The sequence below is a fragment of the Moesziomyces antarcticus genome, assembly GCF_000747765.1.
Source record: "Moesziomyces antarcticus DNA, scaffold: scaffold_v10005, strain JCM 10317, whole genome shotgun sequence".
In the NCBI taxonomy this organism is placed as follows: domain Eukaryota; kingdom Fungi; phylum Basidiomycota; class Ustilaginomycetes; order Ustilaginales; family Ustilaginaceae; genus Moesziomyces; species Moesziomyces antarcticus.
In genome coordinates, this window is record NW_014639005.1 from 345305 (window position 1) to 474360 (window position 129056).

General features: G+C 61.8%; 45 protein-coding genes across 45 annotated transcripts in view, besides 4 other annotated features; 23 read left to right on the plus strand and 22 right to left on the minus strand.

The window, feature by feature from the left end:
- Positions 1–1257: 1257 nt before the first annotated feature.
- PAN0_005c2598 (uncharacterized protein) lies at positions 1258–2469 on the plus strand (the record flags this gene model as incomplete). Its single annotated transcript, XM_014801839.1, has 3 exons — positions 1258–1564; positions 2059–2302; positions 2397–2469. 3 exons carry the CDS (start codon positions 1258–1260, stop codon positions 2467–2469), a joined length of 624 nt encoding a protein of 207 aa, XP_014657325.1.
- A 2456-nt stretch (positions 2470–4925) lies between these two features.
- PAN0_005c2599 (fructose-1,6-bisphosphatase) lies at positions 4926–7197 on the plus strand (the record flags this gene model as incomplete). The annotated part of the gene is made up of 7 exons (XM_014801840.1): positions 4926–5029; positions 5236–5549; positions 5609–5792; positions 5917–5961; positions 6064–6793; positions 6911–7020; positions 7125–7197. The coding sequence occupies 7 exons, from the start codon at positions 4926–4928 to the stop codon at positions 7195–7197; spliced, it is 1560 nt and encodes a 519-aa protein (XP_014657326.1).
- Positions 7198–8429: 1232 nt separating this feature from the next.
- Positions 8430–9758, plus strand: PAN0_005c2600 (uncharacterized protein; the record flags this gene model as incomplete). The annotated part of the gene is made up of 1 exon (XM_014801841.1): positions 8430–9758. The coding sequence occupies one exon, from the start codon at positions 8430–8432 to the stop codon at positions 9756–9758; it is 1329 nt and encodes a 442-aa protein (XP_014657327.1).
- A 382-nt stretch (positions 9759–10140) lies between these two features.
- PAN0_005c2601 (cell cycle control protein) lies at positions 10141–12672 on the plus strand (the record flags this gene model as incomplete). The annotated part of the gene is made up of 1 exon (XM_014801842.1): positions 10141–12672. One exon carries the CDS (start codon positions 10141–10143, stop codon positions 12670–12672), a length of 2532 nt encoding a protein of 843 aa, XP_014657328.1.
- Positions 12673–12763: 91 nt separating this feature from the next.
- On the minus strand, positions 12764–15883 carry PAN0_005d2602 (aconitate hydratase; the record flags this gene model as incomplete). Its single annotated transcript, XM_014801843.1, has 1 exon — positions 12764–15883. One exon carries the CDS (start codon positions 15881–15883, stop codon positions 12764–12766), a length of 3120 nt encoding a protein of 1039 aa, XP_014657329.1.
- A 624-nt stretch (positions 15884–16507) lies between these two features.
- Positions 16508–20518, minus strand: PAN0_005d2603 (RNA-dependent RNA polymerase; the record flags this gene model as incomplete). Its single annotated transcript, XM_014801844.1, has 1 exon — positions 16508–20518. One exon carries the CDS (start codon positions 20516–20518, stop codon positions 16508–16510), a length of 4011 nt encoding a protein of 1336 aa, XP_014657330.1.
- Positions 20519–21711: 1193 nt separating this feature from the next.
- On the plus strand, positions 21712–24180 carry PAN0_005c2604 (uncharacterized protein; the record flags this gene model as incomplete). The annotated part of the gene is made up of 1 exon (XM_014801845.1): positions 21712–24180. The coding sequence occupies one exon, from the start codon at positions 21712–21714 to the stop codon at positions 24178–24180; it is 2469 nt and encodes an 822-aa protein (XP_014657331.1).
- A 321-nt stretch (positions 24181–24501) lies between these two features.
- On the minus strand, positions 24502–26004 carry PAN0_005d2605 (chitin deacetylase-like manno protein MP98; the record flags this gene model as incomplete). The annotated part of the gene is made up of 1 exon (XM_014801846.1): positions 24502–26004. One exon carries the CDS (start codon positions 26002–26004, stop codon positions 24502–24504), a length of 1503 nt encoding a protein of 500 aa, XP_014657332.1.
- Positions 26005–26369: 365 nt separating this feature from the next.
- PAN0_005d2606 (uncharacterized protein) lies at positions 26370–26897 on the minus strand (the record flags this gene model as incomplete). Its single annotated transcript, XM_014801847.1, has 1 exon — positions 26370–26897. One exon carries the CDS (start codon positions 26895–26897, stop codon positions 26370–26372), a length of 528 nt encoding a protein of 175 aa, XP_014657333.1.
- Positions 26898–27249: 352 nt separating this feature from the next.
- On the plus strand, positions 27250–27924 carry PAN0_005c2607 (uncharacterized protein; the record flags this gene model as incomplete). Its single annotated transcript, XM_014801848.1, has 3 exons — positions 27250–27309; positions 27410–27606; positions 27666–27924. 3 exons carry the CDS (start codon positions 27250–27252, stop codon positions 27922–27924), a joined length of 516 nt encoding a protein of 171 aa, XP_014657334.1.
- A 1520-nt stretch (positions 27925–29444) lies between these two features.
- PAN0_005d2608 (uncharacterized protein) lies at positions 29445–37915 on the minus strand (the record flags this gene model as incomplete). Its single annotated transcript, XM_014801849.1, has 6 exons — positions 29445–33291; positions 33462–33862; positions 33923–33989; positions 34670–36546; positions 36871–37130; positions 37195–37915. 6 exons carry the CDS (start codon positions 37913–37915, stop codon positions 29445–29447), a joined length of 7173 nt encoding a protein of 2390 aa, XP_014657335.1.
- Positions 37916–39605: 1690 nt separating this feature from the next.
- On the minus strand, positions 39606–41648 carry PAN0_005d2609 (CAMP-independent regulatory protein pac2 protein; the record flags this gene model as incomplete). The annotated part of the gene is made up of 1 exon (XM_014801850.1): positions 39606–41648. The coding sequence occupies one exon, from the start codon at positions 41646–41648 to the stop codon at positions 39606–39608; it is 2043 nt and encodes a 680-aa protein (XP_014657336.1).
- A 141-nt stretch (positions 41649–41789) lies between these two features.
- Positions 41790–43236, minus strand: PAN0_005d2610 (uncharacterized protein; the record flags this gene model as incomplete). The annotated part of the gene is made up of 4 exons (XM_014801851.1): positions 41790–42015; positions 42170–42292; positions 42805–43047; positions 43151–43236. 4 exons carry the CDS (start codon positions 43234–43236, stop codon positions 41790–41792), a joined length of 678 nt encoding a protein of 225 aa, XP_014657337.1.
- Positions 43237–45467: 2231 nt separating this feature from the next.
- PAN0_005d2611 (uncharacterized protein) lies at positions 45468–46442 on the minus strand (the record flags this gene model as incomplete). The annotated part of the gene is made up of 2 exons (XM_014801852.1): positions 45468–45741; positions 46237–46442. 2 exons carry the CDS (start codon positions 46440–46442, stop codon positions 45468–45470), a joined length of 480 nt encoding a protein of 159 aa, XP_014657338.1.
- Positions 46443–47205: 763 nt separating this feature from the next.
- On the minus strand, positions 47206–50514 carry PAN0_005d2612 (uncharacterized protein; the record flags this gene model as incomplete). Its single annotated transcript, XM_014801853.1, has 1 exon — positions 47206–50514. The coding sequence occupies one exon, from the start codon at positions 50512–50514 to the stop codon at positions 47206–47208; it is 3309 nt and encodes a 1102-aa protein (XP_014657339.1).
- A 413-nt stretch (positions 50515–50927) lies between these two features.
- Positions 50928–53447, plus strand: PAN0_005c2613 (pre-mRNA-splicing factor CLF1; the record flags this gene model as incomplete). Its single annotated transcript, XM_014801854.1, has 1 exon — positions 50928–53447. The coding sequence occupies one exon, from the start codon at positions 50928–50930 to the stop codon at positions 53445–53447; it is 2520 nt and encodes an 839-aa protein (XP_014657340.1).
- Positions 53448–53527: 80 nt separating this feature from the next.
- Positions 53528–57739, minus strand: PAN0_005d2614 (SET domain-containing protein; the record flags this gene model as incomplete). Its single annotated transcript, XM_014801855.1, has 1 exon — positions 53528–57739. The coding sequence occupies one exon, from the start codon at positions 57737–57739 to the stop codon at positions 53528–53530; it is 4212 nt and encodes a 1403-aa protein (XP_014657341.1).
- An 859-nt stretch (positions 57740–58598) lies between these two features.
- Positions 58599–59580, plus strand: PAN0_005c2615 (retrograde transporter; the record flags this gene model as incomplete). The annotated part of the gene is made up of 2 exons (XM_014801856.1): positions 58599–59310; positions 59396–59580. 2 exons carry the CDS (start codon positions 58599–58601, stop codon positions 59578–59580), a joined length of 897 nt encoding a protein of 298 aa, XP_014657342.1.
- Positions 59581–59799: 219 nt separating this feature from the next.
- On the minus strand, positions 59800–60217 carry PAN0_005d2616 (sm-like ribonucleoprotein; the record flags this gene model as incomplete). The annotated part of the gene is made up of 3 exons (XM_014801857.1): positions 59800–59823; positions 59905–60015; positions 60092–60217. The coding sequence occupies 3 exons, from the start codon at positions 60215–60217 to the stop codon at positions 59800–59802; spliced, it is 261 nt and encodes an 86-aa protein (XP_014657343.1).
- Positions 60218–61180: 963 nt separating this feature from the next.
- On the plus strand, positions 61181–62701 carry PAN0_005c2617 (ADP-ribosylation factor 3; the record flags this gene model as incomplete). The annotated part of the gene is made up of 5 exons (XM_014801858.1): positions 61181–61413; positions 61500–61790; positions 62199–62416; positions 62493–62555; positions 62637–62701. 5 exons carry the CDS (start codon positions 61181–61183, stop codon positions 62699–62701), a joined length of 870 nt encoding a protein of 289 aa, XP_014657344.1.
- Positions 62702–62992: 291 nt separating this feature from the next.
- Positions 62993–66691, plus strand: PAN0_005c2618 (ABC transporter; the record flags this gene model as incomplete). Its single annotated transcript, XM_014801859.1, has 1 exon — positions 62993–66691. The coding sequence occupies one exon, from the start codon at positions 62993–62995 to the stop codon at positions 66689–66691; it is 3699 nt and encodes a 1232-aa protein (XP_014657345.1).
- An 866-nt stretch (positions 66692–67557) lies between these two features.
- On the plus strand, positions 67558–69885 carry PAN0_005c2619 (uncharacterized protein; the record flags this gene model as incomplete). The annotated part of the gene is made up of 1 exon (XM_014801860.1): positions 67558–69885. The coding sequence occupies one exon, from the start codon at positions 67558–67560 to the stop codon at positions 69883–69885; it is 2328 nt and encodes a 775-aa protein (XP_014657346.1).
- Positions 69886–71102: 1217 nt separating this feature from the next.
- PAN0_005c2620 (putative transcription factor) lies at positions 71103–72626 on the plus strand (the record flags this gene model as incomplete). Its single annotated transcript, XM_014801861.1, has 1 exon — positions 71103–72626. The coding sequence occupies one exon, from the start codon at positions 71103–71105 to the stop codon at positions 72624–72626; it is 1524 nt and encodes a 507-aa protein (XP_014657347.1).
- Positions 72627–73651: 1025 nt separating this feature from the next.
- Positions 73652–74911, minus strand: PAN0_005d2621 (uncharacterized protein; the record flags this gene model as incomplete). Its single annotated transcript, XM_014801862.1, has 1 exon — positions 73652–74911. The coding sequence occupies one exon, from the start codon at positions 74909–74911 to the stop codon at positions 73652–73654; it is 1260 nt and encodes a 419-aa protein (XP_014657348.1).
- A 294-nt stretch (positions 74912–75205) lies between these two features.
- On the plus strand, positions 75206–76312 carry PAN0_005c2622 (ribokinase-like protein; the record flags this gene model as incomplete). Its single annotated transcript, XM_014801863.1, has 1 exon — positions 75206–76312. One exon carries the CDS (start codon positions 75206–75208, stop codon positions 76310–76312), a length of 1107 nt encoding a protein of 368 aa, XP_014657349.1.
- A 171-nt stretch (positions 76313–76483) lies between these two features.
- Positions 76484–77087, minus strand: PAN0_005d2623 (DUF1690 domain-containing protein; the record flags this gene model as incomplete). Its single annotated transcript, XM_014801864.1, has 2 exons — positions 76484–76939; positions 77007–77087. 2 exons carry the CDS (start codon positions 77085–77087, stop codon positions 76484–76486), a joined length of 537 nt encoding a protein of 178 aa, XP_014657350.1.
- A 404-nt stretch (positions 77088–77491) lies between these two features.
- PAN0_005c2624 (uncharacterized protein) lies at positions 77492–79207 on the plus strand (the record flags this gene model as incomplete). The annotated part of the gene is made up of 1 exon (XM_014801865.1): positions 77492–79207. The coding sequence occupies one exon, from the start codon at positions 77492–77494 to the stop codon at positions 79205–79207; it is 1716 nt and encodes a 571-aa protein (XP_014657351.1).
- Positions 79208–79553: 346 nt separating this feature from the next.
- On the plus strand, positions 79554–81029 carry PAN0_005c2625 (arginine biosynthesis bifunctional protein ARG7; the record flags this gene model as incomplete). Its single annotated transcript, XM_014801866.1, has 1 exon — positions 79554–81029. One exon carries the CDS (start codon positions 79554–79556, stop codon positions 81027–81029), a length of 1476 nt encoding a protein of 491 aa, XP_014657352.1.
- A 122-nt stretch (positions 81030–81151) lies between these two features.
- Positions 81152–82233: a sequence feature (In-frame stop codon was detected at splice-junction site;~conserved hypothetical protein).
- A 121-nt stretch (positions 82234–82354) lies between these two features.
- Positions 82355–82608: a sequence feature (In-frame stop codon was detected at splice-junction site;~conserved hypothetical protein).
- Positions 82609–82749: 141 nt separating this feature from the next.
- Positions 82750–82786: a sequence feature (In-frame stop codon was detected at splice-junction site;~conserved hypothetical protein).
- A 94-nt stretch (positions 82787–82880) lies between these two features.
- Positions 82881–82899: a sequence feature (In-frame stop codon was detected at splice-junction site;~conserved hypothetical protein).
- Positions 82900–83057: 158 nt separating this feature from the next.
- On the plus strand, positions 83058–84599 carry PAN0_005c2627 (aminotransferase; the record flags this gene model as incomplete). Its single annotated transcript, XM_014801867.1, has 1 exon — positions 83058–84599. One exon carries the CDS (start codon positions 83058–83060, stop codon positions 84597–84599), a length of 1542 nt encoding a protein of 513 aa, XP_014657353.1.
- Positions 84600–84714: 115 nt separating this feature from the next.
- PAN0_005d2628 (26S proteasome regulatory subunit N6) lies at positions 84715–86163 on the minus strand (the record flags this gene model as incomplete). The annotated part of the gene is made up of 3 exons (XM_014801868.1): positions 84715–84801; positions 84902–84992; positions 85076–86163. The coding sequence occupies 3 exons, from the start codon at positions 86161–86163 to the stop codon at positions 84715–84717; spliced, it is 1266 nt and encodes a 421-aa protein (XP_014657354.1).
- Positions 86164–86778: 615 nt separating this feature from the next.
- PAN0_005d2629 (aldo/keto reductase) lies at positions 86779–88188 on the minus strand (the record flags this gene model as incomplete). Its single annotated transcript, XM_014801869.1, has 1 exon — positions 86779–88188. One exon carries the CDS (start codon positions 88186–88188, stop codon positions 86779–86781), a length of 1410 nt encoding a protein of 469 aa, XP_014657355.1.
- Positions 88189–88612: 424 nt separating this feature from the next.
- On the minus strand, positions 88613–91549 carry PAN0_005d2630 (DUF21-domain-containing protein; the record flags this gene model as incomplete). Its single annotated transcript, XM_014801870.1, has 1 exon — positions 88613–91549. The coding sequence occupies one exon, from the start codon at positions 91547–91549 to the stop codon at positions 88613–88615; it is 2937 nt and encodes a 978-aa protein (XP_014657356.1).
- Positions 91550–92820: 1271 nt separating this feature from the next.
- PAN0_005d2631 (HIT-like protein) lies at positions 92821–93729 on the minus strand (the record flags this gene model as incomplete). Its single annotated transcript, XM_014801871.1, has 1 exon — positions 92821–93729. The coding sequence occupies one exon, from the start codon at positions 93727–93729 to the stop codon at positions 92821–92823; it is 909 nt and encodes a 302-aa protein (XP_014657357.1).
- Positions 93730–94640: 911 nt separating this feature from the next.
- PAN0_005c2632 (transmembrane transporter) lies at positions 94641–96929 on the plus strand (the record flags this gene model as incomplete). The annotated part of the gene is made up of 1 exon (XM_014801872.1): positions 94641–96929. The coding sequence occupies one exon, from the start codon at positions 94641–94643 to the stop codon at positions 96927–96929; it is 2289 nt and encodes a 762-aa protein (XP_014657358.1).
- A 768-nt stretch (positions 96930–97697) lies between these two features.
- Positions 97698–99278, plus strand: PAN0_005c2633 (3-oxoacid CoA-transferase; the record flags this gene model as incomplete). Its single annotated transcript, XM_014801873.1, has 1 exon — positions 97698–99278. The coding sequence occupies one exon, from the start codon at positions 97698–97700 to the stop codon at positions 99276–99278; it is 1581 nt and encodes a 526-aa protein (XP_014657359.1).
- Positions 99279–99465: 187 nt separating this feature from the next.
- PAN0_005d2634 (eukaryotic translation initiation factor 1) lies at positions 99466–105917 on the minus strand (the record flags this gene model as incomplete). The annotated part of the gene is made up of 11 exons (XM_014801874.1): positions 99466–99926; positions 100037–100213; positions 100342–100493; positions 100554–100811; positions 100890–100976; positions 101279–101365; positions 101739–104509; positions 104706–104848; positions 104938–105284; positions 105477–105576; positions 105749–105917. 11 exons carry the CDS (start codon positions 105915–105917, stop codon positions 99466–99468), a joined length of 4752 nt encoding a protein of 1583 aa, XP_014657360.1.
- A 1928-nt stretch (positions 105918–107845) lies between these two features.
- On the minus strand, positions 107846–109594 carry PAN0_005d2635 (uncharacterized protein; the record flags this gene model as incomplete). The annotated part of the gene is made up of 1 exon (XM_014801875.1): positions 107846–109594. One exon carries the CDS (start codon positions 109592–109594, stop codon positions 107846–107848), a length of 1749 nt encoding a protein of 582 aa, XP_014657361.1.
- Positions 109595–110147: 553 nt separating this feature from the next.
- PAN0_005c2636 (WD40 repeat-like protein) lies at positions 110148–113139 on the plus strand (the record flags this gene model as incomplete). Its single annotated transcript, XM_014801876.1, has 2 exons — positions 110148–110623; positions 110916–113139. The coding sequence occupies 2 exons, from the start codon at positions 110148–110150 to the stop codon at positions 113137–113139; spliced, it is 2700 nt and encodes an 899-aa protein (XP_014657362.1).
- A 728-nt stretch (positions 113140–113867) lies between these two features.
- On the plus strand, positions 113868–114182 carry PAN0_005c2637 (uncharacterized protein; the record flags this gene model as incomplete). Its single annotated transcript, XM_014801877.1, has 1 exon — positions 113868–114182. One exon carries the CDS (start codon positions 113868–113870, stop codon positions 114180–114182), a length of 315 nt encoding a protein of 104 aa, XP_014657363.1.
- A 385-nt stretch (positions 114183–114567) lies between these two features.
- Positions 114568–115365, plus strand: PAN0_005c2638 (yjeF N-terminal domain-like protein; the record flags this gene model as incomplete). The annotated part of the gene is made up of 1 exon (XM_014801878.1): positions 114568–115365. The coding sequence occupies one exon, from the start codon at positions 114568–114570 to the stop codon at positions 115363–115365; it is 798 nt and encodes a 265-aa protein (XP_014657364.1).
- A 163-nt stretch (positions 115366–115528) lies between these two features.
- PAN0_005d2639 (rabGAP/TBC) lies at positions 115529–118102 on the minus strand (the record flags this gene model as incomplete). Its single annotated transcript, XM_014801879.1, has 1 exon — positions 115529–118102. One exon carries the CDS (start codon positions 118100–118102, stop codon positions 115529–115531), a length of 2574 nt encoding a protein of 857 aa, XP_014657365.1.
- A 552-nt stretch (positions 118103–118654) lies between these two features.
- PAN0_005c2640 (uncharacterized protein) lies at positions 118655–121708 on the plus strand (the record flags this gene model as incomplete). The annotated part of the gene is made up of 1 exon (XM_014801880.1): positions 118655–121708. One exon carries the CDS (start codon positions 118655–118657, stop codon positions 121706–121708), a length of 3054 nt encoding a protein of 1017 aa, XP_014657366.1.
- Positions 121709–121805: 97 nt separating this feature from the next.
- Positions 121806–123446, minus strand: PAN0_005d2641 (uncharacterized protein; the record flags this gene model as incomplete). The annotated part of the gene is made up of 1 exon (XM_014801881.1): positions 121806–123446. One exon carries the CDS (start codon positions 123444–123446, stop codon positions 121806–121808), a length of 1641 nt encoding a protein of 546 aa, XP_014657367.1.
- A 408-nt stretch (positions 123447–123854) lies between these two features.
- PAN0_005c2642 (N-myristoyl transferase) lies at positions 123855–125945 on the plus strand (the record flags this gene model as incomplete). The annotated part of the gene is made up of 1 exon (XM_014801882.1): positions 123855–125945. One exon carries the CDS (start codon positions 123855–123857, stop codon positions 125943–125945), a length of 2091 nt encoding a protein of 696 aa, XP_014657368.1.
- A 99-nt stretch (positions 125946–126044) lies between these two features.
- PAN0_005d2643 (RAM signaling pathway protein) overlaps positions 126045–129056 on the minus strand; it is a gene marked incomplete at both ends in the record, with an annotated part of 4327 nt that continues 1315 nt past the window's right edge. Inside the window, one exon of the mRNA XM_014801883.1 lies at positions 126045–129056. This exon is cut by the window's right edge and continues 1122 nt beyond it. Coding sequence (XP_014657369.1) covers positions 126045–129056 — 3012 coding nt within the window.

Genomic DNA, 129056 nt, shown 5'->3' on the forward strand with positions numbered 1-129056 from the left:
AGGGCGTCTGTCATTCCTGCTGCTGGTCGCGACAGGCACGCCTTGCAGCGTTGCGAGGATCGACGTCTGTCCCGTTCCATCACGCCCTGGCGACCCCTTGCCTGGGATCGCTTCAGCCCAGCATCACTACGGCGCTGCATGAACGGGCACAGCCAAATAAGCAGCGCGGGTCCATGCGAGCTCGGGCAAACGAAGCGGCAGCACAAGCGTCCTCGGCGAGCGATTCGAACCAAGGCGTGCCATCGAGACGGGCATGCGAGTGCATGGCTCCGGTGCGGCACGAGGCAAGCAAGGCAGACGAGGCCGGTGCAACAGAGTCCAATCTCTATCGCCGAGTCGGAGGAGCAAATCCAGAGAAGAGATAGCAAGTCCGACTGCGTCGTAAAAGGTGGAGAAGGCTCTCTTGCTACCTGGTTCAGGCACGACGTCGCCCGGACAGCGGCCAGAAGGGAAGTGCTGAAGCCGCACAGGCGCGAAAGGCTCGATCGAGTGCGGTTGACGAAACGCAGCGGCTCGGGAATGCGAAACCTTAGCCTGTGAGCGGTGCAGGAGATGCAGACGCCGATGAGGACACGGCTGCTAAGGAGGTGGAATGCCTGGGAAACGCGCCGTCTGGTCCAAGCCTTGCCAAAACGGGTCAAGCCAGCCCGACCACGCCCTTTCCAAAAAATTCGAATTCCTCCCTCCTCGGGCTTTCTCCAACTTCCCCACCTTGGAAGAGAAGTCGCGAGCGAGAGGAGCCAGAAGAGGAAAGAAAATGAAATCGAAATCCGACTCTTTGTCGTGGCTTGGCTCGGTGGCCCGCGAAAAATCGACGATTTCATTTCTCGATTTCTCGAGCTTTGGCATGCCCGCTGCGGGTGGCTAGACTCCGCAACCGTCAAAGCGCTGGCTCGATGGTCGGGCCAGCCACAGTGTGCAGCTCGGATTTTCCCAAGCCAAGTGTGATCCGCTTGGCTCCATTCCGACCTCGCTGCGAACTTTCGATGCAACGCATCGCTCGTCGAGCGGACGGCCAATTTCGACGAGGAGCAAAGCAAAGCACACCGCACGAGCAGAGGGCGACCGACCCCGATCTAAGCGCCAGGCGGCCAGAGCTCGGGATTCCTGAAGGTGTCGCCCCAAGCCGACGCTATCCAGCTGCACAACGCCGCCCTGTCGCCGAAGCTCGGCACTTCCCGATCCGCCAGGCCGCTGCGAAGCGATCGCAAATTCGGAGCGGAGGGCTACTCCGATGGTCGACATTCCATCCGACAAATGTCGGTGGCCATTCATCCAACGGTGCGGCAAGCAAATGGAACGGCGGCAGCCGGCATCAACGAGAGCACACCAGAAAGAGCGCAAACCGCGACGCGTTGCGACGCGCAGCAAGTGGCGTCTTCAGGTGTTGGTCTCAGCTCGACCGAGCTCGGAAATTCGGACGAGTCTGTTGGCGGCCATAAATCGCAGCGCCCGCTCCGTGCTACACCAAGCGCCAGCCGCTCCTACAACGGTTGCCAGGACGCGATTTGCCACCGCTGGTGTAGCATGGCGCAGGCCTCGACCGCCAGTCGAATCAGCCACCGTAAGGCGAACCTTCGCTTGGAAGCCTCGCGCCACCGGTGTTTGCAATCTCGACTCTGCGTCGCGGCGCTTCTGTACGAGGCGAGGCGCCTTGATGCGCCGCCGCTGGTACAGTTTTGCCGCCTCGGCAGAAGCGTCTACCGAGACGGCTCAACGATACCGGGCAGACGCACTCGCAGTCTCCATGCGAATCGTGGCTGAGAGAGACCAGATCCCGGTGGGTCAATTTGACCCAAGCGAGGCGGCCAAGTGCTGGAAGCGGGCTTGCATCTGACGGACGGCCGGCCAAACCTAAAATGGCGGGCCTACGCCGTTCCTGCCGGGATCTGTGCTCTACCGAGGCTTGTGCTCGAGTCCAGGGCAAAGGCCTGTGGGAGACGAGAGTAGCCTCGTGGGCCAGAGTGCGAAGCCGCGATCCAAACGCCTTTCGAAATTCAAGGCAGAGTCGAATCATGGCGCGCCTCTGATTCGCAGCCCGACGACGCCTAGGCGCAGATGCAGATGCGCCGGACCGCCGACCCGCCAACCCGCCTATCCGCCTCCCACCTCGGCGTCGTCGTTCGCAGCTGGCCGAGCGCCGTGCGTTTGCGCAGATGGCCACGCAGCAGTGGCGCCCATCGCCTCGCGCTGCTCCGCTCCGCTCTGCAGAAGTCATGCGGCTCCTAGGTGCGGCGTGCCTGGTACCTTCGCATGTGTCGCGCCAGCCGAGCAGGAACCCTGCGCTCTTCTCACAAACATGGTCCATCCGACGGAAACGATGCACGACGAGAATCTAGACTCACCTTGGCTGCGTGTCGATCGAGTGTCTGGCAATGCCCGATCGGATACGATAGGAGTGCTTCCTTGGTCGTGCTCCGTTGGACGGTCGAGGAGTTGTTCGAGGAAGAGCCGGGGATCAGGGACTGATGGCGAAAGGGTGGCGGGTCGAGTGTGTGTCGAGTTCCTGTCTTTCTTTGGGATCTATTCTTTCTTCGGCGTCGGCAGCGCTCTCTCTGTCGCTGTCTCTCTAGTCTGTCGGTTGGTCGGTCTGTATCTGAGTCGTAGGGGTCGGGTCGGGTCACGTCGGATCGGGTCACTACAGTCTGGCGAAGGGCGAAAGGGATGTGGGAGCACGAGGATCGGAGGGCGGCGGGTGGAGTGGCGTGTCTCTCGCCCGACAACAGATCACTGTCTATCGACACGTGAAGGCGCTCGCGAGTCAGATGCGGGGCAAGCGAGGCGGAGTGTCAAGTTGACAGGACGAGCTTAGAGCTTGACTCCTCTGCAAGGGGTTGCAGAACAAACAAAGCGGTCTCGACACGTTCTTAAACTCTGACGGTTCTCCAATCTCGAGCTTGTCGCCGCTTCCGAAGGTTACAGCGGAAGAGATGGTCGAGTTGGTAGGGCAAATCGGTGTCGGCAAGGGTTGGGCAGAAACACAAGCTTGGCTCGAACCAGTCGAGTGGCTTGGGATGCAGGGCTGGGCGGTTACGAGGCAAAAAAAAGGCAAAAGAGCGCAGCGAAAGAGAGAGTGCTGGGAACGACCTCGAAAGAGGCAGAATCGATGGCGAAAGAAGTGGAAAAAAGGGCTTGCAAGTGGCAAAGGGCAAAGGCAAAGAGGTGCGAACGACGTGGAGATGGTGGGAGTACAGAAGCAAGCAGGCAACTTGTCCACTCTAGAAGAAGCGACGACGAGGGTGCCAAGCATCCGCTCCGACAACGAACGTCACCGCTCGTGCGTATCGATGTACGATCAGCGCTGGGCAGCGAGATTGGCTCTGTCGAGGCTGCGGACCGCGATATCGAACGAGAAAGCGTGCGCAGGTCGTGCGGTTCCGTGGTTCGTGGCCTGGCCTGCAGCAGCACGAGTGGACTCCTCGTCCAACCTGCATGCCCCCACTTGTCTCTTCGAGGCGAGGCGCCTGCGATTCGAGCTACTAGTCTACAGACCTGTCGAGGCTGGGCTGGCTGCATAATTGATATCGTTTCGAGACACTGGGCGCAGCGGGGTGTCAGAGCCATGGAGGAAGAATCTCGTTCAACTGGTTCAGGCACGGCGGGAGCAGCGTCAGTGGATGGGATGACGTGGGTGTGACGGGCGGACGCAGGCCACGGTGTGCAGCTTGCAGCCTCGCCGCCATGGCTACATGGATCATTGGATGGGTCCACCGCGAGCAGGCGCCTTGGATTGGCCTATGGCTGCCCCTGCCCGACTCGTCGATCCAGCTCTGTCGGTCAATTCGTTCTCGACTTCATGGCGGACAGGGTCTCTTCAGTGCGGGATGAAGCCGGCTATCGCTCGACATCCCATCGAGCGCTCGTCCTGCGACGATATGGAGCAAGAGCAGGTGTCCCCTACGGGACGAAAGGTGCTTTCATGCCTCTGGAGTGGCAAAGCATAAGTCTGCGTGAGAGCAGGTGGTGGGAATGCAACACTCGAGCGCGCTGCAGCTGAGTTGCGGAACGCGTCTGGACCCTGGTTCGGAAGTGCTGGTGCGGAAGTGCTGGTGCGGAAGTGCTGGTGCGGAAGTGCTGGGGCAGAAGTGCGCGTCAAAATTCGGACATTGCAGTCAAACGCATCGGCGGTTCGCTGCTGGATGCGATATATCAGATCGGCTCCTGAGCAACTTGGAAAGACGCCCGAGCAGCCGCTCTCGTCGCAGTCTGTGCTGTACCGGCCGAGAGCCTTCTTAAAGGCATCTGCGGGGAGACGTCGACATTGCGGGACGGCAGTAGGCAAGGTGGTGCTGCAAGGAGGCTGGGCAAAATGGAAGATGGTCGTTTCTTTTCTCCTCGCGAGGTGCCTTTCTACATTGCGGTGGTCTCGGGACTTCTGGGCTGATTGAAGCCCGTTGATCACGCTTACGCGAGACGTCTTCCCACGATACAGCATGATTCCGTCTTTGACCTCCTACTGTATTGCTCTTCTGCAGGCCATGAGCTGTGTCATCGGAGCCCTGCAATGGCGGGCTTGATGGCTATGTCGTGTCTGTCGGTGTAACAGTTCACGGAGCCCGCTTTTTAGTGTCGTTTCTCGGCCGCTTTTTTTCGGCGAATATATCTAATTTCCTGATAGCCCCCGTTGAAATCGAGCAGCTGTCTGTTCGCCGTGACCACCGCAGGCAATGTCACTTACCAAGGCCGGGGATGCTGGCGGACCGCGAAGAGCCCCATCCATACTAGCACGGCATACCGTCTGGGGTTAAAACAGGGCAGCGAAAGCTGGCGACGGGTTCGATGGAGCGCCACCCGATACCCCGATATACAGGGAATCCCACCCCCCGAAACCATCACCGGCTGCAGGGAGCGCTCGGACAGGAAATCACCGACGCCTAGCTGCAACGAGGACCAGACTCGGTGCTTTGCAGCCTCGCACGCACGCCATGAGCGGTCGTCTGCGCCGATCGCACCGAGCTCGCTACTGTGCTGGACTACCGCATGACCGCGAAACCCTTGGCCGCAGGATCCGGCTCCAGATGCATCCGCGGTAGGTTCACATGGGGATGATCCGACATTTTGGGGGTGCGGCAAGCGGTCCTGTCTGAAGTCCAGGAAGGCTGCAGGCGCGGGTCAGCATCGGCGATTGCTTCCGTGCGTCTGGGCGTTCTGATCGGATCGGGCAGTATGCGGGGGATAAGGGTTTTTGCACGCGACAAGGCCGCTTGGGCCGGCAAGTTCCGGCATTGCCCACAGAGCCGCTTTCAAACCCGTCCCGGAAAACTCCACAAAGCGGCCCAAGCCCAAGCCCAAGTCCAAGCCCAAGCCCAACCTGACCGGGGCGGAAGGGCTCCGCGCTCGGACCCCTGGCCATCGAGATTCCAAGGCAGCAGGCTGGCTGTACGCTGCGCGACCCCGTGACTGTCAGCCGCCCGGCAACTCAAACAGCACGCAACGAGACTGCCTCGGCGCAAGCACCTCCCGATCGACACCCGCTGCCCCCCGCCAAGACGGCAGCACGAGACCCTGTCGGACCGCTCCGGAAGCGTGCAACTCGGTCAAAGATCAAGGTCAACCAGCCTCATCCATTCAGCGTCTCACCACCATCAACGCCTTCCCTCCCACACAGACGAACGAGCGCCGAAACCGCCTGATTACAAGCAACACAAGATGGGTGCCGAAGACTACTCGCCTCCTTCCACGGACATCATCACGCTCACGCGCCACGTGCTCACCGAAGGCTTCAAGCGCCGCGAAGAGAGTGCTGCCAGCGGTGACCTTACTATCTTGTTGAGCTCGCTGCAGACCACCTGGTAAGTTGGCGCTACGCTAAAGTGCCGCGGGCACCACTGATATGCTCCCAGCTGCCTGTGCCAGGAGACGTTGCTGACCTCGTTCAACCACCTTTAATTTGGCCCGCATCGTTCGGCTCAACAGCAAGTTCATCGAGAGCAATGTGCGCAAGGCCAGCCTCATCAACCTGTAAGTACACCGTCTCTCGGACGTGCTGCATACTCTCTCGACGCGGACAGGACTGACGATCTTGGACTGCTTGACCTCACTGCTCCGCACAACGCCGTTCAGGATCGGAGCCGCTGGTAACACCAATGTGCAGGGCGAGGACCAGAAGAAGCTCGACGTCCTGTCGAACGAGATCATGATCAATGCGTTGCGCGCCTCGGGCAAGACGGCTGTTCTGGTCTCCGAGGAGGACGACGAGGCCATCTTTGTGGGCGAGAAGGAAGAGGGCGGAACGTTCGAGTCGACCAAGGGCAAATACTGCGTGGTCTTTGACCCTCTGGACGGCTCGAGCAACATCGATGCCGGTGTCAACATTGGCACCATCTTCGGCATTTACCTGGTCAAGGATGGCTCCAAGGGCACGCTCGAAGACGTGCTGCGCCCCGGTCGCGAGATGGTGGCGGCGGGTTACTGCATGTACGGCTCGTCGGCCAACCTTGTGCTGACGACGGGCAACGGCGTCAACGGCTACACGCTCGACAACCAGATCGGCGAGTTCATCCTGACGCACCCCAACATCCGGCTGCCGAACCGCGGCAAGATCTACTCGATCAACGAAGGCAACAGCATGTACTACCACGAGCCCGTGCTCAAGTACCTGGACAGCATCAAGTTCCCCAAGGGCGAGGGCGCCAAGCCGTACTCGGCACGATACATTGGCTCCATGGTGGCCGACGTGCACCGTACGCTGCTGTACGGCGGCATCTTTGGCTACCCGGACGACAAGAAGTCGAAATCGGGCAAGCTGCGAATGCTGTACGAAGCCTTCCCGATGGCGTTGCTCACAGAGCAGGTGAGTGTCTCTTGCAGCGTTCGGCGCGGACCGATTCGGAGAGGTGTTGAAGTGTAAGCCGACGACTGACGGTACCTGTTGCTTCCTTTGAACCGCTTCGCTATGATTGCACTGCAGGCTGGCGGACTGGCTACGACGGGCACAGAGCGCATCCTCGACATCCAGCCCACCTCGATTCACCAACGCTGCCCCGTATTCCTCGGCTCGAAAGAAGATGTGCAGGACCTGTAAGTTGAAGAACAAAGGCTTGTTTCGACTTGCTGCGAGCTGTGACTGACGCCATCACTGTCTCATCTTTTCCGTCCGATCAATTAGGATGAAGTGCTACCAGTGAGGTGACGCTTGACGTACGCCCAGCACGCAACACCACTGGCTCGAGCAACAGGAGACCGACCGGAATCTAATCTTATTTCATACTCGCAATCAAAATCATCGCAAGCACGCCTGCAGTTATGCCGTCCGCTCGTTGGCTCGCGGGTGGCTGCCGAAACTGTCCTGCAGATGAGGATGCAGTCGGCCAGCGGGTGTTGTCTGATCTGGCGTCGTTCGGCAAATATTGGCTAAGCTGGCGCAGATCGTGGTCCAGACCTTTCACCTGCAGGCGGACGAGGAACCGCTTCCGATGAACACACGCACGAGTACTTGCAGGGTGGCAGCGAGAACAAAGGGGAAGCGTGAACAAGTGTGAATGATGTTACCGGGTTGAGCGTAGTATTACCGCGGCTATCCCGATTTTCGGGAGGCTGCCCACGTGGATTCGAGCGGTAAAAATTCCACGCTCAAATTCCCAGGCTACCTGCGTTTCGCACAAAGGGACATGGCTATGGATCGCCTTTTCCCACGCACACAATGCAGCCACCAAGCCATCCGAGGCAGTAGTGCGGCTGGCCTTCCGCAGCCAATGCATGCATCCGGGAGACAGGATGACTTTCTCGTCAGGAAACACCGACCCAGTGCAAGCCCATGGCCAAGATGAGCTCCCCTGTGTCGGGTGTGTGTGCCATTGTCGCGCTCCCGTGACAGGACTCGCCCAACAATCTCGTCCGGCCCGCACGCCCCGTCGTCGGCCAACGCATGAAAACGAGCTGCCTCCCGGTGGCTGCCCAGTCTAGCGACGAATGAGTCAGGGCCGGAAATAAGATGATATCCTTCGGACATTGCGAGACGGCGGATCCGACCGCCTCTGACCGCTGCAGCTCCATTCCTTTGTCTTGTTTGCGTGCATGGCGGTGGCTCCCACCTGAGCGGTACACTGAACCCTGAGACTCGGGAAGCACTCGTGCACCGATCCACTGCTTCCGCCCGCCCTTGCTGGACAATGCGTATGACTCCTATGGAAGTCGGTGCATCCCTGCCCAAGCAGGAACGCCTCTCCCTTGCTGCGTGAAAAGGAGTTGCGATTGCATCTGCGTTTCTCCGCACAGGCGAACCGTGTGTCATGCGGAAACAGTCACCTTGGAAGAGTCTCGCTTCGGCTTGCGTTCCTCAGCCGGCTAAAACCTCGCTTGTCAGATGCGATTGCGTGCAGCTATATACAAGCCTCCCTTTGCGGGCTGATCACCACCGCCTCGTCTCCCCTTCCCGCTGCCACACCGCGATCCGCACCGCTGAGGCTTCAGTGCAGCTCAAAGCAACAATGTCCGCACCTTCTCAACATCGCCAGCCCAGAGATCATCAGCCATCCGACTGCATCGTTCGTGTTGCTCGTCTGTCTAGCTGCGAGCATCAGCGACAGCGCCAACACCATCATCACTGCCACATCAGACCATGTCGCTGTACTACGCCTCGACACGAGGCACACAACGTCGACTCCGAGAGAGGTCCGATAGACAAGCGGCTCACCGCAGCCTCTGCGCGACAGATCGACATCGCTCCGACACACACACACTCCGCGCCACCTTCGGCGTCCGCATCGACGAGCCATTTCCGTTCTCAGGACCACGCAATTATCAGCCCAGAACATGCCGAAAGCAAGCACGCAAGAGCTTCGGCGCCGTATCGAAGCAAGAGGGGCCGAGGGGATCTTGACGCGATCGCCGATACGCGGCGCGAAAGTGCGCCGTCCAGCCTGGGTGGTGGTGCATCCAGTGCTTCCGCCGACACGCACGCGCAGTGTAGGGGATGCTGTGCTTCGGATGCGACCAGCAGACAAGAGGAGTGGTCAAAGGTGTACTACGTCTGCAAAGATGTGGTGGCCTCGCAGTCGGATCTGTTCAGTGAGCTGGTGCAAGCACAGCAGGTGGGCTCAGGCGAGATAGGAAGCAGAGCTGCTCGCATGATCGAGGTCACTCTGACCTTGCCAGACGCAACCAGCTTCGGGGTGCTGCTCGACTACTTTGAGAGCGGTGACTTTGGCAGAATCTCTAGCGCCATGGAGTCTGGAGAGGCTCGATGGGAGAGCGTCATGCTGAATGCGCGCCATTTGCGCGTCTCGGAGATGCTCAAGATGCAGCTTGGCGCGTGGTGGCGACACCAACAAAGCCGCATGCACCGCGGCTCCCTACCTGCTCAAGCTGTGGCTCCACCACATGCGGCTCAAGCGCATCTCTCGGAGCCATCATCGTCTAGGCCTAGCCAGGCCGGTGCTCGTCCGAGAGCCTATACTACTGGCAACGGAGGCAGGCCCAGCTTGCACGACAGGCTGAGCGAGTCCAAAAAGATTCTGACGCCCAGCCGCGCGTTGTCCGTCGCAAGCCCGTCCAACGCATCGCCCGAGCCCACACACGCAGCCAAACGGACAAGAGAAGGCAGGATACGATCAACGCCTCGGCGCGACAGCCGGCCAGAAGGCTTGTACAGTGTCACGCGCGCCGAACCGCGCGCACGCTCGCCTCCTCCCATGCGCAAGACTCGCCCAGCCGCTCTCCAGGCGACACTGAGCAAGAGACCGCGAGCGCTATCGAGCCTTGCGTACTACTGCTCCGTGGCGCCGGAAAGCAAAATACCACCCACCTTGACTCGTTGAAGGGATTGGATTACATGTAACCGAAGGGATCAGAAATGGAAGCAAGCAGCAACCTTCGTGTCCGTCTCCTTGGATCGTCGCCTTGTTGAGCTTGACTGTACAGCCCAAGAGGATCGGGCGATAGAGCGGCCAGTGCTGAGCTGCTGTCGGGTGCTCCGCTACGCCAAAGCGACTGATAGAAGGGAAGGTCGAGTGGCCAAGGCCAGGCCGCAGTGAAGACCGGCCTCTTCCACCTCCACACGCTGAGCTGCTGCGGTGAATTATTGATTCCGACTTCCGATCTGAAATTTGGAGCGGGTTGGGATCCTCTTCCAGGTCCACCTGCTTACCACCAATCTTGTCTTCACTCCACTAGCTTGGAGCGGTCCAGTCGCGCACGAACATGGGCGAATCTGACGACAGGCGCGAGCATCGGCACAGCAGCCGAAGCGGACGGCGGCACGACGACGATCGGCACCGCAGCTCGGATCGCGATCGCCATCGACACCACCGCAGCCACAGCCACTCTTCCCGCTCGCACGACGACCACTCGGACCGCAAGCGACGGCGCCATGACGACGGACGAGATCATCACCGCGACGAGCGCCACCGACACCGCCACCGGAGCGACAGAGATGACCACCATCGATCGCGCAGGGGTGATGCAGGGGGTCACAGGGACTCGAGGCACGAAGACAAGCAGCCCGCAGTGGACTTCATTCCGACCGCAGAATCACTTCAGATCGTCTCACAAGACGATCGCTCTGAAGACAAAGCACCGAGTTCCGATCTCAAACGCGATGATTGGATGATGGGCTCGGGCGGAGATGATGCGGATGAGGCGACCTACTTCTCGTCGTTGGGCAAGGCGCGCGTCAAGGCACCGCCGCCTGAGAGGCCGGACCCAGAGAAGCTGAAAGTGAGCTCGCGCGAGCTCAACACGCAGCTGCGCGAGGGCAAGACGGTCGACGAATACGCCACACCCTCCGGCAGCAACACGCGGGCCGCGCTCGGCGCGCCGGGCTATCAGTGGCGCATGATGAAGCTCAAGCGCACGCTCGAAGCAGCCGAGCAGTCGGCTCGGGACCTCAACGAGGTCGCGCTCGAGCGCTATGCGAGCCTCGAAGAGTTCGAGCACGCTCAGGCAGAACGTCGCTTCCTCGACAACCGTCCACAGGCCAAAGACGATGATCGCAGCGTACGCAGCACGCCCACGCTGCAGAGCGTCGCAAGGCGCAGTTATCTACTCGCAAGCGGCGGTACGGGCGAGCCGGAGCGGGATACTTCTCGCAGTGGCACCGACTCGCCTGCAGGAGGGTCGAGGCCTGCAAGCCGTCAGGGCTTCCGGCGGCCAGGCGAGTCGTCAAACCAGTCCACGCCGACGCCCTCAACCCGTCCGCCACGCACAGTCGGATTCGAGACGCCGACGTCCAAACCAACAACGCCATCCATCATCCCGAGCGTCTTCACACCTGTCATCGAGCGCCCACCCGAGACGCAACCTGGGGTGGTCATCCAGAACGCATCCGACTCGGATCGGCCCGTGCTTAGTGCTGACGAGCTCAACAAACTGCAAGCCAAGATCGTACGTGCCGAGCTCATGGGCGATGGCGACCTTGACGCACTGCGCGCCGAGTACGAGCGCGAGGCCTCACGTGCCCGCACAGCACCGTCTCCCGCTCTTCCCGTCAAGGCTGGCGTGGTCACGCAGGACGGCGAGCGCGAGCTGCAAGTACTTCCCACCCTCGACGCACGCGGGCGCATGTACGACGTTGGCTCGCTCAATCACTCCCCGCAAGGTGCCGAGGCCAAGGCCAAGCGCCGCCTCCGGGGCCGCGACGAATTCGAAGCGCGCGACAGCAAGACTGGCCAGATCGTGCGCTACGGTGCTGAAGACGATCAGGTGAGCCTCGGCGATCTCGTTCGCGCCGAGAAGCTGGGCGCCGGATCGCGCTGGGACAAGGACGCGGACGCCGAAATGGCGGCCAACATCATGGCGGATGCCGGCTTCAGTGCCGATCTGGAGGCGCAGGACGACGAGGCACACCGGTACGCCAAGAAGAAGATGCGCGCCGATGCGGTCAAGAGGCAATTTGCCATCGGCGACTATGCCAGGACCCAAAAGGCGCTCGATCGCTGCCGCTTCTGCTGGCAAGACGAGGGAGCCAAGCCGCCGCGTGCCGTCGTGGTCAGCTCGGGATACCGGGCGTATTTGGCGGTGCCCGAGGTGGAGGCTATTACGGAGCGCGCGGAGGATCACATGTTGATCGTCCCGATGCAGCATCATCTGAGCTTGCTAGAAGCAGACGACGACACGTGGGACGAGCTGCGCAACTTCCAGAAGTGCCTGATCCAGCTCGCAGCCAGTCGTGCGCAGCGAGTGGTGTTCTTCGAGACGCTACTGTCGATCAAGCATCAGCGCCATGCGGTGATGGAAGCAGTGCTGCTCCCATCTGCTGCCATGGACCTCTTGCCAGGCGTATTCAAGCAAAGTCTGAGACAGATGGGCGGCGAATTTAGCACGAACGCCAAGGTCATCGATTTTACGCCTGCCAGGTCGTTCCGCAACGCCCTGGTACCGAACCTGCCTTACTTTGCAGTGGCGTGGGATCATCGTTGGGCTACAGGCTATGGCCATGTCATTGAAAATCTCAACCCCACCGCGACGCAGGCCGATGCTTACGATGTCGACGAGATGGCCGCCGGGTCGAACAACGCCGAGTTCAGCGACAACTTTGCCAGGGACGTCATCAGGGCAACGCTCGAAGACCTCGATGCAGACAACGAAGGCGGCTCGCCCTCTGCTCCCTACGTCCGCACTTTTGGCAAGTCCAAGCACCGCAGCCACGACGAAAAGCTCCGCACCAGAGAGACCTTCCGCCGTGGCTGGAACCAGTTCGACTGGACAAAACAGATTCCCAGCCAACCATCCTAGCTTCTCTTTCACACGCATATGCACGCCGACATTCGCTATCAATCTAAAATCTTTGACCCACCGAAGCTTGTATTCATAAGTCACACGGATTCTAAAGAGTGGACGGTTCGTGGTCGGGCCAGACCTTGCGCGGGGGCGAGTTGGTGGGCACGCGCATCTCGCGCGGGAACAAGCCCTCCAACCTGGCGCCTCCGGCCACCGCCTTGACCAGTCTCCTGGCCTCGGCACCCGTCGGCGCATCCGTCTTGGGCTGCGCACCGGGCAGCGTCACCAGGCCGAGCTCAACGAGCTTGCGGTGCTCGCGCGGCGACCTTTTGTTGGGCGCCACGCGGTATGTAGCGGCGGCATAAAGACGCGGTTCGGTAGCACGCAGGTCCAGCAGTGCCTCGCGCAGACGGGCGTGCTTCTTGTCGAGGCGCTCGGCGAGCTCCTCGCGCTGAGTGCGCTGGAAGAGCAACCATGCACGCGTGATGGTGCTGTGCACCTCCTCCGACGCCTCGCCGAACGGCAGCACTTCGGAAGCCGACGTGGCCACCTTGGCAGCCGCGGGCGGGTAGACCATCTTGCGGATGGCATCCGTGCGAGGGTCCGCCGCGGGGGGCACGTAGTTGGGGTCGTTGGGGTTGCGCGAGCCTCCCGTCCTGCCCGCTGCCGCCGTTGCGTAGCCACGCACGCCACCGAGCGATGCCACCTTGCTAGCGGCCGCCTTGGCCGCACCTGCCGCCGCAGCAAACGCACCCGAAACGCCACCGGCGGAGCTCGACGAAGCGGCCGCCTGCTCACGGATCAGGTTGAGCGCCGAACCGGCACGAATCCAGTCGAGATGCGCCGCCGAGAGCGAGTGCTTGGTAGGCAGCTCAAACGTCTCCTTGACCGTGGTGCCGTCCTGCTCGAACTTGGTGACGCGCAGCTTGACCTGCGTCGCCAGATCGCCGCCGGGACGAATGAGGTCGGTAAGGTTGACCGTCTCCACCACGTCGCCCGAGCCGATGCGCAGGTAGTCGTCCTCGTTCTCGAACAAGAGCGTGAGCACACCCTGCTTGCGCAGGTTGGTCTCGGCGATACGCGCGATGCTGCGCGCAACAATGAGGTTGCAGCCGTAGAAGCGCGGCTGGAGTGCGGCGTGCTCTCGCGCCGAGCCCTCGCCGTAGTTGTGGTCGGCGACCATCATCCAGGGCTGCTGGCGCGACTTGTACTGCTTGGCCACGCCGGGGATGGTGTCCTGCTTGCCGGTGGCGTAGTCGGTGGCGGCGTTGACGGCGTCGAGCTCGTCGTTGGTGGCGCCGATAAGGGTGTTCTCGGCGAGGTTGGAGAGGTGGCCCTTGTACTTGAGCCACGGACCGGCGGCGCTGATGTGGTCGGTGGTGCACTTGCCCTTGATCCTGAGCAGGCAGCGCATGGTGGGCAGCTCGTACTTGCCCTGTGCGGCGGTGGCGGCGAAGGGAGAGTCGAAGGGCTGCAGCGGCTCGAGACGCGCCGAGGTGGGGCTGATGAGCACCTCGGTGTCGGGCTGGGGCTCGGGCATGGGCGCGGGCAGGTATCCGATGTCACCCTGTGCGAATCCGCTGGCGGGGAGTACGTCGCTCTTGGGCGGCTCGAACTTGAACGGCTTGCCGTCCGGCGCGGTGAGGGTGTCGGTCATGGGGTTGAAGTCGAGACGTCCGGCAAAGGCCATGGCGGTGACGATCTCGGGCGAGGCGAGCAGGTTCCAGGTCTTGGAGTTGCCGTCGTTGCGACCGCGGAAGTTGCGGTTGAACGAGGTGAGGATGACGTTGTCCTCGCCCTGCAGCTCCTTGCGGTTCCACTGACCGATGCATGGTCCACAGGCGTTGGCGAGCACACGCGCGCCGACGTCGGTCAGCACCTGCTGGATGCCATCACGCTCGACCGTGGCGCGCACCTGCTCGGAACCGGGCGTGACGTCGAAGCTCGACTTGACCTTCATGCCGCGGTCGCGCGCCTGCTGTGCGAGGGAGGCGCAGCGCGCCATGTCGGCGTACGACGAGTTGGTGCAGCTGCCGATGAGCGCGGCGCTGAGCTCGACTGGGTGGTCGCGCTGGTCCGACTTGGCCTTGTTGACAAACTCGGAAAGGGGCGTGCTGAGATCGGGAGTGAAGGGGCCGTTGAGGCAAGGCTCGAGGTCCGAGAGGTTGATCTCGATGCGCTCGTCATACTCTGCGCCCTCGTCAGCGGAGAGGAAGCCCTGGCCGGCTGCGCGCTCGGCGGCACGGGCGACCTCGGCACGACCGGTAGCCTCGAGGTACGAGCTCATGGCCGGGGTGAAGGGGAAGGCGGAGGTGGTAGCACCGACCTCGGCACCCATGTTGGACATGGTGGCGAGACCGGTTGCAGGTAGGGTTTGGAGGCCCGGACCCGAGTACTCGACGATCTTGCCGGTGCCGCCTCGCACGGTGAGCTTGCCGGCAAGGTGGAGGATGACGTCCTTGGGCGTGCACCAGGGGCTGAGCTCGCCCTTGAGGTGGACGCCGAGCACCTTGGGAGCCATGAGCTCCCAGGGCGTGTTTGTCATGGCATCGACGGCGTCGGCGCCGCCAACGCCGATGGCGAGACAGCCGAGGCCGGAAGCGTTGGGAGTGTGCGAATCGGTGCCGAGCATCAAGAGGCCGGGGGCGGCGTAGTTCTCAAGCACGATCTGGTGAATGATGCCGGATCCCGGGCCCCAGAACTCGATGCCGTACTTCTTGGAGGCGGACTCGAGGAAGGCAAACACCTCCTGGTTGGAGGCGATGGAGCGCTTGAGATCGGCCTCTGCGCCCTCGTAGGCCTGGATGAGGTGGTCGCAGTGCACGCTGGACGGGATGGCGGTGCGCGGCAGACCGCACGTCATGAACTGGAGCAGCGCCATCTGTGCCGAGGCGTCCTGCATGGCGAGACGGTCGATCTTGAGCTTGAGATACTTTTTACCTCGGATGGCCGAGACGTCGGCGCCGACGCCGGCGAGGTCCTGGTCCGGATTGCGCAGATGCGAGTAGAGGATCTTTTCGGAGAGCGTGAGCGGGCGGTTGAGCTGGGCGCGGACAGCCTCGAGCGTGGCGAGGAGCTCAGCGTAGGGTGGCACTCGCGACGGGTGGAAGGTGGGGACGCGGCCGTCGGCGGCTGGAGTGGCGAGGGTGCGCTTGGCACCGATAGCCTTGTGTGCGGCTGAGAAGGCGGAGCGACCCCTCTGAACGCGAGCGAGCGAGGCGATCATGTTGGCGACGGGATGCAATCGAGAAGCTGACCAGATCCGCCTCGCGTGTGATGGTAGAATGCAGCCGACGCTGCGACCAGGGTGGCCTACTCGATCAGAGGGAGTGGCGGTGAAGGAGCGGCCCGTGAGTGTGTACGCAGCGCGAGCGTAATCCTACGAGAGAGAGAGAGAGCAGAGGCCGGGATGTCGCTGCTTCGAAGTGATGCGTAGGTTGCGAGGGCGAGATGGTGGTAGGATTGTGCGCCCACACCACGCTGCGATGTGGGCTCTCGCTGCACTGGCGGGGCAATCGGAAGAAGTCTTTTCTTCTGCACCTCCGGAAAATGCCCGAGACGCGCTGCTCTGCTGCACAAATTTCAGCTTTCCCCTCGCGCCAAAATCTGTCGCCGTGACTCGCTTAGTGCCGCGCTCACCCGCGCCTTTCACTCCTCTTCCACGGCCAATCCAGCGCTCTGCATTTTGCACCTCATTGAATCGCATACATCGGGACCCGATCCGATCTACATCGGACTGCCGACACCATCATCACCATCCGCACTCGCTTCTCTTCAATGTACAGTAAGATTCGCTCATTGAGCTCGGTAATAAGCAGGTATCGCGCAGCGATGCGGTGATGGCAGGCCACTAGACTTCAAAACTTCGGTTTCGCGCCGCCTCGATGGTGCGGGCGATGGGCTTCTTGCGCAGGCCAAGCACTTCGAGCGTCGAGAACGGTACCTGCATGGACCTCCTCCCCGGCGTAGGAATGAACGTGCTGGCATCGCAATTTCTGCTCTCCGCTTCGCCCGCCGCGTCGGCCTTGAAGTCCAGAATCCAACGCCAGGCCATCTCGAATGCGAAGCGCGGCTTGCTTGCGTACGTGACAGAGTAGGCGTACGACGCGCGCAGCATCTCCAGCCTCGCCACCGCCGCCTTGTCCATCTTGGCGATGTGGTGTTCTGCAAACGCCTTTGGCCACTGGCAGAAGCGCATCGCCACCTCGCTCGCCGAGTCCAGCACCACGGGCACCTCGACCGTCTCGTCCAAGCGATCCATCATGTCGCTGCTCTCCAGATCGTCCACCGCCGTGCCTTGCAGGAGCTTCTCGCGAGCGCCGCTGCCCATCTTGCTGCTCGCCTCCGAGCGAACCCTGCGCAGCGGTGCCGATCGTTCCTGGCGGCTCTTCGATATCGCCTTGGCTTGTAGTCCGCGATTGCGATTCTCAATCTCGCGGCGGGTGCGTGAGTTGGTGAGCACGTAGCTCTCCTCCATCACTTTGACGTGGTTGCGGATCGCTTCCTCCTCTTCCGGTCGAATTCGTCCCAGATCCTTGGCCTGCTTCCAAAGTCCCGAAAGCGACGTATCCTCGACTCCGCGCAGCTTCTCCGTCATCTGGTGCAGACGCGTCTTGAGTCGGCCCACCTCCTCCTTGCCCGCGGCCCACAGCGTGCACAGCACCGACTCGAGCTGCTGCGAGTTCTTGACCGCTCCAACGGGCGTGTGGTCCTCTTCACCGAACCAATCGTGCCGATCGCTCGGATCCTCGGCGTCGTACGCCCAAGCCGGCAGCTTTCCAAAGTATTTTTTGCTGTCTCCGATCCGCACCTCGGCCTTGATCGTGAGTCCGGTTTTGGAGCCATCCATGCATTGGCAGAACTTGTGTGCCAGATCTACCGCCTGTTCACTCTCGATGCCAAACTGCCATGCTGCATAGAGATGCATGACTCCGTACAGGCCCCGCACCTGCGGGTCGAAGACGGCCGCAACCGTACTCTCGGTCAGCTCGCGATCGCGCTCCTCCTTGTTCTTGTCAATGTGCTGAGCCACGAACTCCGCTACCGTCTCCTCGCTGCGGTCGAAGACCTTGCTAATCTCGAAAGGGCATTCGGCAAACTTGACGTCTGCATTCTTGAACGGTTCAACCAGCTGCGGCTCCCAGAAGACTCGGATGAGATCGCCGTCGTGGTCTCCACCACTGAGCAACGAAGCAAGAGGAGTGTGGCCCTTGGTGGAGAAGACCACCACGTCTTGGAATCGGCTGAGCTCCGGCCGCACCACAGCTCGCACCTTGCGAATGTCGGTGGGAAGAAGGCAGGGATGTCGCATGACGAGAACGTCGCCTTCGGGCACGTGGTGCAGTGCAAGTCGGCTATCGGGATCGCAGATGCTGTCCCCGCTGAAGCGGAACTGGATCTCGCCCTCTTCCAGCGTGCCCGTCGGATCCGGAATCACCATGGCCTCGGCGCTGCGAGCGATCGGGACGGCAAAGCGCTGCAAGACCTTCTTCATCGCCGTGTCTGCGATCTCGACAAGAAGCCCAGCGAGGTAGGAGCACGAGCGCGGATGGAAGCCTGTTCCTAGCATCTCGTAGGCGCGCTCGGGTTTCGACACGGGCATGCAGTTCCATATGTGCCGCCCTTTCTCGAAGAAAAAGACGCGGTCGTCGCCGGCTGTGTCCATCTGAGTGCGATCGGACAAGCCCATGCCCTGCGCTCGGTGCTCGGCAGCGTCCATGCTCCTTTTTGCGCGTTGCTTCTCGACCTGGCAAAGGTCATCGACAACTTTTGCCAGTACGTGAGAGACTGCAAGATCTGGGCCATCCCAGTTCGAAATACTGTCGGCAATGGCGCGCAGCTCGGCCTGCTGCAGCTCAGCGAATGTCTCTGTCGGAACTCCGTTGCTGTGTAGGACGAGGATGATCTGCTTCGATAGTGACGAGGGCGATGTCGTGCGCGAACCTGTGAGAACGTCAAGCACCTGTTGGCTAAGGTCGCGAGGCTTGTCGCGCGGATACTCGATCTTGTTTTGCGATTTGCGGATGTGGATCCATCGCTTGGGCTCCTCTCCAGGCAGCCAGCTTTGCGCGTTCGGGTCGAGATACCAGACGCCCTTGGCGCCTGCAACGCGTGCTTGGATCGCTGATGGGATCGTGGCCAAGTTCAGTTGTTGAGCCACGTCGCGAGCGACAGCAAGCGACATGACGGCTGCGCCATCCGTCATGATGGCTCGCTCGCCGGTCACCGGATGCGGATCGCCGCGTAGGTCCGAGACATAGGTGATCGTGTTGATGGTTGAAGCGGGAACGGAAGTCGAGAGGCCGAGCTGGATGCGCTGGACAAATTTGCCCATCTGGGAGCTGCTGTTCGATTCGAAAGGGGCGTGGTGGTCGACAAAGTCCCAGACACAGTCGAACTCGGGCCGAGCTGAGCTACCATCCGGCGCTCCGATGCAAAGATAGAAGATGGTATCGTCTTTGCAAATGAAAGGACGGTACTTGCGGCCCAAGATCTGCAGAGTGCGGCCAAAAAAGTCGGAGATCTCCTGATGCTTTTCGCGCGTCTTTGGGTGCAGTGGGAACCTTCGAGCCTCCCTTGCCAGCGAGCGGTCCATGGTTAGGCGCAGGATGCTCTCGCTGCCGAATCGGCGCGCGAATCGACAGCTTCCACCGAGTTTGGGAGGCAAGAGCTGCACCTTGAAGGAGAGGTGCTTGCCGGCCTTGGTAACTTTGGGATTGTTGATGCACGAGATGCGGCCATGGAAGTTCACACGACCGCCGAACGAGCGCATGTCCTCGCCTGGGGGACCGAGGACGCCGTCGAAGCGCGAGACAGAAAGCATCTCTGCCTCGCGATCCAGTTCCTGAGCGAGCTCGAGCTCATTCTTCGTGGGCTGTCGAGCTAAGAACGGAACTTCGTCCTTTTCCGACTGCCACAAGATGCGCTGATTCGCGGTACGGAACAGCGCACGGATCGCGGCAAGGTTGGTTTCCGCTCGGATGGTGTTGATGCCCGCGGTGATGTCGAGTTCCTCGAAGCCAAGCAGGCCGAAGGAAGCGAGCGAGGCGAGGAAGAATTGCACCAGCCAAGGCACTCCTGGCCTGCCGTCTTTCTGCTTCTGCATGATCTTGATGCGCATTTTGCCATCAACGACGTTGAACGGAGGTAAAGGAGGCCTGCTCAGGTGTCGTCGGGGATGGGAGACGGCCTTCGGCTCCGCCGTGGCCTTAGAGGGGGGCGCTTCCGAAGGCAATGTCGCTGGCGGGCCGGGTGCAGTTGGAACAGAGCTGATGTGCGCACCTTTGGAGGGCTCGGCAGCAGCTTTCGGAGGCTCGGCAGCGTTGCGTGGCGGATCAGGGGCATCCGCTCGTGCACTTTGCTGTTCCGAGCGAGCGAGTGGAAGATAGATGCGTTCGGGCGCGCCTCTTTCGTCAAAGTCTTCGCGGAAAAGGGCCCACAAAGGGGTCTTTTGTCCAGTGTCGGCGACATCATTCTCTGAAGGTGAAACGGGCGGGGCGCATTGGGCGGGTGCAGTGACAAGTCGAGGAGACAGTGAAGAGTTGTCGGTGGTCTGGGAGGAGGTCGGGGTGGCATCCCAATGCTCGCGGACGAGCATGTCTTTGTATGAGTCTGTGTCGGAATCTGAGCTGGACATGCTGGAACCATCGACGACAAATGCAGTCTTGGGTTTGTTCGAGTGCTTGCTGGGGGTTGTACGAGGCGGGGAAGTCGGGGCGTCGAGGGATGAGAGTGAAGACCTTCTTGACTTGTGATGGCGAGTCTTTGGCTGGTCTACGGCTGTTCTCTTTGATGAGGATGCATCGGTATATTGAAAGCGGTGGTGTTGATCGGGCGAGTGTTGCTGAACGACATTGGTCATACTCTACGGGATGTAGTAGCGGAATGCGTATTGGTTGTAAGAGGCGTCAGAGACACTTGTCTATGCTGGGCGACGGGGCTGTGAGGATGAAGTGGGTACTGCAAATGTGCGAGGAGAAGGCGGCATTATATAGCTTTGGAGGACGAATGCAAAGATGCGGGATGGTGAGATGTATGACATGCAGTGGTGCGGATGAAGTGCGGAAGCGAAGCATGGATCTGCACGAATCTGGCCTGGGCCGCGATGAAGTAAGTTATGAGTGTATCTCGAGCAGTCTGGGCCCGCACTGACCCCGTCTCGACACGGGGCCCAGTTGACAGCGAGCTGCAGCTTGGTGGTCGAGCGTCTATTGTTGCCGCTTCGCTTCACGTGAGGGTGCAGAAAAGGGGGATGCGCTGGGCTGAACCTGGACAGAAGTCGGAATGTTCGTCCTACAGCCCACCTTAGGGCAGCAATGGAGCGGGCTGATGATGTAGCCAGAGTAGATGATACACCGCGGTGAAGCAGATGCCCCTCTTCCACGGATCCTCAAAGCAACATGTAAGGAGGACTTGGGGACGACAGAACTGCGCAGTCCAAGTGTGAGCAGCAACTGCGGAGAAGCGGCAAGCCCAATCAGCCAGCGATGCCTTCGACGGTACGGCACTCTGCCGTGAGATACCGATGGGCGACGGAGACGAGGGTGTGATAGGAGTTCGAGACCTTTTGAGGGGATGGCCTTCGGCAGGCACGGGCGTCGGGAGGCACAAGTCTAGCTCAAGCTCAAAGCTTGAGTGTAACACAAAAGAGCGGCGCGCCACGCGTGTCTGTGCACCTCTCGCAGAGAACAACACTTTGGCCCGATTTCGGTATCACTGGTGATTCAAATCGGGTCTCGCTCGTTGCTCCACTTGGGATGCGGCGCAGTTGCCCGCGTTCCGAGACCAACACTCTGGGGTGACGGGCCGTTTTTGGAAAGTGTGCCTTTTTTGGAGCTGCAGCCCTGCAGATCCAAAGTGGAAGCTCTCTCAACCGCACCCGCGACTTTCCGCCTCACCTGCCAAACATGACCCAGCCAAGCTCGTCAGCGACTCCTACCTCCGTCCGTCGCCTTCGTCGTCATCGTCGTCAGCATCCTTTGCACCCATCCATATCGACATCCATCACGTTGATCCGCAGTGAGAGCGGAGGTGCGCGTGCCACTCACCCTCATCATGGCCACCAACATGCTCCTCTCCCCCGAGGCGCTCCACTGCCTCAAGCGCAAGCAGCTCACCAATCTCTGCCGGCGATTCGGCATCAAGGCGGTCGGTAAGAACGCCGACCTCATCCAAAGGCTCCAGGAGTACGCTGCGTCCAACATTCCGTCCGACAGCCCGACAAAGGGCAATGTGGCTGTCCTCAGGCATATCAAACGCCCCAGGCAGAGCGACGCCAGCTCCGACTCGGACAGCGACAACCAGTATGACGAACAAAAGCCGACCACGGTCTATCCTCCACTCACGCCTCGGACCAGACAGAAGCGTGTTTCGGACATCGTCCAGGCCATTGAGGAGGTCAAGGCTCAGCCAGACGAGATGGACTCGGACGACGAGCTTGACGATCCAGAAGTCAAGTCGCCCTCGTGCAAAAACACCATCGCATTCCCAGTCAAGCAGCAGCAAGCACCACTGTCACCCCAGTCTACTCAGCCGCTGCGCATCATCAAGGCACTGCCCAGCTCCACCCGCCTCGCCTCTCCACTATCCACCGCCACCATTCTCGAGCTCAGCCGCCCACCCGCGGCACACGAAGCGTCCAACTCTGCAACCGCAAGCATGTATCCGGATATCAGCACGCTTCCTCTACCGGAGGGCATTTCGAGCGACTGTCTCGCCAGCTCCTCCACCCTTCCTTCCATCACTTCGCGTCAATTCTCGGCCGCAGCAGCATCGGTGCTGGCCGAGATGAATGCGCGCCTTACCGCCGCTGGTCGTTCCACCACATCGGCCTCGCTGGCTACTATGTCGAGCATGGGAAATGGTGCCTGGCAGACCCTCGCATCCTCGACATCCACGCAGGGCATGTCTCAGAGCCGATCGGGTCGCTACGAGATTCAGCACGAGCGCCAGTTCAAAAAGATGGACTCGATCGTCAACCACTACGCCGCCCGTCGCGTAGGTACTGCAGACAAGTCCGACGCCAGCGCCTCGACATCCTCCAGATCTGAGACATCCAGTAGTGTTGTCGCGGCGACCAAAAGCCTAGCAGTGGCCCGGAAGCCTCAGCGCGTGGATGCGTCCACCTCGACGCGTAGCCTTGCCGCGATGGTGCACTCTACCAGCACGCGCAAAGTTGCCAGCCAGCGCCGACCACTCCCTGTGCCACCGGCGTTGAAAGCATGCTCCAAGCCGCCTGCGGCAGCCACGACGCGGGTGGCCAATCTACCAAGCTCCCGACAAGCATCCGGCAGCGAGGCTCCGAGAACAAAGCGACTGCGGCTAGCCGTGACGGAAGACCAGGGAGCGCTGCAGAACACGGTGCTCGAGATTCCGCCCGAGAAAAAGACGGTCATGATCCGCGTCACCCGGCCCGAACGCGAGGGGATGCCGTACCAAGTCAGCGTGGCTCCGTCTACGTCAGAGGCCAAGAAGCTGGGCGAAGCGAGCGGACCCGTGCGCGCCGCATCGGTACTGCGCAAGAGCGTCATCAAGGCGACCAAGAGCACCTTCACCGGCGGCTCAGCCAAGAAGACGACCGCCTCGGCACAGGCGCAGAAGCGAGAGGCGGCGTTCACAAAGCAACAGCAACACGCGGCTGCCATGTCGAGAAGCATGAGCTCCCGCGCGAACCTCGCGCCCGCCGTCAGCCGCAGCGAGGGACTGCCGGCATCCACGAGCGTCAGAAACAAGTTCACTGGCGCACTCACCGCTCCACCGACGGCCACTCGGACCCCTGTTGCGGCGGCTTTGACGGGCTCAGGTGCATCGGTGGTGCCATCAGAAGCGAGCAAGGGGAGCGTGACTCGGCTGGGCGGAAGCATCCGCAGCAGTGTCTCGCAGGGGCTCGGACGAGCCGATGCGGCACGCCAAGCGCGGCTCAAGGAGATCAAGGCGCGCACCAAAGCTGCACTGGCTGGCTTCGGCAGTTCGCGCACCGTCGACGCGGCTGCACCCGAATCGCCGCGCAAAGGAGCCACCTTCTCACCCAGCGTCACGCGACCGACAATTGCGAGCCTCAATCGCGCCGTCACGACCACAGGCGGATCGGCGTCTCTGCCCATGCTCTCGGCCATCACTGCGCCGCTTTGTGGACTGAACGCCAACGTGGTGGAAGGGTTGCAGCGCGCAGCGACCATGCACGCGGGTGTGGGAGCACTGATGCCCTCCTTGACGCCTCGCTCATCCTCGCTGCGACACCTGCGCCGTGTGATGCGCAAACAGCAAAAGCAAGCCGAGGTGGACCACGAACGCGTGGCAGCGGCAGAGAACATCTCGCCGGGCAAGGTGGTGCCTTCGGTCATCAAACCCACGACCAGCGAGCTGCAGTACGCACCGTCCATCCGCACCGTGGCCAAAGTCCAGCCGAGTCCGGACAAGTATACCACACTGCCGCTTAAAGGCAGGACGGCAGCAAGACCAGCTGGCGCGCGCTCGGCCCTCGTCACCTCGCATGCAACCACATCCGCCCTCAACCGTATCTAGACGTAAAATTTCGACTTCCCCTCCGCCGCAGTTCCACGACCGCGGCTCCTATTTGACTCTTCTTGACTCGTCAGCAATGCAGATACCCCAGCTTCACGCTCATTCCCTCTCATTTCGCACAGGCAGGCATTCTATGGTACGATCGAGCGTAGATTAGCGTCGAAGAGTGCAAACGGAAACAGATGGAGCAAAGACATTGTCCAGAACAGTGCATTGTATTGGAGGCGATGGATTTTGGGGTTCCGCGGTGGGGAGGGGGGTGGGGCTCAACTGTGGTGGGAGATGCAGGAGCAGCGCACACGACTCCCAGCGTCACGACGCTCAAGCGAGCATGACGACGGCGGACAGGATACCTGCAGCCGCAAGCGATCCAGCCACGACCAAGCTGGACTGAAGCGACGATGCGTCCGACTTGGACGACTGCTGCGACTGCTTGGTTCCGCTGTTGGACGACGACGACGACGACGACGACGACGAGGAGCCTGACCCAGAACCGGCAGTGGAGCCAGACGAGGAGCCCGTGGCGGAGGCAGCGGCCGAACTGCCGCTCGCGGTCATGGACACGGCGAGCTGGGGGTTGTAGTGGTTGTCGGCCGCCTTGATCGAGGAGCCCGAGGGCAGACCGGTGGCGTTGATGTTGCCCGCCACATACTGGGCAAAGTTGGGGTAGGTGATGTCCTCGGGATACGGCTTGGTCTGGTTCTTGCAAGCGGTGAGCGGCACAATGTGCTTGAAGACGGCCTGGATGTTGGCGTACTGCTTCATGAACTCGTCCATGGTGTGGCCGTTGATCTCGTGCGTGAGCACAATGTTGCCCTGACCCGCCGTGGGGCCCTGGGTCTCCTTGGCGATGATGGACGCGTAGTTGGCATCGATCGAGGCGGTGGGGAGCGTGCCGAGCGGCAGGATCTTCCAGTCATCCGTGTCGTCGGTCCACAGCACGGTCTCGAGGCCGAGACCCTTGGCGATGGCACGCACGCGGTCGTCGACATCGCCAAAGGGAGGGCGCCAGCAGGTCGGGGTGACGCCGACGACGTCCTTGATGACCTTGGCGGTGTAGTAAAGCTCGGCGAAGACCTGGTCGCTGGGGAAGGCGGTCATGTACTGGTGGCTCCACGTGTGCACACAGATGTGGTGGCCGTCGACGATACCGCGCTGCGCCTCGAGCGGCCAGTCGAGCACGTTGGAGCCAATGTAGAACATGGTGGCCTTCTGCTTGTTCTTCTGCAGGAAGTCGTAGAAAGCGTTGTGCGTGCAGTTGGGGCCGTCGTCGAACGTGAGACCCCAGGTGTTGGGCTCGGGGCACTGCACCAGGTCGGCGGGAATGTTGGGGTGCTTGGGATTGTCGCAGCCGTTGAACGTCCACCAGCAGTCCGGGTCGGAGCGAGGGTAGGTCGGGGTGAAAGAGGAAAAGTCGCCGTTGACGGTACCCTTGGGGGTGATGCCCGCAGGGATGATGCCCGACGCCTGGATGCTGCTCCAGACCGCCTGCGCCTGCGAGTCACCGGGCAGGATGGTGGCATTGTCCCAGGGCTTGGGGAACTGGCTGGCGATCGCGCTGATTTCGGGGAGATTGTAGGCGGTGCACTCCTGCTTGGCGTTGGTGATGGCCGCCTGCGAGGGTTCGTCGGTGGCGCGTGCCTTGAGCGCCGCCTGGGCCGGCGAGCCGCGCTTGTAGATGAGGTTGTGGTACTCGCCGCTGTCGCGCGCACGGCGGTAGAGGTTCTGGATGTGGTGCGGGTCGGGCACGCCACGACCGATGCTGGCGATTACAGACGAGGCCAGCGACACGGCGGCCACGATGGCTGTGGAGGAAAGCTTCATGATGTCGGTCTATATCCACGTCACGGAGGGAGGGGGAGGGAAGAGGGGTAAAGAGGAGGGAAAGGAGATGAACCTCAGGTGCACAGTGCTGGCTTATAAGGATCAGAAAGCTCTGTGCTACACGCTCGCTAGGGGGCCAAAGATCTGCGTCGGAGAATCGAACGGGCATGACATTTGACAGAAGCAGCGCTACAGTAGCAGTGAGGGTGAGGAGGTGTGGGAGATGGGGACGATATGATACGACTAGGCGCAAGAGCCGTCTGCCTAGGATGAAGAGGGGCTCGAGTGCTGCTGCAAGGTGCCGCCGGCGGATGCAGCTGTGTTCGAACGCCACAAGCGGCGGCACGCGTTATGAAGCGGCGGCCTCATTGTTCCGACGACGACTGGGGAGTTCCACGGTGCATGCATTCGGCAAGGATGAAAGGGCCTTTGGGCTGCGTCGAGCTAGGAGCAAGAGCGTGCTGCGGCAGCCCCGAGCCCCGAGCCCCGAGGACGAGCGTGCATGGGCAAACGACATCTGTCGAGCAGGGTGCGAGCGGCGGCAGCACAAGCGAGCAGAGGCAAGGCACCCGACGGTTCGCCATCTGCACGCCAGCAAGTTTGCCAATGCAATCCTGCGTTTCGGGGCGCCGGATGCCAGTGCTGGCATGCAAGAACCGCGTGCTGGACGCGTCGATCAATAGGGCTCGCCGACCCGCCTGCCATCGAGCCGACGCGGAGCAGGCGTCGGAGCAGCTGCAAGCACCTGCGCGACTCTCTGACTGCCAGCTCGGCAGAAGCTTGTTTTTTCTTTCCTTCTTCTGCTTCGCCACCGGCCAGCTCGGAGACGCTCGAAAATCCAATCCGAGTCGCCGCCAGCCTGGCAACGTCGGCATCGCTGCCGAAGCCCACATCTGTGGCATGCAGATCTGCATGCCATTCTCCAGCGCTGTCGTTAATCTGACGCCAACTGAACCCAAACCTATTGTCCCGGCGCACTGCGCAAGTCCTATGCCAGCCGAGTCGACTGCTAATCGGCAGAGCCGACACAATGGATCCCTTTGTCTTGTTTCGTGATGTTGGTGGGCCCCCTGTCTAAAAGCGCGTCGTGGAAATCCGCGTCTGCATTCAAATCACAGGGCTACAAATCGCCGTCGCTTTGAAGCCCACCAACTTTGAAGCCTTTGTCAAGACCAACAGACAGCAGCTACAAATTTCGACTGGTCAGATCGTCGCTCCCCACCTTTGCCATTCCCCAAGCTCGGCATGGCCATCGGCGTCTATGCTAGCGCTGCCTGGACGCCCCCTGTCCCAAGCGGCAGTGCGGTAATGCGGCAATGCGGCTAGAGGATCGACGGCGTCATCGTGCTTGCCCTGCCTACCAGACGGACATGCCTGACACAGGAGCCGGGACCCCGCCCCACAGTCCGGCGTAGACTCTGCGTGCCACACTTGCCGTCCAGCACCCCCTATCGCTGTGCAGACCATGCCGAGCCGCATTGACATGTCGCTCGCCGGCAGCCGCCCAAAGTCGCCGACGCCCGCAATACCCGCTGTGGTGTCGGCCACGCTGATCTGCGCCTCGCGTTCTCGCCACACTGCGTCGATAGGTCATCTCGCCTTGTACTATCGGAGAACGTCGTCACTGGGCGACAGTGACATGCTTAATCGCCGAAATGTAGAAGCTGCAAAGTGCTTGCGCTCGAGATCGGGGTGCAAGGTCCCAAGATGCCGATGCTACCATGGCCTTTCGAAGGACGGCCGCTAGGCATGGCCTTCCGACGACATCTTGGGCCCTCGAACAATCCTCGGCTTCGGCTCGACAAACAATGGCGCGGTCAACTGGACGGCCTTCCCCTCTTTCTCCCCAGGGCCGGCCGAGTCCGTCTCCCGTTGCACAGCTTTCTGCCCGACACGCCAGACACGCCCGATCATCTCTGATCCAGGTAAATCTCGCCCCGATCCCTTTCATCTCGCTCGGTAAGTCCTCCTCGGTTTCGCTTTGCCGTCGACCTGTCCTTGCAGCTTTCGGGCGCCCGTACGGAGGATGAGCACCAGCAGCAGCACATACACCGTGTCTGATCGAAGCACGCTGCCACACGCAGCGGCGCTTGGCGTGAAAGACCATCGCGTGTACAACAGGTAATTTGCAAGCTGACCGCGGGCGTCCCTACAGCTGTAAGGACACAAGCCGCAACGAATCGGCCTTTCTCCGTTCAAGTTGATCCGTCGCTGACAGTTGCGCTATTCTCCTGGGACATGGTGGCGGTTCAGGTGAATCACAATGCTACATTTGGGATGCTGAAAAACGGAAGCCAACGGGGCGGAGACTGGTATTACGATTTGGGTTCACCTTGCGAGAGCGAGATGAGGATACAGCGCGAGACACGCGGTGGGCGCATTGGAAGCTACGGAGCTACGGAGCTACGACGAGCACGACGGAAAGCCTAAAACCTTGGGACCATGAACGATGTTGTTTTCGAGTTGTTCGTGTCGTCATACGATCGAGATGTTGTGCCTGAACTTGACCACCGAAGACGTTCTTGTTTGGTTGGGCAGCGAGATGCTTAGCAGCAGTCGCAGTTCTTGCAGTCCTTGGAGCACGTGCACTTCTGGCCGGCAGCCTCGCACTTGCAGTTCTTCTTGGAGCGGCAAGCGCACGAGTCGGTGCAGCCGTTGCAGGTGCAGGTACCAGGCTGGCAGGTGCACGCACCGTTGCCACCAGCAGTGTTCTGACAAGAGCAGGCCATGTTGTTGATTGGTAGAGAGAAGTTGGAGTGAGGATTGAAATTGGATGGGATGTGGTGATGGGGGATGAGGTCAAGGCAGGTCGTGGGGGTTAATATACTTTCAGCGCGCGCGGGCGGATGGGTGCAGGGGCCAGCAGCCCACGAGAGATGTGGAGAGAAAAGGCCAACACCCATACTCCCGAACCCAACTCAGCCATCAGGGAACCGCCATCGAATCACAGCGCTAGCGAGCCGGGCGAAAATCGCGCAGACCCATCTAGGTTTGGGCGACTTGGGCTTGTCACCTGTGTCGACCAAAGGCTAGCAGCGATGTCGTGTGCCTTTTCCCCTTTCGAGGCCCAACGCGTCCTACGCAGCATGGCCAGAGGGCAAAGGGGGATTTCAAAAAATGCGCGATTTTCGCCAATCCTGTCGTCCGTGACCCGAACCCCAGCCTAAACCCTTTCACCCAACCAGCCCTCACCGAGGCCCACATCGCTAATCGGCTTTGCCCGTGGCGCCAACTCGCCTCGCCCAACCGAGCCCCAATCAAGCTCAAGCCCCGCCCCCCACCCTCATCGCCCCTAAGATCACGCTGCATCTGATCGTATCACACTGCACGTGCCTCTCGCCCTTACAGTACCTCTCTCAGCACACACATTTGCGAGCCGATGGATAACGTCCCTATTTTGAGATTCCACTCGCCTGTGCAGTGCCAAGAAACAAACCCAGCTATCTCCTGCGCGATTGACTCGTCCTAGCTGCATCCAGCATGGCGCTCGAGCCCGGTGCACTCGGCAGGTTGATGTGGCCGTTCGGGACCGCCCCTGTGCTTGCCGAGCTCGGCAGGCCGTAACCCAAAGCCCCCTCATCGATCGTCCCGAACGACGAGCTGGACGACGAGCTGCTCGACGACGTGAGCCCCTGGCTCGATGCCGACGGCGTCATTTGGCCCATCGACATCTTGCGCGATCGGTCCGCGCCTTGCTGACCGCTCCAAACATCGCCGCTGCGGCCCATCGCACCGATTCCGCCGACAGACATGCTCCTGCCCTGCGGGTGCATCTCGTGCACAGCGCGTTCCGAGCCCTCGCGGCCATCGTTGGCGCTCTGCTGCGAGATGTTGCCATACCCATGGCCAGAGCCGGTGGGTGAAGCACGCCCCGTATTATTGCGCATGCCCAGCCAGGCTCGCTCTTTCTCCGCCTCCGAGCGATACGGCCGGTTGGGGCTTGAGCTGCGCTTCACCTCTGCCGACGCATTGCCCGCCGACGGAACCGCGTCCGGTGCACCACCCGTCTTTCGCAGAGCCTGCAGAGGCGGCGAGCCGGCTGTCTCCGCCTCGGCGCCCTGCCACAGCGGCTCGGACGACCCAAACTGCGTGCCGAGACCCAGATAGTCCGTCGTAGCCGACTGGACCTGGTCTTGGTAGCCCAGATTCTCGCCACTTCGCGAATCCGGCACCAGCCGATACGGCGTATTGGCCTGGAGCGCCTTGGCGTCGACTACTTGGCCGACCACAAAGCCCGTGGGTCCACCCAGGGTCCCCGAGTGCGAGCCCATGGTCTTGAGGTCATCGTCGATCTGACGGTGCTGCATCCCGTATCCTGGCTGCCTCATCGGCGTTTCGGCCGATCGACCTCGATTTGCTCCGCCGGGCGCTCGGTTCGGCTTGACCAGCCCGTTGCGCTTCTGCTTGAGCGCAGATCCGTTGCCTGCCGCTCCGCTGTTCTGTGACCATGTTTCCGAGCTTGAGCCGTCCTCGGAATCGGCACTGCTCGACGACGTCTCGATGCCGTCGTAGGCGCTCGAGTTGTCCACATGGCCGGATGCATGGGCTCCAGCAGAGGCAGTATTGTACCCGTTGGCAGCGCCACCTCCCGCCGCCGCGCCAGCAGCTTGGTCGCCGTTCGGATCGCCGGCCGGGTTGACTACATTGCTCTGGCCCGGACCGGCCTGTTGAGGCTGGGCGCCGGGCTGCCCCTGGTTGGATCGATTGATGACGCTGAGATACCAGAACATGAGGTTCGAGATGAGCACCTGCTCGTACAGCGGACGGCGCGGGTTGGCGAGCTTGATGTGGCTGAGGCGGTAGACGGCTCGCTCGATGTGGATCGGGTAGCGCGCGTAGAAGAATGCACCGTTCTTGCCATACATGCCCATCTCGTTGCGCTCCAGCAAGCTGCCGGCCGTGAGCTGTCCGTTGGTAGGGCGAGGCGGGGCCTGGTGCACAGCCTCGTCGTGGCCCTTTTTCTTGCCAAAGAGGGCGCCAAGGAAGCTGGACGAGCTGCTCTCCTCCTTCTCCTTTTCCTCACGTTCGCGTTCCTTACGCTCGCGCTTCTCGTGCTTTTCGCGCTTGCGTTGCGATTCCTTCTCCGCCTTGCGCTCATCTTCGTCATCCTTGCCGAGACCAAACCACGAGAGACCGAATGCGCCTTTGCGTTCCTTCTCCTTGTGCTTGGAGCTGCTCGAAGCGGGCGGAGCAGGCGCTTGTGCTTGAGCTGGCGGTCGCTGCTGGCCCGTGACGATAGGTGTGATCTGCGGCTTGGAACCGGCAGCAGCCGGGGCAGGTCGAGGCGGCATCTGAGCCACCTCGGCATCCGAAGCCGCGGCATTCGAAGCATACGAGGCGGTGCTGCCAGCCGAGGACGGTCGACTTGTCTTTTGCTGCTGCTGCTGCTGCTGCTGCTGCTGCTGCTGCTGTTGCTGCTGCGGCGTCGTCTTTTCGAACGAAGGCACCGGCGGTACATGCGACACCGGGATCGGCTTGATCTGATTGTTCGCGGGCGCCTTGGAATCAGGTCGGGGAGTCTGATGAGGATCTGGCATCCTGGATGAAGGCTGCTGCTGATATGAGGGCGCTGTCGCCGGAGCAGCACCAAAGTGGGCGCCCTCCGTGAGCGCTTTGGCGCCAGGCATGGTGGCAAACGAGTCCTGTGTGGGCGTGTGCGGGGGCGAATCGCTCAGCGGCTCGGGCTGCCCAGTGGAAGCGGCCGGGGTGGTCTCCGAGGCGGAGCTGTCGACCATCGAGGTGACGCTGGTGCGCTGCGAGGCGTCCGATTGGTACGAGTCTCGCGAGTAAGCGTCGACGATAGAGTCGGTCGCCTCGGTCGACACGGGGCGTGACGAGCTGTCGCCAGCGGACGACGAGTCGTCGGCACCGCACGAGACTTCGGACTGGCCGCTGTGCCGCCTCTCCATGTCTTCGGAGTTGCTTTGCTGAAGCTCCCAGGCACGACTGCCCTCGGCGACGGCGGCTGCATCCGCATCGGGAGTGCCCAGAGGCGCGCGCCTGCGCGAGGCGAGACTTCCGCGCGTCGAGTCGCCCGAAGCCTTGCGCATCTTGGTGCGCGCAGCTCGGCGGAGGATCTGACCGGGCTTGGGCACAATGATGGGCGCGTCGGGGTCTTCGATGGGTTGAGCCGGCACGGCATCGACAGTGTCGAGGTCGGAGGTGGTGTTGAGGCTGAGTGTGCGCCGCAACACGCTTCGAAGCATGGCGGGGTCCTGGGTCTGGCTCGCCTCCTCGGCGGCTGCCTCGAGCTTCTGGAGATCGTCGATGGTCAAGTTGGGTATCGCAAGGCCGTAGGTGCCGCGGGAGAGGCCGCTGCGATTGCGCTGCAGTGGGCGCGGGGTCTTGTCGTCATCGCCATCGTCGGTGTCGTTTTCCGGTCGATACTGACGGCGCAGAGTACTGCCGCGTCGTGAAAGCGAGGTGGATCGGCCGAGGAGCGCGCCGTGGGCGTCGTTCGTCTGCGAGTGGCCCTGCTGCTGTTGCTGTTGCTGTCGACGCACCGAGTCCAGCCTCTGGGCGATGGGCGAGTCGCCGACGGCAAGGGGCGGGAGCGTGTCGTCGCTCTCGGCGTCGGCACCACCGTGGTGCTGGCTGACCGCGCGAGCGGCATGCTCCTTGATAAAGTTGCGAAAGTCGGAGGGCGAGATTTCCGGATGGACAGAAGCAGGGACCCAAAAGAGGTGGCTGGGATCCTTGGGCGATTGTGGGCTGGAAGGGCCGATGCTGGTGGGCGAGGTGGCGATGGGTCTAGAGTCGAAGGCTTCGCTGGTCGGGGAAGCCGAGACGGGCGAAAGCGCACCTGTTTCGGAGCCTGACGAATGGTGGGAGCCCTGTCCCCTGCGCCGGGCGGTGAAGCGGGCGCGCTCGTTGGAGACGCTCTTGGCGGGCGACAGAGACGAGACGGAGGAAGAGGAGGAAGGGCTTCGTATTGGGACGGCGCCATCGTCGACCAAGCTGTAGCCGCGCCTCTCGCGCTCTGGGGATGGGGCCGAGAGGAGCTCCTGACCTCCGCCGTAGGCGGCTGCAAGGTCTGGGAGGTCCGGATCGAGGACGGGTCTATTGACGGAGAGCCTGCGGTGGGATTTGAGCGCCTCTACCTCGCGCTTGAGCTCATCGTCGGTGATGCGCATTGGGCCGGATGACATGCTGTGCAGATTGTCGGATGACAAGGGCGGCGCCGAGCACGACCCTCGACGCGCATGCACAGGTGGTTGTGGCTGGATGGAGGCTGGATGCGGAGACGCCGGGATCCGATGGGCTACAGACGAGACCGTTTCGACGTGGCTCCGAGGATGGGTGGATGGGCGATCAGATGAGCATGTGTGGATCGGGAGCGAGTTGTTGGTGCGAGAGTGCTCCAGCTAGAGAGGCGCGCTTGGCGACTGGATGCAAAGTTGCCGGAGGGGCGGTGAGAGATGATCGGGCGCTAGCAGGTGCTTTGCGGGACGATCGACCGACCGATGGATGCAGGCGACCGAGCCGGTGCGGAGCGCAGAGCAGGGATCGGCGCGGGCCGGCTGGCGTCGTGCTGGGAGAGACGCGGCGAGGAAGGGGCAGAACGGGATGGAAGCCTTGAAGCTGCGATGAGATGAAGGACCGAAACGATAAGGCCAAGCCGGTGTGCGCTCGGTGAGGCGGTGCGGAGCGGACGCGGCTCGAGCGTGCGGCCGGGAATGCGCGTTGCCGAACTGCAGCGGAACGAAAACGGCGGCGGCGGCGGGGTGATGTTGATGGAGGCTGAATGGAGCAGAATGGAGCAGGATGCAGCAGGAGTATGTATGAAAGGCGGAAGGAGGGTGGGTCGCAGGCCGAAGCGATCTCCACTTTGATCCGAGTTGCAGCAGGACGAGGAGTGCTAGGCAGCAATGGCACGGCGAAAGGAACACCGAACTGCTTCTCTCACTCTCGCTCTCACTGGCTCGTCGGTACCGGGACGGAGAGACCTGCTGGTAGCACTCGCAGCACTCGCAGCACTCGCAGCACTGTGCAGCACTGGCCGTAGGCGGCAGGGCAGCAGCAGCCTGGCAGCAGTGACGGGGCCGCGCCTCGAGCAAAGCCAAGCCGAGGTTCAGCGGCCGTGTTTCTTTTTCCCCCTCCTTTTTGGCTATTTCTCTGTCTCACACGGTGAGCTGTGTGAATTTCGCTGGCGAATTTGTCACTGCGGGCTGCGGGTGGGGCCAAGGCGGCTGTCCTCCGCGCTGTCCAGTGCGCATTTTCGCAAGAAAATCCAAGCAACGAGGTGGCCGGAGATTGCATCCGCTGCTGCTCCCCGGCAAAGTGGTGCCGCGCTGTGCTGTGCCGTTTTTTTTGGAGCTGTACCTGCTTTGGCGTGCATTTTGGGGTCTCTCGGCTTGGCAAGCCCGATTCGATCGGACGCTGCCAAAATCAGTTCGGCTCCAGAAGGCGGGCTATTTTCGACACGACCCGCCGATCCTCGCTTGTCGGCCGCCCCGTCCAGTCTTTACCCCACAGCAGTCAAGGTGCCCTCCAAACTATGTGCTACAGGAGACGTCGATTGATCACTGGCACATGGATTCCTGTCGAAACGGCGCGGACGAAGACGCCTCAATTGCATCAACAAGAAGCGAGAAAGCAGACATGAAGGAGAGTCTAGGATGATGAGGGCGGGTATCTGAAATGCAGTGATGGAAACCAATTCTACTTCATCGTCTTGAGACGGATGGAAGACTTGAACGACTTGAGGCGGTGCTGGCTATCGGACACAGACGACACGTCCGACGTGGAAGAGTAGATGCCAGTGCGGCTGAGCGACGAAGCGGCGTGCGAGCGGCTGCTGACGCTGCTGCTGCTGCTCGGCGTCTGCCAGAGCTTCTTCTTCTTTTCCTTGTCCGTCTTCTTGACGTCGTCCTTGAGGAAGGCGGCCTCAGCGCGCAGGATGCTGATGGGCTCGTAGTGGTTGACAGCCGAGGGAGCGCCAGCCCCCTTCCTGTGCTTGGACAGGTGCTTGTGCGAGAGGCGGTGGCTACCCGCTGCCGACGCGGCCGCGGCAGCAGCAGCAGCGGCCTGCATTCTCTCGGGCAGACGGTGGAGGCGCTCGTATTCGGCCTGATCGATGGACGAGAACTCGCTGCCCTGCAGATAGTGGTTCGACAGCAGAGGCGGTAAGTCTTCAGCCTGGACGCCCGATGGTCCTCGTGTCGCCGAGTCGATGCTCGACGACTCTTCGGCCAGGTCAACCGAGCCGGCGATCTCGGCATCAAGGCCGCAGCTCATTGACTGCATGCGCGCTCGCTGGATCACCTCGCGCGGATCCATGTCCTTCAGGCTGCTATGGTTGGACGAGGCCATCGAGCCGAGCCGGTTGGCCATGCCCCGTGCAGCTGGAAGCTCTGCACACGTAGGCGTCGCCTCCTCGCCGTGCCCGGACAGGCTGGGCGGAGAAAAGGCAAATACATTCTCCTCGTCGGGGCTGTACTGGGCGGATCGAAGCTGGCTGCTGACGCTGCTGCGAGGAGCAAAGGCAGCGCCGCTGGCCACGCTCCTGGCAGGAGAGCTGGGGATGTCGGGTGTCGAAAGAGGATGCTCGGCCGCCGTTTGCAAGCCAGCCAAAACGTTGCCGCTGGCAGATTGAACCAGGCCCGAAGGCAGTGGCGGCAAGGGTGGCATGTCTGCAGGCAGACGACGCGGAGATCGCGGAGCGTTGCTCAGCGTACGCGCACGTGGCTGGGCCCTGTACTGCAGGTCATCCTGCCTGGCTTCATCGAGCACCGAGGCAGACGCCCTCATGGCTGCGGCCTTGGCGCGCAGGTCGGAAGCCGTCGAGACCACGGCTGTATCGACGGACGAGCTTGGCGATACGAGCATCGATCGGGTCTTGCCTTTTTCGAGCACGAGATCGTCGAGCGCAATGTCGATCGTGTCGACGTTCCACTGCTCGTGCTTGGGCGCGATGCGGCCGTCTCGAGGAGGCACGCTGGGGAAGTGCATCGCATCCTTCAACATGCCCTGCTCGGATGGGTGCCTAGAAAGGCCGTCGTCAAAGCCAAGGATGGGTAAGTGGTGGACGCTGAGGTCTGCATCCGACTGGAGCGCCTGCGCGGACTTCTTCTTCTGCATCTTCTTCTTCATGCCCGTCAGACGCTGCTGGCCAGTGTGGTGGTCGCGCTGCACGACGGGCTCGACAAACTTGATCAAGGTGGGCTTGGAGCTGTTGGTGGAGCGAGCCTCATCGATGTCGGAATTGTCGTCGAGCGAAGGTGGGACCTCGGAGATGAAGCTAGCTCCGCAGTCGCTGTGCGCCATGTCGTGCGGATAGTCGCCGAACTCCGGCCGGCAGACCGACGAAGGAGTCGATTCGGGATACGTGGCGATGCTGTGCGAGAGGCTGGGCTGGCTCGCGTTGGAAGCGTATCGGACCGAGTCAAAGCTGTACTCGCCCGAAGCCTGACGGTACATGGCTTCCGCCTTGTGAGCCTGCGGAGTGTGCGGCGCCATGTAGTAGCGACCGCGCTGAGCTGCCGCCATGGTTCGTCGAGCGGATGCTGAAGATGATGATGACGATACAGACGTTGCTTGGAGCTCAAGGCAGCATCCAAAGGGGAGTGAACAGTTGAAGGGAAGGGCGGTTCGGGTTAAGTCGAGAAGGAGAAAGGGTGAGGGGGAGGGAACCGCGAGCAGAGGAGTCAGTTGGGCGACGGTTAAGAGGCACGACCCAGCAGCTCGGATTCGGCAGCGAATGCAGGCAGCACAAGGCTGGGCGAGGGGCGCTTGCGGATTGGCGGGAGGGGCGGTAAGTTAGCTGCTCAGGATCCGAAGGCGTGGGACGGGTGCCAGCCAGTCAAAGAAGCGCTTGACCACGTGTGTTGCTGCACAAAGATGGCGTGCACACGAACGCGCACGCACGGCAAGCCTCGATTGATGCGTCGGGGACTTGGAAGAGCCGGTCAGGGATGAGAGAGATGCGGAAGAAGGATGGAGGAGGAGGGCGACGACGACGAACTGGACTTTGGCGGACGGCGATGGGGCCCAAGCCACACTTGGCAAAGAGAGCATGAAGGGTGCAGATCGTGGGTACCTTACGAGACTGCCAAGCGAGCTCGAGCTGGAGCGGCTTCCATTGATGCGCTTGCACGCCCGGGCCGTGCAGTAGAGATGTACGGTATCTAGGGCAGTGGAAGGTGCATGCACCACAACTCTAGGCAATTTTACCGAGATCAAGCCGCCGACCCCGAGGCCGGTATGTGTGGGACCACGCAAACTCGACGCCACCACTGTCGGTCGGGTTTAGCGTGTGTTGGCAACAGGGTCGAAGCAGGGCAGAGACACGAGCATCGGAAGGCGGACGAGAGACGAAGCGCTGCGAATCGGCACTCGCTCCAATGCGAAAGAAGCGCGGCTCCCAAGGTTGGCCTTGGGCGTGGCGAAACGGTTGTCGCGAGATGCAAGGCGGTTCGAGTGTGTGGACGCAACGCGATGCAGTGTGCAGATGGGCTGGCGTGCCTGCGTTGGTTGAGAGGCATGCGGCCTCAACGTCGAGCCTGGGAAAGATTTGCATCGCAACCCGAAACGAGCGAGCGCGCTGCAGGCACGGCTGCATCGAAGGAGGCGTTTTGCTGGTGCCGAGGTGCCATGTGCACCGGAAGACGCCCAACGCACCGCTTACCCAACCGAGCCAGCCCGCCAGCCCGCCAGCCCGCCAGTCAGGCAGCCAGCCAGCGCGGTGACAAAGTCCGCCCGACCTTCGTCCCAGCCTAAATTGCTGCTGTAATTGCACGATGGACGCAGGGAGGGCCTGGCCAGCAAGCGCTTCGGCCGCTTCGGAGGTTGAAAGCGAAACCGAAAACGAAAGCCAAAAAGCGCGAGCCAGCAGCCAGCAAAGTCGTAAAGTGGCGCACGGGGAAGCTCCTCGCTCCTCTCTCCTCGCCGCGTTTGTCGTTCCGACCGTCATTTCGGCGGTGCTGTGACGCGAAAGTGAGTGGCTTTCACTCACACGCTCGTGACGTGATCGTGTGGAGACCCGCTGTCACTGGTGAAGACAGGCTCGAGCGTTGCGGGGGGCAGTTTGTCTCGCGTAAGTACGCTCAGACCCTTTTTGCTGTCGGCCCATCTCCGCGTCTCTCCAAGCGAGCCCCAAGCACCCTTAGCCGTGGCCGGCGCCATGCCGCACGGCAACACGGCTCCTTCATCTCTGAATCGCCACAATGAGATTGTAATCCCGAAATGGAAGCGCGTGGGCCCACAGCAGGGGATCGAGCGGCAACATCACCAGCAACGCTTTGCAGAACAATTGCACCGAGTCAATGGAGGCGGCTGTCGCTGCAGAGGCGTTGCAACCGCCGCCGGCGCATACAGCGTCATGGGATTTTTCATGGCGATACCTGCGTTTTGCAGCCACAAAATTTCGCCCGACATCGTGAGAATCGCGCAACCCGCTCCTGCGTCCCTTGCCATTGGTGACTTCTGCCGCGCCTGCCCTCGTTACCCTCGTTCGGTCGGCCCGATTCGGGAGCGTTGAAAGCTTGAACTCGCACCTCGCACTTTGCAAGACAAACCTACGAGTTCGGACCGCAAAGCACGCCAAATCAAGACTTGCTGGCAACGGCACTCTTGCAGCGGGGAAGTTTTGCGGTGCAAGGGGCTTCCAATCCACGGCGGGCAGTTTTGTTTAAAGTTTGCCAACCATGCATACAATGGAGAGGGCGGTTGGCCATTTCGGGCTTGGTTGTTGGGATTTTCAGGGCGTGGGAATTGCAGGGTGTGCCCGCGCTCGGCCATGCGTTCATCCTGCGTCGTAAGCGCGCGCAACAAGGTTTCGCTCGCGCTTTCTCAGTCCGGCCCGACGGAGCCTTCCAAACCGCAAGATGCCAAGCGATTCGCGTCCCGATCAATCTCAGAGGCCTCTTAACCGCGATTCCACCGCGACCCTCTCGCAATTCTTCTCGTGCGGAGACCGCGGAGCTTTGGGCGAACGACGCCCGAAACAGGGGTGCCGCATGTCAAGCCTATTCTCCGCCTTGTCGATCATGGTCTCTTTGAATGCCTTTGCTGACCTCAGCGTGCTCCTCTGCAAGCGCCGTGGTGGTGGCCTCGCGAGTCGGCGATTCGGTCTGCATCCAGGGTCCTGCCTGCGCGAGACCGCGCTTACCAGAGATGGCCATTCGCGGACCTGCCGATCCCCCACCCACATCGTTCACGTGCACACCCTTCTCCGCCCTGACTCGGATCCGTATCGTCGGACCCTATCGTAACGCCGCTGCCGATCAGTTCGAGGCATCGCTGATCGCCGGCTCGCGCACACATAGCTGCCATGATAGAAATAGATTCGAGAAATGCAGAGGCTTGATTCCGAGTTCGTGTATGCAAGAGTCATTAGCGCTGCGGTGACATGGGGGAAACAACAATCAAGAGAGAGCGAGAGGGCTACCGGGGAAGTGTGTGTGCGTATAAGAGGCCAAGGGGTAGCGAAGCGAGACTAGACGTCGGCCAAGATGGCAGTATATGCGAGCCATTGCCGACGGGGAAAGATTACAGTGTACAGACAAGACGGATCGAAACGGGTCCTACAAAACATAGTGCGGGCATCAAGACAGAGAGACAGGGGGGGGGGGGGGGATATCGAGTATAGTCGGCAGATAACATCAGATGCGCACGCTGAAGCGGTCGAGCGCGGCGCGGTCTATTCTCGAGAAGGCGGGCTTGGCGTTCGCCTCGTCGGCATCGGCGCTGCTGGGAGCCGTGGTGGCGGGCGACAGCTTCGAGGGACACGAGTCGTCGCTCGATCCACTCCCGCTGCGCAGGCTCAGCAGCGCACCCACCGCCGAATCATGCTGCTCCTTGAAACCGGGGGTGCCGGTGTGCGTGGATCGCAGCTTCGAAACGCCTTCGTCGTCCGAGTTGACGCGTCCGAGCGCTCGGATGGGCGCCAGCACGTCCTGCGCCGAGCCCTGGCTGTGGCTCATGCTCGAGCTTCGCATGCGCTGCAGCCGCGGACGGATCGGTCGGCCCGCACCCGCCTCGGCCGTCTGGGCTTCATCATAGCGCGACGCGCCGCGGAAGTCCTGGTAGGAGCGCTTGCGACCGTAGAGATGGCCGGCATCGTGCGCATGGTGCGGCGGTGCGTCCGGCGCCGAGTCGTGGCTGTCGCGACGCAGCGGCAGCAAGGCGAGCTTCGAGTCAACGGGGATGGGTCGAATGGGCAGCAAGCCGCGCGCCTCGTGCAGCGGCGTGACCTCGGCCGGATACGAGAGCTTCTCGTTTGGCTCGCTCTTGACACGCCCGTACGGAGTGGCGTGGCTGTCGGCGTCACGTCCGGCGACGTTCTGCCTTGCGGCGCTCTCGTGCTGCTGCGGCAACGCATTGCGCGCCTCTCGCGACACGGGCAGAGCGCGGCTGCGGTCCAACGACGCGTGCGTGCCCACCGCCGCCGACCTTGGGCTCGAATTCCTTTTGCGTTCGGCGTAGACCGCGTCCTTGCCGTGGGCCTTAGCCTCGCCTCGTGTTGTTCGGACGTCGGCGAGCTCGGCGTGTGCGGGTCCCGGAGGCGATTGAGAGCCTTCGAGCTCGTCGGGGTGGAGGCCAGCTGGGAGGTCGCCTGCACGGCTGATCGGATCGGGGTATTCGGCCTCGTCCACCTCGAGACCCCATTCTCCGCCGTTTTCACCGACGAACCGCGGATCCTCGCTGACGCGACGCAGCAGACCCTCGCGCACGTCTCGCTTGGTGTAGTACGAGATGACGTGCAGCTTGCGGCCCGAGGTGGTGGTCATGCTGAACGACTGCTTGATGAGCCCCTCGGCCTTGTAGAGGTTCGACGTGGGACCACCCGTGATGGACGACGAGGGCTTCTTGCGTGCCTCGAGTTCGCGATAGGTGAGGAAGCATCCGCTCACACGGCTGGCGGACCAGCACTTGCCATCGGTCCAGCGGCGCATGCCGGCCTCCTTCTCGTCCCAGACAAAGATGCTGCCAGAGCAGATGAGGTCGGCGCGCTCCGAGTCGAGCAGACGTCGCGTCACGCGGCGCGGCGGCGGGATGCCGGGAGCGCCGGCGTCGGCGACAAGATCACACGCAGCAAGCAGCAGGATGGCGTCTTTTGTGGTCTTGATGTGGCCGCGATAGGTGGGCTGCTGGTGCGAGCCGGTGGGCATGTTGGGCGAGTGCGCGATGGAGCCGCGCATGCCATGGAGCGAGGACGAAGTTGGCGAGCCGGCGGAAGAGAAGGAGCCGTGATGCGGATGGAGCGATGGGCGCGCGGATGGATGAGCGGGACGGTGCGCATGGCCAGGGTAGCCGTAGCCGTAGGGGGTATGGTGATGGGGTGCACTCGACAAGGTGGGCGATCGACGCTCGTATGCGTAGTAGTGATCGTCAGTGGGAGCGTGACGATGATGGAGCGGCGGCGGAGGCAGAGGGCCGCGCTCGTCGTAGTACGAGTGGTGATGTCGTGTGTAGGTGGGATGAGGCGCGTGGTGCGACGGATAGCTGCGCTCAACCGGCTCATGGTCGGGATACATGGGGCCATGGGGAGGGCCGGGCATGGGTGCTCTGGGCACGGTTTGCGAGCGCGCAAAGTCGGGCCTCATGGGCACATGGCGGTGCGAGTACGAATGCACGCTATTGCCTTCGAATTGATACGCATAGCGGTCGTGCGGATGCGGCGCGTTGGGGTAGTTGTTCGGCATGGTGCGCAGAGGCGGCGCGGAGGATCGGGCCGGGCTGGGTCGAGGGAGCCAAGGTCGCGAGAGCAAGACGACGGCGCTGAAGCGATAAGAATCAGAGGAGCTGGAAGGCAGCTAGGTCGAGACAGGGCGGCTGAATGGAGCCTAGTTGCGGATTCGTAACGACGGTGCCGTGATGGAGTCGGTGAGCGGGATCTCGTAGGACGAGACCTTGACGATGGAAGGATTAGGTACGACTGCGGCCAGGATTTTTGAGCTGAGGCGAGAGCAGGCGTGCGATGGTTCGGGATCGTCGCGGGCAGGTCGATCCGGCGACACGGAAGCACGCTGTTGGTAGCGAGCGGAGAAGGCGGGGGCGCGAAGAAGAATGCTGTCGTAGCCAAGGGTGACGACGGTGAAAGTATGAGCGAAGCAACGTCGCCTTGGGATGATGGGAGGATGGTGATGTGTGGCGGTGGGCCGGGATGGAGGGTGAGGAAAGGAAGGAGGATGGTGGGAGCGTTGGCCAGGAGGGGAGAATCCACCTTGGATATGGCTTGGCGGGCAGGGTTCGGTCGGAAGTGCGCGTCTGAGCAGTCGCCGCAGACAGGCTTGGGAGCGCTGATTGCTGTTCCTGTTGTGGCGACAGCACTACCACCGTCTTGCGTCTTTGAAGGGCGCCGGAAGAGTGTAGGAGGGAAGCGTGGAGGAGGCGCGCGCGCGCGGGAGAGAGGGGGAGAGAGAGTTAAACTCGACTTTAGGGCGAGGGAGGAGAGGCGAGGCGAGCAAGAGCCCGAGCCGAAGTGGAGTGCGCGCAGGCGAGCAGAGGCACAGGATCGAGACAGGCATCCAAAATGCGAGCTTGGATTGCGCGAGCCTGGAAATCGTAGACAAGCTGCGTGCAGTCAAAGAACGTGTGGCTGACTTGGGGGGAATTCAGGGTGCGATCAAGGGACTTGCTTGGCTAGCAGGCCGAAAACAAAAAAGAAAAGAAGGAAAAAAATAAAATAAACAGAGTTTTTGATGACTTGGCTGGGCGGAAAATCCGGTCTCGCTAAAAGTTGAAGACCTGGATGTCGATGCTGAAGGTCGTGTCGATAGGACCCGAGAGCGGCTACAGAAGCCGCGATTGCCAGCCGTGGCCAAGCGAGCATGTGCCAATTCAACAGCAAGCGCACACCCTTTGAGTTCAAGTTTTAGAGCTTCGCGCTCTCCAGGCCCAACAGGCCGAGGAACGTGGGGGAGCACAGGTCGCGTATGGCGACTGACAAGCATCTTGCAGCGGACCGATCGAGCGTTGCCTGCGCCCTTGCTTGAAGCCACGATCGCGTCGAAGCGAAGCCGCGCGCAACGCCAAGCGAGGCCAACAAGGTTTTCCGCCTGGCTTCGATACAGTAAAGCAGGGTCGGTGCCAGATGCGCGACTACAGTAGAACAGTATGTGCACAGCAATGGTGATGGGTTTACTGCGCTGGCACAGTTTGCCCGGCGTTCGATCCCCGGTTTGCAGCTCCTCCTTTCTTTGACCTGGGGACCTTGCTGCGATCCGAAGGGTCGAGTCTTGTATTTCCTCTTCTCTTATTCTTCGGCACCTTCTGCAGGACCCCTTTCATTGTGATCGCAGGTTCGCTTTGTCCCTTTTTTGTTCGCCATGCATGCTTGAGCTAAGCGACGAGGCCCATCAGAGCTGCCGCGCTCCATCTGTGTCAACCTCAGCCGCTGTCCACCCGAGCAGAGGAAGTGTCACATTAAATAAAATTGAGTCAACCTGGTTATAATTTTCCAATCTATCACCAACGGGAGCCTCGGGCGGGAATCACACCGAGCACTCCCATTGTCCTTCACTCTGTACACACGGTGTGGCTTGCCGATGCCTCGATGCCATTGGCAATCAATCTATCTTGACCGGCCCCACCAAATTTTGGACCCGTTGGACCGAGCGTTCGAATCCCCAAAGGCTAGACTGTGGCCAGCGAGTCGATGGGTGATGTGGTGGAGTCGGTGCTGGCCGATTCGGACCCAATGCACACTCCGATCGGCAGTTCAGCCAAGCCCTCCCGGATCAATATTGCCAACTGAGTAAGGCTCTCTCTCTCCCTCCTTCTCCCTCTCCCTCTCCCTCTCTCCTGTGGCACGCGGAGTAGGCAACCCCATCCGAGCTCCGCCCAACCATTGTTCTGACCGCGTCCGACCGTTGCAGTACAACATTGCTCGATCTCGATTCCGCATCACGCACCACTGCTCTTGCTACTTGATCTCTTTCAGGTCGAGCCAGGGTCGCAGCAGGAGGAAGGGCGCGTGGAGCCGGAACCGCAGCAGTGACTCGGTCGGTCGGTGGTGCATGCCGTCTCATGCTGTCTGCATTCCTCGTCCGGCTCACTCGCCGGCGATCGTGGATGCACCCGTGCGCGGACGGCAATCTGGGGAAGCGAGGAACCGCTCGGAACGTCGTGAAAGCACGAGGACAAAGACAAGGTTTTTGCTTACGGGCTCCGAGCGCCAAAAAAAAGACGGAGCTGCATCCGGCATGCACCTGTTGATGGAGAGAGACTCTCATCCGATCGCTCTTGCACACCCAGGACGGCTTTGCGATGCACAATTAAGACTCGCAGTGGAGGTCGTCTGTGGAGACTCTTTGGGCAGTGCGAGCGGGCGAGCAAGGCGGGCGAGGAATGAGCACGAGCTCCGGTGCGAGCTCAAAGAAGGTGGTGGGACACCGACCAAACGCCCAAAAGCCTAAAGTGAGCGGCTCTGCGGTTGGACGACATCTGCACGTCAGGATCGAAGGCTCGGCTGTTGACTCAAACATTCGATCTGGGTGGCAGCCGCTTGACGCCGCGCCAGACACGCGTCCCTCACGGACGAAAAGCAAGGGTACACTCCGGGTACACTCCGGCTTGGCCTCGACGATTGACAGCGCGCGCTCCGGACAGCTCGATCCGAGCCGGAGCCTATCGAGGCACCCGAGCAGTGTCGTCCTCATTTCCCTTTTTTCCCCCTTTTTTTTCTCTCTCTTTCTCAGCGTTCCGGTTCCTTGTGAGTCTACCACAATTCTTCAACCTTGGGTATGCCTGCCCGCAGCCTTCGACGGTCATTTTGTAAATTTGGTTTAGGCTCATCATGCTCCTGCCCTGCAAGCCCCTGCAGGCGGCGATCGGTGGGCCTTGAATTTTGGGCGCTTCGGTCGTCCATGCTCTCCATTGCGATCCGGGCCCGGGTGATGCGACCGAGGCCTCCTGCAGCATGGTGACCGACATGCAATGGTACACGGTAGCATTGCCCGGTTCCAAGTGCTGCGACGACCGTGCGTTTTGTTGATATCAATCGCATCATCGTGCTTCTAACGTAAGCTTTGTTTTGGTTCGCTTGGTTACCCCGCCGTCCTTGCTGATGCTTGATGGTCGAACCCTCCCTGCCCATGCTTCGTACTATCACTACGATACGCGACCGTCTCTGGTGGCTTGGTCCCACGCGTGCGCACCCGCGAGCCGGGTGTTGGGGCGAAATCAAAATCTTTGTTGCTCAGGGCTGCGGCCGGGCAGACGAGCTGCAGCCGGGCCTAATTTGGCTGCACGCTCGCTTGAGCTGCACGCGGCACGCTGCAAGCTGAACCCGAGGGGCTTTTGCGTGTTTGGCGAGATCGCGCTCCGTCAAGTCCAGCCTTCAAAATTGCATCCGGCTCTTCTTCCCTCGAAGCCTGGGTGCGGGACCCTGGATCGCTACCTCCGCTCCAGTGCGTCGGATTCCGAATCGCTCGCGCTATCCCCCTCCGCTTCACTCTGGCACTTCTTTAGCGCTGGCTTTCGGCATTTCGCTCCGACATAGCCTCGTGCCTCTGAGCTTGTCAAGACGCACTTCTGCTGACGCCCGTGCTGTGCAGGAACGACGGTAGGGGCTGATAATCCAGCGCAACGCGGAAGAAGGTCTCACACTTGACGGTACTGGCGCCCGCGGGACTGCCTAAGACAGCGAGTCGCCATCTTCGATCGGCGTGTTCGGGCGGCGGGAAGGATGTCAGCCGAAATGGCATGGATGCGGTTTGACCGGTGCTATGCAGTTGGGTTACAGCATCCTGTGCGCCGGAGAAGAGATGGACGGCGAGCTTGGAGACGCAAGAGCTGCGAGGAATGCCCGAACGATGCAGCCGCGCCCATCGAGCCATGCAGATGCAGCTTAATCTTATTTACATCCGACTTTATTGAAGTGCTCTGCACCGGTCTGCGTCCTTTTTTTCGCTTTTTTCTCGCCTCCTTTTTGACACTCTGTCACATTTGAGGCACGAGCTGCTGACAATTTTTCGGAAAAAATGATGGATTGGATTGGTGGTGGAAACAGCAAACTACCGCCCGATAGATATGTGGCGCCGATGAAACCGATGCTACGTTGGCGACAGATGCTCGACCCGACAGCTATCGATGCGATGCCAGCATGCTGTGTTTGTTTGCAACGTCGCGGACTCGGGGATTGCGCGCAAACACCGTTGCGAGGCTGCTGGTCAATCGAAGCCCACGTGGTTGCGATGTCGAATCGGCTCGAACCGCCCGGCTGTCGTCATGCGGAATCCTGCCGTCGGCCAACCTCGGTCAACCGCACCTTGGCCGGGCCACACCCACCGGACATCGGCCATGCCAAAGTCACACGCCCTTGCCATCGATACTGAATCGGAGGTGCAAAAGGGGATAGATGTCGGTGGAGACGAACACTGCGCTTCCTCGGTGCTCTCGGAAGGCAGTTTGGCCTTGGAGGCGAGATTGCCGCCCAGGGGCAGCATCTCGCCCGCCCAAGTCCACCACAGCCCGCATGCACGCGAGCTCGCCATCGACGCTGAACCTCATCGACATGCGAGGGTGCTTCGCGGCTGGAAACACACGCCCGGTCTGAGGACGAGAAATCGGTCGAGGATCGCTACGCTGTGCACGCCAGCCTTGTGTTTCTCTAGGACGATTTGAGCCTTGTCGAGCAAGACCCACCATCCTCAAGCAGAGGATGTATGGGCCCGTCAGACTGTATGGGCTTCCGTTGAGGCATTCGACAACGTCAAGGGGGGTACGAGGGCGTGCTGACGTGTGTCGACACCACCCCAACCTTCCTTGAACGGCTGCACCGATAAGCTTGAACGAGAAGCCAGCCTGGCTCGCCACTGATCTGTCCATCTTCTCAAGCTATCGCCACTGAAGCGTCGAATCGAAGCCGTACTCACCACGCCCTGTCACATCAACCTGCTGATAGGACAAGTTGCATTTCCTGCCAAAAAGGAAAAGAGAGAAGAAGAGAAGGAATGTGTGAAACGTTCAATGGGTCAAGTCCCATGGAAGCAAAAAGAGATTCTTGACCTAAATCCTAGTTTCGCGCAGCCCCACTCCGAAGAGCGGGGTCTCGATCTAGCCTCCTTCTTCAATCAACCAGCCACGGAGGAAAAGAGACTGATCAATCAAATAATAGGGGCATGTAAGGGAGAGAGGGAAGGGGAGAGGGAAGGGAAGAGGGAAGGGGAGAGGGAGGGGGAATGCTGCTCATCACACACAGACTACAAACGCACAAACGACGTTTGACCGCTGGCTCCATTGCTCGATCCATGGGCCTCATGCCTTGGCCGCGGCGGCCTCGAGCTTCTGCTTGAACTCGCTCGCCTGATCCTCCGTCTTGATCTTCATCCTGTACTGCGTTGGCGTCTTGCCGTCGAAGCCGAGGAACGCATTGACCGTCTTGTCCTGCGTCGTCTTGAGCCCCTTGTACGTCATAAAGTTGACGGCGACCTTGCCGTTGGCCTCGTTCCTCGCCAAGAGCCGGTGCTTGCCCGTCTCGGCACTGTGCTTGAGCTTGGTGATGCACACGCCCAGATCCTTCCAGCTCTTGGTCTCCGCGTCGAGCTTCCAGAACTTGGCGCGCACCTCGAAGAGCGTCTGCTCGCCCTCTTCGCCCTCGCCCTCGCCCAGCAGGCCCGAAGACTGCGTCTTGCTCGGATCGCCCGAGCCACCGTCCTCATTCGACTCGGCCGTGGAATCCGCGGTCGAAGCAGCAGGCGCTGCAGGCGTCACGGATGCTGTTGAGGAGGTGGGCGAAAAACTGAATCCTCCGCTCGGTGCCGATGTCGAGGAGGGTGCTGATTTCGTGTCGGCGGGAGCTGGCTGCGACTTCTCGCGCGGCGTCTCGATCTCGTAGATGAAATCGAACGTGGGCAGTGCGGCCTGAGCCACAGCCTTGATCTCATCGCGCAGTGCACGATCAGCAGCACCGGCGCCCGATGCCTGGACCGCTGGCGCTTGCCACTCGAACTTGGGCAGCTTCGCCGCGTCCTCCGCCAGCACTTCGGCACGAGGCGAGGTGCTGCTCGATGGGCCGGGCTGAGCCTTCGGTGTCGTGGAAACTGAGGGCGAAGAGGCCGCCGCGGACGCAGGGGCCGAGAAGCTGAACCCGGTAGAGGGCGCGGCGGCAGGCTTTTGCGCTACGGGCACGGCCGGCGCTGGCGTAAAGCTGAATCCGGTCGACGGAGCCGGGGCAGAAGCAGGGGCTGGCGTAGAGGCGCTAGCCGACGTCGCTGCCGATGCTGCTGGTGCCGAGAAGGAGAAGCCCGTCGACGGCGTGGACGTAGCCGGCACGGCCGGCTTGGGCGCGCTGAACGAGAACCCGGTCGAAGGCGCCTTAGCCGCACTGGCAGACACGGTGCTGCCAAAGTTGAAGCTGGGCGGAGGGATGGCGCTACCGCGGGGCTGAGGAGCCGGTGCCTCCGAGTCGGAACTTGGCGAGTCCGGTGCGCGGAAGGCGGCCGAGAGCGGCGAGGGCTTCTTGGGCTTGGTGGAGGTATATTGCGGGGGAACAAGCGCCGCGTTCGGCTTGACAGGTTTCTGCGTCGCATCGGCAGGCGAGGTCTTGGATGCTGCGTTCTGCTCCTGCTGGGGTTTCGCCTTGGTGAGGGCCTCCAGCCGCCGCTGCACCTCCTCGGTCTTTTGCAACTTGCGCTCTTCCGCCGAGGGCGCGGTGGCGGCTGCAGGAGCTGGCGACGAGTCCGCCGCAGGCGCCTTGCCGTTTTGTTGGGGCTGCGTGCTCACGTCGTCGGCCTTCTTGCGGGCTGCGGGCAACTTGGGAGCGGTGCGCTCGATGAGGTCGAGCACAGACTCCTTGGGAGGGCTGTTCTTCTCGGCTGCTCGTGCCGACTCTCGCGCCTTGGCACGCGTCAGCATCGAAGTGCGCGCGGATCGGCGCACCGCCACCGGAGCCGCGTCGTCATCGTCTGCCGCCCGCTTGCCCTTGGCGGGCAAAGGTGCCGCTGATTGATAAGGGTTGACCAGCTCGGGCTTGGTAGGAGGACGCACGGGAGGCGTTGTCTTGAGGATGTCTTGGATCGCGCTTGCGGTACGAGTGGGCACCTTGGGTGGGCTCGTGCGAGCCGGAATGGGAGCTGCTGTTTCCGCAGCAGGAGCCGGCCTTTTCAATGAGGAAGCGCTGGTGCCTGGCGACGACGAGGCGAGATCTCTGGCGAGCAAGCTACTCTGACGCGATTCCCTCTCGTACGCGGACTCGAACTGCACCGCCTGGTCTGCAGCAGACTGGCGGCCTTGCGTAGAGGGCGTAGCCTCGCTCGTGGCATTCGTGCGGCGGCGCTTGGCTTCTTCTGGGCCTGCAGCTCGATCTACGGCTTCCAGCGAGTCGTCGACGTCTCTCGAGTGCCTTGTCAGGCTTGGGTCGGTGCTTGACCGGGTCAAGGAGCCCTGCGCATGCACCTTGGAAAGCGCCGACGCTCGAGCCGAGTTTGCGAGAGGCCGCCTGCGATTGAGAGAGAGTCCGCTCATGCCGGGACCGAGATAGATGGGCCGGCGACGAGACGAAGTGGCTGACGAGCCGATGTTGTTCGACTGCGAGGCGGGGGCTCGAGGCGCCAGGAACGAGTAAGCGCTCGAGGAGGCTGTGAGCCGGCTCGTGCCAGGGTGGAAGAGCGAGTTCATGGACTGCGAGCTGGGCATGGCGGGAGGTGCGATGCTGCTGGCGCGGGAGGACGGGGCAAAGCCGCTGCTCTGCATCATCGGGTATGTGGGGCCGTACGAGGAAGGATAGGCGTGGCCAAACTCGGACTCGAGGTTGCGACCGTGCGTCATGCTCTCCTCGATCAGCCTGATGCATCCCTCGACTTCGACTTCGGTGAGGGCGCCTTGGCCACCGCGCTGCTTCTCCGCGAAGAAGCGCGCGAGCAGGTCGTAGTTGCGCGAGACAGGGCTCGTCTGGGAAGGAGCTTGAAGCGGTGCTGACGGCCCGGGCGTAGCGGGTCCAGCCTCTGGCTGCACATTCATCACTTGACGACGGAGGCCGGGCGTAACGAGCGCGCTATTGGCCAGAGGAAGCGACCCTGTTGGTGCTGACGATGAACCAGCAGGCCTTGGACTCGCAGAGCGATGGATCGCTTGTGAGGGGACCGACAGATCGAGGGTCTTGGGCTGGAGAGGGCGAGACGAGGACGCGTTAGCTTTGGCAGAGACGCCTTCCTCTGCATCCTCGATCATGCGATCGTCAGCAACGTGATCCTCGCCAATCGACTCGGCCATGTCCTCCTCCGGCACTTCTTCTTCCTCCACCTCCTCGTCATCAGCATCGGCGGCACCAAAGGCAGCCGAGCTCCTGGCGCGGCTATGGCCTCGGAAGGGACTGATCATGGAGAAGATCTCGCGCAGCATCATGGGCGAGCTGGTGCGCGACGGTGTGCTGGGACCGACGCTGAGGCTGGACGAGGCTTTTGTGGGAGTTCTTGTGTACGGAGATGCTCTCGTGGGTGTTTTGGAGAGGCCATTCGTGGAGGAGCCTCTTGTTGACAGTGCGGAAGCGGAAGGCGATTCTTGAGCTCGGCTCGAAGCAGACGAGCCGGCAGCCGCGCCCGAGCGCGTGTGTCTTGAGGGACCCATGATTGCGGGTGATGCGCTACAGCCGTGTCTGCGGGCTAGGTTGTGCGGCAACCGACAGTAAGGTTAACCACAGCCGAAATGAAGTGCGGTCCCACCAAAATACAGAAGTCACGTCGTGCTGTGCAAGCAAGCACCTGGAAGCATCGACGGCGCACAATCAGAGCATATCCTTGGCTCCACAGCGAGTCAGCGCGTCAATGACTATGGCTATGGTGAAGAGTGTTTCTTGAGGGTATATGGATGACGAGAAGAGAGAGTGCAACTCTCCTGGTTGGCGACGACGATTTTTGCGGCCTTTTTCTCGCTGCGATCTGCGGTTGCTTCTGATCGCTCGAGCCACGCTCAAGCAGTGAGCTGGAAGATCTCACAATCCAATACGCGCCAAAAACGAAGTGAACATGTAAGCATGACTTATGGCTGCGCTGCAGGCTCGAGCGGAAGGGTTCAACCTCTCGGCTTCTTCCACCAACGACTTTCGATTCCACCTCCATCGCAAAGGCACATCGGCGGCGCCTCTTTCCGCTCATACACAAGAGCCAGCCGCCACACGCGCGCCTGCCGCGACCACCACATCAACACCGTCCCTCGAGCCGTTGCGCCGCATCGCATCCAACATGTCGCGCTCTGCTCCCCGCATCAAGAACAGGGCGCCTGCGCCCATCCAGATCTCTGCCGAGCAGCTCCTGCGCGAAGCCAATGAGCGCCAGGAGGCACCTGCGGCTGCGCCAAAGCAGAGGATCGAGGACTATGAGGAGCTCGAAGAGTACCGCGGCCGCAAGCGCACCGAATTCGAGAACCGCATCAACAGCACCTATGGCAACATGAACGGCTGGATCAAGTACGCCGTCTGGGAGGCGAGCCAAGGAGAGATGGACCGATGCCGCTCCGTCTTTGAGCGTGCGCTTGATCGAGACCCGCACAGTTTGCCCGTGTGGCTGCGCTACACGGAGCAGGAGCTCAAGATGCGTAACGTCCAGCACGCGCGCAACCTCTACGACCGCGCCGTAAGCATCCTCCCGCGCATCGACCAGCTGTGGTACAAGTACGTCCACCTCGAAGAGCTTCTGGGCAACGTCCCGGGCACACGCCAAGTGTTCGAGCGCTGGATGGCGTGGGAGCCCGAGGAGAAGGCGTGGCATGCATACATCAACCTCGAGATTCGCTACAGCGAGCTCGACCGCGCAAGCGCCATCTGGGAGCGCGCCGTCACATGCCACCCGACACCCAAGCAGTGGATCCGATGGGCCAAGTTCGAAGAAGATCGCGGCGATCTCGAGAAGGCGCGCATGGTCTTCCAGATGGCGCTCGACTACATTGGCGAGGACGAGGAGGCGATGGAAAAGGCACAGAGCGTCTTCACCGCCTTTGCCAAGATGGAGACGCGCCTCAAGGAGTACGAGCGGGCGCGCGTGATCTACAAGTATGCACTCGAGCGGCTGCCGCGCTCCAAGTCCGAGGGCATCTACTCGAGTTACACGCGCTTCGAGAAGCAGTTTGGCACCATGAGCAGCGTCGAGGACACGGTCATTGGCAAGCGGCGCATCCAGTACGAGGAAGAGCTTGCGGCGCAGCAAGGACAGACTCCCGACTATGACACGTGGTTCGACTACTCGCGGCTTGAAGAGGACGCCTACCGAGCGCTCGCTGCGTCGGGAGGCACAAACGAGCAGCTGGAACAGGCGGCCAAGCGGGTACGCGAGGTGTACGAGCGCGCCATTGCACAGGTGCCCACTTCGCACGAGAAGCGCGACTGGCGCCGGTACATCTTCTTGTGGCTGCGCTACGCGCTGTTCGAGGAGATCGAGATGCGCGACTACGCCCGCGCGCGCGACGTCTACAAGGCCGCCATCGGCGTCGTGCCCCACCGCCAGCTGACGTTCGCCAAGCTCTGGGTGCAGTACGCGCGCTTCGAGGTGCGACGGCTCGACCTCCCCACCGCACGCAAGATCATGGGCACAGCCATCGGCATGGCACCCAAGCTCAAGCTCTTCAGTGCGTACATCGAGCTCGAGCTGTCGCTCAAGGAATTCGACCGCGCACGCAAGATCTACGAAAAGGCGCTCGAGTGGGATCCCACCAACTCGCAGACGTGGGTGCGCTTTGCCGAGCTCGAGAAGAACCTCTTCGACATCGACCGCGCACGCGCGCTGTTCGAGCTCGGCGTGGGCCAGGCCGAGGCGGCAGAGCAGGGCCTCAGTGGCGGTCTGGACATGCCCGAGATCGTGTGGAAGGCGTATATCGATTTCGAGTTCGACGAGCGCGAGTGGGAGCGCGTCGATGCGCTGTACGAGCGTCTGCTCGAAAAGAGCGGCCACGTCAAGGTGTGGATCTCGTATGCGCTGTCCAAGGTCAATCGAGCTGCTGCGATCGAGGAGGACGAGGACGATGACGAGGATGACGATGACGAGGCGGAAGCCGAGGCCGAGAAGGCGCCTCGTGAGCTTTCGGTCGAGGAGCAGCAGATTCGTGCACAGAGGAGGCAGACATTGGCCGATGCGGCTCGTGCGGTCTTTGAACGCGCCTATGAGTCGCTCAAGGCTCGCGAGCTCAAGGACGAGCGCGTGGCGCTGCTCGAGGCATGGAAGTCGTTCGAGCGACAACACGGTACCGACGCCACACTCGAGCGCGTCGAGGCCAAGTTTCCGCGCGTCGTCAAGAAGCGCCGCGACATGGACGCCGCCACGGGCGCCATGGAGGAGTACTACGACCTCATCTTTCCCGACGACGAAGACAAGAACAAGGGCGCCTTCAAACTGCTTCAGATGGCGCATGCTTGGCGCGCTGCCCAAGCCGCCAAGCAGCAGCAGCAACCCGAATCTCAAAACGATACCAACGGCATCGCCAGTCCCGAATCCAACCACGACCACGAACCTGCCGACCTCGACGACGCCCGATCCCAAAACGCCTCTGATGATGAGGAGGACTCGGCTTGATCCCGTCCACACATTCACTGGATTGCACGCCAAATGTATTTGTACACCGCTTCTTGATTTTGACTGTGCGTGTGTGGCCATCACAGGAATCGCCTGCATCCTGGCGAGCCACACAGACAGGGGATGGCATCTTCGTCGTCGGCGGACGACTGGAACTTGTAGTCGTACGTCAGCTCCTCGCCCGGACGGATGGGCGACTTTGCAAACAGCACGATCCTCTTTTCGCCGTTGAGCGTGAGGATCTTGGCGTTGCAGTTGGGCGTGCAGCAGTGGTTCATGAGCCGCGCAATGTTGCCCTTGTGCGTGGCATCGACGACAAGATCATCATCGACACGAAAGAGGTAGGTGGAAAAGTTGCCCTGGCGTTCGTACTGCTTTTCGCGCTCGTCGGCCACCTGCTGCCGCACCACCTCGCCGACGTACTCGATCACCATATCGCCTGCCGGAATCAGCTCCATCGCATACAGACCCCAGTCGTGGATCGGCGACTTGGCAAACTTGAGCTGCTTCTTGCGCGTGCGCAGCTGGTTGAACTTGAACATGTCCGTGTCCGTCGCAGTCTCGCGCTTGTGCTGCTCGATGCCCAGCACAAGCCGGCGCGAGTCGGCTCGGTTGTTGCGCGCAGACTGCAGCACCTGCGCGTTGGCGCCCACCTCCGTCTCCTCGGTCGCCTTGTTGCGGTCCGGAAGGTGCGCGGCCTTGTGCGCGGGTGCGATGCGATACATGCCTTCGGTCCTCGCGGCTCCAGTGAGGTGCGGCGCAGGCGCTTCCGGTACGCCTTCGAGCTCCACTGCCGCTTCGGGCTCGTCTTCCTCGGGCCACGACTCGTCAGTGGGCAACTCGCCGCTCCGGAGCTGGTCGAGCGCCAGGCGAAGAAAGTAGAGATCCTCGGCGTCCTCCACGAGCCCAGCCTCGAACGGATCAGCCGGGATCGGTTTCGCCTTGGCAGCCGCTTTCGGCTTTGTCTTGGCTGGGACTGCCTCGACTTCCGGCGTCGCCGTCCCTTCGCCGCTATCTTCCGGAGTCGCACGGCCGGCCGACTTGGCGCTCTTCTTGGCTGCTGTGGTCGCTTTCTTCCGCACAGCGGTGCCTGCTTTGACGCCTGACTTCTTCTTCGTGTCTGTCTCGTTCTGCGAGGGCTCTACGGACGCGGACACGGATCGCGATGTAGCATCCTGTCCTGTCGATGCCGCGTCGTCTGACTCTGCTTCCTCGTCCGTAGACTCGAGAAGCCAGGCTGCAGCGCCGCGCTTCTTGGCACCGGCTTTTGCCGATCTGGCGCGCTCGCCGCTGCGTTTCGACGGGGCGGAGTCTTCGATATCTTCGCTCTCGTCGTCGGCGTCGTCTTTGCCGCGACGGTCCTTTAGCTTGGTCGCTGGATCGCGATGCTTCTTGGCGCGTGGTTGGTCGTGCTTGGACTTTGCCTTGGAGGCAGCTGCGTCGCGCTCCGAGGCCGACTTGTCGGTCTTGGCAGTCGCGACCTTGCGGAACGAGGGCAGACGTGCTTCTTTGTCGTCCTTGTTCATCGCTGATCCTCGATCGAGCGGTTTCGAGGAAAAGAAGGCGGGCTTCTTGATGACCGTCTTTGCCAGGAGCTGGAAGCCCTCCCCATCAGGTTTGAGATAGGAGGTGAGGTGAGGCACGACGATCCTGCTCTTGACGTCGCGGAGGAAGGTGTCGGCAAGCTCCTTTTGGAGCATGCGGAAGACCGCGTCCTGGAGCTCTGGCTCGGTCCACTCGGTCTTCTGCTTTTCCTCGGCCGTGAGAGGACGCAGGCCGGTATCCAGCTGTTTGCGCTGTGGCCCGGCAGGCGCAGCTGCTGCGGTTCGAGTTGCGGATGATGCAACAGCTGCAGCGTGGAGAGGCTTGCTCGTGGGGTCGGCTGATCGTGCGGTTGGCGGTGCTGCGGCCGGCGGGTCCCGCACATGCACCTGAAGCGTGTAGCCCCCGATGGTGAGGGTCTCATTGACGAATTTGCATGCGGTGGCGTCGCTTTTCTTGCTGAAAGCGACATACCAGCCATCGTCGCCCTCCCTGGTCCAGAGCGGCGGAGTGGTCGCCAGTTGCTCGGTGATGTCTTCGGTCACGACGTTGCACGACTTGGGTTTGGGGATAAACACGTGCGGACGACTCGAGACTCGGAGTATGTCCAAGATGTCTGCGGTGGGAAGCTTGGGCAACGCCTTTGGGCGTGCCTGTGGGCCACCGACCGACGTCGCGTTTCTGATGCCCTCGGAGCGCAGGCTCGAGTGGGATCTGCTGGGATGCGAGTCGCGCTCATCTTCGTGGCGTCGACGGCCGTAAGAGTCGGCAGATGAGCTGGGACGGTCCCATCGTGGCGCCTCGTCTGCGCGAGAGTGGGTTTTCGAGGACCCCCATCGAGGTGAGTGAGCATCGTGACGGTCTTGGCCTGAACGAGCCGCAGGAGACAACGCGGGTATGTGCAACGATGAAGCCGCATCCATGGAAGGCCGAGGAGCGCGAGGCTTATCCGGCGGAGGCATATTGGACTGCGACGGGCGGGAGGAGGCAGACGTAGGCGCAGTCGAGGCAATAGAAGAGGGAGGAGGACGATGCTTTGCCTGGTCCGCAGCGATCTTGAGTTTGACCTGCTCAGCTACCACCTCGCCGGCGCGATCAAGAAGGGTGACGACACGAGTCTGTCCGATCTGGCGGCCACTGAGTGCGAGCTGTGCTGCCTTGGCCGCCTTGGCTCCATTCTGCGGATCCTGTCCGTCAGGAAGGTCTTTGGCGGGTTTGCCATCTTCGTCAAAGTCATGGGCAAACGTGACGCAAAAGATGCCCAAGCTCTGGCCGATGGCAGGGTGCATCTCAAGCTTGGACGACAAGATACGGCCGAAGGGGCGGATGTGTGGCAACAGATGGCTAGGGTGCGTAAGCGCCGAGAAACCGGTGATGACGAGGTTGCGTGGAGGCGGGAGGGGCTTGGTGCCGACCGAGTTGGCGTCCCAAATGAAGCGAGGTGGATGGAGCGCCTCGCGGGAGGAGTCGAACTTTTTGCGTCCCTTGCGCGGGTCGATGACTTTGGCATCGAGCAGTTGCTTGTCTGCTGCTGACTTGAGCGCGTATTTGCCCTGCATATACCCTTTCTTGTCGAGAGGAGCCGTGGTCATGGCGTTGTTGCCGCGCTGCTCTGCATCAAGTTCGTGTGGAAGAAGGACGTGGCCGAAGGACCGGCTCGGAACAGGTGGCGGCTCGCGGGTCGGTGGGTCTGCGATGTGCGCCAGATTTGCAGTCTCTGGCCGGGTCCGGCTAGTCGAGGCCGTGCAAGTGGAAGCTGGGCGCAGGGATCTGGAGGGAGGGACTGGCGAGAGAGACCTGCGACTTGTGCTGGCGTATCGATCTTCTCGGTGAGGGCGAGAGTGTCCATTTATCTGGGGCGTGCTGTTGTGGTCCGACCTATGATTGCTGGGCCGTGCGCTATGCGAGTCGCGGCTGGAGGTAGAATGGACACCATTGGCTGCGCGAAAGGCACCGGATGCGCGTGCGAGCGTCTCGAGGCGGTCTTCATCTTCATCGGCTTCGGATGCAAGGGGCGGGGGGCCTCGCCGAGACGCATCCTTGTGTGCGGTGCGTGGTTGCGGATGTGGTGCCGAGGCTGCCTCGAGAGGCTCGAGAGCGTGTTTATCATCCTTACGATGAAGTTCCACAATCTCACCGGCCTCTGCGGCCTCTGCAGCCTCAGCGGCTGGATGCGAGGATGGATGCGAGGCCGAGGAGCGATGGTGATCTCTGGCGTCGGATCTTTGCGAGCGGTCACGAGATCTGCTGCGACTTCTGTCGGAGCGCCTTGTACGCCAGTGGTCATCGTCGTTGCGCCGAGGCTCACGATACTTGTGATCATGACGGGAGGTGTGCGAAGGTCGCGAGCCTCGCTCATTGTCGTGAGGATGCCCATCGACGTCGGAGCGCCTGTTCCTGTCAGGGGAGCGAGGGCGCCGGTTGGATGCGTGGTGGTCGTAGTAGGAGGAAGGGCGCCGAGGTTCGGAGCTCGAGGAGGGAGCATATGGCGAGCGCTGCCTGGAAGAACGCCAACTGTCTTGGCCGTAGCTTGACCGGTGCGAGGAGTGGTCACGGTGACGGTCTTCATGGTCGCGCCTGCGTTCGGAGGAATAGTGTCTGTCATAGCCTGGCTCTGGACTGCGACGCCTAGGAGATCTCGGTCTTGAATGCTGGTTTGTGGAGCGGCTATCGACAGAAGATCTCCAAGAGTCGTTCCTGGACGAGCCGGAGGCCGAGGCATGCCTGTTGTCGTACTCGTGGGAAGGCATGCTTGCAGCTCGTACTGCGCCTCCTAAGGCTCACCGATGCCGACCGAGCGGATGGAGAGCCAGAAGCGAGGGCCGGCAGGATCGAGACCAGAGTCTCTCTATGAGGATGAGGACGACTCCATCAAGATGTGCAAGATGGTGCGCGTGTGGAGGCGACGGAAGGTGCAATGCAAGACAGCTAGTGGGGAGGAGTATGGCTGCGATGCTGCGTCGACGAACGAGCCAAGAGCGATGGCAGCGGGAGGATGGAGCAAGCAACAGCGGCTCGAGCTAGAAGATAGAGTGAAACGAAGAGCAGCCGGCACGAGTGACGATGAAATCAGCAGGGCCGGGGCCGGGGTGCAGCTCGAGCCAGCCAACGCATCTTTTGTGGCAGCAGACAGCAGACAGCAGACAGCAGCAGCAGCAGCAGCAGAAGCGTCGCGCTTGTTGGCCGTGGCGCGCCCACTTTGATATTCGCCAGTCACCCCGACTCGTGACTTTTTTGGCCCAGACAAGCAGGTCGCGCTGAGCAGCGCAGCGGCAAGAAGAAGAAGAACAGAACCCTTTGGGCGCGCGCTCTCTCTTTCTCGTTCAGGGCTCAGCGGCGGGCGTGGACGCGTCTGTTGGCGCACAATTTCAAGATGTTAGACCCACCACTCCAGGGGCAGAGCAGGCACCGGCTGTGGCCCTTGCGCGGTGGCCTGTGTGAGAGGAGCTCCACATGTCCAGCGCACAACACTCGCTCTCCTAACCGCATCCCACCATCACGAGAGCAACAGCCAGCACTAGTCTACATCAAGTAGTCGATCTGTAGCTGACTCGGAGCTGTTACCATCCTTGCCTCTCGCTCCTTGCCGCTGTTCGCCTCCCCCGCGCCATGTTGGTCCTCGTGATTGGCGACCTGCACATCCCCTTCCGCGCACACGACTTGCCGGCCAAGTTCAAGAAGCTGCTGGTGCCCGGCAAGATCCAGCAGATCATCTGCACGGGCAACGTGTGCAACACCGACTACCTCCACTACCTGCGCACCATCGCTGGCGATGTCCACCTCGTCAAGGGCGAATACGACGACAATCCGCATTTCCCCTCGAGTCTCATCCTCAACCATGCACCGCTACGCATAGGCGTGCTCCACGGCCACCAGGTCGTCCCGGCTGGCGACACCCAGTCGCTCGCCGCCGTTGCCCGCGCCATGGACGTCGACATCCTTCTCACCGGTCACACGCACCGCTTCGAGGCATTCGAGCTCGAGGGCCGCTTCTTTGTCAATCCGGGCAGCGCAACAGGCGCGTGGCATCCCACCTGGCCACTTCGAGACCCTGCCTCCGTCGCAGCGCTCGCAGAAAAGGCGGCTACCAAGGCGAGTCAAGCCGATGCATCCGGTGCCGACGCAAAGAAGTCCGATAAGAACGCCACGGAAGAGGCAAGCACCAAGAAGAACAAGACCGACGACGCAGCCAAAGCAAAGCCAACAGATGCAACGGCCGCAGAAAAGGACGGCGCATCCGCCAAGCAAGCAGACGGTGCCAATGAGGATGACGAAGAGCTCCATGTCAAGGAGGCGCCAGCGCCCATCCCAAGTTTCGCACGTAAGTAGCATGTCGCTAGCGGAGCCCACTTGCGCCCCGCTTTGCCGTATCTGACACTGCCTCCTCTCTTGTTCGCATCCGATAGTGCTCGACATCCAAGGCGCAGTTGTGGTCACGTACGTATACCAGCTCATCGACGGCGACGTCAAGGTGGAGAAGATCGAGTACCGCAAGAACCTCGACAGCAACGCCTTGTTGCAACGTGGGACAGCCGGGGCTCCTGCCGTGGGCGCAGTCGGAGGTGCATATGGCCAGCAAGCATCGCGATGAAGCCCCTCCTGCTTGCGGAACATCACCTCGCAATAATACCACCGTCAAGATGCAAACGCGCCGATCGGCTGCGATGGAAGTGTTGGTGTTGTTTCTAGAGTACAAGTACAAGGATGTGAGACCTGGAGCGGCTCAAGGGCGTTTGAAGGCGCATGTAGATGGGGGTTTGGCGATGCAGATGGCCGAGCCTCAGATGAGGGATCTGGCCTTTTGGTCGATTCACTTTGCCGGTTGAATGAGTGTCTGCGAGGTGAACAACGGTGCGCAAGGAGTACGTGGTCAGCTTTGCAATGATTCTGCGAGTGTCATTCGCACGCTACTTACGATGTTGTCGCCTTTCAAAAGGATGCGCCCGAGCTCGACGCGCTTGTGGTCCTTCTTGAGCCACACCTCCTCGGCATCCGCCAATGTCACGTTCATGAACTCATCGAAACCCTACCGAAGCACAAAGCAAGCGCAATGACGGTCAGCATTCTGCTTGCATAACCTGCGAGCTTTCGGCTGTACTTACGATGATCTTGCCCTCGATGCGAAAGTCGACATTGTCGTAGAGCCAGAGCGACACTCTTGTCTGCTGCTGCAGGTGGCGGAAGATGATGTTGATCGGCTGCACCGACACTTTGCTTCGTCCTGACATGTTGGCTATGCTGTGATTGAATCTCCGAGGGTGCTGGTGGCGATGAGGGTATGCACGTAGATGGGTGGATGTGCAGAAGCAAGAAGCAGAGTGGTCTCGGAAGCTGCAAATCGCGCTACTGTGATGCGGTCCACAGATCTGAAGGTGTAAAGATGCGAACGAGTGCACGTCTGAGCGTAGCAGCCACTGCGAGGGTTGATGCGAGAGTCGAAAGCCAAGTCGAGAGCGGTGGTGACAGGATGGCAAGTGGAGATGGAGGCCAAAGGCTGCACTTTGCGCGACTCTGCGAATTCCAGCCGCGGGAAGTCGAGGCTTGCCATCGGGAGTGCTGCGAATCCGATGCAATCGCGATGCTCCCGAACCAAGCTCGCAGTTTTTGGCTCCACAAAAATCGCCCTCGCTCTCCCAGCCGCGGCGTGACGCTCTGGCCAGCGGCGGCGGCGGCTGCCCACGAAAGCTGATTTGGTGCGCTTTGGCACCATTCGGCATGCAAGGCAAGCACCGCGTGCATCACGGAAGCTCGATTCCGCCCGCCCCACCTTCTCTTTCTCTCCTTGCACCTGCTTTGCTCGGTTCGCTCCACCATCCCACCTGCCACCACGGACCCACACCACCATCTCACCACCAAGACAATTTGTCGTGGCAAGGCAATCAAAACCCTCGTAACTCCGTCATCCAATCCACCTCAAAAGGCGCAGCGGGACAGCGAACCTGCTCTTGGACACATCAGCCGAGAAGCGACAGCTACGACTCTCTCGAGCCGCTACGACAGTCAGCGGTTTACGACATACCTTGCGGTCGAGCCACCGGCTATAGGTTGCGAGAGAAAGCAGAGCTGACTGGCAGGTGCAAGCACAGGCCGAGTGGCAGCCGTCGACGCATACATCCTGGCTCCTCGATCCGCGAGCCTCATCCCGCTCGTACCAGCACCAGCACCATCGGCGAGAGCGCGTGTAAGTCAAGATGGGCGTCACGTTCTCCTCGATGTTCTCCAAGCTCGCGTTCTGGAACAAGAACGAAGACGTGAGGATACTCATGCTTGGCCTCGACAGTGCGGGCAAGACGACCATCCTGTACCGGCTGCAAATAGGCGAGGTGGTGTCGACCATCCCGACGATCGGCTTCAACGTAGAGACGGTGACGTACAAGAATATCAAGTTTCAGGTGTGGGACTTGGGCGGACAAACGTCGATTCGGTAGGTTGTTTTTCCTTTCCACGCTTTCAAAGCACCGAGGCAGCTGGACTAACGCTTGCCTCCTCCTGGTGGGTGCGATGGTGCAGTCCGTACTGGAGATGCTACTACGCCAATACGGCGGCGATCATCTATGTGATTGATGCCTCCGACACGCAACGGCTGGGGACGGCCAAGGCGGAGCTGCTGGCGATGCTGTCCGAGGAAGAGCTCAAGGAGTCGAAGCTGCTCGTGTTTGCCAACAAGCAGGATCTACCGGGCGCGCTCGACGAAGGCCAGGTGAGCGAGAAGCTCGGACTGAGCGAGCTCAAGGACCGCCAATGGTCCATACACAAGTGCTGCGCCACAAAAGGCGAAGGTCTCGAGGAGGGGCTCGACTGGTAAGTGGTTTCTGTGATGGTCTCGTAAAACAGAGCTCTAGACTGACTCGGCGCTGTATTCAGGCTCGTCACCACGCTTCAATCCAAGTGACCGGACGAAAGACTCTGATACCCGTTCGCTCCGGTCTCTACCGCTGCACCTCGCCTAATCATCATCACCGTTCCAGAGCTTTAGTACGCACTATAAAGATGAAATGGTTCGCATAGCTTTTGTGTCGTGGTCCTGTGCGAATGTCATGGCATGGGGTGGCAGCCGTTTGATTCGGCTCCATCAGGAGGGTTCGCGCAATGCGTGTGTGAGCGCGGGCCAGGCAGGCCCATTTGGATTTTCGGCCTTCATGTCGGCCGACGCGCGGGCCCACACGGCGTGCTGGTTGCCCTTTGACGACCACGCTACGATTGGGCCAGCTTGAACACAGGAACGGCCATGCAATCGACATCGGCAGCCATTGCGGCCGCGGCGATCTCGGGTGCCGACCTGGGTGCACGAGCCAACAGCTCCAAAGGATCATCGGCTGCGACCATCGGTAGCAACGGCTTTGATGCTTCCGAGGCCGAAACATGGATGCAGGCAAGATGGAAGTCCGTCCAGACCAGCCTGAACGATAAGAAGATTCCAGACACTCGTAAGTCATCCAACACCGGGCAACACCGAGAGGCAGATGTGGAGTTGCTGATCGTGTCTCTGATCGCGTGGTACAGAGAGGCCAGAGGTATACAAGGCCGCACCGGGCACTGGTGGCTCTGCGTGGGGCCCGAACAAGAGTGAGTCCAGTCATGTTTCAAGTTTTGTGTGACGAGGCGCATGCTGATGATAAGCGCTTTGATGTGGCGGCTTGAACACAGAGACCGTCAACGAGAGGTTCGCCAACGACCTTCTCAAGGCATCCACCGCAGCAGCGTCGCAATGATTCAAGCGGCTCGAACAGCAGCATGCGAATAACAAGCTTGTCCAAGTCATTAAGATCGACTCTCCGCACCAAGCGCATCTTCGTCACTGCAGCAAAAGCAGCAGCAGCTGATGCTCAACACATTCGACTATGCCCATACTGCCTGTGATCTGATTTCCTGCGACGGAACCCTTCCGATGCTCGAGAGCTTCCGGCGGGTCTCGTGCGAATCTCTAAAGACACAAACAGAGTCACCCTCGGCCTCGTCCGAGGCACTCTTCTAGTGGCACGACGAGGTCTATAGACTGCGGCATGAAAGACAGTGAACCACAGCTTGCGCTGTCCATGGTCGGTGCGTGGAGCGAGCGAAGCGCGGGAGCCGGGAGTCGCGTTAGACTCGGTTCGAGAGCAACACCTCTCGCTCCTCTTTTTCCTGCAACGCGCGGTGTTGGCCGATGCGCAGCAGCAGCAGCAGCAGCAGGTGGAGAAAGCGAGGCCAACGCGGCCCCAAAGCGCCAGTCCTCCGCATCGGTTCTGCGCCGAATTGATTTGGCGGTCCGGAAAATTCGCGCTGCTGCTGCTGCTGCTGAGCAAACAGCCGACTCGGGTGGGCTTGCTTCCCCACCGTATTCAGCACCACCACCTCCTTCCTCCTCCTCAAAGCTCCGCAGAACCAGCTCGGGATCAGCCGGGCAAGTCGCTGCCATGCTCGCGTCATCGTCACAGCGCGCATGGCCTCAAGCCTCGCCATCCCACGACGACTACGACCAGGCGCTCACCGTCCTGCGCATCGTCCAGCCCGCTGCCATCCTCGCCATCGCACTCGCTTCGGTGCTCATCAAGCCCTCCAAGAAATGGCTCGCCCATCTGCTCCATCCTCGGCGCTCCGAGTACGATCAGCTTCGAGCAGAGGCACACCGAGAGCACGACGATGACGACGACCATGAGCCGCCCCAACCCACGCCCGTCGTCGTGCCCGTCCGCTCTCGCCGCCGATTCCTCACGCAGTCCACCCAGCTCGGTCTCGCCGCTACCTTTTTCGCATCGGGTGTTCTCATCATCCTGCGCGCCGTCCTGCCCCCGAAGGAATGGCAGCCCGACCTCGCGCTCTGGGGCGCCATCGATCTGCAGGCGCTCGGTGGCCTGCTCGCTTGGGGCGCCATCGTCATCGCCGCTCTGTGGGAGGAAAAGGTGCGCGGCAGGGGCAGCTACGGAAGAGGCAAGTCCGGCTGGTCTCTCCTTGCAGGCGCCGCCACCGACATCTGCCTGCTCGTTCTCTACATGATCCCCAAGCAGCGTCGCGACTTGCCCAACACCAGCCGATGGTCGATTGCGCAGCTCGGCCTCATCATCCTCCGCCTTTTGCTGCTCTATCCCGTCCTCATTCTTGCTCTGTCGTGGGATCGCGTGCGATTCGTTCGCGCCGCAGACCTTGCAAACGAGACGGGCGTCGGCTCGGCACCTGGCCCTTCCACCTCGGCCGCGCGTTCGGCGCCCGCCAACGCCGAGTCGGCAGGTCTCCTCCGGGCACCTGGCGCATCTGCGACCCCTTCATACGGAGCCACTGACACCAGTGTCAACGGCGCCAACGGTAAGGACTCGGCCAACAAAAAGTCGGCCGTCAACTCGGGCACCCAGACTCCCAATCGCGACCCCAACGCTTCCATGGGTCTGTCGGTGGCCACCGCCCCACCGCCGCCCACCTTCAGCACGTTCCTCTACCGCATCCGCTTCCTCTTCCCGTATCTCTGGCCGTCCAAGTCGGCGCGCCTCCAGCTCATCGCGCTCGCCTGCGTCGGCCTCCTCTTCTCGGCGCGCGTGGTCAACTTCTTCACGCCGCTCGCGCTCGGAAAGCTCGTCGAGGATCTTTCGCAAGGCGCCTCGCCGTGGGCCGATGTGGCCATCTACGCCTTCCTCAAGATGCTCCAGGGTCAGGGGAGCCTGCTCACCGTCATGCAGAACGTACTGTGGGTGCCGGTCGAGCAGTATTCGGACCGCATGATGAGCATGATGGCCTTTGAACATCTGCTCAACCTCAGCATGTCCTTCCACACCAAAAAGAAGACGGGCGAGGTGCTCAGGATCCTGGACCGCGGCAGCGCCATCAACAACTTCTTCCAGTACCTGCTCTTCAATCTGCTGCCCGTCTTTATCGACATCTTTGTCGCCATGATCTACATGACGCGCACCTTCAGCCCCGCCATCGGCATCGCACTCTTCGTCGTCATGGTCGCATACACCTGGACCAGCGTGCAGCTCACCACCTGGCGTACCGGCCTGCGCCGCGCCATGAACAACAAGGACTCGATCTGCCGCGCCATCTCGGCCGACGTGCTCATGAATTGGGAGACCGTCAAGTGCTACTCCAACGAGGGCTACGAGGCCGAACGCTTCCGCTCCGCGCTCCAGGACTACCAGAAGGCCGAATTCAAGGTGATCGGCAGCCTCAACATGCTCAACATGGTGCAGAACCTCATCCTCGCCTTTGGCATGCTCTTCACCATCATGCTCGTGGCGGGCAGCGTGGTGCGTGGCGAGACGACGAGCTCGCAGTTCGTCGTGTTCGTCACGTATCTCCAGCAGGTGTACCAGCCGCTCTCGATGCTCGGCACGCTCTACCGTGTGGTGCAGCAGAACCTTGTGGACACGGACAAGCTCATGACGCTGCTCGAAGAAAAGACCGAGGTCAAGGACGTGCCGGGCGCCAAGGACCTCGTGGTGACCGACGGCGTCATCGAGTTCCAGGACGTGCGCTTCTCGTACGACGGCAAGGTCGAAGCGCTCAAGGGGCTGAGCTTCAAGATCGACCGCCACTCGAGCGTGGCGCTCGTGGGCGAGTCGGGCGCGGGCAAGTCGTCGGTGCTGCGTCTGCTGTACCGCTTCTACGACATTCAGTCCGGTCGCATTCTGATCGACGGGCAGGACATCCGCAACGTGACGCAGCGCTCGCTCCGACGAGCCATTGGCGTGGTGCCCCAGGAACCCTCGCTGTTCAACAACGACATTCGCACCAACATCCTGTACGGCGATACCAAGGCGTCGGATGAGGCGGTCGAGGCGGCAGCGCTTGCGGCGCAGATCCACGACCGCATCCTCTCCTTCCCCGAGGGCTACGGCACCGTGGTGGGCGAGCGCGGCGTGCGGCTGTCGGGCGGCGAGAAGCAGCGCGTGGCGATCGCACGAACCATCCTCAAGAACCCACCGGTGCTGCTGCTGGACGAGGCGACGTCGGCGCTGGACAGCCAGACCGAGAGGCAGCTGCAGTCGGCGCTCAACAATCTGATGCACGGCCGATCGAGCTTGACCATCGCGCACCGGCTGTCGACGATCATCAACTGCGACAACATCATCGTCATGGATGCGGGCCGCGTGGTCGAGTTGGGCTCGCACGCCGAGCTGATCGCCAAGAAGGGCGCGTACAGCAAGATGTGGGAGCAGCAGATCAAGACGCAGAAGGAGCAGGAGGCTGCAGCGGCTGCGCAGGAAGCTTCGCGCCAGGCGGACCAAGATGCACAGCCGACGGAAGCCGCCAAGCCCAGTGCAGCGGCGGTGACGGCGGAACAGGACGAGCAGGATGAGCCTGCCGAGGCCCAGCCGGGCATGCTGGGCATCGTTCCTCCCGCCGTTACCGGCGAGCCGGAGAATCCGCTCGAGGGTGTGGGCGAGAACGTAGAGCCGGCGGACGGTGCGCAGGGCGCGGCTGAAGGCGGAGATGTCGAGGCGCCCAGCCAGACCGAGGTACAGGCCGCAGCCGAGCTTGCCAAGTCGACTCAGCCGGGCTCGGATGTAGGCGCAAACGGCAAGCAGGGCGGGCTGACGGTCGAGTCGGCCACGGCCACCAATGGCAACGCCAGCGGTGCCAGCTCGCCATCGCTGCAGGACGAGTCGCCGTCCGGCTCGGACCTGGCGAGCAGCGGCACGCTCAGCAAGGATGACAAGAAGAAGCAGCAGAACCGCAAAAAGAATGCCAAGCGCCGCGAGAAGGAGCGCCAGAAAAAGTCGAGCGGTTGATCGATGCTACACACCAACCTTGACGTTCGCCTGCCTGCCCGCCTTGGCACGGACGCACCCACGGAGCCTTTTTCGGGCTTGCGCAAACATCACAGTTGGCCTCGCCGAGTCTGTCGTTAGACACTGTCATTGCATTTTGTACAATCACATTGAAGCTACGCTACGGTCACTTTGGTGGCAGACGTGATTGGCTGGACTGATGTGATTGCTGAGAAGGCGGTGAGAGTTGGTGGAAGAAGGGTGTTGGTTCCTGCGCTGGACCTGCGCGCGTCGCGGCGCGGAGCAGCCAAGTTAGACAAGTGGAGCGAGAGAGAGTTGGTGGGGGCGCGCAAAGTGCCATTTCCGAGGTGGCGGCGCGGCGGCGCGGCTCTGCTGGAAATCGGCGGCTGGACAAAGAAGCCAGGCCGAAAGCCAGGCAGAAAGCCAGGCACCGCGCCTCCCGCCGAGCCACGGAAGAGAGGCTTCTGGAAATAGTGCGAAGGGATGCAGGCCAGCCAGCCAGCCCATGCAAAGGTTGGCGGCCGCGCGCGCCCGGGACGATCCAACGGCATCACACTAACCTACTCACTCACTCGCCTCCGCGGCTTCTCCGTCGACCATCACTCTCACTTTTGCTCGAATCTCCGACGTGACCACGGACTTGTTCGGCTCAGTCGCCACCTCACGTTCCTTCCCGATTCAGCTTGAGCTTGGATTCCAGCACACGCAGCACGCCACCGCCGTTTCCATTCGGCTCTCCAATCTTTGCCTTGTAGCTGCAGTATCGTCCCCGGCCACATCATCGGATTTGTTGGCTCGCAGCACTCTCGCCCTCTTTATCTGCGCGCGAGCGACCGTCTTGGCTCGGGTCGGCGCATTTTGACACCATGTCGAGCATGTCGAGCATCCCGCACGAGGAGCTGCCCATCCTCGAGGCGCTCATCAACATCCGCAACCGACTCACCGCACTCAAGAAGGACAGCTCCGAATTCATCCGCTCGCACGATGTGCAACAGCTCTACCAGCAGGTCATAAAGCAGGTCACCCGCCTCAACGCCGTCCGAGACGAGCAGCAGGCCAACGCGCAGTCCTCCTCCACCGCCAGCTCCACCTCGGACCACCACGACGCCTCCGACCAGGCCGACACCAACGGCCAAGACGACTCGCCCGTGCTCCAACACAACCGCGTCGACACCACGCTCAACGACGTCTTTTCGCTGCTCAGCCTCTTCTTCCTCACCATCGGACGCAGCCGCGAGAGCCCCGCGACGTTCTCGCAGCTGAGCTGCATGAAGCAGCTGCTCGACCATCTGCAGGAGTCCGGCATCTACACCGAGGCCGACCTGCAGCCGTTCGGCGCGCGACTCTCGGAGCTGCGCGAGATCATCCGTCGCGACGGCGATTGCGGCCGCCATCCGCCGCAGCTCACCAAGCTCATGACGCGCAAACTCGAGGTGTGCGAAAAGACGGTGCGCAAGCTCGAGGGCTCGCTCAAGGTGCTCTCCGTCGAACTCGTGCCCATCCACCAGAAGATCATCTCCATCCGACGCCAGCTCGCCGCCGCCGCCGCCAAGCCCAAGCCGGCGCGTGCCGAGATCAAGCAGCTGCAGGAGGAGCTGCGCAAGATCGACGCCAAGCGTGTCGACGGCAAGTTCCTCGGACCCGGCGGCAGCTCGGTGCCCGCGGGACAGGCGATCCTGGTGGGCCTGCTCGAGGAGTGCTTCGAGATCTGCCACGACATGACGGTGCGCAACGACGAGGTGCCGATGACGCTGCAGCCCATCTACGACCGGCTGGTGGAGATCAAGTCGCAGCTCGAGCATCTGGTGCTGACGCACCGCTGGACGCTGCGCGAGACGGATCTGTGGAATTATCAGGTGACGCTCAAGGAGATCGACCGGCTGCGCGTCAACGGCAAGTTTGTCGACTCGGAGGGCAAGCAGCCCGAAGGCCAGCTCGTGCTGCTGTATCTGCTGCGCCGGTGCTACGGCCTGATCTACCGGCTCGTGGCGTCGTCCGAGCCCATCTCGGAGGAGCTGATGCCGATCAGCAACAAGCTCTCGACGGTGTCCAAGTGCCTCAAGGAGGTGAGCAAGTACGGCGGGCCGTTTACCATGCGCGACCTCTACCCGTACCGGCTGGCGCTGCATCAGATCGACAACATGCGCAGCAAGGTGCTCGACAAGGACGGCAACGACACGGGCGTGCGCAAGTGGCTCGGACGCGACGGCAGCGTGCCCGAGGGCCAGGCGATCCTGCGTGCGCAGTACGAGGAGGTGGAGCAGACCATCGAAGAGATGCTCAACCGCGAAGACGACGACGATGACGACGACGAGGAGGATGTCTGGGACGGCGACTCGACGTCGAGTGCCGAGCTGTCGGGCACCGAGAGCGCCGCTTCGGACAGCGAGGTGGAGGGCGAAGGCGCGTCGGCGGATATGGTGCGTCAGGCGCTCATGGCACGCGGAGGACCGATGGTCGGTATGGCACCGCCGGATGGCCCGGCGACACAGCCCAGCTCGGCGGCGGTGTCGCGTCACGCGAGCTCTGCGTCGAGCTTGGCGGGGCGCGACAGCGGATTCGGCGGCGGACTGGCACCCATCACTCCGCTCTCGACTGCACAGACGGTCACGCCGGGGGCCGGGCACGGTAGCATTGCAAGTTCGAGCGCATCCACGCTGCGGGCCGCGCCGGCTGCCGAGGCGGTCGCGATTCCGAGCGAGCGCGCCGGAGCAGCGAGCCAGGCATCTCCTGCGGTCGCTTCACCGGTAGGCGCGGTGGCTGGTTCGCCTGCAAGTGCCAGTGTGGCGGATACGGAGGCAGAGGCAGCGACGGCGGCGTCGGCGTCTTCATCCACGCCTTCGGCCGTTCCAAGCACTGCTTCGCTCCTGCGCTCTCAAAAGATCGGACGCGACTTTCGGGATGGCGTGGGCGACTTGACGGGGCTCAGCTCTCGATCGCCGCCGGTGGGCGTGGCGGACGGGCGCACAGCGTCGCTGCAGTCGCAGATGCAGGCTAGTTCGACACCGCCGGACACGCTCGAGCGTCTGCCTGCGGGTGCGGCGCCGCTCGCCGTGCCGACGCCGGGCATTCTGGAAGAGCAGAAGAGGGCGGGACCGGGTGTGGGCACGCAGGTGGATGCGCTGGCCGCAGGATTCCAGGAGACGTCGATCAATGACCTGCTCTCCAGCTCGGCGGGGACCACCACGACTTGATCGTGCTATGCATTCTCCTGTATCGGGGCATACGATGTTGAGCCCAAACATGGACCTTTTTTGATTTCCCTGCATCGGGTGGATGGATCGGCTGTGTGTGGGGACGAGGTGCACGAGTGTTATTTTGGGTGGACAGTGGCAATACCCTGAACCCTTGATGAGGCAAATTGGCCGCCCTGAACCCAGCCAGCAGCGGTCAATAGAGTGCGGAGGTGGGTGGTGCCCTTGACCCAGCAGGTGGTGGTCCCAGGGTTGCTTGCTGCAGCGTCCTCTCCTGTACAGTGGTGTCGATGTGGCAATCGTGTCGGACGAGCTAGCGTGGATGCGGAGGAGAAGCTGCTCACGGGATCAAGGACGGTTAGTGCGGTGCTAGCGGCCGACGGTACGTATGCGCGTGGGCTGGAGTGAGGCTTTGGATTGCGCGATCTGCGCCCAACTCTCAGAAGGAGCACCGCTTCTCTCCACCCGGGACCCTTTGGCGTGGCTGCGGCTCGAGTGCAGGCCAAATGCACCTCTGCAGATCTCGCGCGCATGCGTCCAGCGGAAGAACTGAGCCTCAACGCGTAGAAAAAAAAAAGGGCCAAAAATCACGAAATATGCCTCACCGAAAAACAAAAACCCTCCGCCCACCTCGGCGAGCTGCAGCGCCGACTTTCTCAGCTGCGCAGCAGCTGTCACTCGGAAGCCGACGACGCTGCCAATCCTCCTCCGCTCAATCAACCATGACGCCAAGCACGCTCTCGACGTGAGCCCCATGCCTACCTACGCCCTCAGCCCTCAGCCACCACCACATAGCCGCCTTTGGGACCCACAACGTGGAGCTACTCACTCCACGCCTTCCAACGCTCGGAGACTTGTCCAGATGAACGCTCATTCCGCCCGCCTGCGCGCTTAAGGCTCCGAGCCGCTCCTCGTTGCCTCGCTCACACTCCAACCGACCGCGCCCTCGGACCATTCTCAGCGTAACTCTGAGTCTCAGCCTCGCCCTCACACTTGGACACATGCCGCGATTGGATTCGACTCTTGCCTCCCATCCACCCTATCCCTAGCTTCGCCGGCCACTCCTCGCATTCATCCGCTCGAGTATACCTCGACATCGCCACCGGCCACCGACCACCATACTCTGATTGTACCTTCGTTGTTCAGCGTGCGTCTTCATCCGGACTACTCGGCAGCATCAGCCGCGCATCGCACCTCAGTCGGTCCTCCAGCAGATCATGACGGCGACTGCAGCCTCACCAGCCTCAGCTCCTGGCCTGCTTGCACATCGATATTCCAATCCGCTACTCTCCACACCACGCGCGTCCGACTCGGTCCAGAGCAACACCAGCTTTGGCTCGGCCGCGCCACGCATGGCACTCAGCATGTCTTCGCCTCCCCACAGCGCTTCGGCGTCCAACGCGACTCCAATGGCTTCCGGCAGCGCCACCATTCACGACGAGCAGCGCACCGACACCTTTGGCGGCGCAGTCAAGTACGCATGCGCCTCGTGCATCCGCGGACACCGCACATCCTCGTGCTCGCACAAGGACGGCTCCAAAGGCCCGCTCTATCCCATCCGCAGCAAGGGAAGGCCGCCCACACAGTGCGAGGTGTGTCGCCAGAAACGCAAGGAGAGCGGCCGCCACGTCCGCTGCGATTGCTCCGGCAAAAAGACCAGCGCTCCTACTGTGCAGACGACTCCTTCAGCATCGCTCGCACCCAAAAGGTCGTCTCCCACGCCCACCAAGCCCCGAACCGCTGGGTCGACATGTTGCGGCGAGGCAGACCACCACCAACAGGAAGGACGTGCGCCCAAGAAAGCCAGGACCAAGGGCGACGGCTCTTCGCTGCCATACGCACCTGTCTCGCCCAAGCACACCGCCGCCCGCCGACCCAGCCTCGACAATCGCACCGCATCCTCGCGCTCGCGATCGCCGCCGCAAGCCGAGGGCGATATCGTGCTCGCGCCCATTCGGCCTGCGCGTGCGCAGCACTCGTGGAGCCTGCCGAGCATCCACGCGGCGCACGATGCAGACGATGCCGAGGATGAGGAGGTTGCACCTCGTCGGTCGTCGACGCTGTCGCTGTCGAGCCTGATGAATCCGCGCGCGGCGGAGACGACGACGAGCAGCTGCTGTTCTGGCAAGCCGCGCGCCGAGTCGAGTGCGCCGAGCATCGAGCTGCTGCTGCGTGCGGTGGACATGTCGAGTGCGTTTGTGCCTCCGCCGTGCGTGTGCAGCGACGCGTGCCGGTGTGCGCGCTGCCTGTCGAAGCCGGCGTCGTCGCAGCGCGCCTCGAGCACCGCCGCGTCGTCGGCGAGCCCCAAGACGCCCTCTGCGGGGCTGGGGAGTCCGAAGCCCGCAGCGGGGTGCGACGACTGTGCGGCGTGCGATCTGGGGCTCGAGCGTCCATCGGGTATCGGGGCGGTGGATAGCTGGATGGCGCAGACGCGCGGTACCGACGAATGGACCGCACGTCCGCGAGCCTCGTCGCTTGAAACCAGCGCTGCCGACAAGAGCGCGGTCGAGGGTGGGAGGAGAAGTTCGCAGCCTATGCAGCTGCAGGGTGCGCAGGAAAAAGCATCACAGACACTGCATGGCGGGTTGCTGACTTCGCTCGCCAGGGCAGATGACAGGGACGAGGAGGTGAGGGCCGAGCTGGTGCTTGTGCATCCAGAGTGCGACGCGTGTTTGCACGTCGTGCGTACCCGCGGCGTGGGCGTGCTCACTCCCGCTCCTGCGTCCACCGCTTCTCTTTGATGTAAGGGGACTGTATTCGTATTGTACTTTATATACCCACGTTGAAAACTAAACTCTACTTGACTTGGTCTTGGATTTGCTGCCGACTGGTGGATCTGCGGTCGTTTCGGGTGCGCCTCATTCTTACCGCACCTTCTATCCCGCTTGTAGCGGGGGGTTGCATGCGTAGGACGGACACTGGTAGCAATTACGTCTGTCGATCGGCTCTGGCTCGACTCCGGTCCGGGTCTCGAGCGTGACTTTAGTTTGGATCGAGTGAGAGATGCTTGCACAACGTGGTTGGGGCGGGGTTGGGAGTTGGGTTGAAGCACTTGACAGGTCAGCGTTGTGCGTGGTTGGGGGCACGCATGGAGCCGAGGGACGCTTGCATCTTGCGCACGTCGCAAGTGCTGTGCACTTATGCCTCCGCTCGCGAGGCCTTTGAGCCATGCCGGAGCTGTTTAGCTACGGTTGATGCGAACGTGTTGTCTGCCCAATTGCGCCTGCATTGCCACGTCGACCACCTGGCAGCTTGTCGATCGGCTCGATTCGGGCCGGGTCAAGGCCAACTCTTGACATGATGGAGCGGGAGAAATGCTTGCTGAAATTGGGTGGGGCAGGTGCGGGACATGGGTGGCGCACTTTACAAGCTCAGGTTGTCCGCACTTGAAGCACTGGAGACGCGAAAGAGGCTTGCTTTCGCACTTCCGAAAGCCCTTGGCACTGGTCGGCTCGCAAATGGGCGGGCGATCCGAATCACGCCTGAGCTGCTTCGAGCGCCGGTAAAACTGAGATCGTTTTGCCTGCACACCGAAGCGCAAGCCCGAAGGATATCGCTTTGAAGGGTGGGTGGAGCTTCCGATCGGCTGATTGCGGCTTTGGGCTCGGACGCCACTGCGCATCTCTCAACGACGCAGACGCTTGGACCCTGGTCATGTTTGCTTGCTCACACTCGCCATCCCGAATGGGCTTCATCGCAACGCTGCACATCCACCTCACACACTTCACAGTGTTGAAAACCCAAAGTTGGCAGAGCAAGGCGTGGGCTAGGCTTTGGACTTGCGCTTCTTTTTGCGCGGTGCGTCGTCGAGCGCATCCCACTTGGAGCGTGGACGCGCCGTTGAAGGTGGTGGCGCGTCCGGCTGCTCCTGCTTCGGCTCCGCCTCGTGCTGCGGTGGCGGAGGAGGCAGTGGCTTCGGTTGCGGTTGCGGCTGTGGATCCGCGGCTGAAGCGGGTGAAGATTCCCGCACAAGGAGCGGCGTTTCCGCAGCAGACACCTTCGCAGTAGTCTCGGCGGGTTGGAAAAGCTCCGACTCGGTCGCCTCCAAAGGGACAGTGTCGTTGAGCGCAGGCTCTTCACTTTGCACCGGATTGGGCGTGTCATCGACATCGGCGATACCCGTCCATCCGCCCACGTCGGCAAAGATGTCGTCGTCACCGTCATCGTCGCTCTCCGCGTCGGGCCCTTGCTCAGGCATAGGTTGCGCCTTTTCAGCCGGAGATGCAGGAGGATCGGGCGATGGCTGCCGTGGTGGACTCGGCGGTAGTGCTGGCGCTGCTTGGCGCGGCGGCGACGCTGGGACTGCCGGTTTTGCTTTGACCGCGGCACTCGGGTTTGCTTCTGACGCCGCACTCTGCTCCGGCACCAAGGCGGGCTCCGGCGCGGGCCGCACCTTCTTGCGCATGCGTTTGCCGTTCTTCCATTTGTACTCTGCCGCCACCTCGTCCTCGCTGGCCTTGCCGATCGGGCGGAACCCAGTACCCATCCGTGTGCCGGCCGTGCTCTTGTCGTCGCCCATCACCCCTGCGCGCCTCTTCTTGATGGCGTTCATGATATCGTCTCTGCTGCGCTTGGGCTTTTCGGCATGGAAGGCCTGTTCGAGATCGTCGTCCTGGCCAGTTGCGTCGGCATCTTGGTCGAGCTTCGCCTTGTTCTGTGCGAGAAGCGCATAGTCGAGGCCCTTGACGAGCACCGAGTAGCGCGCGTCGCCACCGACGCTGCTGAGCTGATCTCGGAGCACCTGCCGCTCCTCTTGGCTCGTGGCGGCGGCGATGCGTGCCTCAAAGTCGCGCTGCAGCGCTTCGACGTCCGAGAACTCGCGGGCGAGCGTGCCGGACCGCCGCGCAGCCGCGCGGTCTACATAGGCAGCACCCGAGCGAGAAGGCTTGGGCTTGGACAGGTCCGCCGGCTTGGTGCTCGAAGAAGGCGCGGCACGCTTGGCGGTTTTGCCGAATGAGCGCTGCGATGTCGAGCCGGACGACGACGACGCGCTCGAAATGAGCTGCCGGAATGCGTCTTGGTCCATCTTGCTCTGAGGAGGATGGAAGGTGGGATGCAGGATGCAGGCCTCCACACCGACAAAAATATCGAAAAGCTCGAAGGCAGCCCGGCTGCATGAATCGCACAACTGCCGAGAGCGCTTTGATTTAACTTTTCGTTCAAACCCAAAAAGCGGCGGCGCCCGTCTGACTCGGTCAATAGGCCGGCTTTGCTCGATTGCACCTATCTTCCCGACCTGCAACCGCAACCTACACCTTCCTCACACAGCAACTAGGACGTGGGCCGAAACGAGTGCGCGGGCACAGAATATACACGAACGATGGCCGCCAACGTCCCCGACCCGACGCGCATCCTCAGCGTCCAGAGCCACGTCGTCTCGGGCTACGTCGGCAACCGCTCGGCCACCTTTCCGCTCCAGCTGCTCGGATGGGATGTGGATGTGGCCAATACGGTGCAGTTTAGCAACCATACCGGCTACGGTCGCTGGGGAGGCCTCCGCTTCGATGCCGGACACCTGCAGGACCTCTTTGATGGGCTCGAGAAGAACGGTCTGCTGCGCTACTCGCGCATGCTCACGGGCTACATGCCTTCGGCTGCGGTCGTCGGCACGGTGCTGCAGCTGGTCAAGAAGCTGCGCTCGCGCAAGGCCGACGACGAGGGCGGGCTCGTGTATCTGCTCGATCCGGTGATGGGCGACATGGGCCGCGGCATGTACGTGGCGCCCGAGGTGCTGCCCATCTACAAGCAGATGCTCCCCTACGCGACGATCGTGACGCCCAACCAGTTCGAGGCGCAGGCGCTGACCGGTATCGACATCGTCGACCTCGCCTCGATGCGCAGCGTCATCCATGCGCTGCATACGCAGCACAAGGTGCCACACGTCATCATCACATCCGTCGAGCTGCCAGACGCCGACCTGGCGGCAATCGGTGCGCATAGACAGCTGCCAGACGGCCGTCCTGCCATGCTCCAAGTGGGCTCCAGCCTCGATATCCACACCAACCAAGACGGCGAACGAAGCGCACCCGCACTCACGCCCGGCGAGCTGAGCATCTGGTGCATCCAGTTTCCCGAGGTGCAGGGCTACTTTTCGGGCGTCGGTGACATGTTTGCCGCACTTACGCTCGGCCGCTTTCACCCGCAAGCCCAGGCGGATGGCGCATTAGACGCAGAGGCTCGCCCGTTGACACCCATCGCAAGGGCAAGCGAGATGGCCATTGCGAGCTTGCAGGGTGTCTTGACCAACACATGCCGCGTCATCGACCAGATCGAAGCTGACCTGCCCGCACACATCAGCCAGGATGCGGACGCCGACGCAGCACAGACCAAAGTAGACACGATGCGCAGGAGAGAGCTGCGCGTGGTGCAGAGTAGAGCCGAGATCGAGAATCCAACCATCGTCTACCGCGCCCGATGGATCAACTAGAGCACAAGCACACAGCATACCTTTCAATAGACACAGATCACAATATCATCCGACCTCAGCAAGACCTGGGAGCGACACAAACAAAAACACGCAACACCGTACTGAGTTTGTGAGATTCATCGGTTCGAACGAGATGCGTGTCTAGACGTGCACGGTGAGGGGGCAAAGGGTCTAGCTGAAGGACGAGATAAAGTGCTTCTCTGCGTTGGCGACGGCCTGCTTGAAATCGTCGGCCTGCTTCCAGCAGTCGAGCGTCCTTTCTGGCTTGTCCCGGTAGCACTTGACGAGCGCCTCCTGCGCCTCCTTGACGCCCGGGTAGTTGGACACGTCGCGCTGCTTGTTGTACTTGTCGATCTTGCCGCGCAGCTGGTCGAGCTCTTGGCGCAGCACGTTGGAGTTCTTGCCCTCGGAGGCGCCCGTGTACTTTGCCTCGCGCGCCAGATTCTCCTTCTCGATGGCCTTTTGGATCTCGCCACGCACCTCCGCCTCCTCCTTGCGCAGTCGCTCCAGCTCCGACTTGATCTTGGCCTGGATCGACGTGTCGAGCGTCACCTGGCGCGTCGCATCCGGTCCCTCCACCTTGTCCAGCGACGTCTTGTCCAGCTGATTCAACAGCGATCGCCCGAACTGTGTGCCGCATCCATGTCAGTACGAGATCAAAGCAGCGCATAATGGCAAGTTGGATTGGACATACCTGGAGATGGTGAGCCTGCTTGTCTTCGGGTGCTGGTGTTGTTGGCGCAGCTGCGCTCTGCTTGGAAGCGGCGGCACCCATGATGGCTATTCTTCACGTCGTCGTCGATGGATGAGAGCAGGTCGAAGAGAGAGCCAAAGTGGAGCTCGTCCAGAATGACTGCATTTCCAGCCGGTCGGATTCGGAAGAATCGAGACGACCTGGGCCAATGCTCTGTCCTCGCCCATCGGCCCCTTTGGGCGATCCAAATCACGTGGAGCGTTCAAATCGGGGCGATGTTTTTGGCAATCGGCGTTGAAACCCAAGGCGCGGTGCGCGACGCGGTCATGGCTCCCTGCCAGACCAACACCGAGATTTCCTCTCCACCATCTTTCGGACGTGTTGTTGGAGACGCATCGATCTGCACCCGCCATCCACATCCGCGATCGACATCCGACATCCGCCATCCGCAATAGCGCGGACATCGTCCTCAACTTCACGCAGAAATGCTACCGCAACCCTCCTCGTCGCGCAGCAAGCTCGCATCACACGGGGATCACCATGTGGTTGCGCACTCGATCAGCCTGCGCCGTCTGCTCTCCCGATTGGACAAGGTCGAGCTCATCGCACTCGTCGCAAGGTGGCTCGACAACACCGGACCTTCGTATCTGCCGCCCATGCTCTCGCGTCGCCAGCCACGCGCGGGCGAGGATGATCCGGCGTCCAACCTCATGCTCTACCACTCGATCCTCGACCTCAACGAGGAGCGTCGGTGCCGATCGATGGACGAGCTGCGCTTGCTGTGGACCGGGCCCATGGCGGATCCCAAGGTGCCAAAGGCACGTGCAGTCGACCGCATCACCGACGTCGACTGGCCCGAAGGCCTGAGCTACGCCATGGTCGCCGAGCTCGATCTGTTCGGCATGCATGCGCGTCCGCTCTCCAAGACGTGGACCACGGTGCGCCTCGAGTACGACGACGACGTCGACGCGTCCGCGCGCGGCTGGGAACGCCTCACCGAGGCTCAGATCCGCACGCGCCTCAGCAGCGAACTCGCACACTACTTTGAACACCACATCTACCTCTATCCGCGCTCGCCTGCGCCCGACACCAGCCACACCGACAAGCCGTTCTCCAGCCCGTGGACCGACGGCTTTTCGTACTTTCGCATCGTGCTCGCTCCGGCGCCCAGCGACATCTGTGCGGCGGGACTGCACATCCTCCATCTGCCGCGCACGCCGTTCTTGCTCGTGTTCGGCAGCCTGGGCCGCGGCGCAGAGAACCGCGAGATGGCGCTGTCGGCGTTTGCGTCGGCGGCAGGCGCAGCCACACTCAACTATGCAAGGCCCACGGGCGGCTCGACGGCGGCGGCTAAGCTGCTTGCACAGCTCAACGAGGCAGGTGAGGATGCGGCGGGCAACCGCCGCACGCTGGGCGAGCTGCGCGGCAAAGATCCGAGGGCGCTGCGTCAGATCCTGCTGCACGAGTCGGGGCAGCTCTCGACGACGGCCGAGGCGAGTTCGGCGGGCGCGGGCGTGGCGGGCGGCAACAAGGCGAGGCAGATGCGCAGGTCCAACGGCGGCAGTGGAGGCGTTGAAGACGGGCCGCTCATCGCACCACTCAAGCGACGGCGCGAGGAGCATCTGGACACGCTCGGCATTCGACCGCCCACACCACCAGCATCTGGCTCCGACTGGGATGCTCTGTCGCTGTCGTCGTCCACGTCGCGCGCCAAGAAGCGCGAGTCGCACACGCCCACGCTCCAGGCGCCGCACGAGGCACAAGCTTCCGCTCGCAGTGCGCTCTCGGCGCGCACCGAGTCGCGCCGCGAGGCCAACGAGTTGTTCGGCCCGGCCCCTGCGTCCGGTGCGGACGACGCACTGCCGCGCGTCGAGCGGCTCGAGTACGAACTGCATCTGCCGTTCCCCAGCATGCAGCGATACAACACGCGCCGCCTCGTCGACATGCACGCCTACAATGCCGACCCGGACAAGCCCAAGATCAAGCTGCGTCTCGAGGGCACACATGTGCTGGCGGGCCTGCGCAAGCTTGTGGCTGCTGGCATGGATCGTACCACCACCAGGCTCGATGCGGGCGAGGCAGAGGACGACGAGGCGCACGTCAAGCTCGACGGCATCCCCGGCTGGCTGTCCGAGGTCAGGGGTACTAAGCTCGTCGTGCAGCCGCCAGCGCTCGGCGACGACAGCAGCCAAGACATGTAGCTAGACGCTGTGCTATCATATACCCGCCACGAGCTCACGTGTGACTAGATTTCGTAAAGGAGACATGTGAGGTGCGAAAGGCTGCCGTTGCGGCTGCCTGTGTTGGGCGGCGGGTTGGAGTGGCGAGGGTAGAGGGTTGCGCCTGTCATGCGCGGCTGTTTAGCGCACGCGAAGAGTCAAGTGCAGGCTCACGGTGAATTGAGTGACTCCACTTTTTCGCGCCGAGGAGATAGCGATAAATACAATCGAGTGCCCGGGCCACTTTGCGCACCTCAACTTTCTTCTCGCCCATACCTCTGCATCCCAACCTGCTTGTGGCAGATAGCGAGCGGATATGATTTCTCGAATGCTTTCGCGCTCGACGCTGTCGCGCGGTGTACGCGGCTTTGCGTCCAGCTCGTCGGCGCTCGATGCGTCGGCGAAGCTCAACAAGCCTGCGCGCTTTGCCACGCCCATCGCAGCGTCCGATATTCCCAAGGGCTTTGTGGTCTCGTCGACCTACGCGGGCATCAAGGCGGCCATCTCGCCCAAGCCCGCGGACGGTGCTGCGGCGGCGGCGTCGAATCCGAACCCCAAGCCCGATTTGGCGCTCATCGTGTCCACGGTGCCCGCGGCGGCGGCGGGGACGTTTACGCGCAACGTATTCAAGGCCGCGCCCGTGGTGGTGTCGAACGAGGTGCTGGTCGAGGGCGCCAAGGCTGCGTCGGGCGCGCGCGTGCAGTCGGTGCTGGTCAACTCCGGGTGTGCCAACGCGGTGACGGGCACACAGGGCATGCAGGATGCACTGGCGTGCGTTGAGCTGGTCAAGAAGAATCTCGCGCCGCACCCGGGGCTTGCACAGTCGGCAGAGGGCAGGGAGACGTTGCTGCTGTCGACGGGCGTGATTGGTGTACCGCTTCCCATGCCGACGATCAAGCGGTGCATTCCGCACCTTGCGAATGGCATGATCCTGCGCAGCGATCCCGAGTCGTGGCGCGAGACGGCGCGCGCATTCATGACCACCGACACCTTCCCCAAGCTGCGCGCCAAGACGTTCAAGCTCGGCGATACCGAGTGCCGCATGATTGGCATCGATAAGGGTGCCGGCATGATCCACCCTGCCATGACGGCGCCCGGTGGCGGTCAGTTGCACGCCACTATGCTGGGTCTGATTGCGACGGATGCAGCCATCGCGCCAGCAGCGCTGCAGACTGCGCTCAACCGCGCCGTTGCGCGATCGTTCAACTGCATCTCGGTCGACGGCGACATGTCGACCAACGACACGATCCTCCTGCTCGCCAACGGTCAAGCTACCGCGCGACGCACTGCCGAGCTCGATGAATCCAGCGCGCACTTTGACGCCTTTGTCGCCGAACTCACCGCGTTCTGCCAGGAGCTCTCGCAGCTGATCGTGCGCGACGGCGAAGGTGCCGAAAAGTTTGTCGAGATCAGCTGCACGAATGCTCCGAGCTTTGATGTTGCGCACGGCCTGCTCTCGCGACTCGTCACGTCGATGCTCTTCAAGTGCGCCATCCACGGCGAAGACGCCAACTGGGGCCGCATCCTCGCGTCGGTGGGTGGAGCCGACCCCACGCTGACGGCGCACATTGATCCGACCAAGGTGTCGGTGAGCTTTGTCGACCCTGTTGGCCAATTGCCTGCCATCACGGTGCTCAGCAACGGCAATCCAGCCAAGGTGGACGAGGCCGAGATCAACAAGCTGCTCCAAAAGGAAGACGTCAAGATCGTCATTGACCTCCAGAACGGCGCCGAGCAGTGCACGTACTGGACATGCGACCTGAGCCGCGAATACATCGACATCAACGCCGACTACCGCTCGTAGCCACCCCTCGCACACACTGCCACACCAAAATTGCATACACTTTCACACGACGACCGACGACCCAAGTGACGCTGTGAAACCAGAATTACGACGTGGGGAGCGAGCAAAAAAGGGGGGCGGGGCTACAACTCATTCGCATGTTGTGCGATCTTGTGTGCGCTACCGGGCGAGCCTTCGAGTAGCGAATGCAGCGTTTTGCGCAGCACGTTGTAGTCCTCGCCTGCGAACTTGACGATGAAAAAGTAGACGAGCGCCAGGAGGCCGGCGAGGAAGGTATAGGGCGCGACAGCAAACGCATCCTGCAGTCCAAACGACGCTGCACGCTCTGCATTCTTCCACCTCTGCCATGTATCGTCGGCGCGGCCCGAGCTGAGCCTGGCCATGCGCACGTTCCACTCGAGCATCTTGCCGGACTCGAGGTGGTAGATGCACAGCGTGGGTGCGGCGATGATGTTCAACTTGGCCGCCAGATGGACTCTTGAAAAGGGGCGCAGGTAGGCCTCGCCCGACTTGTCCGTGTGCGAGAGGCTTTCGTCGATGTCCTGCTCGTTTGCGAGCAGAAAGTCCTCGTTGTTGTACAGGCGTGGCAGCTCGTCCAGGTCGCCGTCGGGCGAGGTGGGTGCGGCGGTACGATCGGCACGCTCGGCGGGCATGCTGGAGCCGTCGTTCCACACCATCGAGATCCACGGCTTGTCCTTGACGCCCGCCTTGTACCACTGCTCGTCCACGTCGACGCTCACGTAGACCGCGGTGAACTCGTGCGGATGCTTGCGGCAAAAGTCGGCGATGGCCTGGTGGTACTCTTTGAGCGGCTGACCCGCCCACTGCGATGCAAAGTAGAAGCCGACGACCTTGGTGTCGCGGAAGGTCTTGCGCAGATCGACGGGCACGCCGTAGGCGTCGACGAGACGCAGACGACGCAGCAGCGGATCCGGGTGCTGGTACTGCTCGGGCGGCGGCAACCGCTTGCGGTCCTTGCCCGGCTTCATGGCCGACTTGAGCACGGACGAGGGCGGCGAGGCGTTGGCCGGATTGCGTGGAGTGCTGGGTCCACCGAGATCAGCGTTGGCAGAGCCGGAGGAGGAGGACGAGGAAGATGCGTTGGCGCCGTTGGAGGACGGGAGGAGCGCGTCCATCACGTCGTTGGAGGCCATGGTGACGGTGTCCGAGGGCCCAAAGGAGACGGTACGTTTGGGCGTCGACCCTGGACGCAGCTCAGCCATCTTTTATGGGGACGGACAGGGGAGGGGCGAGGGGCGGACGATCGGAGCGGCGGCTTGGCGTGCTGATACGAGCGGGGATTGTGGAATAGGAGCCTTGTGCACCCGGGGCCGCGTATGTCCCGACACGTGGCGGGTCTGCAAGATTTGCTCGGAGGGAAGGAGCCGTAGTTCGGAGATATCGCGGCACTCCGTTCGGAGGAGATTTCGGCGTACGCAGCGAGGATTTGGTGGAGGTGATGTCAGTGGCCAAGCCGGGGCTGATGGCGAGCGCGTGTGGTCGCGAAATGCTGTTCGGAGGAGTGCAACCGGTGAAGAGCTGCGGTGGCCGCGGATCTCTTGGCTGCTGAGCCCTTGCCCTGCGGAGCCAAGAGCCAAAAGGGCCTCCTCGCGTTGGTCAGGGCTAGGCTTGGCTGTGACAAATTTGGCTTTCCGTTCGCACGGCCTCGCGGCATTCCACACACGCACGCGCCGATTTTTTTTCGAGATGACACTGTTACGGCGAGAACACGCCACAAAGCGTTGCAGGGCTGAATTCTGTTAGACTGCAACCGGATGTCAGCACGGGCCATCGCAGTCAGCCGCTGCAGCTGTGGTGTAGGCGAGCCGCCGGTTGCTGCTTACTACTCACAGTGCACTGCGGGCGTCATGCTGTGCCGGCTGCTGCAGCCGCGCCGAGGCTACGTCCTTCCCACCAAAACCAAGACGATTCGATCGACTCTGCCTGCTTCTCTCCCGACCACGACAGTCTACGGCTCTCAAGGAACGCCGCTCTCTCTGTCCTGCCTTCCATCTCCCTACCACCATCATGGCCCCGCACGGCGAAGCAGACAGCAGCGACCGTCCAGCCAAGAAGCTGCGAGCGGCTGCCGAGGCGGTCATCGACGTGCTCCAGCACGAGGATCAATCCGAGGCGCACCGCATCTTCCGCGCACACCCGGGCCACAGCGGCAAACGCGGTCGCAAGGTCGCCGCCGCCGACAAGCCCGACTCGGCGTCGTCGACCAACGAGGTCGGCGAGCGCTTCCCTGCCATCGAGCATCCCGGCTCCACGGGCGTCATCTACGTCACCGATCGCGCCACCAGCAATGGCTTCTACTACGGCAACCCCGAGTGGGCCAACATGGGCCAGGGCGCGCCCGAGGTCGGCGACATCGAGGGCGGCGTCCCGCGCTCGCTCCAGTTCGACCTCTCCGAGTTTGGGTCCGCCGTGCACGAGTATGCGCCCAACACGGGCACCATGGCGCTGCGCAAGGCCGTCGCCAACTACTACAACCACACCTTCCGACAGAAACACGCCAACAAGTTCGACCATTCCAATGTCTGCATCGTTCCGGGAGGGCGTGCGGGCATGACGAGGCTCGCGGCGGTCATCGGCTCCATCAACTGTGGATATCAGCTGCCAGAGTACACTTCGTACGAAAGCATGCTGTCGGCGTTCAAGAGCCTTGTCCCAATTCCTACCGTGCTGTCGGAGGAGAACAAGTACCACCTTGGAAACGAAGATCTGCGCAAGGAGATCCGTGGACGCGGACTGAGCGCCATGATCATGTCGAACCCGCGCAATCCTACGGGCACACTTATCCAGGGCGAGGAGCTCAAGCAGCTCGTCGACACGTCCAAGGAGTTAGGCTGTACGATCCTGCTCGACGAGTTTTACTCTTGGTACATGCACGAAGGTCCGCTGGGTCGAGCCAATTCAGCTGCCGAGTACATTGACGACATCAACGATACGCCCGTCGTGCTCATCGATGGTCTGACCAAGGGCTGGCGTCTTCCCGGCTGGCGTGTGTGCTGGGTGGTGGGACCGAAGGACATCATCACTGCGCTCAACCAGTCTGGCAGCTTCCTCGACGGCGGCACCTCGCATCCGATGCAATGCATGGCGCTGCAGATGCTCGACATCGACCGTTGCAACCAGGACCGCATTGCGCTCCAGAAGCTCTTCCGCCACAAACGCCAGCACGTCCTCGCCCGACTCAAGAAGATGGGCCTCGAGGTCAAAGTTGAACCGCAAGCCACGTTTTACATCTGGCTCAGCCTGGCGTCTCTGCCCGCACCGCTCAACTCTGGGCTGGTCATGTTCGAGGAGCTGCTGCGCGAAAAGACGATCGTCGTACCCGGACTGGCGTTCGACATCAATCCGGCCCATAGGAGGAATATCGTGCACAGCCCGTGCGAAAAGTTCATCCGCATCTCCTACGGTCCCGACCTCGCCCAGATCGACCGTGGCCTCGATGCGCTCGAGCGTGTCATTGCCAAAGCCCACCCTTCCCACGCCGACAACGCCACCCTAGGCAAGGGCTTCGCTCCCACCAAAACCACCCATGCCGACGTCAAACATGACTGATCACCCACCCACCCTCCTCCATCTGCATAACCAATCGGATCTGCATGTTTTTGTACCATCAACACGCCTAGGGATAAAAGATCTGCATTCGACATTGAGATGATGCGCCGCCGGCTCATGCGAGTTTGTTCGCCTTCTTGTAGAGCGAGTCCACCACGTTGCCCACGTGCTTGAGCGTGTCGAGCGTGACTTGGTACGTCTTCTGCATATCCCACGGAGTCAACGTGGAGAAATCACAATGTCAGCGTCCATTCGAGCGCGCGCAGGCCTGACCACATCGAGCGGATTGGCGGGCAACTTACGTCTTCTACGGGCTGGTCGTACACCACGAGGCATCCTGCGCCCTGGTCCAGGATGCCGTGGAACACCTTGTCGAGAATCATCTGGCTCAACCTGGCGGCCAGCAAAGAAGCAACAAAGGCGGAAAGAGGATCAGTACAATGCGCAAACCAAAGCAGCGCACGGAGGGTACTCACTTGAGCTCGACTTCGCGCACGGGCTGGCGCACCTCCTTGGCGATGTGTGCGATCTCGACGCGCGAGTACGGTTCGATGACACGCAGCAGATTCTGCTCGAGCAGCGTGTCGTACAGCGCCGAGAGGTGGTTCTTGACGATGGGATCGTTGGACAGTTCGTCCTTATACGTGCGCAGTGCGGATTCAAAGCGCTCAAGGCTCCTATCCTCGTGTGCCTGCGCCACCGCCTTCATCGCCTCGACGTCCTTGCCCGCATACTTGGTCGCATGCTTGCCGGCGATGATGCTGTTGACGTCGTCCGACAGGTTGAGCATGATCTTGCACAGCAGCATGTACTTGAGCGCGAGCGGCGCGCGTGCGTCGTCCTGCAGCGCGAACCCTTCGAGCGTCTCGAAAAAGTACGAGTAGGCGGTGGTGTAGTCCTTGTCCTCGGCGTGCAGCACGCCCGCCTGCATGTCGAGCTGCGCTTGCAGCGTGGGCGGGCAGTAGATCGAGTTGGCCGCCGTCCTCGCCGACGTGAGCGCCGCCTTGGCCTTGGGCAGATTCGAAATCGCATGGTTCACCTTGGACTCGAGCAGGTGCACCTCGGTGAGGATCATCTTGTCGTCGAGCTTCTTGAGCTCGCGCAGCAGCGTGTCGATGAGCGGCAGCGCGTCGCGGTACTGCTTGTTGGCAAAGTACAACCCGATCAGCTTGGTCTCGAGGTTCTGCTTGAGGAAGATGCGCTTCTCGGACTTGGCCCACTCGGCGTTCTCCTTGGCGACCTGGATCTGCGTCTGCTGGCTGCCGGGGATGCCGTCAAAGTAGTCGATCAGCGTGCGCACCAGCTTCGCCGTCTTGGCCTTGGCGATCGAGCTCATAAACGTGCGCGACGAGCGCACCGTCTCTGCGAGCGCATCCGCGTCCTTGGTGTCGCGGTACAGCTCGCCGAGGCGCAGCAACGCCGCCTCCTGCTCTTTGAGGAAGGCATCATCCGACGACGACGACGACGTTTCGGACAGAATCGCCTTGAGGATGCGCTCGCCCTCCTTGGCGTTGCCCGCCTTGATCGCCTCGTCCGCCTGTGCGACGGTCTGTGGTGCCGTCATGCTACTGGAGGTGTATGTGGTGGTTTCGCAAGCGGCTGCGCGGTAATCTGAGCTGTCTATCCGCTGTGCTGTGCGTCCGCTCTAGCTGGGAAGCCTGCTCGGTCGTGGGATCGCGGGTGTATCAAAGGCCCTGCAGCTGGTAAAGCCGTGATTCGAATGCGATCCGAATACGATCCGAATGCGAGGATGGGAGAGCGTGGCGGTGAGCAATGGTCCTGGTGAAGTGCGCCACTGGTAGAGCAGAGACGAATGGCTGTGGTGATGCGGTGTAGGAGGTGTCGGAAGGCAGCCAGGTCGAGTGTTGGCGAACTCGACGCTCTCAAGGCGGACGGACGCGTCAACCGAGGCTGCAACTTTGGCTCATTGCCGCACTGCTGGTCTGCTGCCTCGATTTTGTCTCCTCTCGCGCCTGCGCCGTGATCGAGCCACCTCCCTCCACACTGTCCATTTTTTTTAAATCTTGTACCTTGTACGGCTTTAACACTTTATTTGCAAGCGCACGCCATCAACTCTCTCTCTGGACACTCCTCACACGGACGACTCTGCCATGGTCCTGATGATCCTTGATTGCTTCCCATGAATACAATAGCCACAATAGCCCTAGCGCGCGCTCCATCACAGGCCGCTGGACCAGCTCCACTCGCGCACGCCGCGTTCCGCAAACAGATCGCGCACCGCCTTCTCGTTCTTGGCCTGCGTGGTGTACGCTTCTCGCCTGTCGTCGTCGGCGTCTTTGGCGGGGAAAAGCGCATTGCCAGCCTCGGTCGCGCCGGAGCAAAGCACACGGTACGCTTCGACTGCACTGTGCACATGGTCCGGATGGCTGAGACCCACGAGCGTCCTGAGCTGCGGACCTGCCCCGGAAGGATGCGCGACCTCGGAGCCACGCAGGCCGTAAGTCAGAGCGGTCATTGTGAGCGAGTCGCCCTGTGCGACAAGGTTGCGGCTCGCCTCCTTGGTGGCAGCCTTGAGGGCATCGCTAGCCGGGTGCCACGGAGGTGGAGTGCCGTCCGTGAGGAGGCCCATGGAGAAGGGCGAGCCGTTCATGAGCAGAGGGGCAGTCCATTGCAGTTCGGGCAGTGCATCGGTGCTGTCTCCGCGAGGGTCGGCGGCAAAAAGCTGCTTCCAGCCCACAAGCACGTCCGAGTGCAGGCAGCGGTTCGAGTAGCTCAGCACCACATCGAGCGGGCGGTATGGTGCTGTGGTGGCCACGAGTCTCGACAGACGCAGCAGCACGGGTAGGGGGTAGCCCGAGATACCCACGCGCCTGACGATGCCTTGATCCTTGAGCTTGAACAGCGCCGCGATGGCTTCGAGGAACTGCTCATCGCCCTTGCCATGCACCTTGCTTGCTGCTTCCACATTGGGAGCCAATCCGAGCGATTCGATGACCTGTTCCCTGGTCTGTTGCACGCCCACGTCCTGCGGATCTACAAGGCCGGAAACGATTCCGCTCTCCCATCCATCGTGGTGACTGCGTCCGACCTTGTCGCACACGAACTCTGCATCGTGCGTAAGCACCACATCCAAATACTCGGTTCCGAGTCGTTTGCAACTTCCCCTTACGCTGCTGTCGATCTTGGCGGCGCTGTAGTCAAAGTGCTTGTGCTCCGGTCCATAGCGTCCGCACTTTGTGATGATGTAGTACGACTCGCGCGGGAACTCGGGCCTGAGCGCCGTCAGGATGTTGCCCAGCGTAAACTCGGACGGAAAGTAGTACGGCGACGTGTCGAATGCGTTGATGCCGTATCGAAGCGCCAGTCGAACCGTGCGGATGGGAAGATCCGATGCCAAAGTATCGGCGTTGTTGTACATGTCTTGCCCGAAAACTCCGCCTCCAAACACCAGAGGCGATGCATCCTTTGCCAGATCCCCGCGTCCGAGTGCAAGGTTCTCCGCAGTGTTGATGGCATCCTTGCGCCATGGAGCTAAGCCGTGCTTGAGCTCGTCGTGCGCGAGCGATGACAGTGCCGGCTGCTGCGGAAAGTCCGCATTGCTAGGCTCCACCGACGGATACACCGGCATCTTTGACCAAATCAAGTGGGGGCGAATTCACAAGTGGGCGTTGATGAGAGGAGGCAACATGAAATCCCAACCGACACCGCCTTGACTTTAAACCCAACGTCGCCTCGTTGCAGAAAGATGTCCGAGCATTCTCATGCAAAGCAGGCCCAAGCTCGACGCTCGTCTTTCTCCGCCCCCACGATTGGAATCCGCGTCGGCGTGGGGAGAATCGCACTCGAAAAACCTCCACCGGCGCGTCCCAAAAATCACACTCTCAGCGCAGCGGCTCCTCTCCGCCATGCTTCGTTCAACGGATCCCTCAAACAACCCCACACACAACCCCACGGCAACGGCACCGCACACCATAGCGCTTCAGCATGGAAGACAAACGTTCAATTCAAAAGCACAATTTGGACTTCATTTGCGGGGGACACGGTCGCCGGCATCACAGCGTGTCGGTGTCATCGCTGTCGCCGCCGAGCTGCTTCTTTGCCGCGTCCGTGTCGAGCTCCTCGGGACTGGCGACCGGAGCCGCCGCCGACCCCACCTCTTCTGCGAGAGACGAGCCGACCTCGGGCTTGCCCGGCGTCCAGCTGCGCGGAGCCACGCCTGCAGCCGGTGTGCCAGGCAGCGGTGTGCTCTTGAAGCGGCTCACTCGCGTGCCCGAAGGCGTCGTGCTGCGGCTCACTTCACCGCTGGCAGTGCGCTCCGATGCAAGCGTAGTCGTACGGCCGCGCAGCAGACCTTCGCCTACAATCGCCGTGGCAATCGTACCGTCCGGCGCCTGGTGTCGGATCACCACCGGCTTGTTGGCGCGCGGAGCGACGAGCTGCGCATCCGTGCTGGTGCCGAGTACAGCCGCGGGTCCCGGCGACACGGGTCGCGAGCCGGGACGCGAAGAAGGCCGCGAGCCGGGACCACGCTCCACCGCGTCAAAGGGGAACTGCGCGGGCTCGCTGGCATCGGCTTCCTGCGTGGCAGGCAGCACGGCTCGCGACTCGGTCACGGGCGTGGCTGGCAATGCGACGGTCTCGGCACCAGGCGTAGCGCCTACAGCCACGTCCTTCTGGGTGACGCTCCGACCTAGCTTGAACCGCGGCAAAGGGATCTTGGGGCTGGTGGGAAGCTTGAGCATCGCGCCGGGTAGCTGCATCTCTTCAGCGTCGCTGGGAGCCTCGACCTGCTTGTTGACCATGTCTTTGTGACCCGGGCTGGCGGGCGGGCTGATCTGCGCAAAGTTCTGCTCCACCTCCGAGTCGTACTCGTCCAGGATCTCTTCGCCGATGAGCTCCTCCAGCACGTCCTCGAGCGTGATGATGCCGATGGGCACATCCCTCTGCGCCATCTCGGTGGCCACGACGCTCGCATCCACATCGTCGCGCAGAGCCTCGGGGGGCAGGTCGAGCGAGGCCGACTTGGTCGGGTGGCGGTGATGGCGACGCAGGTGGCGCGACCAGAAGCTCGACTTCTTGATCGCGCTGTCGTCCAGCTGCTTCTCCTCGTCAATGTTGCCTAACGTCTCGATGCGCGCTGCGGTGCCCGATCGCGCCAGGTTCTGCGTCTTGCGCGGGTCGTTCTGGCTGCCGAGATCGACAAAGGAGCCGGGCGACGAGCGTCGGGTGCGCGAAGAGACGATGGCGAGATGTGAGCGGCCCTCCTGGAAGACGTTGAGCAGGTTGAGCAGCGGCTCGTCGGCAGGCACCGTGGGGAGTGCATTGATGACCATGTCGCGCACGGGAGTCTCGTCCTCGGGGTCGAGCAGCACACACTGCTTGACGAGGAGCGCACCGATGATCTTCTTGCGCTTGATCATCGTGGTGGCGGCGGCGGTGGCCTTGTCACCGGCGGGCGTGTAGGGCACAGCGACATCTTGGGCGCTCGGCTCCTTTTCAGTCGAGACGCTGCCCTCGAGCGTGCGCTGATCATCGATCGAGGTCTTGGCCTGCGAGGTGCTGGCCTTCCTGCTCAGGGCGCTGAAGAAGCCACCACCGCGGCTGGGCGTCAGAGTGCCGCTGCCACCGCGCGCGCGGTTGAGAGGGATCTCGATCTCTTGGTACACGGGGATACGAGAGTGGCCCGAGCTGACAATCTGCTGGAGCGTCTCGTAGCCGAGCTTCGAGTCGATCGAGATCATAAAGACCTGGTCGATGGGCGTCATGGCCTGCTTGACCACCTTCTCCTGCAGGTCGAGCGCACCGCCGACGATGGTGACGGTGTCGTTGTTGAGGTCGCCGCGACCGGCGGTGGCAGCATGCATGTTGACGAGCTCCTTGAGTTCGGATCGCCTGTAGACGATGCCGTGGTGCGGGCCGAGCGTCCAGTGCAGCACGCGAGAGACGGGGAAGGCGATCGGCCAGAGGAGGAGCATGACGGCGCGGGTGAGGGGAGCGAGCTTGGCGCCGATGGCGAGGCCGTAGCGAGAGCACACGGACTGCGGGATGAGCTCGGCAAAGATGACGACGAGCACGATACTGACGATGACGGCCTGGACACCGCCGCCGAGGAGCGGGTCGGCGATGATGGGGAGCGTCTCGTTGGTAATCATGTTGGCGATGAGCAGGGTGGTGAGCAGAAGATGGCCGTCCTTGCGGATGGGCATGATCTTTTCTGCGTACCTCTTTTGCTTGGGGGTGCCCTGGAGAGCGAGCACCTGGAGCTGGGTCTCGTCGAGCGACATGTAGCCGAGGGTGAGACCGGCGAAGAGACCCGAGAGAACGACGAGGATGGGGATCAAGATGCCGTAGGCGGCCTTCTGCCCCGTGGAGAGCTTGGTCTCGCCGCAGGTCTCGCCGCTGCCCGACGAGGTGGCGCGCTTCCAGAAGCGGCGGCGCGACGAAGGGGACTTGCCTGCACCGCCTTGGATCAGAGGCTCGGAGACGACGTCCGAGGCAGCGTCATATCGGCGCTCAAACGTGAGTCGCTCGTAGAGTTCATCGAGGAAAGCCTGCGACAAGACGCCATCGGAATGGTCCGAGGTCATCTGGAGCTTGATCCATTGCGCGGTGGGGCTAGTCGAGGCTCGAGGTAAGGAGGAGAAATCGGCGTCAGCATCAGAGGAGCGCGCCACGGAGGCGCGATCCAGATGGGCGCTGGCTACGAATCGATCATCGTGGGATATGGCAGCAATTGCAGGCTGATCCGGAGAGGTTGGGACGACGTAAGCCTGAGCCGGAAGGACGACAGAAGCGGCAAGGAAGACGAAGCTGGCCAGGAGGAGGATGGCGAGGTTGCGCAGGGGTCGAGCACGAGCTGGCGTCGATGCCGAGGAGCGGACAGATTGGCGGCGGTTGTTGGAGCAGGCGGGCCGGATGCTGCTGGAGGGCGATGTGTTTAAGGCTCTACAATCATCCAGGTCAGGGCCATCATTTGCAATGATCTCCATTCGTTGGAAAGCTTGGCGCTGTTTGGGCGATGAGTCGAGTTGGAGGTCCAGCTCGATGTGGTTTGGTGGTTGTCGGTGGTCACGCACGGCGAGGTGAGTGACGAGTTGTGGGGTGGGGCGGAATGGAATCGATGTGAGGAAAACGTCACGACGACTGTTGCTTGATGTCAGAGGTGAGAGTAGGTGAAAGAGCGCGCGCTAGTGTATATATTTGGAAGCCGGCGAGCTGCAGGCGCGTGATTGTGCAGAGTGGGACCGGTGTGGAGCCGGTGCTGAGCAGCAGCAATAGCGGCAGCAATAGCAGCAGCAAAGGACGGCGAGACTAGTGTGATGCCACTTGGACCGTGTCAGACCGGTTGCGCGCAAGGCGTGTGTGAAGGCTCTCGCGTCAGGAGTGGCCGCTGAATGGCTCTATCAGATTTCGAATCGTGTGATTCGGGCGAGGCGCAAGAGAGACTGGACCCACTGCGGCACCCGATGGGGTCGAGGCAAGGCAGCCTGGCGCCGGTCAAATTGGCTGAGCCAACCGCATGTCAGCCAGCTCGCTTTTCCGAAATGGTGAGGCGGTGCGGTGCGGTGCGGTGCGGTGCGGCGGTGCCTAAACGGCGGCTTGAACCGCCGCCTGGCTAGCGCGTTCCCACGGCAATTGGGCCCATTCCCACTCGAGCCCTAAGCGAGGGAACCGAGTCGGGCTTGGCAACAGTCGCCTGCAACCGCCTCGCTCATCCGGTCGTCGTCCTCAAAGCAGCCTAGCACGCTACGGTTCTGTTTCATGTAGCCAGAAATGCAAAAGCATGATGCCACCAGGATAGCCACGGTGTCTCCCAAGTCGGCAGGCAGGATGGCCTCTTGCATGTTGTTGTGCGGCTGCCTGTTGGGTGTTTGGCTGCAGGCTGTGCTGGCGAGTGGAGGGAAGCATGCGGCGATTTTCTGTCCTAAGATTCACCCTCGCTTTCGAAATGCTGTGCGGGGCCCGGCCAAAAAATGGGGCGGAATTCAGGCTTTGAATGCACGTTGGCTGCGGCCGCTCTGCGATCCGCCGATGACGACACGCCACGTCTCCTGCCCTCGGCTTCTTCTTCGCACTCGCTCACCAGCCTCTCGACGGTCGAGGGTCCTTCCGAACGACCCTGATGGCACCTACAGTCGAGGTCGCGTGAGCGGTGACCAGTCGACCTTCGCGCTCGCATCACAACCTCAGCGCTGTCCTCACAAGTTGCAACGAGCGACCACTCTACTTTACTGGATTGCATTGGTCTGCAAAGCGAAGGTCACCTCAGCGGCAACGCAGGTTCTTCATCGGTGTCCGACTCGGCCGCGTTGGGCCCAGCGGTGCTTTCTAGCTGGTGGCACTCCACCTTGCGACGGTGAGCGGCATGTTCTCCAGCGCCGTTGCTTGCTGCCCTCTTGGACCGGGTGCTGGTTGGATGGCTCTCTGGTCTACCCTGCGCAAGCACCGTATCGCGCCAGTGCGATTCCAGATGCGCCTTGAGCTCGGGGAAGAACTTGAATCTTTGACCCGTATGATGGCTGATGAGCGGCCCATTGAGCAGATTTTCGTACGCTCTTTCGCTTTTCGGCAATGCCTGTTTGCCTGCCGTCACCATCTTGTCCACATCGTCGAGGCGTTGTGCAAAGTCGACGGTGGGCACAAATGAGAGGTAGTGCTTCTTGTGCTTGAGGCGGGCCGAGACGAGGTCCATGGACGCAACGTGCAGATGCAGATGCTCCATGCTAGGCACGGCGTGGAAAGCGCGGTCGATGGACCAGGTGACGCCGTAATTGCGCTGCATGTCATCACGGATGTGGTCCAAGACACGATCGCTCGCCTCGCGCACAGCAGCCAGCACCTCGGTAACATAAGGACTCGTCATGAGAGCCGAGATGTTCCGGAGGTGAGATGCAGGCACGACGTTGGACGAAGTGGCTCCGAGTGTGAGTTTGCCATTCGTGGCTGAGAGAGCGGGAGGCGCCTGAGTAGGGTTGCCCTTTTCGCGACCGTCTGCGAGCTTGAAGGGAATGCGTGGGAGCACGAGAAAGTGGTATTGCGCCTTGGCAAACTTGTCGTAGATGGTGATGGTGCGGTCATCGTAGAAGAGCACGCGGTCGTCCGTTGGCAAGGCATTCGGATCCTTGGCAGAAGCGATGCGCACCAGTGCTTGATTCCATGCTTGCGGCATCTTGACTAGCCGTGGTCGATTGCTGAATCGGTCAGCGGAGAATGAAGTCGTCGATATGCGTCTGGCGTGGCAGCGAAGCAAAGTCCATGGCATCCCCTCCTCCCCGTCGACTCAGCTATGATCTGGAGCTTTCCAGCAGTACGTCAAGTGTCGATCAGTTACGTCAAGTGTCGATCAGTTCGGGTCGCAAGAAGGCTTGGATGTGGATGTAGGGGAGGAAGAAGGGCTGAGGGGGAGGAGGCTCTCCGACTCCCAGACCCAGAACCCTGCGCTTCGGCAAGAAATGTCTGCGCAGACCCTTTCTTTTCGGAAAGCGCCGAAACCTCCACTCGGTCTGGCAGTCTAACACCTAAATAAATTTGCGGCCACGATGAGACCAACACCACGAGAAAAACACGCAGCTTCACAGCAGTCTCACAGGGTCGGTCGGAACAGCGCCAAATTGGATTTTTGGGTTGCAGCCGAATTTCGAGACAAAAAGGCTGGGCGCAGCAACAGCAGCAGCACATGTAGGAGGTTGCAGCGCGTGCGCAGGAAAGTGCACGAAGCGCATATGCACCTCCTGCGCACGCTCAGCACGCTCAGCACGCTCAGCACGCCCTCTGGCACGCAACAAAGTGCGAGACAGAGGGGCGCGCCGCGGCGAGTTTGTGCCGTCCGCTGCCCTTTCAACCAGCCCGATACCACCCTGACCCTTTCGCCAACCCCTCGCCACGCACATGCATCTCTCATCGAAACCAACCGAACCAACCCCTCTGCGACATGCTCTAACTTCGACTGCGCATCGTCTGCCCATCCTGAGCGCCTGCCGATCAGGCCATGTGCGCCTAGACACATCCTCCTTCCTCCCGTAGACACCGCTCGATAAGGCAACGACACGGGTGCCACGGCCGTCGCAGACCTTCGGCACGATGTTCGCCCCCATGTCCAAAGGAGGCTCGGACGATGCCTGGCAGGCTCAGGATGAGGCAGGATCGCTCAAGCCTGGTCGCTTCCGAGCCTACCTGGCCGACCAGCTGCTGGCACCGGGCACCACCAACCCCACCCCGGCTTCACGCTCCATCCCCTTCCCACGAGACTCGGGCACATCACGGCGCAACGCCAAGTCAGCGGCCGACAAAGGCAAGGCGAGGGAGCTCGATCGCGGCTTCATGGCCGGATTCCTCGGCAACCAGCCAGCAGCTCCCTCGACGAGCCTCGGCAAACGCCTTGCAAATGGGTTTGGCTTTCGACAGAACCCGACCCATCCTGACCGGCCGGCCGGGCTCCGCTCAGGCGCAGCGCCCAACAAAGCCCGCAGACTCGACCCACCGGACGCATACTATCCGCAGTCGATGCGCGATCCAGCAGCAGCATCGTCTGGCGCCAAGAGTCCTCTCTCGAGCTCGGGCGAGCTCGGTCCTTCGCCCTTCCACTCGCCGCCTCCACGTAGGCGCCGCGTGACCAGCATCCGAGATCGCAATTGGGAGAGGGAACGCGAACGTGAGCGACAGAGGCCGAACCGCAGCTGGCTCAACAACCTCATCCGGCCTCCACGCGAGATCGTCGAGGCGTGGCTCGACAGCTGGTGGAAGCGTTGGTTTGCGCTCGCCGGTTTGCCCAGTCTCGTCGTGTGGATATGGTGCGCAGTGCCATTCCCAAAGACCGACCCCTATGATCCCAACCTGCCCTGGTGCAACCCGGGCGAAGATGGAAGCTGGAACGATCCCAGCAATCCGCCCTGGTGCTACCCGCCCAACGCCACTGCATCCAGCTCGGAGATTGCAGCAAAGATGGCGTTGCCGACACTACCGACCTTGACGGGACTGGCGTGGTCAATGACCAACCTGATCGTATCCAGCTTCTCGAATCGCGCCGGCACGCCCAGGGACCCCCACCCACCCGTCGGTGGCGGTGACCATCTGACGGTGGACGCCAACTTTTGGTTCTTCCTGGTCTTCTACTACGGCATCTACGTGGGCGTGGCGCTCATCTACATTACGCAGCTCTTTGGGCTGTATCGGCTCAACTGGTGGCCAGCGGCGCTCGGAGCCAAGACGTCGTATACGTTCTTCTGGATCGGCAGTCTGGTGGCCGGCTGGATCCTGCACCAGCTGGATCCGCTCGGCACCGAGTCGCGGCATCGGCCTGCGTTCTCCAAAGGCAAGCCGCACGACGAGGCAGGCTTGGCTTTGCAGCAGTGGCCGGCGGGTGTGCAGGCGGGCGGCAAGCCGACGATCGACGATGCCGACATTCAGTGGCAGCGCAAGACGCTGTGGGTGGGGCTGGCGTTTGCGACCATGGCCATGCCTGCGCTCGTTTGCTTTGTGGGGCTGCGGCGCAGCGGACGCCAGACGTACCGGCACAGTCTGACGGACCACCAGAAGACGTTTCTGGAGCGCCAGCTCAACCGGCGCATCCCGTCGTCGTACATCCGCTTCCTGTGGTTCATGTCGACCATCGGCCTCTCGTTGTTTGCGCTGATTGCGGGACAGGGATATGCGTCGGTGTATCTGTCGACGTTGCCGCACACGGGTCTGGACGGTGTGGCGTACGTGTCGTTCTGGACGCTCACGGTCAATGGGCTGGCGCTGGTGTCGCACTGGATCCTAGAAAGCAAGGTGCGCAGTCGGGCGCTGGTGTTCGCATTCAAGTACTACTACTTCTTGGTCTACTTCATCTTCTATCGCAACCTGTTTGCGAGGCTGCGCTCGTTCGACCAGTTTGCGCTGGTGCAGCTGCTTTCGTCGTTCTGGGTGTGCATCTGGTATCCGATCTCCATGTCGTCGCTGTGCCACCGCGTGGTGCAGTACTTCAACCCCTCGCCGCGCTCGTGGGAGGAGTACGTCGAGAGTGTGGGGCTGGCATTCTACCTGCGCAACCTGGCGCAGAACACGACGATGCTCGCCTTTCTCGGCTGGGTGAGCATCTTGCACTTTGGCAGCAACCAGCCGCTCTATCCGTTCTTCGCGTACGACAACAAGCACGATCCGTACAACTACCAGCTCACCATGCTCGGCTCGCTCGCCATCTGGGCGTCGGAGCTGGTGTCGTCGTTCGTCGCGCGCCAGATCTGCTATCTGGCCTTCCGGGTCGACGTGACCAACCTGGGCCTCGACGAGATGCGCGAGTTCCCCGAACTGCTGCCCACCATCGGCTGGGGTGCGGTGCATACGCTCATGGACATGCTGCTCTTCCTGATCAAACTCAACTTTCGCTAGACGCATATACCCCTTTAGATTCGCAGAAATGTCACGTGCGGCTTTGGTGCACCGATGGTGTCCACGCCACGTCTGTCGGTGGATGGATGAGATCGGTTTGGGTGGGGACGGTGGGGACGATGCACCCTCGGGCGGGGCGGAATCAATTTCATCCGCGCCAGCCAGTTGCAATTTCGGCTACTGTCGGCCGTTGGTTGACTGCGCGGTATTTAGCCGCGGTTTTTGAGGCAAGCCATCCAACACGCGTGCTCCTGACTCGCAAGACGTAGACTCTGCGCATGATTGTACTTTCACTGGTCGAACCAAAGATCTGAGCTTGTTGAGGTCTTGCTGGTCTTGCCCGATTCAGTGCAAGCAAGGCGGTGAGCGAGCGAGTGCGGATCGGCAAGAGGCGGACAAGTGGGGGCCGAAGGGGGAAAAAAGGCGGGGCAAAAATTGGATCCGCTTCGGACGGAAGACGCGGACGAGGTTCGGCTCTTTGTCGCCTCCACCCTTTTTGGCAGCAGCTCGGCTTTGTGCGTTGCATCAGCCAATGCGAAGAAGAGCGAGTTGAACCCCACATCGGCGCTCTTTTGGGTCGAAGGCGGCTCGTCCGTCTCTGCCCGAGAGCCCCGACTGACCCCCCTTGCTGCTCTTGTCGGAGGTGACTCCTGGTGACGCCTGATATACCCGTTGCGAATCTGGAGCGAGTCCTTGCTTTCCTGCCACGACATCCCCCACAGTCAACCTTCCTTTCCCACAACAAGCTCCTGGCTAGTTTCATCCGCGATGTTGACTGCAAGCCTTCGATCGCGCGCCGCATGTCGGTCTGCGTTTGTCGCCCCCACGCTACCCTCGCGCACATTTGCGTCGTCGGCAACACGCGCCATCGCATCCTCCAAAGTATACCCTTCCGCCGATGAGGCGGTCAAGGACATCAAGTCTGGCTCTACGCTGCTGTCTGCTGGCTTCGGTCTGTGCGGTACGCCCGAGACGCTGATCGGAGCCATCAGCCGCCATCCACACATCAAGGACCTTACCGTCGTGTCGAACAACGCCGGCACGGGCGAGTTCGGTCTGGGCAAGCTGCTCAAGTCCAAGCAGATCAAGAAGATGATCTCGTCGTTCATCGGTGGCAACAAGTACTTTGAGAACCAGTACCTGACGGGGCAGGTGTCCCTGCAGCTTACGCCGCAGGGAACGCTGGTGGAAAAGTGCCGCGCAGGTGCTTTTGGCATCCCCGCCTTCTACACGCCCACGGGCTACGGCACTGCAGTGCAGACGGGCGATCTCGTGGTCCGATACGAGCAGCGCGAAGAGGGTAGTAAGGAGCCTCTCAAGCCGGCGGAGATGGCCAAGCCCAAGGAACAGCGCGAATTCAACGGCCGAAACTACATCCTGGAAGAGGCGATCTACGGAGACGTCGCCATCATTCATGCGTGGAAGGTGGACGAGGCGGGTAATGCCGTCTTCCGCTATGCGGCCAACAACTTCAGTGCGCCGTTTGGCAAGAATGCCAAGATGACGATCGTCGAGGCCGAGCAGATTGTGCCCGTGGGCACGTTGAATGCCGACGAGATTCATCTGCCTGCCATCTTTGTCGACCGCATCGTGAAATCGCAGCACGAAAAGCAGATCGAAGTGCACACGGTTTCGGATGCTCCCAAGGCTGCCAAGAGCGAAGGCGCCGACGCAGCCAAGCAGGAGGCGCGCGAGCGTCGCATTCGTATCGCCAAACGCGCCGCCAAGGAGGTCAAGGACGGCGACTACATCAACCTCGGCGTAGGAATGCCCTCGCTCGTACCCAACTACCTCCCCCAAGGCGTCAACGTGGTTCTCCACTCCGAAAACGGCATTCTCGGCATGGGCCCTTACCCGAAGACCGCTGAAGTTGACGCCGACATTGTGAATGCCGGTAAGGAGACGGTTACGCTGCTTCCCGGTGCAAGCACTTTCGACTCCTCCGAGAGCTTTGGCATGATCCGAGGTGGCCACATCAACGTAACCATGCTCGGCGCTCTTCAAGTCGGCGCCAACGGCGATCTTGCCAATTACATGATCCCCGGTAAGAAGGTGTCGGGTGTAGGAGGTGCAATGGACCTCGTCTCCAACCCGGCCAACACCAAGGTCGTCGTCGTCTCGGATCACACCGACAAGAACGGTCGCAGCAAGATCGTGGCCGATTGCAAATTGCCCCTCACCGGCTCCAGGTGTGTCTCGCGCATCGTCACCGATCTCTGCGTCTTCGACGTGGACAGGGTCGGAGACAAGGGCCTCACCCTCATCGACCTCCAGGACGGCGTCACCGTTCAGCAGGTCAGGGAAAAGACAGACGCCCCCTTCAACCTCGGCCCCGGCATCAAGGAGTAGATCTCCCCCCTCCCCCCAAAATTCGTCGGTTGTACTTTCACTTTGTCTGCTTTCATCTGAATCACGCATTTCATCTCGTTTGTCCACTGTGTGCGACCTGTGCAAGCAGGCCAACATCCTGGATCACAAACAGACACACACACTGCAACACTCAAGCCGCGATGCATCGATGGAAAGGAAAAGGAAACTAGATTGGCAACGTGGGTGGTCGCTCTGGTGGGCGCACCATCTCTGAGGCCAGACGGAGGAGGGGGGACGGAACACGCCGACGCGACGCTGCTCTCGAGGTCGTGCCGGCACCAACCACCAGCGCGGTCTCGCTGCCGAGCGCGACATCGCTAGCAGGCGAGCCAGCACAGCGCGAGGGCGCGTCGTCTTCGGCCATGCATGCCGCCACACTGGCACGTCGGCGAGGCGCACAACCGCTGCGGCCGCGGCAGCGCTCGCGCCGTATCGACCTCAGCGGGGCCGCAACAAGGCGAGAAGGCCCCGCTTCGGTGCACGAGGCTGACATCGCGTCGAAGGGTCCGCTGGAAGGGTGGTATGAGGTTAGAATGAGGCGAAGCTGGGGAAATCGGCGTGCGCCGAATCGGAGATCGTCAAAGACGTCAAGTCGGAACAGATGTTGAGAGTCGGAGGGAAGAGTGGCTGCGATCAGATGATGCAGGCAACTAGAGGCATTACGTGCACTCGGCAGTCAGCATGGATCGAAAAAAGCAGTGCGAGCGTGCGTGTGGCCGAGCAGGCGGCTCAGAAACCGTGCACCTTGACGTCGGTCTTGGGCGTGATGCCTTCCTGGACGATGAACGAGGCCACCTTCTGGCGCTGGTCTCCCTGAAGCTGGATGACTTGGCCGAGCTCCTCGTCGTCAACAATGGTACCGTTGCATGCGAATTCCTTCTTGAAGGCCTTCAGCAGCTTCTTCTGGTCATACTCTGTGCGGCAAGAAAGGACGGGAATGAGTAAGGTCAGCAAATGTATTCGCGCATTCGAGCCGGGGTGGCGTGAGTGTCTCGCGCGAGGGACGACCTGAACGCGGCAACCACGAGGCTGATGTACGTACCTTTGGGAAGTCCCTGGAGGGTGGTGAGCGTCTTACGACCGTTCCTCTGCTGGATGCGGATGTGGACGTAGTTCTGCGTCTGCTGCTTCTTGGTAGCCTGCGAGGTAGCGTCGGGCTTTGACTCGTCGCCGAGATCGGCGAAGGGATCGTAACTGGAGAGGTTTTGAATATTCATAAGCTGTTTGCGATCGGCGGTGTATCAGGAGCAGGACCTGACGATGAAAAGGAGAAACGGAGTGCGAAAAGAAACGAGGCTGGGGAAGAAGGGAGAGGTGGTGGTGGTGGTTGGTGGTGGCGACGCAACCAGTGTCAAGGCAGATTCAAGTGCACCGAGTCGCGACGACGGGCGTTCTAACAGATGCGCGCTGCGGTCGAGGGGGCAAGGCGCAGGCTTGAATTGCGCAGTCTTGCGTTTTGGCACGGCTGCCCGCTCGGACGACACTGCGCTGAGCAGTCTCGAAAAAGTGGCGCTGTGGATGCGCAGCCAACTGCCGACGCGCCGTGTAGTGTAGCTCACCCTGCGAGATGGGTGCCGAGGGGCTGCGCACCTCACAAAGCGCTGAGCCGCGATCGAAGAGCGGGTCCAGTGCCGGAAATTAGTGAGCAACTGTGATTGCTCAGCCGTGCCCACGAGTCTAATTCAACACGGGCGAGCAGTCGTAGGCGCAGTCACAGTGTCGAGCCGTTGAAAATTTCGACTGCCATCCCTGCATTTCCAATACGCCCGCTCGCCGTGCGTCGGTGAACTTATCGTACGAATCGCATCCCCACCCAACCTCACCCAGCCCGCATCAGCGACCAAGCTTGAACAGGCTTAGACAAACTCGCCACAAGCTCACATCCGCCAGTCTGCATTCGAACAACACGCAAAGGTGAGGCTAAAAGTACTCGGAAGCCGCGGTGGTGGTGGGCTATAGTACAAACGACCCAAGGCTACATGTGGAACGTTGAAAGCTGCGTCTCGTCCAGAGGGTTGGGCGCGCACCACCATCCGCCAGCGACGGCGAAGGCGACGACAGCGACCCTGGTATGCGTGTATAATATCAAGAACCCCTATGCTGAGAATTACATATGCCGGAGGGAGGGAGAGGGGAAGAGAGAAAAGCGAGATATAGAGAGAGGGGAGCAAAGAGACCAAAAAGCGGAAAGGGTATTCCCGGTCGAGAGGGGGAGAAAGAGAGAGAGAGACGTGACATTGGACCCGAAGTAAGCGGCCAAGGCCCGGAACGGAGACAAGTCTAGGCTGTGGCACCATTCATTTGCGCGGCGCGACGGAGAACCTTGGTCGATTTTGGATAGAGAAGTATAGAAAGAGAGAGAGAGACCTGTGAGAGGCACGCGAACGACATGGGCAGAGGCGACAGTGAAGCAGCGCGGTTTGGCGCTGCTCCGTTCACATGTGACCTCCGCCCATGCCGTTCATCATATTGTTCTGATTCGCATGCGGGTTCTCGTCAAACGAGCCGCGCGCTGCGAATCCGTTGGGCGACGACGCCATCATGCCCTGCATGTTGATACCCGGCGGCATGGAGCCCGGCGGCGCCATCTGGATGCCCTGCATCTGCCCGCTGTCGGCGCGATTGAAGGGATGCGGATGGCCGTGCGCCATGCCGTGACCGTGCGGCATCATGTGGTTGCCCATGCCGACATTCATACCGACGCCGCCAGGCACACCGCCCGCAGGCGGCATCCCACCTCCCTGCACCATCATGGCTCCGGCGGCCATGTTGGGATCGCCGCCCTTGCGCTTGATCTTCTTGGCCCAGCGCAGACCGCACGCGTTGCACAGCGTCTTGGGGCCCAGCGGACCCTTGCGCCACTCGGGCGAGTCGACGCGCCCGCAGTCGGTGCACACATGATCGCCGTCGTCCTGCTTGGGCTTCTTCTTGCGTCGTGCTTCGTCGGCGGCGTTGGCAGCCCCTTCGGCACCGCCCATGCCCGCGACGCCCTGACTGGCGCCGCCATCCTCGTCCGAGTCGTCGCCCGCCGAGACGCCGAGTCCGGCAAGCACGTCGTCCCGCGCGCTGTTGGTGCGCATCACGGGACTCGTCGGATGCGATGCGATCGAGTTTTGGCGCGAGGCTTCGCCAGGACGCGGCCCAGATTGCGGCGGCACGACGCGTCCGTCGGGACCGACGGCGGCGCCGCCAAACATGGGGTTGACCGCATGCGCCCATCCACCCGTCGAATCGCTCTCGAGCTCCTGCTTTAACAGATCGGGATGGTATGCAGCGGCAAACGAATCGCGATGTTGGTCGTGATCCGGGCCTGTCAGATCCATATCGGCGATCAGCAGACGCAGCTTCTCGTTCTCGAGCTTGAGTTCGAGGAACGAGTCGAGCATGCTCGTATTCTTGCTCGGATACGGCCGGGCCGAGCAGAAGAAGCACTGCAGCTGCGAGCGTGACGAGCTGGTGGCATCGCTCGTGGGCGTCTGCAGCGTCTGCTCCTGGCTCAACGGATGCGCGCCCGTCTTGGAGCTGACCGACAGGTTGGGAGCCATCTTCTCGGACTTGACCGCGACAGAGCCTGCCTTGGAGTCGGCGTCGGCGCCATTGCTGGCGACGATCTTGTCATTGCCTGCTCCTGCTTCGTCCTGCTCCTGCGGCGCATCGGCGCCGACCTTGTCGTTGGTCGCACCGATAGGCTCGGGCGGGAAGTACGGGTGGCCGGTCGCCTCAAAGACAATGTAGTCTCCATCGCGCGTAAAGGCATCGGCGTGCTCGACCTCGCTTCGACGCTCGTTGCCGCGCTCCTTCTCCTCGCCCGTGTCGCCAGCGGAGGACTCGTTGTCGTTGGTGCCCTTTTCGCCCTTCTTGGAGCGGTTCGCGCTGGTCTTGGTCTTGAAGCGGTAGTAGGTGAGCAGCTCGCCCTTGCTGCATCGCATCCGGTCGATCTCGCGCTCCACCGAGGCGACGTCTTGCGGATGCACGAATTCGGTGAGTTTGCGGCCTTTGAGTTCCTCGCTCTTCCAGCCCGTCAAGCCTTGCACACTGGGGCTCGCAAAGAGGATGGTGCCCTCCGGGTCCAAGACGTGAACAAAGTCGAGCAGCTCTTCGACGACGCGGCCGGTCCAGCCTTTGCGTTTTGTAAAGTCGGTGGCTGCCGACGAGCCGCTGGCGCTCACATCGACGCCGCGCAGGATCTGACTGCCGAGGCCCGGGGGATGACTCGCAGCGTGGCCTCCCATGGCGGCGAGCGCCTGCGATCCGTTGAAAGAGTGGCTGTGCTGCTGGCCGGCTGGATATAACGAGGGCGGTTGTGGGTAGCCAAGGCCGGCTGCGTAAGGGTCCTGGAGTCCAGAACCGAGCTCGATGCTGCTGAAGGATCGCTGTCCAAAACCCGGCGGGCCCACCACTTCGGAACCGCTGCGCGACCTGCGGTGGCGGAAGGGCGGACGTGCAAAGTGGGCTGGCTGTCCATCTGGAGCGTGGAGCTGGGCCGGAGTGGAACCGATGCTGTTGATGCCGCTCATGCTGGAGCCGCTGTCGTTGTGCAGGAGGACGGGCTTGTTGCCGTTCTGAGCCTGGTTGGGTTGGATGGGCGCGCCTGTGAAGGTCATGCGCCTGCGCTTGCCTTGAGCTGAATCCTCGCTGCTGTTGGAGCTGGGACCGTCGGGCTCGTAGCCGTTGGCGCTGGCGCGGAAATCCGCATTTGAAGGCGCGCGCATCGACATGTTGGCGTGTGCTTCGGCGCCGTTCTGCATGTAGTCGGGCATTGCATTGGGCATGCCAGTCCAGCCGCCGTCGGCGGACGCACCGACCAGCGAAGCGTCGCCATTGTTCTTCTGCGACTGACGTCTGGATGCGGGAGCGGATGCAGAGCCGTTGAAGCCGAGATGACCGTAGGCGGCAGCGGCGGCGGCGGATGCAGCGGGATCCATGCCGTTGGGCACCATGGACTGAACGAAGCGTTGCGAGGCGTCGCCCTCCATCTGTCGACTTTGGAACGCTTGCTGTGCCATCATCATCTGAGATTGCTGTTGCTGAAAGTTGTGCGCGGCAGCGGATGGGTCGAAGCCGGCAAAGGCCTGGTTAGCCATGTCGTTGCGCGAGCCATTCTGAAACATGTTCTGCATGGCCTCTTGGCTCATGTTGCCATCGCCGTTGAAAAAGGGCGGGTTGAAGTTCTGCTGTTGGTCCATGGGTTGACCGGACCAGTTCTGGCCCTGCATGATGGACGAAGGGGAAGTTTGCGTCGAGCTGTGCAAGGGGGGTGGGGAAATGTCGGTTGCTGAAGAGAATGGGCGAGATCAGGTATCACCAAAGCGACGACATAAGATGGAAAGTGCGGAAGGTGATGATGGGCGAATGGACCGAACGTGTGTTGCCTTTGGTGACGTCGAGTCAGAATATCCCAGAGACCGTCTTCGAAGCTAGTACGAAGCGGAAGGGCTGACGAAGCGATTGGAAGGCAACCTCGGAAGAAGCGCCAGACGTGCAATCAAAAGGCAAGAGTCGGAACAGTCGGTTGAGTTGCGGCTCGGTGTCTTGTGTGGCACCGAACGCTAGCGGCTATGGCAAAGAGAATCTCTGCCAGTGCTTATCACGGATGTTGTGATGGGCGGATGTTGGATGGAAGTGTGTCCGGACGAACGGAGCCGAACGGAGAGAGACGTGCAGCTGATGCCTTGGTGATGGTGGAGAGGCGCTGAAGGATGGATGAAGGTCGGCGGGAGCGGATATGAGGTGCCGGGAACAAGGTGGAGCGGCGGAAGGATGGTGATGACGATGGCGAGGCAGCTCAAGTTGGGCTCCGAGGCGTGAGGGTTCACTCGGGGCGGGGCGGCGGCGCGGCGGGCGGATGCAGATACGACGAGCGCGCGAGCCAAGTGGGGAGCGGTGCGAAAAATAAGAGGCGGCCGTTGGTGCTGCTGCTGCTGCTGCTGCTGCTGCTGCTGCTGGTGCTCTTTGGCTGGAACGGGCCGTCTGACTTTCAACGAGCTTGGCCGGGCGGAGAGTGCCGCTCCCTCAGTTCTGTGGATGCTCAGTTATGCTTTTTTGCCTTTTTGCTTTCTCGCTTTTTGACTTTCTGGCTCTTGCTTGCTTGTTCGGTGGCGGGATGAGCTTCGAGCATGAGCACGAGCTGGGGCTGGCCAGGGCAAAGGCGAGGGAGAAGAGCAATTTCGCCGCCACAGCTCTAGCGCGGGCGCGGACGACCAGACGGAGCCACCGACGCTGGCAAGCTGGCGATGTGCGGTAGAAGAGCCAAACGGGTCTTGAGCCGTGGGCCCCGCTGCGAACTTGAGAAAAATAACCCTTTTCGTCGCTCTGCGTCGGCGGCCACACTAAAAATTCTTGGCTCCTCCGACGCTCAACACCACCCGGCAGAGAGGGCAGTTCAACGCACTGACAAGATTCCCCGACCGCTGGCTCCGCTGGCTCCTTGGACCGCGACGGCAGCCCACCTAGGGCTCCTCCAAACGCCGTCCGCGCCCACAATTCATTGCGACCACACTGACGGTGCTGTGAGGTGAATGCAAAACCAACACCAGTAGATGCCATCGACGTTGAAGGAGCAGGAGCCGCAAAATAGAGACGTGGGGCGGCGGTTCTGCGGAAGCAGAACGGCAGCATGTGCAGCGAGCAGCATGTGCGGCGAGGCGGAAGCGGCGTCTCGCCGGTACAATTGTTTGCGAGCGCGCGGAATGCGAGGGGCGTTGCGACAGGTGGCGAAAGAACTTGGAGGCCAGAGAGTCGCGGTCGCGCTACCGCAAGCGAGCCACGCATCCACGGAACGCTGCCGCGTCAGCCCCAGCAGGGTGCATCTCAGGGTCCTCTTCCCGTGGGTCCACCCAACACGCGTCAGGGCAAGTCGAGCTCGAGGTCTCGGTGTTTGCAAGACTCAGCTGGCGACCCTCGAAATTGCGAGCAGAGGCAGGTTAGAATCAAAATCAAGGCAATGCGGCGACGCAGTTGCTTGACCTTGCCTTGGCACAGGCACCCACCACTGCACTCGCACACAAGCGAAAGTGGCCGTCGTGGGCGAAGAATGCTGCCAAGCTTGTGGATGAGACGAGGCGGGCTCGGTCACGACATCCGTGTGGTTGCTGTCGATAGGCTATCATCGGAAGAGCATGAGCTTGCTTGCAGGAACTTCACGAGCCTCAAAGCTACCCGAGCCAACAGCGGTCGGAGTCGTCTCGGCAATCAACGGCATCTGCAGCATGCAGCTCGGTACAGTAGGATGATGGAGGGGTCGCCGTGACCGGTAAGCTCGCACCTCGAACGTCGACAGCACCGAGCGCAAGGATGGCGTTGATGACGCAACGACGCGCTCGGAGCTTAATGCTCGTTTTGAGCACATGCTCGTGCCCTGACCTCTCGGCTGCAGCTTGCAGGTGAGCACAATAGAGTAGTAGCTTTCGCAGCGAACAATGACGTAGCGACATCCTTACTACCTACAGCATACCATTCCGTTGCCAGCCTTGACAGCATTGTCTCGAGGCTGCTGTGTTGGCTGCCGCTGCAAATCATTTCGGAATACGCTGCCTTCCCGTGCAAAAAGCTGCTGGTCGTGTCGATTCCGATTTTCGCTGGACCCTTGGGTCTAGCAACGCCACAGCGGCGCGTGCACGCGTCAGTTTTGGTTTTTCGCCCACTTCCGGCGCCGCCGAGGTCCATGTGAAATTCCTCCTTCTCACGGGACCACGGCGTTGCATCCGAGACACACGTTTTGCGTCTACCTTACCGTGCACGGGTGCAAGCCCAACGTTGCAGCCAGCTTGACACAATGGGTCTGACTTTGGCAGAACGGGAAGCCAGCCTTTTTGTCAGTACAAAGCGTCGGACTTGAGATAACCTTTTGAGCTTCGACTTCCGAGCGTGGGCCCACAAGCTGAGGAGCAGCTCGTACCGTTGCTCCTTAGCAAAGCGCACGAGCAATTCAGACTCCGTTGCGTCTCCGCTGCAGGACGCCGGCGAGCGCATGGTCGGACTCCGCCTCTGCTTGCTCGGTCCGCTTCACCAAACCTGAGAACAGTGGAATTTCTCGCAAAAAAGGAGAGGCAAATTTTGGAAAAGTGGCAACGAGACGGCCTCTCAGTTTGGCATCCGCGCAATCCGGCCACTCGCTTCCAACACCGCAGCGAATACAGCACCCCGAACTCTCACACAGACGCACCTCACGATCGTGCGCTGCGTTCAATCCCCATTGTCGCCCATTTCCGTCTACAACTACAGCCTGCCAATCATATCGTCTGGGCCAAGATCAAACATCCGCCATCCGAGTTCGTGGTTCTTCTCGCTCATTTGCAAAGCTCTAACACAGGCCTCACTTGGCTATCGAACAATCCACGCCACACAGCCAGGTAGACCGTTCAATGCGCTCCCATCCGGTGATCATGATGGCAGATTGAAACTCTTCTACGACACAGACGCTACACATGCGCTTCTTCTGGTGTCAATCCTTGTGCGAGATGCGAGATGCTCTCGAGTCCAATCCTGGCGGTATGGAGTTTCCAGCCGCATGGACCATGGATCAAATGGAAGCCCTTGACTCGAGCTCAGGCTCGTGCAGCGACACCGCCGGGCGTCGCATCGTCATCGTCGTCGTCATCGTCGTCCTCTTCATCGTCCGTTGCTGATGCTGCGTCGCCAAGGACGTGTCCCTCGACAATGAGGCTGGCGCCCTGAGCCAGTCCTTCCACATCGCGCAGCTTTGACGCGCGCGCATCGCCAAACTCGATCCGTTTGCGCGGATAGCCAGTGACCAGACTGAAGCGGTAGGTGTGCTCGTACCCCTCTGGCTTTCGCACCTCAGCTCTTCCCTCGGAGGCTTCCGACGCGACCGAGGCCGACTCTACGTACGCAAAGACAGCCTCGACGGGGTCGAGCGGCGAAAAGCGTCGCGCCAGCGTCTTGCCACTCGGCAGTCGGACGCTGAAGCGCACCGCCTCTTGCGTCGCGCCCGGCTCTCGTGGAACGAGGCTGTTGAATGCCCACCTCCGCCAGACTTGCTGTCGGCGCTGCAGCTCTTCCTTCTGCTCGTGCTCCTCGCGACGTCGTTGCGCCTCGACTGCCTTTCGACGTTCCTCTTCGCGTCGCTGCGCGATGCGCTCGGCATCCCGTCGACTCGCCTCCTGATAAGCGCGGTCCTGCTCCGCCCGCAGCTCGCGCTCCATCTCGTGCCGACGTCGCTCGGCGCGCAATCGATCCATATACACGCGCGTACGCGGCAAAAGCACGTCCGAAATATGCGATGCGATCGACGCAGCCGAAGTGGCAGACGACGGCGATCCTTCCAGTCGAGACAGCACAGCCGGCCTCGGAGACGAGCCCAGCGATGCCGCTGCTGCTCGCCTCGATTGACGCGGCGGCTGCAGTGCGATAAACGCGACGAACGGGTAAGTGCTCGCCTGCAGCGTCCTTGCTACTGAATACGCCTCGCGCTCGCGAACATCGCCGCCCCAGACGATGAAGTCGTCCCGAGAGAGCAGCTCCACCAGCTCGTTGTCCGTGAGTGTGTTCTGCTTGAAGCGATCCACGTCGCCGTGCTCGCGGCTCACCAGGACGATGGCCAGGATCTTGATCTGCTCTTTGGCCTGGCGCAGGGCGTCCGTATAGCTGCCGACGAAGAACGGTGGTAGCCGCTTGAGCACCGACGAACCCGTATCGTAGCCGTCTTCTTGAGGGCCTTGGCCGGTTGATGGGCCGGAACGAGAGGTGGTCCCTCCCGTCTCCAATTCGAGTTCTCGCACAAAGCGCTCGGCAGATGTGCGCGGATCTGAAGCCGATGATCCCTGACTGCCGCCACCGCTTCCAAAGAGCGAGGGGAACAGCGACCGAAGGCGAAGCACACGGGCTAGGAAGAGTAGCAGGCTGGACGCGACGGAGAACGGCAACGTCAACGCCGTCCAAATCATCTGTGCCACACCTGAAGGTCCACTGTTGTCGCCGGGTCCAGGGTAGCGTCGCAGTCCAGCACCACCGGAAAGACTGCCCATGTTACCAGCCGCGCCGTTAAACGATCGTCTTGATGCGTCGATCAAAGGCTGCTCAAAGTCCATCGATCCACGGACTTGGGGATCCTGTGCGAATGATCGGGCGATCGTCTCGTCGTCGGCGCCACTTCGCCTTCGCTCGGCAGTGTTGTCCTCTTCTACCAGCCGTGCGGCGCGAGTGACGTCCCAGCCTTCGACTTCGAGCAGAGTTGCGAGCATGTCGTCGTCCGGCACACCGGCTCCGGAGCCTTGAAGAATGGAGCGCAGGCTGGCGATCGCATCCTGCTGACTGCCAGAGCGCTGCGTCGACATGGTTGATGGTCACCTAGACGGATGCGGCTCCGCAGCCCTTGCCTCTGAAACTGAGCTTCTCAATACGAACGGCGAGGAGGCTGAAGGGTCCGTGGCCGGTGCGTTGCGTGGTGCGCAAGAAGCAAGGCGTGATTCAGTGGACTGAATGCATTCACGCACTGTGCCGGCCTGCGTCTGTGCGCAGCCTCAGAAATCCTCCACCTCATCCCCGGGACTTCCCTGCCCCATAAACCTAACATGACTTCAATTTTTGTTAAAAGTTCGGGACTCGGCTGAGACGTTTTTCCTTCCCAGATGGACTTCTCTTTTTTTTTTCTTCCTCAGCTGCCTGGCTGGGACTGGCAGCCAAAAGTAAAATTTCGTCTGGTTGGTCAAGGACCGCCGAACGCTCGTGACCCCTTCGCCAACCTCCATCCCTCCCGCCTCTCTCTCGTTCAATCCAGCTCTTTGCAGTTCGACGAGAGAACCAGATTCTCCGCAACCACATTAAGCCGCTTTCACCGGCATCGGCAGCAGGCGCGAGACGGCTCGCGCGAGTGCCAGCGTCTTCACGATGAAGTCGTCGTTCAAGTTCTCCAACTTGTGCGGCACCGTCTACCAGGGCGGCAATGTCGTGTTCTCGGCCGACGGCGACTCGATCTACTCGCCCGTCGGCAACCGACTGTCGATCTTCAACCTGGTTCGCAACACGTCGACTACGCTGCCATTCGAGACAAGAAAGCCGATCGCCAGAATCGCGCTCTCGCCCGCCAACAAGGCGATCGTCCTCGTTGCCGACGAAGATGGACGGGCGCTCCTGATCAACACCGTCAAGCGGTCATTGCTGGCGCACATGAACTTCCAGCGACCTCTCCGCGATGCCAAGTTCAGCAATGATGGCAAGTTCCTTGCGGTGACGTTCGGCAACCAGATCAAGGTGTGGAAGACGCCTTCGCATCTGGCCCGCGAGTTTGCACCTTTTGTGCTGCACCGCACGTATACCGGTCACTTCGACGACGTGCTGAGCATTCGATGGACTCAGAACAGCAGGTAAGTCGCCCTCAACAACTTCCTGAGCCCGACGACGATAGGATCCACCGATCGACGATGCTACCAGCTTGCCGGCGTCCACCAGCGACTGTCCGAGGATGCTTCCAAAAAACTATACTGATTTAATGAGTCCGCTGAACAATAGCGGAGAACTACGCACATGTCTGAGGACCACTGGTGGACTGCAAGCTGTTCATCGCGATCGGATCGGGACTATCGATACCTCTGGCTCAGGTTCACCGTTGCTTGCACGCACAGAAAGCTGACCTTTGATGCTCGCGTGCTGTGACAGATTTTTCATTACGACCTCCAAGGACATGACCGCGCGTCTGTACTCGCTCGACCAGGTGGAAGGATTCCGCCCCAAGACGTTCACCGGCCACCGCGATGCTGTCATCGGCGCCTACTTCTCCAAGGACGAAAGAACGATCTACACGGTGTCTCGCGACGGCGCCTGCTTCACCTGGCAGGGAAAGCAGAGCGACGACGAGAACGACGACATGCGCGAAGACGACGAAGAAGCTTGGAACCCCGCCGAGGGCACCAAGGACGGCAGCTCGTCAAAGCAGGCTGACAACGCCGTCGGGCTCACGCGATGGGGCATCGCCGCCAAGCACTACTTTATGCAGACGGGCACCAAGACTGTCTGCGCCGACTTCCACGCGCACAGCTCGCTCCTGGTCGTCGGATTCTCCAACGGCATTTTTGGTCTTTGGGAGATGCCGGACTTCAACCCGGTCCACCAGCTGAGCATCAGCCAGGAGAAGATCACGAGCGTCGCGATCAATGCGAGCGGCGAGTGGCTGGCGTTTGGCGCGCATCGGCTCGGACAGCTGCTGGTGTGGGAGTGGGCGAGCGAGTCGTACATCCTCAAGCAGCAGGGCCACTACTACGACATGAACACGATCGGCTTTGCTTCGGACGGTGCGGTAGCAGCCACGGGCGGAGACGACGGCAAGGTCAAGCTGTGGAACACGGCCAGTGGATTCTGCACGGCGACGTTTTCCGAACACTCGGCGTCGGTATCGTGCATCGAATTCGCCAAACAGGGTCAAGTACTGTTCAGCGCCAGCTTGGACGGCACGGTGCGCGCGTACGACTTGGTGCGCTACCGCAATTTCCGCACGCTGACCAGCCCTGAGCCGGTGCAGTTCACCAGTCTTGCCGTCGATCCGTCGGGCGAGGTGGTGTGTGCAGGTAGCGCCGACACGTTCGAGATCTACATGTGGAGTGTGCAGACGGGCAAACTGCTCGATATCCTTTCGGGCCACGAGGGGCCCGTCTCTGGGCTCGCTTTCAGTCCAGACGGTAGCGGTGTGCTGGCGAGTGTCAGCTGGGACAAGACGGTGCGCACCTGGGAGGTGTTCCGAACGACGCAGAGCGTCGAGACGTTTACGCTCAATTCGGATGGCTTAGCGGTGGCGTTCCGCCCGGACGGCCGCGAGATCTGCGCATCCACGCTGGACGGCTTCCTGGCGTTCTTTGACCCGCTCGAGGGCAAGCAGCTGGGTGTGGTCGAGTGCCGACGCGATATCGCCGGAGGGCGCAAGGTGAACGACAAGGTGGCGCGCAAGAACAATGCGAGCGGCGCATGCTTCACGACGGTGTGCTACAGTGCGGATGGCGCATGCATCCTGGCAGGTGGTAACGCCAACTACATCTGCCTGTACGAGGTGCGGGAGCGGGTGTTGCTCAAGCGGTGGGAGTTGACCAAGAATCTGGCGCTCGACGGCACGCAGGACAAGCTGGACAGTCGACGCGTGACGGCAGCGGGTGCGATCGATCTGGTGGACGACCGCGAAGACGAGGCGGATCTGCTGCCGACGGAGCGCGTCGACCAGTCGCTGCCCGGTGCGCAGCGCGGCGATGCGACCAAGAGGACGACTCGGGCGATCTCGAGGGCCAAGTGCGTGCGCTTTAACCCGACGGGTCGATCGTGGGCGGCAGCTTCGACGTCGGGACTGCTGATTTATAGTCTGGACGAGCAGGCGGCGTTTGATCCGCTGGATCTCGACATGGATCTGACGCCGCAGGCGGTGCGCGAGGCATCGCAGCGCGGCGAGCATCTTCTGGCGGTGGTGGGAGCATGCCGGCTGGGCGAGCGACCGCTGATGGCCGAGGTGTACGAACGCACGTCGGCGGCGGACATTATGCTGGTTTCGCAGCAGCTGCCCTTGGTGCATCTGCCTACGGTGCTGCGGTTGATCGCGGACCGACTGCAGCCCAGCAGTGGCAGCCCGCACGTGGAGTTCCACCTGCGCTGGATCGCGGCCATCTTTGCGGTGCGCGGCGCCGAGATCAAGGCCAAGGCGGCCAACGAGTACGCGCCCGTGCTGCGAGCGGTGCAGATCGCACTCAACGAGCTGCGCGCCAACGTGAAGCGCGTGAGCGACGAGAACCTCTACTCGCTCCTGTACGTGTGGAACGGCATCGCCAAGGCCGAGGACAAGGCGGCCAAGAAGACCAGCCAGGGCGCCGCGAGCCTCGGCGAGCTCATGGAGGTCGAGGCGTTGTAGTTTGGCGGTATCGGAACTGGTCAATGTAGACTCGGCAGCTCATTTTAAGCATCAATCTGCTTAGATATCCCACCCATGAATATGCTCATAAAGAGGAGACAAGTATCGAGTGTGCTTGTGAGGTGCGCTCTTTGCATCATGGCAGGGAGAGGTCGTCAGCCAGGCTCATGCGGAAGGATGTTGTCGGAGTTGGCCGACCGCATGGTCTTGCATAAGTTTGCAGATGGGAAGGGGTGAGCGACGCGCGTCCGCCTGGCCAACTCGGGAATGAGCCCAGTGTGTTACCTGCTAAGAAGCTGCTGCCAGAGCCTCGTCCACTCTGGAGCCACGAGTTCGAGCCCACGAAGGGCTGCGATAGATAGCGTACGTCGCGCGCTAAGAAGCACGGTAGGCAGGTTGCCGCGCGTCGCCTTTTTGCTGCGCTGCTGCGCTGCACTGCTGAGCTGGAGAGACGGGAAGGTGCAGCCCATATTTCTCTGGTACACTCGCCACCGTGCGGCGGAGTGAAAAACGTGCAGCCGGTGAGAAAATTGCTGCTTTTTTTTTGCACCGCGCGCAAAGGGAGGGCCTTTAAGCTTCGGGCCGCGAACTCAAGTTGAGCTGCGGACCCTCGAACCCTGGGGTGCTTGGTGCGGAGCGGACCGCCAAAATCACGGGAGAATTGCAGGGTAGGGTGAAAAAAGAGCAGATTTTCGCAGCTCTGTCTTGTCGAGGCCGGAATGCCCAGAATGCCAGACTCGACGCGAAAGTACGGTCGAAAGCGGGCATTCTTGCAGGACCCGTGGGTGCGTTCTGAGTCCGAGTTCCAGCTGCTCTCCGGCAGCGCCCCGCAGCCTCAGCAAGGCGGTCTCCGCGAGCGAGGGAAGACTCGCGGCTCCCTTGGCCCGGCTCCACTGCCCGGCCTCGCTTGGCTGGCCTCGCATCGCTTCCAAGCAGCAACGCCTTCGAAAAAGCCTCGTCGGTCGGCGCCTAGACCCAGCCAGCATCCGCCTCTCTGTCTGACTCCCTCGCAAGCTGAAAACGGCCTTGCACCTTCATCTTGAATTGCATCCTCCATCATCGCGTCCTGACCTCGCCATCCGTAACTTCCGACTCGTCCGGCTGCACCTGTCCAATCGTCGGTATACCACATCGATAGCGCAGATCTACCTGCCCGACTCCGAGCGGAAGAAAAGCGTTTCAACATCGATCGACTTGAGCATCTCTACGGTCTATTGCCTGCTTCGTATCTGATCACGCCAAGCAGACGCCAGCGACATCCGTGAGCGCTGACTTCACCGAGCGCACATCTACACCCGCTCCAGTTTGAACCGCCTTGCATCGCTGAGGCGGATCTCCAGTGTCTGCTTCTGGAGATCACGGCCAATCCGGGCGCTCCCCTGCCAATACCGCTTACATCTCGCCACCGGGCCACATTGCGCTTTCGCCATGTCGACCTCGACCAACACAGCCGCCGAGGCGTCGTCCAAATCGCCGCTTCGGCTGCGCTACATCGACGCAGCAACGGCGCAAAAGATCGATGAGGAGCTCATGTCGCCCGCCGGCGGCTTTTCCATCGACCAGCTCATGGAGCTCGCGGGCCTTTCCTGTGCACAAGCCGTGTTCGAGGTATATCCGCCCATCAAGTATCCGAACGTGCTCGTGGCGTGTGGGCCGGGCAACCAGGGTGGCGACGGGCTGGTTGCGGCGCGCCACCTGTATCACTTTGGATACGAGCCGAGCGTTTGGTACCCAAAGCAAGGGAAGACGGAGCTGTTTGCGCGGCTGCGTGTGCAGCTGCAGAATCTGGGCGTGCACTTTGTGGCGCAGGACGACTTCCAGGACGCGCTGGAGGAGGCCGACGTGGTGCTCGACAGCGTGTTCGGCTTCTCGTTCAAGGGCGACGTGCGCGAGCCGTTCAAGCTGCCGCTGGAAAACCTCAAGTACGAGTCGAGGATCGAATTCGAGGTGCGGAAAAAGATGCCACCCATCGTGTCGGTGGATATCCCGAGCTCGTGGGATGTGGAAAAGGGAAACGTCAAGGGCGCTTTTACGCCAAGCGTGCTCATCAGTCTCACCGCGCCTAAACTTGGGGCTCTCGAGTTTCAGGGTCGCCACTTCCTCGGCGGACGGTTCGTGCCAGAGGATCTCGAGGCCAAGTTCGATCTGCAGCTGCCTGATTATCCGGGCACAGAGCAGGTGGTCGAGATCACTGGCGCTCGTCCGCTCGAGTCGCAGTCCCAGTGATGACCCCTCGCTCTCCTCTTGGCGGCCTTTTTTGGATCTTTTTTGCTTTCGTACTTCTCTCTCTCTCTCTCTCTTGCCATCTCTGTTTAAGTTTTGAGCGGCCTGTAACACAAGCTTGTTTGTTTTGCGGCAATGCTGCGTGGCGTGTGGATGAAGAGAAAGCTTACAGGAGCAGATCGAGTTCGTGCTGGTCGAGGAGGTCTAGATGGTGGGTTCCTTCGGACGCATGCCGGGCGATGTGGCGGAAGGATTTGGCGAGGATTTCTGCCTTTGCGAGCACGGCATGGGCGCTAAACTCGCCGGTGAGCGAGTTGAAGTACTGTAGGATCTCGTCAAAGTGCTGTAGATACCTGAGCACGTATTCTGCATGCGACTCTAGCAGCGCAAGAGCGCAGAACAGATGAAAGCTCTTCGACAGCGCCCAATCGTCAGCAGGTTCAGCGGCCCAACAAGCTTCCCAAATGGCCACAGTGTCGCGCAGTTCGAACTCGCGCTTGAAGCGGACCAACAACCAACGGAAGCAGAAGAAGAGGTTGAGCGAGTCGGTGGCCTCGAGGTGTGCGTAGAGTGCGGGATGCATGATGGCGATGAGCTTCTGCAGCATGAGTAGCTGCGTCTTCATCCCGGACTGGTCGCGGTAAAAGTTGGACTTGGTGCGGTTCATGAATCCGACAAAACACCAGAATGTCGCCACCTCGTCACCCTCGCACATGATGTAGAGCGGTGAACACAGATCCGACATGCCCTGCACATACCCGGCCAACATCCCCTCCCCCTCCCCCTGGCAATGCTCCGCTTCCCATACACCGTAGGTGAGCAAGATTTCGCCGAGTCGGTGCGTGTGCACGTTGGGGTCTTGCATCGGATCCGCATTGGGGTCGGCAACAAAGGCGGGATCGCGTGCAAACATGGCGTGGTTGCGATCGGTACGCAGGCAATCCACACGAACGCGGTGCTGTTGCTCGCGAAAGGCTTCGGTGGAAACCAGCTCGTCGTCGGTCTGCCATCGTGCCTTGTAGGTGTGGTATTCGACCTGACGCTGCTCCCACTGCGCGGCGCGTTGTTCAGACGTCGCATCCCACGCCACCGCATCCAGCAGCATCGGCCACGCCAACTTGCGCGCACCGTCCGTCAACCCATTGACAAACACGCGGTGCCGGATCTCACCCTCCGTATGCAGCGGCTTTCCCGCGCTGTCAAAGAGCGAACGCCACTCGTGCACGTCGAGCCCCGACGCTGTCGCCTCGCCATCGGCCGTCTGTGCTGCGAGCTCGGCAGCCCGCGCCTCGCGTTCCGACGTGGGCCGTGGCAGATCGTGGATCTTTTCAAGCACCTCGAATGCACCAAGCTCGCTGCGCTCGGTGCGATTACCCGCTGAGCTGGACGATGCTGCGTCTGCATCCGCCCCTGAGCCACTGGAGATGCGCGCAGCAAGTCGCTCCTCCCTGCGCCTGTTTCGCTCGCCCTCTTCTGCAACGAGCCGCGCCCAGCGCGCGAGATAGACGCGCGCACTGTCGTAGTACTCGCCCGTGCCGCTATTGTTGGCGATGCTCGAGGTGCGCCACTCCCACTCGCCCTCGTTTGGTCCCAGAGGCACAGGCCCGGCTTGCGCGAACGACTGCACGGGCCCCGGCAGATGCGGCACGTAGGGCCGTGCGAGCGGATGCGAGAGCACGGCATGCGACGCATGGCGCGCCTGCTGCGTAAAGTTGGCGAGCGACGAGAGCACCGAGAAGCGCGCATTCTTGGCCCACACGGTGAGGTTGTCCATGGCCAGCTCGTCTTTGCGCCGCTGCTGGGCAATGCCGGGCAGAGACTGGTGCAGTGGGCTCATGGAGTACGAGTTGTCGGCGAGATCATGACTCGCGGCGGCTGAGGAGTTCGCAAGAGGCGTGTCGATGGCGTCGTCGTCAAAGAGCGGCGTGCTGTGCGTCTCGAGGTCGGCGCGCGAAGGGTTGACGAGGAACAAGTTGGGCTCGATGGCGCTGCGGTGGACATTGGCGTATTTGCGCAGCTGCTGCACCAGCTCGTCCCCGCCCCATGTGGGCGAGGGGGAGACGGGGCGGGGGGAAGATCGATGCGAAGAGGCGGTGGAGTAGGACGAAGACCCGGGTGCGGCGGACAGCCTTGCAGCAGCGGCGGCATCGGCGGAGGCGGACTGTTTGGCCTTGTGCATGGACAGAACAGTGCTCTTGCTCTCGTCGTCGTGAAAGTAGAGCGTGGGCATGGCGATGCCGCCGAGCTGGCTGATGGTGAGCGTGCCGTACCAAGAGCTGATGGTGGGAGCCTTGACGGTGAAGCTGTAGATGCTGGTGAGGGGCAGAGAGAAGGCGTAGGCGGCGGAGGTGGGAGGCTCTGCGATGAGCATGGATTCGTCGTCGTCGCCATCATCGTCGTCGAGCGTGTGAAGGCCAGTGGCGGGATCGAGGTGGGTATCGTGGTCTGCTTTGGCAGAGGTGGTATACTCGATGCGCACGAACTTTTCGAGCTCGTGGCGCTGCTCTACGAGGCTTTCGGGGAGGAAAGAGAGGAGGATCTTGGCACCCGGCCTAGCAGGGCCGGCGCGGCTGAGTGCGAGGTAGCCGGGCACATTGTGCTTTGCGTATGGCGAGGGATGGACGTAGACTTTGGATTTGGACCAGAGGAGCGTGTGAGGTGGCGAGGTGGTGGCGCCGGAAGGAGCGAGATCGGCGGCGCTGGCCTCGACACCGACGGCGGCGGCGTTTTCGTCTGCCATGACGATGGCTGATTAGCGCATGGATACAGCCCAGAACGGTGAGCGAGGGTAGCAATATGGAGTTGAGGATGAAAGTAGCAATGATAGCGGCTGTCGAGGCCCCAAATGGCAAATCTTGCCTCCACATGCACTCAATCCGTGCACGGGCTGCTCAGCCTTGCAGTTGAATATTCACAGCCTCACCCGCGGAAATTCCCAAAAATAATGGCGGCGGAAAAAGGAAGCCAAAGATTGAGTTGGGTTGGTGGGCTCCGGCACGTGACGCGAAGCTTGCAGAGCGCGCTCCAACGCGCCAAAACAACGGCGGGCAGCAGCCAGCGCCTGCCATTCTGCGCAAAATGCCCAAAAATTCAGGGCTTCAGACGGCGCTTTGAATCATGAATGGGTGGATGCATGCAGAGGGCCTCCGCTCCACTCGGCCATGGCTGGCTCGGCCGTGTGTGTGCGTGTGTGTGTCCCTTCATCATCACCACCTCGATCCACCCATCCATTCATCCACCCTCCATATCGATCGCGAGTACACGCCTCATCCACCTCGCGCAGCCTCGCGACATGCATACATCGCGTCGTCCATCCTATCCCATAGCCTCGACATCGTATCACCAGCCGCTGCACACCTCTTCGCATCCAGACTTTTCTCAGGACATTTACATCCCCGCTTCCCAGGACGAGCTGCACAGAGTCAGCATCGAGTCGCGTCTTCTTCATCCAGACGGGCCCAGACACGTCGCAGACATGCGCGCCGCAGACCACACTGCCGCTTCCTCTTCCTTCGATACCTACGACCGCATTGGTCGCGAAAACGACTTTCCATCCGCGCGTCAAGCCTACGCTCCCGCTTCCTCCGCAGCACCAAGGCCGTCCAGAGCATCGCAACCACCAGCACCCATGCAACATCACCATCACTTCGATCCGGACGAGAGTCTCATTCCTGGTGTCGGCCGTGGTGTTCGCTCTACCGCACCGGCACAGACTTCCTACCAGGATCGCCTGCGATCCCTCCATGCTAACTCCTCCCCGGCCAGGAGCCCGTATCGTCCGGGCAAGTACTCGTCCAGACACGCGCCGTCCAAGTCCGGCCAGCCACTCGCCTCCTCTTCGATCCACCGCCCTGCCTCGAGCCCAGCACGAGGCGCATCGCTGCCCAGAATGCCGCGCGTAGACAGCGCGAGCGAGTCGGACGCAGATTCAGTCAGCGAGTCGGGCGACTCGGACGCAAACGATGCCGCCACGCACACCTACAATAGCACGGGCAACCACCGCAACTTTGCAGCCACGCCCGCCGGTCACACCGTCACCATGACAGCCAACTTGCAACAGCGACCCAGGCTCGGCCAGGACACGCTCGACCGCATCGATTTCGACATCCACACCGACACCGATACCGAGCACCGCGCCAGGCGCCCACACCCACAACACCCCTCTGCCGCGTCTCAGCGTCCGCCGGCGAACGCGCCACTCGCATCGCCACGCGCCGCCGCCACCAACACGTTTGGCATGAATGCCGCCGACTACCAGCAGCACCTCGCATCGCGCACGCTCACCTCGCCCGCCATCCGCACGCTCATCGGCGACCGATCCAAGAGCCCCGACAGCCCCACCCCGGCACCCTCCATCGACGGCGTCCTCCACCCCGGCAAGCACCGTTCCAGCGAACACCACAACAGCAGCCGTCCTCAGCCGCGAGCCACTCGTCAAGCCTCGGTATCCGCTTTCGAGGACCTCGCGCGCCAGCTTCAGCACGACGTCGAGCTCACCCGTGGCGCCAACCACCGCGGCCGCCTTGCCGAAGACGCCGACGATGCAAGCGCGTCCAATTCGGGAGGGAGCGGCTTCGGCCCGGGCAGCCACGCATCCAGCGCACGTACGCGCGTCGACTCGGACAACGGCCGTACGCGCAACAAGGCGTTTGAGCCCTCGCACTTTAACGCGCAAGGCTTCCCCGCGCAGCAAAAGACGGCGGCGGCGGGTGCAGACGTGACGGCGCCATGGGGGGTGCGACTGCCCGACGTCACCGGCCTCACCTCGGCGCTCGGCTCGCCGGTCAAGGGGCGAGATGCGGTGGAGCATCGGCCGTTTGACGCCGCCGTAGGCAACCAGGACGCGCGCCTCGACGAGCTCGCTCATCTGCGCAGCTTTGTCGACGGCATCCAGGTCGAGCTCGACCGTGCGGGCGAGCGCATCCTCAACCTCGAGCAGGCGCACGAGCAGCAGAGCCACGACTTTCAGGGTCTGCGGTCGGAGATGCAGAGCGCCATCAACAGTGTCCGCGCCACGCAGCCGCACGACGACGAGCAGCTCGTACAGCGCATCCTCCGCCAGCTCCGCGTCTCGCCCCACGAGCACCAGCACCCCGCACACGGTGTTGTGCAGGACCATCAGCCGCAGTCCGCACCGGCACCGGCAGCGGGACCGAGCAGCGAGGCGAGGCCAGCGCGTGGAGTGCAGGCCGACGTGCGTGTGCCGCGCGAGTCGTCCACAACAGAACGCAGCCAGGTGGAAGTGGTCAATCGGCTGTACGCCGAGCTCGAGCAGCTGCGCACCACCATGGAGGAGCACTACCGCAGCGCAGCTGGGCTGGCGAGCGACGGTGCGCAGCCATCCGCGCGGGAGCAGGTGTACCAGCACCGCGACCACTGGCCTGCGGGCCGCGATCCATGGGACGCGATCGAGGCGCTGCGACTGCAGGTGCTCAGCCTCGCGTCCGAGGTGGAGAGGCTCAGCGGCGTAGTTTCCTCGGGCGCGCGCCAGCGACACTCGCGCTCGGATGCTGCGCGCTATCGGTTTGCGACGGAGCAGCGCGAGGCGTCGTACCACGAGGCGCACGCAGCGTCGGATCCGGGCGAGGCGGGGCGGTATGCGCGATCGTCGACGCCGCCACGCGCGCACTCGCACTCGCACTCACACTCGCACTCGAACCGCCGCGTCTCATTCGGTCGCTCTAGCCCCACACGTTTCGCCGAGGAGGGTGCGATGTCGGACGACTACGACCGGACGCTCGATGCGGTTGCAGAGAACGTGCGTGTTCAGCGCGAGCGCCAGCGTCGACGCAGCGGCGTAGCGGAGGAGGAAGAGATTTCGCAGCTCGCATCCGCACGAGCCGAACGTGCCTCTGCGCGCGTTGGCTGCGGCACGCACGACGCCGGGCGGTGCAGTGTGTGTGCCTCGACTGCGCGGTCTGACCGACGCCGGGCCTCGCGCAAAGCCCGACTGCTGGCAGCTGAACAGCGCCGAGACGCAGTGCAGCTCGAAGAGTCCGTCCTCCTCTCTGCGGGAAAGCTGACGGGCGAGCAGGAGGAGACGCTACGCACGGTGCTGCAGGAGCATTGGGATGAATTTGTCCACCAGCGTATGCTGTACGCCGAGCTTGCGGATGAGTTAAAGGCGTTTGATCCGGCCATGTCCAAACCCAAACGCACGCTGCTGGCCCAACATGTGCTAGAGGCGGTCGAGGCGCTGGAGGAAAAGGCAGACCGGATCAACAGGCTCGAGGAGCTGCTCAAGACACCCCAGCCGCAGCAGCCGCAGCAAAATCGACTCAGAGCCGCCATCGAGTCGTTTGAAAAGGCACGTCAGAACTCTCCACCAACAAGCATGCAGCTGTAAGAGCATCAATCGACTCGGAATTCCCAGTGCAAAGGGCTGTTACAAGTGGTCTTCTAGATTGCGTGTGCGTGTGTGAGAGGGGGGAGGGGGATCCAGACTAGGAGCGTGGTTTCTTGGCGCCAGAGCGTGTGGGTTTGCGAGTCGTCGGCTCCTCTTCGCTTTCACTCTCCTCATCTTCTTCGTCGTCATCATCGTTGTTGGGGTCGTGCTTCTTGTTGGCACGCGAGCGGACCTGCTGCATGTTTTCCCACACTGCGTCGTCCTGTCCACCCGCACTTCCGATCTTGGCAGGGACGACTCCATCCCAAGCCGCCGCAGTCGGGGTAGCATGTACACTCTGGCCCGTGGCGCGAGCGATCATTTTCTCCCAAACCACCTTGCCTTTTGCACCGGACTCGCCTTGCTTGGGCACAGCGACAGCAGCAGGAACCGTCGTATGCAACCGCATCAAGCTGTCTGACGAAACCGATACGAGCGCCTCTGCCTCCGCGTTTCCCGTAGGCAGAACCGCCATGCCCAATACAGCCCCTACTTGGGCCATGCCGTTGTAGCTATACACCACTGCGCAGGTCTGCCAATCGAGCGCATACAGCTTCGACCCCGTGTCGCCGACAAAGAGCACGCCGCCCGTGCGCGAGTCGAGTGCTGCCGTCGAAGCACACAGCGTCTTGACGGATCCTTGGCCCGAGGGGACCACGCGGGCCTCGCGCACGTGCCGCCGCGACGCTGCGCCCGGCTGAAACACGCGCACGAGGCCGTCCTTGGTGCCGACGGCAATGAACGTCTGCTCGTTCACACCACCTGCCTCTTCCGTCCCGCGCGCCTCGTCTGCGTCCGACCGCGCTTGCAGCGAAAGAATACACGTCGCGGTAATGTTGGCACGTCGCGGCAACGAGAGGTTGTCGTTGGGCAGATTTTTGGCACGCCACACTTCGCCCCACAGCAGCTCGCGTGCTTTGGACTTGGCCTCGAGCTGGCGCTTGCGCTTGCGCTGCTTGCTGTTCAGCCCCGCCTCGTCGGCACGGATGCTCTCCACGCTCATATCCGCCGCCGCGTCGGCATGTGCCGCTGGCGCATCCGACACCGCCGTCGCCACGTGCCACAGCGACAGCGGCACATCCTCGCCGCCGTAGCAAAAGTGGGTCGGGTCGGACGCCGGACAGAAGCTGGCGTGCTGCAGCGGCGATGGGAGCGTCTGGAGCACGCGCGGCTCGCCGAGCTCCGCAGCCACGTCGTCGTCGCCCTCGCCGCTGCGTGTGATGGTGATGGGCGTGAAGCGAAAGACGCCGGAGGAGGTGATGCTGTAGATGCCGTCGGTGCCGACAGCAAGGCCGATGAAGCGCTGAATTCCCGCCTTCATGTGCGTCTCGCGGATGGTGCACAGCACGTTGGCACGCAGCTCGGACGCAGGAGCCGGTGCGGCGCTCGTGGAAGGCTGCGAGCTCGGCAGCGTCTGGTTCACCACCTGCACCACATCGATGGTGGCGTTCCTGCGTGCCATGGCGACAACAAACACATCATCACCCAGCACACCGGTAGCGAGTCGCTGAACGGCCTGGTCCGAGTGCGACTTGAAGTTGGGCAGGATGAGTGGTCGCACCGAAGGACCGGCAAAGTCGGCGGGAAGAGCGCTGGGAGGATCGCACTGCACGACGCGCAGGCAGCCGATGGAGTCGCCGATGTAGACGCGGTGGGAGGAGCTGGCGTCCTCCAGCACGGTGGCTGCGTCGTTGGACATGATGCCGAGGATTGAAATGTGGTGGTGATAGTGGTAGTGGTGGCGGAGGAAGGAGTGCGGCTGGCGGGCGGGCTGAGCTGTTTGAGCTCGAGCCGCTGAATGCAAAGAAAAAAATCCCACCCGCCTCAGCCAAAGAAAAAGCGAAATAAAATCCCACACCATCCAACAACAAAAAGCGCAAAATTCCACCTTTTCTGAGAAATTCTCAACCAACACTCGGACCTCAAAAACTCGGAAGTCGGACATTCGGCTGCCAGCGCGGTGCTGCCAAGTCCAACACCCGAACCACAGCGGAGCAACGGCACCGATCACGGGCCATGAAGCCAACCAACAGCGCCTCGCCCTTTCTCTGAAGACCACCATCGTCGTCCCCCTCTTTTCACACGCAGCTGCTCTCCCATCGTCAACATGTCTGGAGTCGCTGACGCGAGCACGGCGACCACTTCCGCCGCCGCCGCCTCGTCCTCCTCCTCCACTGCACACGCACTCGCACAGTCAGCCAGCTCGTCTGCTGTCCCGGCGTCCACCTCCCATACACCGAACAATGGTGACGACGAAGACGACGATGAGGATGAAGACGATGATGACGACGACGACGACGACGCCTCGGCTCAGGCGGCGGGCTTAAACGCCAAGCAGCGCAAGAAGAAAAAGGCCAAAGCGGCGGCCAAGCTGCGCAAGAAGCTCGGCCTGGGCTCGTCGTCCAAGGGGCCAGCCGCCAATTCGGACGAGAAGCTGCTGGCGTCCGGCAGCTCGCGCGACGGCAAGATCTCGGACGAGGTGGTGAGCCAGGTGCAACAGGCCGTGCACCAGGAACACGGCTCTGCCGCCGCCAACGCCGTGACCAAGGCGAACCTGGCCAAGGTGATGGCCATGATGAACCTCGAGCGCGATGCCATGCTCAAGTCGCAGGAGAGCAAGCAAAAGACGCAAAAGGCGATCGCCGACCACAAGTTCTGGAAGACGCAGCCGGTGATGAAGCCCACGGACGCGCCCGTCGTCGCGCCCGCCGAGGAAGGCAGCATCGAGCCGAGCGTGGCGCCCGACCAGGTGCGCCAGCAGCCCTACCCGCTGCCCGCCGACTTTGCGTGGGTGCAGATCGATGTGGACGACCCCGCCGAGCTCAAGGAGGTGTACGACCTGCTCTCGGCCAACTACGTCGAGGACGACGATGCGACGTTCCGCTTCGACTACAGCCCCGAGTTCCTGCACTGGGTGCTCAAGCATCCGGGCTACCACAAGACGTGGCACATTGGCGTGCGCGTCGTGTCGACCAACAAGCTGGTGGCGTTCATCTCGGGCATCCCGCACGAGCTGCGCGTGCGCGACAAGGCGTACCAGTCGACCGAGATCAACTTTCTGTGCGTGCACAAGAAGCTGCGCTCAAAGCGGCTTGCGCCCGTGCTGATCAAGGAGGTCACGCGACAGTGCCACCTCACCGGCGTGTTTCATGCGATCTACACGGTCGGGTCGGTGCTGCCGACGCCCGTGAGCTGCGCGCGCTACTACCACCGCACGCTCAACGCGCGCAAGCTCGCCGAGATCGGATTCAGCGCCGTGCCGCACAACATGTCGATGGACGCGCATGTGAGGCGATTCGAGCTGCCTGCCAAGGTGACGCTGCCCGGGCTGAGGGAGATGGAGAAGCGCGATGTGCCGGCGGTCGGCAGGCTGCTGCGCAGGTACATGCGCAGGTTCGACATGGCACCGCGCTTTTCCGACCACGAGGTGGAGCACATCCTGCTGAGTGGGCGCGGGGTTTCGGGCACCACCACACCCAACGGCGGACGTCAGGGTCAAGTCACCTGGACGTACGTCGTCGAGACACCGCACGGCACCATCAGCGACATGTTTGCCTTCTACTCGCTGCCCTCGAGCATCCTCGATGACGAAAAGCACAAGACGCTCAATGCCGCCTACCTCTTCTACTACGCCACCGACGTTGCCTTTGGCTCGCAGCCGGACTCGGCGACTTCGTCGAGCTCGCAGCCCACCTCGGAACGCGCACAGGCGCTGGTGGCCGGTCGGGCACCCTGGCAGTGCAACTCCCTCACCAACCTTACCTCCGCTGAGCTTGCCGACGAAGCGGGTGTGATCGCGTGGGATGCCGAATCGACATCGGTCAAGGCGGCGTTGAAGGCGCGACTCAACGAGCTGGTCAATACGCTGCTGGTGCTCGCGCGCGACTTTGGCTTCGACGTGGTCAACTGCGTCACCGTCATGGACAATCCGCTCTTCCTGGCCGAGCAAAAGTTCGGACCGGGCGATGGATTCCTGCGCTTCTACCTGTTCAACTGGCGCACCAAGCCGATTGCCGGTGGCATGGGCGCCAGGCCGGGCGAGCAGGAGCTGGACCCCGTACAGGCGTATGCAAAGTCGCTCGCCAAACGCGCCGCCACCGCCGACCCATCCGCCAAGTCGATCGCCGAAACGATCGTTCGAAACGCTGCCAGATTGCCCACCGAGATCGGATCTGGAAACGGCATCGTGATGGTCTAAACTTGCAATACACTTTTCTCATATCCCCAGGCCGCGTGTGTCGAATGCTGTGGGGCTGAAGAGCAAAGATGACATTTTGAGATGATCCTTGTGATGGCGCTAGGCACCAGGTGCTGGGCTGAGCCACAACAGATACACGGTGAGATTCGAACACGCCTGTGCCACCTGCCCCAACCCCCTCCGCAACTCCCTTGGAAACTCGTGTCCCACCGAGATCGCCTTGACCATAGTCGAGGTCTCGACGATCTTCCTCACAAACTGGTGCGACTCTTCAAACAGCGCCGCTGCGGTAGCCTGCGAAATAGCCTCCGTCCTCGTCTCGTCGTCGTCTTCGCGATGTTCTTGCTCGCGCGCACGCAGATACGTCGACCTCAACTGGGAAGTCAACTCGTCCGTCTCGCCCGCCAGATCCCTTAGCCCACGCAGCCTCTCCACCGATGCCTCCTCTCCCTCGGCTGCATCCACGCGGATGGCCGGTGCATCTTCGTCGTCGCCGCTGCGTTTGTCCACACCCGCCGTGCGCAGATGCTCGAATAGAATCGACCACGTCCGCGCCGACAGCTTGGTGATGTTGTCCACCATGTCCAACAGATGGTCGTCGACCGTGATCTTGGTGTCGGCCACCGGCATCTGCATGCTCTTGCCCACCCCGCCAGTACCGGTCGATGGCGCTGCAGCGTGCTTCCTTGCCTCTGCCGGTGTTGCCGGTGTCGCCGGCGTACCCATGTGGCTCTTGGGCGTCCCGCCCACGTGCTGCGCGTCCATGGCCGAACTCGCATTGGAGCCGGAGCGCTTCTGTCTCGACGTGGGCGTGCTCATCGCGGGGGTCGAGTGCACGCCTCGCTGCAGCACCGCCCCGACCGGCGTGCTGGGCTGCTCGACGGCGCTGCGATCCGAGTCGGACTGCGCAAATGTGGCCGTGCTGCTGGCGCTATTGCCCCAGCTGCCCTGTCTGCGAGCCCGCGCGCCGCGCGCGGGCGTGCTGTACGCCGACGCCGCCTGCAGATCCCCGAGATTGAACGGCGGCTGGTTGCTCGTGCTCGGCGTCATCGCCGCGCCCTGCGCCAGATCCTGTGCACTAAACGACCCCGCATGTCTTCTTCGACTCGGTCCCCGCGTCATATGCGGCCGCGTCCCCGACCTCACCGGCGTCGAGGCCTCGGCAATGCTCGGCAGCATCCCTGCGACGCCGGTGGGAATGCTCGTGCTCTTCTGACTCAAGCTCCCCGCGCGTGTCGATGGCGGCGTAGGCTTTTTCGGCGGCGTCGCACTGCCTTCCACCTCGCCTGCCGCCTCCTGATCCGCCTGCGTCAGATACGGCTGCACCGCCTCGAGCAGCGGCGCCATCTCGGTCCAGCTATTGCTCACCTCGGCCATGCTACCGTACAGCATGAGCAGCAGCGTCCTGGCGTACCTCACGTCGGAGCTGCTCTGCAACGCCCTGAGCTGCAGCTGAAGCACGCTGACCAGCTTGCGGAACGTGATCACCGAGTCCTTGCACGTCACCAGCACGCCGCGGATCACCGCCGGATCCGGCGTGCCGCGCCGCGAGAGCGAGTCGAACCGATCCAGCGCATTGATCAGATTCGCCACCGAGCCGTTGGAGATATCCAGCAGGCGGTGGAACTGGCCCGAGATGCGCTCGTCGATCACGGGCGTCATGAACTGCCCAATGGCCGCGTGGATCTGCGAGAGCGCAAACAGAACGCCGCGCGTACCGTCGACGAACTTGAGCACGGGCGCCGGTACGGCCTTGGAGATCGTTGCGGGCGGGAGCGTCGAGAGTCGCCGAAAGTAGCTGTTGCGCTCGTGGTCCGCAGCAGCGCGTGCACCGTTGAGCGTAGGCGACGCAGCACGCGACGGCCATTCGCCGCGATCCGAAGACATCCTTCCGTGGCCGACGTCGAAGCGCGGCGGCGTCTGCGCGTAGGCTGCTCGAGCCGCAAGCGCCGCCGCAGCCGCATCCGCTGCAGCCTTGGTGGCCCCGACCGTGGGCAGACTGAGTTTGCGCAGTCCTCCGCCGGCATTGCCACTCGCAGCTCCTTCGACGCCCGGCCGTGTCGAAGTGCCAGCTGCGCCACCGAGACTGGGACGAGGCATGCGACGCGTCTGCAGCAAGGGCTTCCTGGACGGCGGCAGCATGGCTGCGCTCGAGCCCGATGCGGATGCCGACTCGGCGGCAGGTGTGGCAAGCGAAGCCGCGTTTTGGTCGGTCTGCTGGAATCGATCCTTGATCTGCTGGTCTTGACCGCGTGCCTTGGACTCGGACGAACTTTGCTCGACCAACTGGTCGGCGGAAGCATTTCTTCGCTCCATCAGAATGTCTTCGTGGCTCTTGCGCAGATCCGGGAGCGACTTTTTGGTTTTGAGCGACCGACGCCCCTCCATCTGATGCGAGAGCGTCATGTCGTGCACTACCGAATGCGAATTGTTGCGGCCGTGCGAGCGATTCTCGGCATCCATGGCGGCGATTCGGTGCGTGGCAGTGATGGGCGTCGACGCCGTTGGTGTCGCCCTTGCCGTATGTGGCGTCACAGGATCTGCGAGCGGCTGCTCGTTCAAGGCATCCCGTCGCATCCGTGCTTGTTCAGATTCATGCTCTGTTGATCCGGCCTCTGCTGCCGCTTCTGCCGTCTCGGTGTTTGTCGAAGGCTGAGGCACCAGGGGAGGCAGCAGCCCTGCGCTGACTTGCGATGGACCCGAGGTCGTCGACGGATTGGAAGTGACGGCTGCATTTGATGCGACGTCTTGATGTGACAAAGCAGGATGTGCGTTTGCGGTATCTACGATTTGTTCGCTGGCAGCTGCCACACTCTCTGGCACGTGTACCTGAAGCGAGATGAGATCGGTCGAAGAGGCAGACGAGCTCTCGGGCAGTTGCGTCGCTCGCGTATCGTCTGTGCCTGGCTGGGGAGTCGCGTCGAATGGCATCTCGGCGTTCGTGGCCATGGCTGCCGAGGCATCGGCCGTAGATGCGGACGCGGCGAGGGTGTTCTGATCCGGCTGGTTTTCCGGATCGTTGATCCAGGACCGGAGCTTGGCGATCCATACGAGCATCTGACGGTCCTCGAAGCGCTTCGCCTTGTCCCTCTCGGCAGCCGACGACGAGCG